At 44.7% G+C, this 144,179-nt stretch overlaps 1 protein-coding gene and 1 long non-coding RNA gene across 2 annotated transcripts; one reads left to right on the top strand and one right to left on the bottom strand.

Annotated features, from left to right (window-relative positions):
* Positions 1-52,987: 52,987 nt before the first annotated feature.
* On the bottom strand, positions 52,988-126,019 carry LOC311590400 (uncharacterized protein). The gene is made up of 8 exons (XM_084769339.1): positions 125,924-126,019; positions 120,814-120,879; positions 91,108-93,022; positions 87,346-87,422; positions 77,448-78,175; positions 61,571-61,767; positions 53,620-53,651; positions 52,988-53,322 (listed from the first exon to the last, which is right to left on the bottom strand). Exons 5-8 carry the CDS (start codon positions 77,492-77,494, stop codon positions 53,206-53,208), a joined length of 393 nt encoding a protein of 130 aa, XP_084625465.1. The 5' UTR covers positions 77,495-78,175; positions 87,346-87,422; positions 91,108-93,022; positions 120,814-120,879; positions 125,924-126,019; the 3' UTR covers positions 52,988-53,205.
* LOC311590402 lies at positions 64,454-68,258 on the top strand. The gene is made up of 2 exons (XR_014776864.1): positions 64,454-64,763; positions 66,465-68,258. It is a non-coding gene; the product is annotated as an uncharacterized lncRNA (long non-coding RNA).
* Positions 126,020-144,179: the final 18,160 nt, after the last annotated feature.

Genomic DNA, 144,179 nt, shown 5'->3' with positions numbered 1-144,179 from the left:
AAAATGGTTCCTCATTTTTTCTATTCAATTGATTTTGTTTTTTACTTAAATTTTTCATATATTATTTTGACCATGCTTTCCTCTCCCTGCAAGCCTTCCTACCCAATTTTATGTTCTTATTCTCTCTCTTTCAAAACAACAACAACAAAAGAATCCTCACACAAATGAAAACCAAAACTGCCAAAAGAGAGAAAATGCCAAAAGGAGGATGATATTGAGGATGGGGAGGTGTGCAGCATCCTGGAGCTTGCATGGAACCTGCCCTTGATGCCCCGCGGAGCCGTGGGATCACCCTGGCTCTAGGCAACAATAGAATATGCTAGATGAGTCTCATCAATAGTCCAGGATTTATGGTGCTTCAGAAGCCAGAAACCTTGAACCAGATGAATGATTTGTTAAAATGAATATTTGCATGTAACGTTGTTTGGGCAAGTGTTTGTGTGTGTGTGTGTGTGTGTGTATGTGTGTGTACATAGTGTCACAAACTGTTCCAATGCCACTGGGATAAACGATGGGGAGGTAGGAAAGATGGAGGAGCAAAGCAGTGTGGGCGTGGTAGAGAGAGGCAGAACTAGAGATGCTACAGTTACAACAGGTGTGAGAGCAGCATGTGGTCCATGGGAGGTAAGATAGGGAACACATCTTGTTGTGCAGGGTTGGCAGGGCGGTGTGCAGCAGCCTGCAGCTTGCAAAGACTCAGCCCCAGATCATGCTGCCCAGACACATCCTCGCCCTGGCTCTGAGCAATGAAGGGTTGTCCAAGATGGAGAATGGTTCCTTTTTTGGATTGGACCAACTTGAAATGTCTCCATGGTCCTTGCTGCCCCTGGGGCATGCCATGTTGGTATCTATGGTCCTTGCTACAGCCTGAGGTTCATATGGATGCCCAATGGCACTGGAGGACAGGTGGACATCTGTAATCTGTGGTACCTCAGGAGGCCATGTGAGTATCTGTGGTCCACACTGCTGCTGAGGGCCATGTCGGGGTCTGTGTTGCAGATAAGGGTTGTGTTGACATGTAGTGCTACCACTGAAGGCCATGGGGATGTTGGTAATCTGTGCTGCAGCTGGTAGCCATGCTGTGCCATGTTGATGTGCTGCCCTGGGCTGCCACTGGGAGGCCATGAGGGTGTCCACGGTCTGCACTGCCACCGGAGACCATGCTGAGGTCTATGCATGAGCTGATGTCAAAGATCATGTGAATGTCTGTGCTCCCTGCTGCCACCAGAAGCCATGAGGAAGACGATGACCTGTGCTACCACTGACTGAAAAGAGCAAGGAAGCTGCTTTTGCACCAGTATGGGTGACTGCAGACTCACAGTTGACAAAGAGGGACATAGAAGGTTTCTGTGACAACCCCAAGGCCACTGCCTCCGCCTCCCAAAGAAACAGCCTAGACAGGAAGCCATCAATGAGAACTCTTAAAAATGGTGGTAAGGATGCCAGAATATAACTCTCCACAGTTAATGGTTTCTGGCGGGGTTGTGGTGGGGAAGGACCCAGTTTTCTTGAAGGGGCTGTCCACTAGGACTTTGACCATGCTCCAGTGAGTAGATGGCAACATGAACTGGATTTGTGGGGTCTTAGAGGGTTCTTTGTCTTTCTTCTTTTTTGTTGAGTTGGAGAAGGTCACAAGGCTGAGGGTGAGTCTGGGAGGACAGGGAAGGGAGTGTGATCAGGGTGCATTATGTGAAATCCCCAAACAACAATAAAAAAATATTATGTTGGGAAAATAGAGCTAAAATGAAATTAATAGACTTGATTTTGTGCTGGCCAGCTCCTCATGGGTATGGAGACTGCCCTGAAGCAGTTACTATACCCAGTGAGGTGCCACTGGGAAAAAAAATGATCTTTCTTTTGTCAACAGATACCAATTGTAAATATATTACTGATTAGGGGTGGGACCCTGTGTCCACTTCTGGCTTGAACTTATATAGGTCTGTGTGAGCATCCAGTGGAGTGTCTCAATCAGCCCACTGATTGAGGTCCCATGCATCAGAGAAGCATGTCCCTTCGGGAGATGGGACCTAACACAGCTGGACAATGTGCAGAATGAGAGACTTTGGAGAACTCAATCCTAAATGGGATGTCTTCCTCAAACCCCTCCTCTCAAGGCTCAGGGAGCTATGCAGAAGAAGAGACAGAAAGACTGTAAGAGCTAGAAGTGACAAAAGGCTCCAAGGAAACAGTGCTGTCCAGACACAGCAGGCGTCATGCATATATGAACTAAGAGAAGAAATTCTTAAACTTATCCAAAGCAGTACTTTTTCATGAACTGTACCTTTAAGGTGATGGTGCTCTGATGCCTCCGGGCCACTCACTGCCCTGTGTTTTGTTTCTGATGAAACTGCAAAACCTACTCCAAGAAAGTCAGAAGTTAGCCCTCAGAAACAGAAGACAGGAAGAGAGAAGATTTAAAGGGAGGGAAGGGAGAAGAGGGAGAGAGAGGGAGGGAGGGGCACTAGTGAGGAAGGCGGAAAACAGGAGGTCCATTTGCTGGAAGAGAAGAAGGGCCAGTGTCCACACTAATGAGAACTAACTGAAAGCGGAAGATGCCTTGCAGGAATAAAGGCAGCCTTGAAATAAAGCCGTGAGATCATCTTAGTCTCCCCTGGAGAGACAGAGGCAGTGAAAAATCTAAATACAAAAGACCAGGGTGAGAGCTCCTGTGTCTCTCTGACTTAACTCAATATAAAGTAAGAGAGTGAGCCTGGGAGGGTCCTGAGAGTAGGAACAGGAGCCCTGGGCAGAGCTGATGAAGGATAGAAAACAGACAGAGAAAATGAATGAAACCAAAGAGTCACAATGGAATTAAGCTCTATTTTTAAAAAAAAATAGTCACAAAGGTCTATGATGAGAAGTTTGGAAAAGAAGTCATCGTAAAGTGTTCTGCAAAATCCAAAACAAAACAGAAAGTCAAAGGCCAGGACAGACTGAGCCCTGGCTCCTGATCCCAAGATAAGTGTATGAATCCCCACCAGTGTGACTGCCTGAGAGGGCCCATTTCAGAGTGGTGTGGGAAGCCACCATAGAGACTGTTACGAAGGGAAGTGAAGAAGTCATCAGGACGCAGGCCTCAGGCCTCCGGCCTCCATACTAGACCCAGTAATGCAAAGAAAATAAAGACAGAAAAGGAGAGAGGTTTCCTAGGACATCAAATGCTTCTCTTGACGGCGGGCTTCCATCCACCTCTGTTCGAGGGGACCCCTGTGTTTGGTATCCTATTTACTGCCTGGGCAGTACAAAATCAAGTTTGTCCACATATCCCATCGGCCACACTACAGAAACAAAGAGCCATATGGGGTCTCACAGGCCCAGAGGAGAAGGCACCAATCAGCTAATCAATTCCTTTGACCCAGTACATCTGAAAAGATATTCTGTTGTCTTTTTGTACTAAGCATCAACTGACAGCAATGCCTGGGAGTAGCCCCGTGACTCACCGACAGATGCTAAGATGACAGTCCCATGAGGTATGTGCTCCTCACAACTGATCCTTGGCAGCTAGGATGAAATTATTCTTTGGAAGCCAGCTTCCTTAACTCATACTGAGTCTTTATCAAAATCAGCAAAGAATGTAAAATTAGATGTAGCATCAAAATACAAGTGATGCTCATGCCCCTGTATGGGCCTGGTTTTGGTGATTAAATGGAAGGGCACACCATGTTTCACCAACCCCTATGTGGCCACAGTGCTGTTCTGCCCTGATTAGCCAGCATGGCAATGCAGTCCCAGAAGCTCTTGCCCAGCGTTTAGTCTGTGATTTCCCTGAGTCTGACTGACAAGAAACAGGAAACTGGAGCCTTATATACTCATCATAGAACATTCTTAAAGGGCAGAGCATCAATCTGGTTCTTTTAACCTTTACCTGTTAAAAGGCTGAGGCAGAAAGACACTGGGTTTGAAGCCTGCCTGGCCTACACCGCACTATCCTGGTTTACTTGACAAAAGCTCAAGAAAAGAGCATGCTACTGCAAATTCCAGTCTTTATTGCTGCAAACATTGACACAGAAGTAGAGTCGGCTGGGCTACATGCAGAGTGCTGTTTCTACGCTAATTAGTTTCACTTTGTTCAAGGAGTTTCCAGAAGAAATTTTGGGACAGAGTTTCTTAGGGGGATCACTCCACACCTTTTATGGGTTTGAAGTTCATGGATATCTCTATTTCAGAATGAAATAAATGCTAACAGAAAAGGCAGTGGACTCACTGAAGGAACTAGAAGCAGTAATGTTCACACTGTTTGTTTTATACATTTTGCTTTCAAGTTTGCTTGCCTAGATTTGCCTTTTATTCCCCTGGGCAGCATTGTAGAAAACCTCATAGCTTACCCAGTCAGTTCCAAATACTGGCAAAGCCTGAGATTCGTATATTAAAAATTCCAAGCTGATATAAATCAAAACATCTATGATTCTGCAGAATGTGAGCCTGCCAAGCCAAGTGCTCCAGGGGGAGGGAAAGGGGTGTGCAGGCTGTGTGTGTTTTGGCCTCTGTCCTCTGTGAAATAAGTGACTACAGGAGACTGTCCAATTTGCAAGAGATTGTGTTGGGGATATTATGTGTTCGGAAGACTAGGATCTTCTAAGCTAAAATATGAGAAACAATTGAAGGGCTACTACCAACAATAAACAATAAAAAGTGCAAAACAAAAGTACTCAGTGAAGCCAAGGGAGACAAGAGAGATGAGATGCAGAGTGGTACCCTCCTCCTCCTCCTCTTCTTCCTCCTCCTGCTCCTCCTCCAGTCCTCTTTCTCCTCCTCTTCCTGCTCTTCCTCCTCCTCCTTCTCCTCCTCCTTCTGCTTCTTCTCTTCTTCTTCTTCTTCTTCTTGTCCCTATTCTTCCTCCTTCCTTCCTCCCATTCTCTCCCTGCCCCTCTGCCTCCTGCTCTCCCTACATCCTGCTTGGAGGCAGGCATAAGCAGCTGTACCTAGACTGAGGGAGAAAAAGGGTTCAGAAGCCTAGCTCCAGGTTCGAGGTTCACACACCAGCTCTACAGAATGAGCTCCATAGGGCTCAGCAGAGCCACCCTCATCTTCCCAGGCCTTGTCCACGTTGCACAGCTTTTGCACCAACCAACCTGCGGCAGACCAGAGTGCCACATCAGACACAAGCAAGAGGACTGCATGCCCAGTCACCTCACAAAGCTGTGTACAATATAAAAGGTCAAGAAAATATGGCCCAAACCTACTAGTACCCTTAAGAATGCTCTCAAATAAGAATTACCTATATGAGCCTCAGAATACAGAATTTAAAAGAACAATCATTAATGTGATCAAAACATTCAAGAATTTTAAGGAAGACACAATTAAACACCCCAATAAACTTGAGGAGATTAGCAATAAACATCTGAGTGATGTCCAAGAAAATGCAAATATACAGCTGAATAAAGTGATGAAAACAAATCAGGATGTGAAATCTGAATTGAGTAAAGAGAGAGAAACAATGAAGAAGACTCAAGATACAATGGAGATGGAATTGTAAACTCAATAACTCTATTAGAAAAGTTGGGGGAAAGCCTTATAAGTATAATGAATCAAGTAGAAGATAAAATATCAGGACTTGAAGACACAGTTGGGAATATGGACGACTTATGCAAAGACTATGAGAAAAAAACTGAAAATACACCAAAGGAACATGTACTTTGAGGTAGTATGAAGAGAACAAATCTTCTAATTATAGGCATAATAGGAGAAGACTCCAGATCTTCAATAGGTTCATAGAAGAAAATGTCTCCTCATTAAAGAAAGACACACCCAGATAGAGGAAGCACATAGATAGTAAGAAGACAGGAACATAAAAAGCTTCCCATTGCAAGATCGTAGTTATATATATATATATATATATATATATATATATATATATATATATATAGAGAGAGAGAGAGAGAGAGAGAGAGAGAGAGAAAGAGAGAGAGAAAGAGAGAGAGAGAGAGAGAGAGAGAGAGAGAGAGAGAGAGAGTATGCAAATCTACAAGAGAAAAAAACATTCCATATGTAAAGGAGAATGCATCAGAATAATGGCGGAACTCTCAGTGGAAGCTTTAAAAGCCAAAAGAGTTCAGAGCAATGTGCCTCGAGTTCTAAAAGACACAACTGCCAACCTGGACTATGGTACCCAGCAAAACTATCTGCCATAGATGAAAAGAAGGGAACTTCCCATGATCTAAACAGACTAAAAGAATTAAGTCTAGACCTACCAAACCAGACCTACAAAGAGTACTGGAAGCAACATTTTAGACTTAGGAGAGACATATTATAGTCAGAAAACTGATGGAAGAAAACAAACTGAAACACAAAGTTGGACTAAAAATGCACACAGAAAGGAAGGGACAGCAACCAACACATCAGTTTCAATCATCATTTTAATTATTAGTGGCCTCAATTCACTAATCTAATCACACAGGTTAGTTGACTGGATTAAGAAACAGGGTCATAGGTGTCAGATCTCAGAAATGGGACGGTCTGAAATGCTAATCTATTTTTGGCAAAGTTCCAAACAATGCAAGGTGCAACAGTCTCTCAGTTTGCATTCTGGTTCTGGTTCTGGATCACAGAAAGCATATGAAAACCATGTGGAAAAGTTAAAAGATTGTTTCACCCCACAATTAGATATTAGGCTTGGATAATTGTAAACAGGTTTCCATGCACATGTTGTAAAGGACATTACAAAATCATGAGAGGTGCCAGCTGAGCATGGTAGCACATGCCTGAAAGTCCCTCCCACTCAGGAAGGGAGGAGCAGGTGGATCTCTGAGTTGGAGGCTAGTGTGATCTATGGAGAAAGTTCCACGACAAGCCAGTGCTGCACAGAGACACTGGAGAGGTAAGTGACAGGCATTTGGGGGCAAAGAGTAACCTGCATGTTACAGGACAGCTGGTAAGTCATGGATGATTAGCGTCCCCACCTATTTTCTTCACAGTAATTTCTACGGGGCCAGCTAAAAATTGAGAGGATCAAGGAGATCCTAGAGCTAGAGGGTAATGTTCATTGATAAAGACTTCCCCTTCGTTCCCCGAGCAGGCAGGTCACATTCTTCCCATGCCAAGCTTGAACGCCCAGGTCTAGGAAGCCAGCCTGGAGTCTGCCCAAATGAGCTGTCCGTAGTCTGATGGCTTCTGGACCAACATCCAGTGTATCTGCCCTCAATGTACCCAATGCAAAAGAGTGGACGAACAACAGAAGAACAGGAAGGGTGTGGCTCTGTGACGTGACGAAAGCATTTGTGGCCCAGCCAGCTAAGGATCTGAATTGAGACCAGAGCAGTGTAAAGAAGCTGGTCAGGATGGCAATGCCTGTCAATCCAGTGCTATTAGGACAGAGGTGGCCATCAGAGACCTGGTCTCAAAACGTAAGGCGAAGAGTAATCAACCCTCTAGGCTTCACACACATGTGCACACACCTGCATACGCACTCATGAAAACTCAGCCTTGCCTGTAATGGGCTCTGCCTTGTGCTCTGCCTCCTGATCTGGCTGCTGATTTAAGGATTGCTGAGACAATGCCCTTGAGTAGATAGTTGGGTAACTCAGTCAACCCCATCTCCGGTAGCAAACTGCTCCCTTCCTGTATTGAGTTCCTCAGCTTGACAGTGATGGTGTCTCGCAGCTCCAGTTTGGGGTACAAAGATGGCTGGAGTTTTCCAACTTCTTGTGAACTCCTTTTGGTGACCATTAGGATCAGTTGCCCAGAAAAAAACTCTGTTCCCTTGTGCTTAGGAGGAGACTGAGGTACAGTGAGGTCATTGGGTGGGTCCTGAACTCATGTGACTGACATCCTAGTGAGGAGGGGTGCCAGGCAACAGCTGGGACGAGGAAAGGCCATGTGAGGACAGGAGAGAAAGGTAGCAGATTGTAAGCCAAGAACTCAAACAGAGTGACCCTCTGATTTTGAGCAGCCTGCCCTCAGAACTGTAAGAAAATGGATTTTAGTTTTTAAGCCACTTGGTTGATGGCAATTTGTTATTTTAAAATTGATATGAAATTAATAAAAAGAAAAATCAGTTGACAAATGTGTCTTTTAAATGAGCAATTGATCTTTGGAGCTTAAGTTTTCTGACTTCCTACCTTAGGTTTGTGTCTTGACACTTGCATATACTTCAATGAGATGACTATATAGCTTCCACATATAGCTTCCCAGGCTTCGGTTTGTGTTTTGTTAAAATCATGAACCTGGATAAAATCACATTTCACTCCAGTTCTCAGCATCAGAAAAGGCCCTGTTGCTATCTAACTGACTGTGGCAGGGGACAGCTGTGCATGTGAGGCATTGAGGTTTCAAAAAGCCCCAAGCCAGGCCCAGTCTCTCTGTCTCCGTCTCTCTCTTTCCCTATCCATCCACCCACCCACCTCACCCACCCAGCTGCCTACGCAAAACTAAAGGCCAAGTTTACTGAGTTGGCAAATGTTTTAAGGATAAAAGCAGCTTTATTAATGCCACTCTGTGGTTCTTGCATTTTATTTAAAATCACTAGAGGACTTTTAATAATACCAATTACTTGATGCTTTTAAGAATTCAAAAAAAAAAAAAAAGCTAAGCACAGTAGCACACACCTGTAATCCAAACACTCAGGGAGGCAGAGGCAAGCAGATCTCTGTGACTTTCAGGCCAGCCTGGTCTACAAAGCAAGTCCAGGACAGCCAAGGCTGAGACCTTTAAAAAGTCCTGTCTCGAAAACTAAAATGACAGAGGAGGAGGGGGCAGGGGGAGGAGGAAGAGAAAAAGAAAGAGAATTTTTAAAAAATTACTCAAGAATTGTCTTCACTGAGCATATTTGTTCATTTAACTTAGTCTTTTATATTACCAGAAATTAAAGTCATCCATAAATAGAAAAAAAATCATTGATTTTTACTTATTGGATTTATGGAAATATTGAGTACGCTCAAACAGACAGCTTAAGCACTTCACGTGATCTCATCTCCCTCGCCGTCTTACATTATCCCCTGGTTTAGTGGACACTGGTGAGCCAACTTGAGCCAGCTCCAAGGGTGCAAATGGTGTTCTGGAAAGAAGACTCCTAAGTGGAAGGAATTCTAGCCTCAGGCCCCCCCCCCCTGATTAGACCACCTCTGCTCTGTCTTAGGGCAATATCAAAACTATGCTCAGAAAGTGGCGGCCCACGCATCGCAGTGCATGGTGGAAATCTCTCAATGACAGCAAGTATGGAGCCATTATGACGAGCCGGGGAAGCAAACAGGCTCACCTTCACCTTCTAAACAGAAAGGAAACATGACCCCCATTGTGGGAAATGCTCAGTTCACGGTTAAAACATCAGTTAATGGTTTGGAAAGTAGAGCAACCGCGTCTTCCAGTGAGCAGACAAAGAAGCCTGTGATCTCCTCACACCTCGCATGCATCTCTCCTATTCCACTCCTTTGCACTTGGAGGAGATTTACAAACGAAATTCTTCGCCTGTGATGTCTGCTTCACGCACTCTTAAGAGCTGGCAGCCGAGACGGGGAACAAACGTATCTGGGAACCTTCCTCCCTGCCGTATGTTTCCGTGGGAAGGAACATATGCAAATGAGAGCTACAGACAAAACACATCCTGGTGATATCACGATTTTTGCTGGACACTTCCCAACGCTTAAAAAAACGATGTTTTTCCACGTCCTCCCCACTTCGGTGGGCGCAGCAGAAGCAGCCAGCTGTTGTTTGTGCGCTCCCCCTGAAGCCCCGCCCTGGGCTTTGCTGGTCTTATCCCTCCGCATATTTTCGTAGTGCTAAAATCAGTTCCTCATGTTACAAGCGGGGCTGGTGTCCATTATTCTGTGACTTCCTCCTGATTACAATTTTCAAGAAGTTATTAAGAATAATAAAGGAAGAATTCGGAGCAAATGTTAGGAAGGAACCCACATATCCTCGCTGGCCGTGCTGAGAAAACACTGAGCAGGTGCAAGCTATTAGGAAAAAAACGAAGGCATTATTAAACTCATGAGGCAAATAAATTAAAGCCAGTATGATTATTATCATTATGTCCTGTACCAAAATCAAAACAAGGGAAGTTGAGAACGTCATACCCCTAACCTCCACCCTTGTTGTTTCAAGCAGAAACCATTTTTGCCAGGGAAGGTTAAAAATAGCAAGTGCATCAGCACTAAGGGTGGCAGAGGCAATTGGAGCTCTGTGAGTTCGAGGCCAGCCTGGTCCACTATGAGTCCAGGGCAGCCAAGGCTACACAGAGAAACTCTGCCTCACGGGAAAAAAAATAGCAAATGCAGTTAGGCCACTTGGAGAATAACTCCAGCTGAGCCCATCACTGTTATGGTGGCTATCGGCAGAAGGGTCACCAGTTCGGCCCCAGATCTGCAAGGCAGTCCGTGGACACACCGGATGGCAGGTGTTCAGTGCTGAGCCTCTAGATACGATCAGATGCCCACAGCAGCCTCGCTCCTCACCCACACCACACTTTGCACTGCATGTTGTCACAAAGGGAATACAGCCTTCTGACTCAGAGTGCATAGGATCATGGAGAAACAGGTAAAGTCCAGATACACAGGAGTCCTGAGTAATCTCTTTGCACAAATAAAAACATTGTGTCTGATGTGTTTCTCCTTGGTATGACAAAAAAAAACTGAGAAATTTAGAACTGGTTTGCTAATTGCTTCATAGCTCCTTAGCGCACAGTCCATTGGGTGGTGCCTGGGTGGCCCTGTTAATGGCAGCTTCTTGCAAAGGTCTTGTTTATACGACAGCAGCTGTTGCTCCCAGGTGCAAGTCCTGCAGAAGTTCTGTCTAGGGTCCCTCTGCCTTGTGGCAGATGCTGAACTTCAGCAGATCACAATGAAATACAGTACAGGAGAAAGAGAGAGAGAGAGAGAGAGAGAGAGAGAGAGAGAGAGAGAGAGAGAGGAGAGAGACAGACAGACAGACAGACAGAGACAGAGACAGACAGACAAAGAGACACAGACACAGAGACAGAGAGGGAGAACACCTTAGAGTTTACCTGGAAGAAAGGAAGTAAGGAAGGAGAGGGGACCAAAGAAAGAAGCTTTCCTTATTAATATGAAGTTTAAAAATATCTGTTCTGTCTCCAGTTTAACCTGTATGGCATTTTGCAGCAATGGCTGACATCTTTTCATTGCAGTTTACCCAGGTTTTCTGTTAGAACAGAAGGGTCTTTGTTTTGTACTGTTTTCATTGTACGTTCCTCCCATTTACACTAAGGAGATCATATGCACCGCTCGCTGGGTGTGAGTAAACATCTGTTCTCCCTCTTCCTTCGTATCAGAGAGTTCAGTGGGAGTTGGTTTGAGCTGGACCAGGTGTCCAGCTAAAGCTGTTATCTCTCAGACTGCCCCGGAGGCCCAGCAGAGTTGAAGCTAAGGAGACAAACACAGAGACATGGAGGATCCAGAAAACGCGTGTAATTTTAATTCTTTTAGATACGTTTGTCAGAGCTAAGGAGATGTCTCCCCAGTTAGGAACACTGGGTGCTCTTCTGGAAGACAGGCTCTGTGCCCAGCACCCATGCGGCCGCTCACGACTGCTCGTAACCGCAGATCCATGGCATCCAATGCCTTATCTGACCTCCTTGGGTCCTGCATGCATGTGGTACGCAGTCATGCATTCAGGAAAAACACGTGTAAACATAAGATAAAATAAAATATTTAAATGTAAGGACTCTTTTATCATGATTTGTTGAGAAGAGTCTTGGCAGGCACGTTTTGTCTGAGTGTTCCTTCCTCACTCCGCATGGCCAGTGAGTCCTACCCTGGCGCTGAGAGAGAAGGTGTCCCCATTCCTGGCGCTGAGAGAGAAGGTGTCCCCATTCCTGGCGCTGAGAGAGAAGGTGTCCCCGTTCATGGCCCCACAAGGGAAGTGCCCGGTGATGAAGACTGAGAGGCATGGGTAGAATTTGGGGTTCATGTGCCTATCAGTTTATTTAAGGGACCCTCAGATTTCATGAGCTCAGATTTGTCTTGTCTCTTAATTATTCTGTACATACTTAGGGTCATACCTACAACACGGCTTTAGGCTGGGAAAGAAATAAAAAATTTGTCTCTAGCAGCTGTGCAAAACTGAGTAAGAACACTCGGGAGGCAGAGGCGGGCGAATTGCTGTGAGTTTGAGGCCAGCCTGGTCTACAAAGTGAGTCCAGGACAGCCAAGGCTGACACAGAGAGACCCTGTCTCGAAAAACAAAACAAAACAAAACAAAACAAAACAAAAAAACCTGAGTAAGAAAGCAGAATTAAAGACAAAGACATGGTCTCTCTTTTCTGCACACACTTGTACACACACACGTGCACTCAAACACACACACACACTCACATACTCACACACATATACATGCATACACACTTACACAGATGCATACATGCGTGCACACAGACACGTGAACACACACACATATACACAAAGACAAAACTTCTTTGCTAAGAAAGTAAAGATATAGAAAGACAGTGTGCCGATGCTTTAGTAACGTTGCTTGTGACAAAGCACCTCCTACAAGCAATTTAAGGAAGAAAGGGTTTGCTTCGGCTGGCAGTTCAAGGGTTCGGCCCTTCGTGGTGGGTAAGGCATGCCAGTCAGAATTCAAGGCTCACATTGCATCTGCAGTCGTGAAGCAGAGAAAGATGGACAACGGTGCTCAGGTTGCTCTCACCTTCATTCAGCTTATGGTTGCACCCAGGAAATGGTGCCATGCCTAGTCAGGGTGGGTCTTCCCACGTCAGTTAGTCTCACCTAGGTAACCCCTCACTGGCATGCCCAAAGGCTGGTATCTCTGATGATTCTGTATGCTATCAAGGTGATGATCAATAGTAGCCATCACCATCAATAACTGACTCTGAGCAGTAAGCACTGGGTTGATGGCCGGTCCTTTCAGAGACCATGGAGAGGGTTCCTAGCTCAGCTAATGATTGCCTCATTAATAGAAAGTCAGGTCAGGTGAGGACCATGAAGCCCATCTCAGCTCCGAACTCTAAAATCAGATTTAAAGAGAACAGAGTTAGATTACAGCTGGGAAACAAAGTGAAGTGGAAGAATTAGAGAAAAAAAATTCTCAAAAGAAAATAATGCTACTAGAAATGAATTCTTGTGTTGCGTTTAAGACACAGGTCCTAAAGCATACTAATGAGAAGTGAATGGTCCTTCTATATGGATTGTTAGAGCCAATGAGCATAGTGATGCAAAACTGGGGTCACGGCTCTCTAAACTACTTGGAACAGGGTTATTCTCAACTCTAGGATAATTTGTTCCCTTCTTCTCTAGCCTGGATATTCGTTTATTGTAGTCACAATTCTTCCAAACTCATTTGCATTCAAACCCAAAGAGCTATATCCTTCAAGCTTATGTGAGGTATACATTAACCAACAACTTAGTCTCTCTGAATTTCCTGAGTGAAATCAGATATGTTGTATGCATGGAAAATGTAAAGCTCTTGGAAGAAATCCAAAGATCTAAACTAAGGCTCCTCCTTCATCAGGCATTTTCTGTTCCAGATTTCCTCCTGGTCACCTTCTAGTGACTGCTACTGGGTTATAGTGATAAAGATATGGAGATTCCAGAGATATCAAAGAGGTCTCAATGTCTCAGCACAATTATATCGCACCTTACTACTTAGTATTATATGTAGAGGAATATCTTGTCTGGATGTAGTAGCTGTCAATAAAAATCTGATTGGTGGGCCTGGAGAGATGGCCTAGTGGTTAAGAGCATTGTCTGCTCTTCCAAAGGACCCGGGTTTAATTCCCAGCCACCACATGACAGCTTATAACTGTGTGTAATTCCAGTTCCAATGGCTTTGACACCCTCACATCAATGCACATAAATAAAATTTTTAAAAGATTATTTTTAAAAATCTGAATGGCTAATTACCTGGGTAGAAGGACAGGAAGTAGAAGGCTGGACTTCCCAGTAGAGAGAAAGGAACTCTGGGAAGGGAAACGAGAAGAGCTATTTTACCAGGACATATGGAGGAAGATAGACTGTTCATGGACCTGGGAAGGGAGCTGGCCATGTGGCTGGGTGAGGCAAGATGGACGGATCAACTTAGGTGAGATAGTTGAGAGTCTTCCCAGCTAAGGCCTAAGTTTTGAACATTTTAAAAGGGCTTTGTATATTTATTTCTATGAGTTAATAAAGGCTATCATAGGGCTTACGTTTTTTTTCTTCACCAGGAGATATAAGCCCTCAGTCTTCAACAATTTACATAATAAAAGCCCTAATAACTTAAATGCGTCCACATAAAAGTATGCATTTTAAGATTATGACTCAATGGCTTTCTTTTCAAGATTTTTTAAGCTTTGTCAAATACACTGATAAGGTAGCACAAGTTCAAGCTAGACATAGTGTGAGTATCTATCCTGTCCATCACTGTCTTAATTTTGTTTTATTGTCTTCTCAGTCCTCGCAGACATCCCATTTTATTTTTATATTTTACCTATACTAGGCAGTATAGGTACTAGCTCTCTCAGAGCATGAGAAATACCTTATATTGCTCCAGCATAAATAAAGGATTTAGCTAGTCCAGTCTTCTTTCTGTCTTAAGATACTAATTTGTCAGCTATGGCTTGCCCGTGTGGATAGATCAAGCCACTATTCCAGTGAATTGGAGCCTGAGGTGCATGGTTAGTACAGGTGACTCCACCAGGCTCCTAGGGACACAGGTCAGCATTTCTGCCACTTGTGACTCCTCTTAATCAAGCCTGGATCGAGCCCAGAGGGCAGCAAGCTTCCCACCCCCACCCCCACCCCCCCATCTTCCCAGGAAAGTGCAAATAGTTCATTCTTAGAAAAGGTCTGATTAGCTATAACGGGCAGCAGTCAACTCCTTATCCAGATGTTTCCCAAGACCTGCTGTACACCGAAAAGGCCCGGTTCTCAGGGCACCCTGCTCCCCTGGAACAAACGCTAGTGGCAGCAGCTTCACAGAAGCTTCCGGTTGCTGAGAGGAGCCTTCCTCAGTCCTAGGTAAAGGGACAAAAGAAAACACACCCTCACACACACAGGCACTAGCATTCAAACAAATGGCACATCTCCTTGCACACCTAGCCCCAAGCTGCCTTTCCAACAGGGCACTCAATCACACAAGTGTCTTCTGTTTGACGCCTGTTTCCACCTCCAGTCAACACGTCTGACAAAACAGGCCAGACCGCAAGGCCCCCTCGGACAGGAAGTGCAACAAGACTCGGCTGGCTGTGCTGAATTGAGGCCTTCACTCAATCCCTGCCCTCAGCCACAGGGCCCAAGCAAGCTGATGTCATCTGCAAGAAATTTAAGGGTACTATTGTTCACCTGTAATTAAAAAGAGTGGTTTGTTTTGGCATACAGCCTAGGGGAGTATGAATACTTTGATTTTTGCCAGGTTATGAATTTTTCCACATACCGAATGGATTCTAAGAATGAGGCAATCTGATGAGGGGCCTTCCTGAGGTTAACATTTTCCTCAACCTGTATTCACGTGCATTTTTGTTTGTTTGCTCTGCCTAGCTTTCCTACCGCCTTTGAAAAGGAATTCCCAGGAAAAATAAAATATTGAAGCTGTGAGTCCATCAATAGAAGAAAGTCCACATAAGAAGCATTAGGTGAGTCAACAAGACAAAAATCTGAGGAAATTTATGACGGAGGCAGAGTTGGTCTTCCCACATGAGCTCCTTAGACAGGAGTGAGGAGGGGGTCCTGGGTGTGAGTAGCATGGATGACAAAAGCAGGGGCAGCCAGTCTCTAAACGGTTTCGTGCACGGAAGATCTGGGGGATAGATAAAAAAAATATCTGCCAAGCAACTGTTTAAACAAATTCTTCCACCATGCTTTAATTGTTCCAGGAAGAATCTGAAGCAACTTGAAGACACATTAAAGCGCATTAATATTAATTGGATGAGAAAAACAGAAGGGCAGGAAACCGCATAGTAAGAAAGATAAAGGGGGCCAAGACTAAGCTCTATAAAGCCAAGTGTGTGTGTGTGTGTGTGTGTGTGTGTGTGTGTGTGTGTGCGCGCTTTCCTGGGATCAGCCATGTGTGAAGCTCTAGCTTTCCAGGCAGCCAGCAGAAACATACCCAGACCTTGCGCAGGGATGATGGTTGGTTTTAATTGTCAGCTTGACATGACAACTTGACAAAGAACTGCCAAGGAAGAGGCTTATTGAGGGATGGTCAAGGTCAGGTTGGCCTACGGATGTGCCTGGGAGGGACTTTCCTAATTGGGCTAATTGAGTTGGGAAGAGCCATGCTGGAGATGGAAGAGGCATGTTAAAGGCTGGCCCCTCCACTGTGTAAGCGTTGAGGGTGTGAGCTGGGCAGGAGGCATCCACTCTCTCTGCTCTGGACTTGGATGTGGTGGGGACAGCTGCCTCAAGCCCTTGCTGCCTCAGCTTCCCTGAAATGACAGACTGCAACCAGGAACTGGGAGCTCTAACAAACCTCCTCCACCAACTTGCTTTTTTTCCTTTTTTAAAATCAGGATGTTTTATCACAAAATATAACAAAAATAATGCTAGGATCAAATGAGGGGAAACTCCCATAATTCAGATGCTAGGAAAAGTTTAAACATTTCCAGTAACAACTTTTCACATGATGGTTTTGAGCACTCGTGTGTGTTTCTTCTTCTGAGTCCCTCGAGGATGAAAACAAATCTTCTAAGGTTCCCCTTGTTGTTGTGGGCCAAGAGGCAGTGCTTGTGACCCACTTAGACTGTGGTCAGTGTTTGTGATGACAGAATGCTATGTCCTTTAGGGTCACTTCTCAAAGTCCTGGGGAACAGGAAGTCCAAGATCAAGATCCAGGAAGATGTAAGTCTGATGAGAGTGAGCTAGTGTAGTGTCCCGAGTCATGGATGATAAGTGTTGACTTTTATTTTATGTCTGTGCGGTGGAAGGGGGAAAGGCCATTAATTCTATTCCTAAAGACTGTGCCTTCCTCACCTGGTCAGTTGCCAAAGACCTCAAACATAGAAAAGGGGGACAGGGGCTGGAGAGATGGCTGTGCAGTGAGAGTGCTGACTCATTCTCCAAAGGACCTGGGGTTCAGTTCTCAGCGCACACATGGCCAACTCACACCAATCTGTAACTCCAATCTTAGAGGACCGGATGCCTTTTCATATCCCCTGTGGGCATACATAAAATAAAAATAAAATAAAATACAAATATTTTTCTCCAATTAAAACAAAAAGAAATGAGAACACAAATAATTGGTCTATAGCAGCTTGGTTGGCCTCTTGGAACAGTCCCTTACTCTGCCACAGCAAACGCCCCAAGGCAGTATGCAAAGGCAAAGAGCACTTCTTCTACAGAAGTTCTAGCATGCAGGGATCACCTCTCTCCACAATAGCCCCGTGTCTTGTGTTGCCTTTGTGTCTCTACGTCTAAGCAGTTGCTCGAGTGTAGTAAAAGGGCCGAGATGGACTTAGCAGATGCACGGACAGTCCAGAGACCGGGGATGCTGGGGGGCCCTTTCAGTCCCTAGGAAGCCATGGTATACTCCAGTCACTTCCTGCACACAGGCCAAGGAGTCCTGGTAGGGATACGTCTTTCATATTCCCTGCTCTCAGATCTTGGAAGCTTCTAAACAAGCAGAAGATGCTAGCCCTTAGCTCTACAGGTGCATCTCTCTTTATTCTGAGCACCCCATGCCCACAGCTTCAGCTTACTTCCTTCCTCTTCAGCTCACTTCCTTCCTCTTCAGCTCGCTTCCTTCCTCTTTGACCACTCTTACCAGGTGGCTATAAAGACCGACTCTTCTTACAGTACTTACCAGAAAAAGAGCTATGGAAGACTCTGGGATCCAGAAAAAGGAAATATGCATTTTCAGGTTGGCATGGGTAAATGCTTATTTTTAAGCTAAACCAAAGTTGTTAAGATTTATCCTTCCCTTGGCAGAGCCTCAGCATAAATTCTCTGAAGCTCCATTTACCTGACGGGATAGGACAACTCCTATGGTGGTAACCCTGCCCCACTGAAACTTGCTGAGTCATGGTCTTCTATTAGCATTAAAAACCGTGGAACATACCCACCAAAGACTCTAGAGCCTCACAGAGCCCGGAGGATGACAGTTCCACAACGATTTATGGAATACACCATAGTAGCTGTACATGGAGACATGCGCAGTAATGTCATTCGATCTTGAGCCTGCTTGAGCCTGGGGCTCCTGCGCCCCAGTTCACAGAGCACACGCCTCCTTTGTCGCTGTCTCCTCTGGTCTTCCGGAAGAGCCCTGTGCTGGCCAGTCACAAGATGCAGCCTGGAATCTCGGAGACACTTCAAGGTCCTACAGTAACTAATCTATGTTCCAGGCCCTTCCTGATGTGTTATTAATAAACCCTACTCATCTTTCTGAAAGAAACCCTAGTTTCTATAATGAGAGCTTTAAGTGCTAATGATGGGTGCTGGTATAACGAGGGGTTTGAAACAACAGGAAACAGTAGTAAGTGCGATTCCTGATCAGTCTTGGCCTTGGGCTCCCGAGGGCGTGCTCTTCCTGTAACCTCCTCCTGGCTTCTGTGGCAGAGAAAGCTGACACAAACCACAGATGCCACCTCCTTCTCAGCGCTGGAAAGGGAGAGCCACCATCATGGCAAACACAGCCAACCGTGCCTCTGCCCCTTAGTGTCTGTTCATGCACTGTGTGCAACAAGGGCCGACTCAGAGAGAGCCGCAGATACAACTTCTGACGCCACCGGGGTCCCATCTTGGCTAAGGTCTGAATTGTCCTTGCGCATTTCGAAGGCTGTCCCGGTGTCCCCGGCAGAGGCCTCACCACTGGAGCTCTTAAGCTCACCCGTGTTGGCAGGTGTGTGACTTTAATAAGCACCCCCCTCTTCTTCCTGGGGCTCATCGCCTCTGCCAAAATGGAAGCTTGTCTTTAAAAACTCACCACTTACACAAACTGCAATAGCCTTTGGGGTGAAAATGCCACAGGGGTTATGGCTAAATCCTAAATTGGAAACCCGGGAACCGCCACAATGTACCTAGGGCGCACTTCTGGGTTACAGGTCCGCAGGGAGTTCAAATAGAACGCCAGGCTCGAGGGCCCTGACTCCACCCTCTTTCCATCTTTTCAGTGTCCATGTTTACACTCACTGTCCTCCTTCGCAGTGAACCCGATTTCCCAGGTTGGGGTGTTGAAATGTAATACAACCCTTCCCAAATGAGCAGGGCTCCAAGGCTGAGACCTAAATCTTGGCCTTACAGGTGTTCCAGCCCAGCCCGAATCTGTGATCAACCCCTTTCATGCCGGCCACTGGCCCACACAGAGAGGGGAGAGCCAGACGAGGAGGGCTGTGCGTGTGGCTAAGCCTGCAAGCACGCGGTTTGTTTCTCCAGCCCAGGAGGAGAACGGTTGTAAAGGACAAGCTAGTGTCACAAAAGAAAGTTTTTGGAGATAAAAACCATCATTATTATTATTGTTGTTATTACTATAATTTTTATTATTGATAATAATTAGTAGATTCAAGACAGAATTGGTACACTCTGAGTCCACTAAGAGCCCTTGCCTTGATAAATAATGTGGAGAGCAATTGAGAAAGGCACTTGTTGCCAGGTGGTGGTGAGCACACATTTAATCCCAGCACTCAGGAGGCAGAGGCAGGTGGACCCCTGTGAGATCAAGGCCAGCCTGGTGTACAATGGGAGTCGGGGACAGCCAAGGCTACACAGAGAAACCTTGTCTCAAAAAACCAAAAAGAGAGCAAGAGAGAGAGGGGGGGGAGGGGGAGGAGGGAGAGAGAGAGAGAGAGAGAGAGAGAGAGAGAGAGAGAGAGAGAGAGAGAGAGAGGAGAGGAGAGAGAGAGAAAGACACTTGCTGTCAACTGTGGGCTTCTACATGTGCCCACACCACACACACATACACATATGACAAAAGGACACAAAAGTTATTTTATGGCTCGGGAGCATACTTAGCTCTTGGCAAGGACCTGAATTCTGTTCCTAGAACCATGTCTGGCAGTTTACAACCACCTATAACTGGATGTAACTGGAATCCTCCAGTACCAGGAGATCTACCTTCTTCTGGCTTTCAAGGGCACCTGCCCACCCAGGGCATGTAGACTGACTGACTGACAGACAGACAGACAGACAGACAGACAGACACACACACACACACACACACACACACACACACACACACACACACGCATAGTCTGTTTAAAGTATTTTGTGCTACAAGCCCAACATTTTGCAAGTAACTACCAACATTTTGTTTGTTTGGTTGGTTGGTTTTGCTTTTGATTTTGACTGATTTGAAGTCATTTGATTAAAATTAGTGACTTTTGCAAATAGAGGGGATGAATAAAAGGTATCATTAGTAAGGGCATTTTACTCAAATGTGAAGGTTAAGTGCCAGTGTGGGTATCAATATCTAGTCTTTCCAAAACCCTTTGCAGGGGATCAGTGCATACCAGTTTTCTTCATAACAAGGCCAGCACTATGGCGGACAGCTGGTGCTTTCAGCCCAGCAGATGTTTTTGTGTCTAAATTACAATCATCAAAGACATCTCATTTATAGAAGCTTCCTTCCGAAGACTCAGAACGTGCATCCACACACCTGAGACTTTAATAAATATTGTCGCCCAGGGAAGGAGGACTGAGCAAGACCCACTGAAGTGACTTGAAATGTAAGACCAGCATCCACAGCCAACCTGAGCTGAGGAGTGTGCTAAGGCAGGTCACCTGTGGGTCTATCAGCAAGAAAGTGCTACTTAAGCTTATTTTCCCACCATTTGACTTAGAGCGTTGTTTAAATAAGCACAACCATCAAACAAGGCATGAGCTGCTGGTGCCTCTGCTTCTGTCACTCCTGACTCACTGGCAGTCCCCCACAGTCAGCAGCCATGTCACTCCAAATGGGAACACAAGCCCCCCAAGTGTCCAGCTGTAACAGCAACATTCTCCTTATATGTTAGGGATTAAGTGAACACACAGGAAACACTGCAGCACACACAGCACTCATGTTGCATGTATTACTTACTCCAAGCCACAGAAACTACAAAATTCCAAGTGGACTTTATTTAATGTGAGTTTCTTTCAGTCAAAGTGTATGTGAGGCACGGAGATCATGAAACGTTCTTTAACAGAATGACATCCTAAAATTTAAGACCCTTCCTTCAAGTTCAGAACAATAAGAGCTCATATATAATTGACACTTGGCTGGTGGACTAGTCTTCAAGCCAATTTTGATAAAAAAAAATAAGGCTGTAAAATTGTAGTGCCCGCTTCCAGGTAAGGAAAGCACTGTGGCATTGTTGGAGTCCGTATTGAATGCTTGGCTACTGAGCCATAGAGGAGCATTACATGGTGTATGTTCTAACTTACCCTGACAGTTGGAGAAACCTGGTTTTATCAGTAACAAGCATCAGGACAGGGCTGAGCAGTGCCCGAGGCCCAGCAGCTTCCTGTCCGAGGCAGGGAGCTGCTGCTGGGTGCTCACTTAAGATTCCACATTTTTACTCTGTCAGATGGCTTTAAAATGGTGAGTTCGAATGAGTGTATGGCATCTTCCTATCTTTGCTATTCAAATTGTTTCATGGTGCATGAGAGGAAAAAGACTGTACCCTCTCCTTTGTTTTCAAATGAATGCTGTAAAATGAAAAGTACACTGTAGAAATCCCTGCAGTGAATGCCCACACAGCTATCAGAATATGCCCATGCATCGAGCTGAAAATAGATTAGGAGGGTCTCCTGGTTTCATAAGTGAGGACAGTGCTTGGGGTTTAGTGGCATGCAGCGGTGGGGAGCTACACACACAAGTTTACCAGATGTTGCAAAGTTGTTAGTGTAGCATTTGGTGTTTTGTACTTTTAGTTTTTGTTTTTATTTTTGTTGTTGTTGTTGTTGTTGTTGTTGTAAGGCAAGGTTTTTCTGTATAGCCCTAGCTGTCCTGGACTCCATTTGTAGACCAGGTTGGCCTCAAAGTCACAGAGATCCACCTGGCTCTGCCTCCCCGAGGATGGGATTAAAGGCCTGGGCTACCACGCCCAGCTGTGTTGTGTACTTTTAATACCATTTGTCTCTGTTAGGGTTTCTATTGCTATGATAAGCACCCTAACCAATAGCTACTTGGGAGCAAGGGTTTATTTGGCTTACGGCTTTACAGCCCTCCCTGAAAAAAGCCAGGGCAGGAAACTGGAGGCAGGAGTTGATGCAGAGGCCATGGAGGGAACTGCTTACTGGTTTGCTCTCCATGGCTTCCTCAGCTTGCTTTCTTGGTGCCATCCCAGAGCCACCTGCCCGGGGATGACACCACCTACAATGGGCTGGGTCGTCTCACATCAATCATTAATCAAGAAAATGACCTAGACAATTGATAACAGTATCTTCTCAACCCAGGTTCCTCTTTCCAGGTAACCCAGTGTCAAGTTAATAGAAAACAAGAACAAGGAAAGCAGCTAAGATGCATTCTTACATTGTCAATAAGATTAACCAACCAGGAGCTGGAAAGGTGCCTCGGTGGTTAAAGTAACTGCCATGCAAGCATGAGGACGCAAGTTCAATGCCCAAGACTTGCACCAAGCCAGACACAGTATAGCTCAAGCATTTATAGTCCCAGAACTCCTATAGTGGGATGAGAGCCAGAGACATGAAGAGCTTGCAGACCAGCGAGAGGAGAACAACAGGTAAGAACCATCTTAAACAACCTGAAAAGCAAGAACCTACACCCAAGTGTATTGTCTAATCTCCACATGCATGCTATGGCACGTGGGCACCTGTATTTATACACATGAATATGCATGTGCATACACGCGCACACACATACACACATGTATCCATGCACAGACACATGAAATTAATTAATTAATGCATTCACCTCTCTATTTATAACTCTCCTCAAACGTCACCATCAGGGAATATTCCAACTTATAATCACTGGCTGTCACTGTGACACTGGCCTGCCTTGCTCCCTGCTGTCTCTTGCACCCAAGTTCAAATACTCCCCTACAGTTTCTGTCATTGAGATATGGCAAGATCATGTCATGTTTATTTGCATTTACAACTGAGAAAGAATATATGACCAGACAGTAAATCTTAGTATTAACTGCAAAGAAAATTTCACCTCAGTGTTTAGTATCTTATACCTCCTTACACAAGCAGTGTATTCTATGGTGTGCATGTATGTGTTTCTTATTTACTTGGTTGATATAATTATTACTTATTAATTTCCTGCTCCATAGATTTTTTACTATCATCTTTGTTATCTTTTTTAAAGATTTATTTTATTTGTTATGTATACAATGCTCTTCCTGCATGTACACCTGCATGCCAGAAGAGAATATTAGATCACATTATAGATAGTTGTGAGCCATCATGTGGTTGCTAGGAATTGAACTCAGAACCTCTGGAAGAGCAGTCAGTGCTCTTCACCTCTGAGCCATTTCTCCAGGCCCCATCTTCTTTATAATGGTGGTAGGGACAAAGACATCATGGAAAAGGAATAGAGGAATTGCTAATGTGACATCCAAGCTTGATCCCTCTAATCAGAACAGATTATTTTATAAGTAAAACATCCCTTTGACTTTGAATGAAAAATCCCTCATAATTTTAATAAAACTGTTTTGTGGTTTGGGTTTTTGTAGCCCTGGGATGGAAATAAGGGCCTTGGGCTTGCTAGGTCTGACAGCGACTGGCCTGCTCTGGAATCTACTGAAGTGAAGCCTCTGGGAGTCCCATGGGGAGCTTCATCACCACACTATCTGAAGCAGAATGACCTACTCTGAACGTGGGTGGCACTTTCTGGTCGCAGCAGATAAAGGGAAACCTTTGCTTTTTGCCTGCTTGCCCTCACTCTTGCTGACAAGACCATCTATCCTGTGGTCGCTGCATTCCATTGCTCATATTTGAACTTCAGGCTTCCAATGACGACTGAAGACCAGCAACTTTCCCAGAATCCTCAGGCTGTCAGTGCCATATGGGACTGCTGAGAGCTATGGACTGAGTGACTACAATCTCCAGTGTGACACACCTACTGTTGGCCTACCTGGACCTGTAAGCAAACTAAATAAATCTTATATATAGGAATGTGTTGTGTGTGTCTGTGTCTGTCTGTCTGTCTGTCTGTCAGTGTCTGTGTGCTGTGTGTGCCTCTGTGCATGTGTGTGTATGTGTGTCTGTGTGTCTGTGTGTTGTGTGTGTCTCTGTGCATGTGTGTGTATGTGTGTCTATGTGTCTGTGTGTTGTGTGTGTCTCTGTGCATGTCTGTGCATCTGGGTGTGTGTGCCATGTGTGTCTCTGTGCATGTTTGTGTGCGTGTGACTGTGTGTCATGTGTGTCTCTGTGCATGTCTCTGTGTGTATGACTGTGTGTATGTCTCTGTATGTATGTGTCTGTGTCTATCTGTCTGTGTGTGTCTGTCTATGTGTCTGTGTGTGTGACTTTCTGTGTGTGTCTGTGTATGTCTATGTGTCTGTGTGTGTGAGTTTCTGACTCCGTGTGTCTATGTGTCTGTGTGTGTGTGTCTATCTGTGTGCATGTCTATGTGTCTTCCTGTGTGTGCCACCTATCGGCTCTGCTCCTTTAGAGAACGCTGTGCTGTACACTGAGCCTCGGCAAGCTTAATAAAGGGCTTTGTAAGGAGCATTTGATAGCACAGTGTTTTCACAGAGGAAGCAGTCATCACAGACCACCTGGCTTCAGAGGAGTATTCTGAAGAGGAAAACTGTTTCTTTCACACAGAGCAGACATGTGAATTCACTCCTGTTCTCATCTGAAAGCCCCATTCCAGGCCTCTTAAAGTGACAGGAGGATGGCCAGGGAAAGCCATCTCCTGATGGCACTGCTGCTGCAAGCTGGCGAAACAATGAGGGTATCTTTTCTTTTTGAGCAATTTTAACATCAGCAGATCTAAATAATTTTACCACTACTTTTCCCAAAAGAATACCTATGATTGTTCCATCAATTAGATTTTAACACAATGAGCCAGAGATGGTTGCACATACCTTCAATCCCAGCACTCGGGAGGCGGAAGGAGGCAAGTCACTGTGAGTTCGAGGCCAATCTGGTGTACAAAGTGAGTCTAGGACAGCCAAGGTTACATAGAGAAATCCTGTCTTGAACACACACACACACACACACACACACACACACACACACACACACACACACGGGGGCAGGGAGAGAGAGAGAGAGAGAGAGAGAGAGAGAGAGAGAGAGAGAGAGAGAGAGAGAGAGAGAGAAAGAGAGAGAGAGAGAGACTATCCATCTGGTCAAACCCAAGGTGATAGGCTATTGTAAAGTTGAACACATCTGTAGCCTGGTTTTTTCTTTCTAAACTCACCCTTTAAAGGGTCAGAAAATCCAGACACCACAACAGAAGTGGAGATCTGAACTCTGAGCCTTGTGGGCCATAAAGTCAATTGTGTTTCCCACAAAAGCGCTGTTCCCCTTGGTTAACTCTTTGGCATATTGCTGTAAGCCATTCAATGGTCTAAGAGATCCCACAGCTGACCTATCTGGTCTTCTATCCACACCAAGTCTGCTTTAGAAGGCAGTACTCTCCCTTTGCTGTGTGTGGGTTCAAAGCTGACTCAAAAGCAAATACGACCCCAGAGCTACTGCATGCGTTGAAATACATAAGTCACCATTTTGTCTGTAGATATTTCTGTTGTGTCAAAAAGTTCTATTACAATGCTGAAATGTGTAAGCAGATGTTTTAATTAAGAGAAACAAGTCTTAGGCCTCAAGGATCCTTACACAAAAACTTTGCAACAATGAAATCCTCATCTAAAGATTTGGCATATATGTTGCTTGTGTTTTGAAAGCCTTTTCCCCATTTCTACTCATTGATATTTATCTTTGATTTATTAAATGTCAACTCAGGATATATGAAAAGGACTAAATCCAAGGGATGAGTTGGCTTGGGTATTGGGGGGGGGGGCAGGGAGGTGTCTTTCCTCCACGCCCTTCCACTTCTCACAGGCAAGCTGGTGGTTCCCACTGTAATGTCAACTCAACAGACGATCCCAGCATGCAGACAGCAGTCACCCCTAGAGACTTAGTCTGTTGCTGTCCCTTTGTCTAAAGGTGGTCATAAGGCTAGTCTCCATTCAGTAGAGCAAAGAAAGGTCCCTGTCTCTGGAAGGCCCATTTGCCATCTATGACAACCAGCATATTTCTCTAGCCATGTCTTTTTTATATCTTGCTTGAGTAGCAGATCTGTCCATGCTGCCTCCAGGGAGAGTCTCTTAATGGGTACTCAACCTGCAGCCCACAGGGCACATACGGCCTAAGATTGCTATGCATGCATGCAACACAAACTCATAAACTTACTGAAAACATTAGGAGAATTTTTCTGTATTGTGTTCCCGGGCACTCATGTGAAGACCAGAGGTCAGTGTTCTCTTCCTCAGTTGTTCTTCACCTCATTTTTTTTTTGAGATAGGGTATCTCACTGAAGCCAAGCTCACAACACAACAAGACTAGTTGGCCAGTCAGCCCAGGGATCCTGTGTCTCCATCATCCCAGCACTGTGATCATAGGAGTCCACCACCACACACCTTTTTCTGTGAGGGTGTTAGGTACACAACTCAGATCCTTCAGCTTGTGTGGCAAACACTTTACTAACTAAACCATCTCCCCAGCCCCATGATTTTTTTTTGTAGCTCAGTTATAGGACTCTCAAAGGTCAACTTTGTAGATGTAAATATCATGCCATAGGGTCACATGAAGTAAATGTATGTGTCCTATCACAACCCATGAGCCACAAGTTGGAAAATCCTTGATTTAACCTGTGGCTCAAGACATTTCTTCTTCATCCAATGTGGCCAGAGAAGCCAACCTTGGACACACCTCTCTAGAAAGAGCCATGCTTGGGGCATCTTTCCTCAGCCCAGGTCACTTCCTTACCAAAGGCACCATGGAGCCTATGCACCTCTCCATGGCTGTCTGTTACCTGAGTATAGAAACACAAATGCTTGTAACAGCCAACAGCACACCTACAGTCTGGTCACATGCCTGATACATTCCCTGGCCTTCCAGTATGGGAAATGAAAACACATTTGCTAACAACACAAGGTGGTAGGGAGAGACATGGTCACAGCTGCTCTGTGGAAGGGAAGTTCAGCCCTAGTTCAACATCTCTCCAGCAGCTGGGAAGCCAGATGTGTATTTCCAACACCTAGAGTTTCCTATGTCTTTTTATTTCTTGGTGCTCATTATAGACTCTTGCATACATAATTTTAGCTCTCTGGTACCTATCACAGTGACTGCCAAGTGATTTCTCCCCAACACTGGATCCCCAGATACCAGAATCACTTTGGTACACCTTTGCAGAGATGAAACTTTTGCAGATAAATCAGCATTTAAACAAAGTTTAATAGCATATAAACAAAGTTCAGTTTCAAACCACTATGAACTTTAGTTAGAATCAGAGCTGGGCCCTGCAGCCTTAAAAAGCCAGGCTCATCCAACTGTCTTCAACAGGCCAATTGAACAGTAATGTAATAAAGAAAGCAGAAGAGGGTTTATTCAGTGTGGCCACAATGGGAAGAGGAATCAGGGGGTTCACTGACTCCCCCAGGGCTGTCTCAGGGACACTAACATAAGACTTAAGAGCAACTAGAGAGGGAAAGGTGTGCATAGCTGAGCCGTCCTGGTCAAGTTCTGGCCCCAACAGCACTATTGTCCGGGCATGTCTCCCTTGCAGGGTGGTCTGACAAACTCTCAACACTGGCTGAAATCTTTTCCAAGGAACAAGGTACTCCTCTGGCTTATACCAGTACACTCAACCTTTTCTTTTCCTTCCCTACATGAGACCCCTGGGGTAATTCCAATCCCTTGGGGACTATTGTCTCAATAAACTGATAGCCAAAGGGAGGAGCAAACATGCAAACATGCCTCTTTAGAATACCTTCACTCCTGTCTACATAGTTACAATGCTACATAAAATTATATAGTGGGCTGAGGAGGCAGCTGAGCAAATAGAGTGCTTATTTTATAAGCATGAGGATGGAAGTCATGACAGTAGGTCACACATAAAACACGTGAATTACTCAATGAATTACTTACTCTGCCTCAATGAGTAAGAAGAACAATAGAGAAAGACACCTGACGTCAATCTACATGTGAACACACACACACACACACACACACACACACACACACACACACACACACACACACACAAACGAGCATCTAGCTACACTACATATGCCCAAAAAGATGGTGTAGGTTTCTGGACATTATATCAAAAATAAAACTGGGTTTACAAAAGCCTCTTCCCACTCACACTCTCAGTCTTAGATTCTGTATGAGGAAAGTGACAAAGGCTACAGATGCGGCTTTGAAAGTTCTACCCAATACTATCATGTTGTGCAATGTTATGGCTCTTATATTTAAAACAGCTACAGTGTGTTAGCATTGGGGTTGCTGCCTACCAGAAATCCATAGCCGTTCACTTACATGTTTTTATGTTTCTTCATTTTAATAGTCACAGGGTACACTTACATATGAAATTAAAAATGACTCAGGGTGTTAAAATGACATTTACAAAAATATTTTGAAAAGCTGTGGAGCTTTGAGGAGGTCGAGCCTGGCTGATAGAAGTGGTCTTTCTAAGACAAGACACGAAAGATTATTCCTGCTGTTGGTTCCAGCCCTAAGTGTTTCCTTTCCATGTCAGAAGAACAGTCAGGGCCGCACGTCAGACAACTTGCTGCCACAGCCGTCATGCCACCTCCACCACAGTGAGCTGAGACCTCTGTGCTCACAACCCAAACCAACTTCTTCTCCTTTGAGCTGTTTCTGTCAGATAGTGTCACAGTGATGGGGAAACTAATACTAACAATTGGTACCAAGGGTGGGGTTATTGATGTGGTAAGCCTGGCCAGGAGGCTCTTTAGCCTTTGAAGTGGCTCATGGGAGGAATGTGGAAAAGCCTGAAGATTCTGAGAGTTGCATCTAATGGTCTGTTCTCATGCCAATATGGAGGAGCAGAAGACAGACAGAGATGTAGACATAAAACTGTGCTCATGAGGACTCAGGTGGGAGCAGAGACTCTGGAAGGAGTTGGACGAGGGCCTAACCGTGCCACGTTCTGTGCAACCATCTGACTGTGTTTTATCTGTGTCATGAAATTTTGAATGAACGTTTGAAAATAATGGACTAAACCATTTCACGAAGGGAAACTCAAGATAGCGGGCAGTTAGACAGTGCCGCAATTATTGATGACAGGAGTGATGTCTTCAGAGTTACTGTTAACATTTGTGTGGGAAGGCAGGAGGTATGCAAAAAGCAGCACGGGTAATCTGCCAGCTGTGGTACTGTGTGTGTTCCCGAATTGTCTGACCTCGGTGCCCTCAGGCAAGACCAGGCTGTATCCATCCAGCTACTGAGAACTCTAAGATGCTTCTTTATTTCTTCTCCCCAGATATTACAGTGAGTACCAGTTCATTCCAGTTTGCTTCTGTACAGTTTTCTTTCGGTTTGGGTTTGTTTGTTGGTTTAGGGTTGCTCTTTGGAGGGGAAGGCTGATTTTTAGAGATATGGTGTCTTGCTTTATAGCTCAGTGTGCTGGCTTGTTTTCTGTCAACTTGACACAAGCCATAGCCATCTGAAAAAAAAGAACTTCAGTTGAGAAAAGAGCTCCATCTGTGAGCAGACAAAGGCATCACCTTAATTAGTGATCAGTGGGAGCAGGCTAGGCCCACTGTGGGTGGGGACACCCCTGAGCTGGTGTGGCTGCTGGGTCACATGTGTGTCAGTAGGTGGCAGAGAGGAGAGACACTATGTCTACACTCAATGTTCTGTGAACATCTGAATGATTAGTAGCCCAGCACTCCCTGAAAAAAGCAAAGGCTGTGATGACCACTGGTCCGGCATTATGCAGGCTGCAGGGAGGGGCACCAACCATGCCCAAGATGACCACTGTCCAGCATCATAATGCACAGATGGGTCATAACACTCCTGAGACCACTCCTGAGATGAATCCCGACACTCAGAGACCCTAGGTGCCACTAAGAGGAGCACATATGTGGTGGGGAACTGGGAGAAAACGAGAAACAAAAGGATGTGGGCACAATGAAGAGAGGCAGAAGTGGAAGGTGAGTTACAGCTGAGGATGAGTAGCTGGTGATGCCACCTGGGACCATGGTAGGGCCCTGGCCTGTGCTGCCACCAGTGGCCACATTGAGGTCTGTAGCCAGCAAAGGTCTGTTACCACTCAAAAAAAAGCCAGGCAAATGTTCCTAGTCTGGGCTGTTGCCCTGGGACATGTTGATGTCCGAGGGCTGTGCAGAACTGGCCCAACCCTTCACCTGGGCATCACAGAAGAACTAACCTTGGAGCCATGAACTAGGAGACCTTCCCCTGCCTCTAGACAACTACAGTATTTGGGGAGAGTGGGCCCTACATATTGCCAGAGGATCGGGTGAGCCAGCCCCAAGGATATATATGCGCATGGGAGAGCAAGCCCTATACCTTGCCTAGGTGTCACAACAGAGATGGCCCTGGATGTGGGGTTTGCAGGTGACCCAACCCAAAGGGTGTAAGCACAGGAGAGTCAGCCCTGCTTTTTGTCTGCTGGGTGGTGGCATGCATGCATACATGAGAGAGAGAGAGAGAGAGAGAGAGAGAGAGAGAGAGAGAGACGCTCTTCTCTTTTCTTGTCCCTTACCATCTATGGCCAGTGGGAAATCTGGCCCTGAGGTCATGAGAGCAGGAGAACAGGTCCTAACCTCACCTGGGCAGTACAGTAGAGCTGTCCTTGGATATGGGGGTTGCAGGTGAGCCAGGCCCAAGGGCATGAGCACAGGAGAGTTTGCCCTACTTACAGGATTTGTTGATGAGCCACCCCCAAGGGCTTGAGAGCAGCAGAGCTGGATGGCTAACCAGCTCAGATACCTCTCAGGCCCAAATCTAGAGCTTTGATTGGTCCACCCCAACATCAGTGGATTGCTGGAGTGTATGAAGAGGTTGGTCCTACAGGCCAAAGCTATAGGATCTCCATGACACAGGGCAATAATAGGATATCCCAGAGGAGTCCTGGTGAGGTTCCAGTATTGATAGAGTAACAGAAGCCAGAGGCCTCATACCAGACCAACTCATTGCAATGAACATTTGCAAGCAAAAAAGTGTGGACAAAAGGGTACACTGTGGGACACACTGAGACATGCTACAGCTTTCACAAAAAGATTTTTCTCTCTGTTGGGGAGTGGTTGCAAGGGCAGATCTGAAGGGAAGAGGGGTATGAGTGGGATTGGGGTTCATGATGTGAAATTTACACCGAACCAATAAAAAGTTTAAAAAAATAAAGCATAGATGAGTGACTCAATTAAACATATAATTCAAACAATGGGATGAAACACAGTCCAGTGTTGAGTTGCCTTGGACCACTCAAAGCAAACTGCTCTAGATTTGTGACAGCACTGGGCCTCATGTTAGGAAGAATGCAGAGCCCCACAACTGTGAGCACATGGGGTCTGCTTCGGCACATCTGGAAAATCCCAAAGTCAAAACATGTACTTCAGCAGGACCATTTCAAAAGTGCATAACCCAGAGGCACTGGCCCCCAAGCTGAGTGTCTCAGGAAGCAGCTGGACCCCCAGGAACCCCAACAAAGCTTCTGTCCTCAACAAGATCTTTCAAGAGGAGGAAAAAAGCAAACTGGTCACTCAGCAGTAGGTATTTTTTTTAATATAGTTCAGATTTTACTCAAACAAAAATAACATCTGGGATCCTGCACTCATCCTGTGGGGAATCAAATAAGAGATTTTAAATTGTTCTGATCCACAAAATAATGGATTCACTCTTGCAATTTTGAGAAACTTCAGAGGTGGGTCTTATTTACTGAGGACCATACCTAGTCTAGGACATGAGAGAAACAAGTATTCAAATTCATTTGTTTGCTAGGATTTTGGGGTTTTCTGTTTGGGGGTGACAAAAGAGTGAAAGCAAGAGTCGCAAGTTCTACTTTAGCACTGGGCAGAGACCAGAAGGCTATCTAGAACCTTCTATCAATGACCCTTAAGAAAAAAATATTGGACAAACTTTTATTTACACTTAATGGCCACATATTGTTTTAGAGTAGCTATTAAAATTAGAAGAGAATAAATTCCAGCTGAAGGATGAAAAAAATGAGATGTCAAGAGGTAACATGAACACAAAAGGAAGCTGAGAAAACAAGATGGGGAGAAGACAGTGTCAGTGCAAGGGGCACAAGGAACAGAGCAGAATTTAACCCAAAATGTGTTGATTACTGCACTGGATACAAGTACACTGTGTGGTATTCATACAGAAAAATAAGCTAAAATACAAAAGCCAATACCGTGTTAATGATGTAGATAAAAAGGAAGGTAAAAAAAAAAATCAAGATACTTTTACTGTGCTAGGGTTGGGGATATTCGCTGAATGTGAGGAAGTGCTGGGGTCCCAGACAGACCCCACATCTTGATTTTATTCATCCGCGTCTGCTTCTCACAGCTGTGACGAATGGAGACGGTTTCCTGGATGAAGCAGATGGTTTTTCTGCCAGCGAAGGGAAAATGCTGTCAGCTTTGTCTAGGAAATCCTTTGCTGTGGGACGGGTATGTGTGTTTCCGGCCCGAGCACCTGAGATAAACAGTAGTAATAGTGAGGATAGTGGCCAGGATGGGGCTGGACCTCACGTAGCCAGATCAAGTCTGTGCTGTGTTCCGCAAACAGGCTCAGCCTTGGTTTTCATTCACGTATGAATGAAGGATCCCACTAGGCAGCCTAAAGAGGCTAAAAGGAAGCGAAGGAGTGGTTTTTACAGTTTAGTCTGAGAGAAACAAGGACAGTCGTGTATTTTAAAAATAGCCCCCAGTGAAGAGTTAGGGACACAAGAGAGGGGGACGTGGGTGGACTGAGGGTGCTTTGTGAAATCGCTAGGGGTGTCAAACATCCCCAAAGCCCACAGACTAAAGGTGAGGTCACCAGCCTATGACACTAGTGGGAGGTGGCAGAACCTTTAGGAGGCCGGGTGTATCTCACTTGGCCATGAGTTTAAGGGTCTCGCTGGGACTCCATCCCTGTTCTCAGTCCTGGCTTCCTGACCACAAGGAGAGTGGCCATCTCCTCCAGGCTCATGGGCCACTGCAGATTGTCTGGCCAGAGTCCCCAAAGCCATGGACCTGCTGACTGACAATTCTGAAACCACGGACTAAGTAGAATCCTGTCTCTTTTGGAAGTCATGAATACACCTCCCCTACCTTCCGCCCCCATCCACACTCCACCCCAGGGACAAAAAGCAGTGAATACAGAGGCTTCGGGGAGGCTAAGCAGACAGAGATTGGTAGGTAGCAGAATCTAAGAGATAGAGGCGCTGGGCTCAGCCTGACTTTACAGATGAGGAATTGCTGCTGTGAGCACTTGCTTTGCTTTGCACACACAGGTATAAGTGTCCAGGAGTCTTGCCCTGGGCTTGTTTTTGTTCCTGTAATAAACTACTCTGACAGAAAATCAACTTAAGGACGAAGGGGCTTATTTTAGCTTATGGCCCCAGGGCACAGTCTACCATGTGGGGAAGTCAAGGCAGCGGAACTTAAGCAGCTCTGAGATCACATCTCATCAGCATCAAGAGCAGAGAGAAATGACACTCAACTCAGCTTCTCCAGGACTCAAGCCTCGGGGACAATAAAGAGCTGACTATATTCTCCCTGCTGTCCCTAAAGCAATGTCCTGTTAAGAAAAGGACATGGGAAGAGAAGCCACACCTCAGCCAGACTGGAGGCCTGTGGCTGCTGCTGAATCTATTTTCATGCCTGTCTTCAGTTTAGCAGTTAAGTGGGCATCTCATGAGGACCAGGGGCTCCGGAGTTCCAGGTCACACTGGGGTGGGACAGAGACTGTGCCCTGCTACAGATACTCACACTCCATTCCCTGGGTTGACGTGGAACATCTTCCTCAGTTGTTGTCCAACCTTGTTCTGTGAAAAAAAAAAAAAGTCTGTCGTTGAGTCTGGAACTCACCAATTCAGAAGGTCTCCCTGACCCCTGACCCCTGGAGACTCATGTAGCTCTGGGATGTAAAATATACGTCACAATACTTAGCTATTTTTTTTTTCTCTTCCATGGGTTCTCAATTCTGAGCTCTGGTCCTCATGTCTGGGCCATCTGCTCAGGCCCAGCAGGTAATATTTTCTCATCCTAGTCTTAAAGGCTTCTATAGGCCCAACATAAGCAGGCAGTAAATTGCTATTATATTCAACCACAAAGAGCCTGTATGTGCAGTCTAAGCAGCTAGCATGGTGTTGATAACGGAGGGTTAGACTAGAAAAAGTTCCCAATCAGCCGCAGTCATAACTCAACATGTACCACACACGGCCTGTAAGGAGCAAGACATGCAGAGGTCACTGCAGTGTGCTGAGCACCCTCAGAGGCCTGTCACAGGGATTAACACATGTGTGGTTCCACTGTCTTTTTAGAAAACTCCAAAGCTTCAAAGCTTGCAAAACACCTTATAGATGATCACAAAGTTTACTGTTTTTTTAGACCCATGAGGCTCGATACAGTTTGGAAAAATATCAAGCGTCTGGGCTTATTTTTCACCATCTCCCACCTTGCGGAGCCTATTACGCCGATGACTACCGCCATCGCAGTGCTTGTGGCATGCTATCTGTAGCCAGAGGGATCGGAAGTTGTGGCTGCAGGATTCCTTCCCAGGAAGTGGAGCTGCTGGGTCTTCTTTGCCCCCAAGTAACCCCGCATCCCCCTTTGCTACAGAAGATCAGCTCTGTGGGGCGTTCAGAGGATGCCGGTAGACTTCTGTCAGGAGCAGTTGCCATGGTGGAAAGGGGGTAGAGGAGTTTAGTCAGAGAAGATGTTTCTAGAAAGGAAAAGCCGCTATGAGAACATTGTAGGCCGGTGCTATTATAAAGAAATGGTCCAAGCTGGCCTTTGCAGACGAACGCACGCACGCACGCACGCAGCCTGCTTTCCTCAGTAGACTCTGTGGCCAAGCAAATGCGTAGGAGAAGTCACGGCACTGCAGGGCGGTTTCAGTCTCTCACTAACTCAGCTTCACGGTCCGTGTGCTGGACCCATCCTGGGTCCTGCCGGGTGCGCCTTGTGTTTACCATCTGTCCTCACTGTTGTACTCCTCCCTTGTTGTACTTTTTATCAATGACAGCTCCCCGCACCAAACGGAAATGCTTTGCCAGACGGAATGAGTGCCTAATGGGGTTTCCTTCACTGATCTTAAGGAACCAGTTTCTCTCTGTCTCACTACCCGCCAGACGGAGCTCTGTAAATGAAGGAGATGCCGGAATCGGTTGCTGTTGTCAGAGGAGCAGAGGCTGCATTTGGGCTGCCGCGCTCTTGACCCCTTTGTTCATCCCTCTTTCTCTTATTACTTTTAACTGGCATACATTATTGATTTATGGGAATGAAGATCACAACTGGATTTTTAATTGAGAGTCACCCTATGTAAGTGTAAACTTCGAAGAAAAGGTAGTTTTCTTACAAATGTCAGCGTTGGTGAGGAAGAGTTCTGTGGCGTCAGCTTGTTTTCTTTCCAGCGTACAAGGTCTCTGCCTGCGCACAGCAGCCATTTGTTCTAAGTTTCCTTGTTCTGCTTTAAAAAAAAAAAACTCCTGAAAGTATCCTAGAGGAACCACACACTCCCCCAGCTCTGCAAAGAATGCACATTAGACTGATCGCATCCAAACTCAAAGGTGGTTACTAAAAGTACTGTATCTTCCAGTGACAAAATTTGGGCAGGACACCATTTTCTAGTGTTTGGACAATAGGAAGGAAGGAAGGAAGGAAGGAAGGAAGGAAGGAAGGAAGGAAGGAAGGAAAGAAGGAGAAGGAAGGAAGAAAAGAAAAGAAATGAACTCTGGTGTCCCCTATTTGACCACCTCCCCTTGGTGGGGAGGCCTGGTGGCACTCAAAGAAAGAATAAGCAGGCTACCAAGATGAGACTTGATAGCCTATGACCATATAGTGGGAGAGGAGACCCCCCTTGGGCTTAGACCTAGGGGAGGGGAATAGGGTGAAAGCAGGAGGAAGGGAGGGAGGGAGGGAGGAATGGGAGGATACAAGTGATGGGATGGCAATTGAGTTGTAATCTGAATACATTAACAAAATAAAAAAGAAAAGAAAAGAAGGAAGAATCAGAATTCCGCTGTTAGCATAGCAGAATAAAGTCACTGAGAGGAGATGTGGGAGCCTGAGTGTCCTGGCCCCTCTGCAACTAAAGGCAACAGGATTCAGGGCTTGCACCCAAGGCATCCCAGTGTTTCTCTGCACCCCAAAGTTCTAGGTTAAAACAGACACTCCCAAAACAAGTTAGACCAACTGAAGATGATGAGATGAAATTCCAGTTTGAGCTACTGGAGGAAACTGTTACTGCTCTCCTGAGGGCTTGCGGTGACCTGACAGGAAGGCATCTATGTCACAGGGGGAAGGAGAGACAGGAGACGTATCCCAGAATGCTCCACTTATACGAGCCAATAAATGCCAGTCGAGCTTGAGCCCCTGCCTTCTGTGATGCTCAGTGGCAGCTGATAAACGGCTGGGTTTCTCGGATTTCCACTGAAATATCTGTTGCGTCTTTGTTGCTCCAGTGACACTGTTCAGAATAGAAGCCACACAGGGAGCCAAGCTACACAGCCAGCACGCGCACCACCCACAGCAGGGGACCCTCCACCAGGACACAAGCTTGCCAGCATGGATCTCAGAAAACGTTATTTCTAAAGCTGTGACAGAAACAGGCTTGGAACTTACCTCACTGTACTCCTTGGGTGTCAGGAGCACTCTTTCTTTTGGACATGCGACGCTGCACACGTATGAGCCAAACGGACCTAACTGGTAGGCTGTGCTAAGACTCTCACTTCTCAATGCTGCTCTGGTAATTATTCCTTAGACAAAACCAACGAGAGTGGACCCCAGTCTGGATGTGTCTGGCTTTCCGGTTTTCCCTCGGCAGATGATATTACCGATCTAAAGTTACCATTAGGCTTTCTCTGGCAGTTTTAGAATCCATTAAGATGGAAATTAAGATCATTTAGAATTAACTTTCCTCTATAAATGATAATTTGAAGTTCAGCTGAGGACTTGGGAGCCGGGATGCGCTCCAAAACTCAAAGTGCTTTGGACGAAGCTGGGTTTGAGGCGCCTGTGAGGACTGAACAGCCAAGCAAGGAGAAAGATAAAAGATGAGAAGGCTTTCGGCGTCTCTATGCAGCCCATGAACGGAGCCTCAAGACTCTGTGGGTTCCCTGCTCTTCCTCAGGGTGTTTCCCCCATTGCAAAACTGCTTAAGCTCTTTGGTTAAAGGCTCTGCGCCCTGAGCTGTTGTCCCTCCTCGTTACTCACGTACTTGAACACAGAATCCCCAGCTGTCTTAGTTAAGGGGTGAAGTCTCAGCTTTAATTACAACGGAACCACAAGCGAGGCCCTCACTACTCAGCTTTCTACAGAGACTGCCACGGCCCCTGGGCATGAATATTAGGCAGTAGAGGGCTCCAGTTCCTAATATCTTCCATACTGAATTAGCTTAAAGCCTTCTGGATGCTTCTTTTAAACTCTGTTGACCTCAGTTTACACACACAGGGAGCCCGGGTGTGCCTCCCAGTTGGCTTTCCCACTCCCGTGATGCTATTTCATTGGTACCCACAAAGGCTGCGCCATTGGTCATTAATGATGTGGGCGCATTGATAAGGCCCATATCCTAATTCGCTACACCCTACCTCTCCTAACACTAAGAACATGCTTCTACATGTGTGAAGCTGGCACACAGTCAGAGAAGGGAATTACTATGCTGTCCTAACAAGAACAAAGAAGGAGACTAATTATACATTTTTCTTTTAGATTTCGATTTATCTCATGTGAATGAGTGGTTGCCTACAAGGACCTATACATACCCCAAGCATGCAGTACCCACAGAGGCCAGAAGAGGGTGTCAGAGCTTCTGGAATTGGAGTTACAAGCGGATGTTATTAAGTTCTCCAAGAAACTCAGGACAAATGGCTAAATGGGATGAGCTACAAGGTGTCAGGCTCTCGGGTGCTCCTCCCCATGTCTTGGCCTCAGGTACCTGATACAGAGTCTGGCTTCTCTCAGCACTTTGCACCCCTAATCTCTAACCTCTCCACCCCCTGAGCCTCACGTGCCTTCCCCAGCTTCTCTTTCCTACACAGCCCAGACGTGCTGACCACACGCTCTGCTCTCTCGCTTTCCTCTTGGTGCCCATTCTCCTGGTTCTTCTCCCCTTCTAGTCCCCTTGCTTGCCCCTCTCTCTGGCTCTGCCCCAACCTCATCTCACGGTCTGTTCTGCTGGCCATGTTCAGTCTGGGCTCTTCCAGATGCCTCTGGGTGAACGCTACCTCATATCTACAATAAAAGCCATCTCCTCAGTCAGACACATCTAGGATTGGTAGTGTCGTCATTTTCCTTCCGTTGTGAGTCAGACTGCAGGTACTTGGAACAAACCCTAGTCCCTCTGCAAGGTGCGCTTTACATCTGAGCCGTCTTCTCAGCCCACTAATTTTAAGCGTAATGTGGAATTGATTTTCCGAATTCTGATGAAAACATCTCCCAAGTTTTCACTAAGATAGCTATGTGTGATGGGAAATTAATACTATATAATCAAACCAGTCACCAGAACCCAGGACTAGGAATTACATCATTGCCAGATTATAACCCTAGTAAGATTACTATAATTTGGGTTGAGATGTTAACTAATATGGCCAGTAGAGTAGGAAAAGAAAGAACTGGGCAGCAGGGCCTGGCCTTTCTGAAGGGGTTTGATGTCCACCCTCCTACTGTGTTCCTACCATGTTTTCATGGGCTTAGAGGAGGTTCCTGTGCTTTCAGAAGTAGTTCTTGATCTGTCTGTCTCCTGGGTGGCAACGGAGAGGCAATGGTGTCTCTGCATCTACCGACATAATGACTTCAAATGTTGCTTGTTAAATGGAGCCACCTGGGCAAGACATAGCCTGAAAAAAGCAGTTTCCCACAGTATGGAGTGTGAGCAGGACAAACCCTGCTTACTATGCCCATGCATTTAGGAGTTTAAAATAAGCTGTTTGTTACCTCACAGTTCTGCAGTATGCAAGTCTGACAAGGGTAACATTGAACTAAAGTCAAAGAGTCAGGAAGGCTGTGTGTCGGCTTTGCCATATCCAACAACTAGCAGCCATCTGTCCCCGGTGGCATGGGGTCCCTTTATCCTTCAGAGTCAGAGCATATGGTGTCTCTGACCCTTCCCTGTACTTACACCTGTTGAAGTGCACCTAGAAATACTCTCTAACTAAGGACTTGCAAGATTGGAAGATGGATGCAAGTAGCCCAAGGCCATCTCTGGATGTCCACCCCTCAACCCTAACAGTCCTCAGCCTCCTCACACAAGCCAAGTCCATGTGACTTCCTTCTCCTATGAAAGGTAACACAGAGGCTCTGGGGAGGAGACAGCATTATATGTTACGGGGCAGGGAGCAGAATGATCTGTCTACTCTCTTGCTTCCTTTAAATTTCATAATGTGTAGTTACTACATACCCAAGATTTGTAAACAAAGCAAGAAAGCCCAAGTGCCCTCAATGCTATAATTCCAGTGCTTCGATTTATAGGTGTGTTAGCCACCTATAGCCACGTAGGAAATAAGTTACATGAAGGTTCCTCAGAGAAATTGTTTTTAAATCAAAGGATTGTTGAGAACATGAACACGTATCAAGGTGACTATGAAGTACATTGTAGCGGCTGCAAAATGGAATCCTATGCAGCCATTTAAAAGAATGTAGAGAACACATGCTATGCCGGTCAGCAAAAGTAGCAATCTGCAGCGTAAAAGACTATGCACCCTCACACGTTCACGTCATATTTGACAAAATGCTGTCAGTTACCTCTGTGGGGGTGCACAGGAAACTGAGCCCTGGCAGATTCTGGAAGGCAGAAGCACAACCAAAGCCAGACAAAGAGAGTGATTACGGCACGTTATACCTTTTAGAGTTAGAAGATATTAATATAAAAATTTAAAGACAAAACACTCAGCTTAGTGCTTATAACAGAATCTATTAATTACTACTACCATCTCCATATCTACAAATAATATAACTCGGTCTGTGTAAGGATCAGATGAAGTTCTGAGTGAGTGTGCTGCTGACATGAGCACAGCATGTCAAGGATCCCAGTGCCTGAGACCCATGAGAACCACAAAGCCTTCCTTCCATCAGGCTCGGGGAACTGGCAATGCCTTCCTATGGGTCAAGTGTAAGTGTTTGCCAAGGACTGTGCAAAATCTAGCATCTGTAGCCTCCTCCTCCTCCTCTTCCTCCTAGATGACTGCAACCTGAGACTGCTCCCTACAGAGGCCGCCCACTGAGACCCCCTAATGCCTCTCGGATCAGCTACACACCATAAGCCTCCTTGATTCAAAGGTATAAGATAAATGCACCAAGTTTCCAGGTTTCCTAGTTTCCTGGTGCCCTCTGCCTGAACCAGCACAGCCCACCCAACCCCAGATTTCCTGCATGCCTATCTGTCCTTCCTTAAGTTCACTTATCAATCTGCTCGGGTCAATCCCTGAAGCCATGCAGAACTTTGCAGTCACTCAAAGCACATGCTAGTATACTACACTAGTATGAAGTATAAGATGAACTATAAAAAACTTTGAAAGGCAATGCTAAATCCAAGCAAGTAGAATTCAAGGTTAATATTGATGATCAAGAATAAAAGTTACCTCCCAGTGTTAAAACCCAGTGCAACTCTCATGGCTGGAGAGATGGCTCAGCAGCTAATATCACTGGCTGCTCTTTCAGGTAACTTGGATTCAGTTCCTAGCACCCATGTGATGGTTCACAACCATCTGCAATTTTAGTTCCAAGGGATTTGATTTTTGCCTCCTGTGTACCAGGCATGTATGCAGGCAATACAGCTGTACATAGAAAATAAAAACAATCTGTTTTTTTTTTTTTTTTACAAATATGTACCTCTCACAATGGCTATGAAATAGAAACGATATATCAGGTCGGAGAAGTTTCTATCCATCGGGGGAGACATCATAGCCAAACGCCCTGAGGCTCTGGGTGTCGAATGCTATTCGTGTGTCTTATGAGTCACAAGTCTTTATCCACAAGCCAAAACAGGTTTGAAAATGACCTGCCTGACTTACCACACATAGGCTATCGTTCTGCAAAGTCAACTCATATACAAACTTAGAAATTTTTAATACATAGATAATATTTGTTACATATGCATTTATAAGAATGATTTTGTTTGCTAACTGTAGAGAAACAGCTGTAGGGTGTGTTTCCCTCCACCTATCGTGTGTATCACACAATGACAATGTTTTGTTCTGTGCTCTCCGTGGCAGCATGCAGAGACAGTGGACACCACTGAGGTCCCTGACTTGCTCACCACCTCTTACTTGACATTCCATTTTCTAAGAACATCTTCTTGGCCTTTTAACTAAGATCAAGTGTAATTCCTTTTTTTCCAAGACAGGGTCTCTCTGTGTAGCCTTGATTGTCCTGGACTCGCTTTGTAGACCAGGCTGGCCTCGAACTCACAGCGATCCGCCTGCCTCTGCCTCCTGAGTGCTGGGGCTAAAGGCGTGCACCACCAAGCCCGGCAGACTGGGTGTAATTCTATAAGACAGTACTTACACATCTATTCCTCAGAAAGGGAAGAGGGACACAGCAGCGGCCGTGTAAGTTCAAGTCACCTATGAACAAGGGTGTTGCAATGTTAAGCATGAGCTCACTAAGGGTAGAATGAAGGTCGCCCATGAACGACCACACTGTGACGTTAAGCTTTCGCTAAGGTCATGACCTTCATGGAGGACATTACTTTGGAATGTGTTGTGGCACAAACTGAGAATATGGATCTAGGACAGAAGAGTCATCTAGGGTAAAAGATGGGGGGGGGCTCTTTCTGATCACAGTGGAGAGAGGGCAAACACCAAAACCAAGCCTGGGAGATGGAGATGCTCTGGAAACTGATGGACAGGGCCTGACTGGTCACAGACACAATGCCAATGTCTCGTAATTAAAGAGGAAAGTGAATATAATTCTGTGGGAGTGCACATGCCTTTAAGCCCAGCACACAGAAGGCAGAGGCAGAGACAGAGGCAGGCTTTTGTGTGAATTCAGGACCAACTCAGTGAGACCCTATCTCAAAGCTAGATCAGTGAAGCAATCAATCATCAATCAATAAATGTAAATTAACATTCGATTGTAAAGATTTTTTTTAAACAATACTAAGAAATCTCCAGAGAAATAGCACTATGAAAGTAATAAAAAATGAAAGGAATTGACAAACACACTGTGTGCATTTTACTCTGCTTTACAAAATGAAATTTACGGCAAAGTGGATGAAGCTGGAAAGCATTATATTAGCCAAGGTAGCCCAGGCTGAGAAAAGCAAGTTCTACATGCTATCTCTCATACGCAGATCCAGCCTTTAACTATAAAATGTGCGTACCTAGGGGAAAGACCAGAAACCTACAGAGGATCCCAGAAGACTGGAACAAAACAGGCTTTGTGGGGGGTCATACCAGAACAATGAAAGAAGGAGCAACACTGTTCCAGAGAGTCCGGGGAGCACAAGGGTTATGAAGATGAAGGGGGAGGTGGAGGGGGGAACAGCAACCAAAGTGAATTATTGACAGAAACCCCATAGGAAATTTTTAAGAGAACCAAAAATAACAATACTGATGAGTGATATATGGAAAACATAGCCCGCCTCTGGTGCCAAACAAAATTAGTTCAGCCACTTTGGAAATCAGTACGGAGGCTGCTCAAAAACTGGCACTCCGTGTGATTCCCCTACACCACTTCTGGGTACCACCCTAGAGACCTCTAAGTCCTTATGAGGCTGTGGGTGCTTCCAAGAGGTGAGACTAGGAAATGCTGTAACCCAGGATAGAGAGGGAAGATGGTAACCTCAATTTGAAGGGTCTCAAATAATTTTTGGCACCAACAAAAGGCAGCAAGCTTCCATCCTCACAGCTTTGTCCCCAGCAGTAAATCTCTGTTTCTCTGGGACATTCTCTCTGTACCTGGTGGGCCTTTGTGTACCTACAGGGCACAATAGAAGGTGGGCTGTGCACTCTTCCCCCAGCCAATCAACAGTTACAGAAGCAGAGGCCCAGGGATGCATAGACACCATTGGACCAATAGAAAAGGGAAGGGAAGTAGATCACCACATAGGGTACCTCGAACTCAATAAAACCCCAAACCTTCAAGTGGATGGTCTCCCAGTTCTTTCACTTTGCCCTCAGCCATTCTTTCTGTCTTTTAACCCTTTAACTGACAAAGAATTCACATACTAGCCAATACCAAATATGCCACAAAGGTACCTAGCGTCCATGTTTACTGCAGCACTGTCCACAAGGTCAAGGAGGTCGATGCACTTTGTTCTTCTCTGATGCAGCTCCAGGACTAAGAGTCAAAGGAAGACGTTAGGAGCCCACGACTTCTGTAGCTTCCATCCAAGGTTTCAAACAAGACGTGTGTCAAAAATTTTCCCTCCCTTTCATTTCCACTCTGTGCAGCGGGGACCACAGAGATTTAACAACAGGAAGGCAAAATGTTTAGAATTCGCTCTCAGCTTCCACCACGCATGTCCCAACTATACAGAAGCTGATGGAGGAAACTAAGCAGAGGACAAAGTCACGGATGCCTGTGAATTTCCCACGGAAAGTTTGAACCTGACAGTTCACAACTGAGAGATCTTTGCATCCATTCACAATGAGATTGGGTGGCTAGAAGTACAGAGTGTCATGTGGAAAGTAATCTAATAAACATTGAGCACCACTGATATTTCAGATAAAATCCTAGCATATTTTCATGCGTTATTCTAACCTTTCTTGAGTCACAGATGAACTGAGCACTTTTCCCACCTGTGCTCTCTTTCTCTTTCTCTTTCTCTATGCTTTTTCCCATGTAAAATTGTCTCCTCTTATCCATGGGGCTCTCATTGCAAGACTTCTAGTGGATGGTGGAACCACAGAATGTGCAGAGCTGTCATATGCTGTGTTCCTTCTTAAACACACATGTATATGTAATACAACTGGACTTGTAAACTAGACCCAGCAGAGAGTTACAACAACGATAATGGTTAAGCCAATCACAGCAGATTTCTATAGTGAAAGCCCAGTGTGTGTGTGTGTGTGTGTGTGTGTGTGTGTGTGTGTGTCTGCATCTTTTTTCTCAAAACATCTTGTTGCATTGACATTTGTAGACTACAGTGGAATTTACCAGTGCTGAAACTACAGGAAATAAGCTTCAGCTAAGGGGCACCTCTGCATCCATGCTTAAAATCTGCTTATGGTTTTCCGATCTGTTTCCTTCCCTTCTGTAGGTCTGGTTCCTGGTCCTCAGTTCTACTCAATACCACTCCTTTAACCCTCAGCTGTCACTAAGATGTTCCTCTAATCACAGAAGCAGTGACAGGTGTCTTGGGGCTCCTCTGGGATGCTTGCTTTGTGTTCTATGGGAAATAATTTTGAAGCCATTTGTACTGTATTTTACATATGTTCCTAGAGGTAAAATTGCAATCATCCTTCTTGGTAGATGGGATTTCTATCCCATAATAGTTTATGGGGTAAGGAGTCATTACCATGGGGTCTCACACTGTATCATTAGTTGCCCTGCCACTATGTCATCCATGCTGGCCTTAAACTTGTAGTAATCCTCCAGCCTCAGCATCTTGAGTTCTGGGAATTCAGATGTGAGTCTCCATGCCCAGCTTTCATTGACAGTGTTTGGTTATTTTTTTCTCCTGTCCTAGGATTTTATGACTATATTATTGAAGAATAGGAAGTCTTCAAACTTTGCTGCCCAGAGGTTGTCACTTACTTGTTCTCCAATTGTCGAGAAACTATGTTGCATTCTCTACAAATATTCAAAGTCTCAAAATGCATCTAGAGTGTCTATGCATCTAGGGACGAGACAACAGATGGACTGGATGGACTGAATGGACGGGCAGATGGGAAGGATGTGCGGGTGCAGGAGGCTGACTGGGTGGATGGATCAATAGAATAGAAGGCAAATCAGCAGATGGGTCATATGGATGCATGGAAATAAGGCTCGAGGGGATCAATGGGAGGCAACGTGGTTGGGTGAATAGGTGGGCGGATGGACAGATGGACGGGGGAGTGTGTAGATGGGTGGATGAGCGGAGACGTGAACGTGTGGGAATGTATGAGTGAATAAGTGGGTTATGAGTGGGTAGACCAGATGGATAGATGGATGGATGGGTGCGTGGGTAGATGGGTGGGTGGAGTCAGCATATTGAAACTGTTGAATATTCTCAAATATCTAACTACTCACAATAAGCTAATAATTACAAATACTGGGTACCAGTAAACAAAATATTATTGAATTTTCTTCTCAATCCAGTAATCAACTATTGACTCATGAGTGACTGTAAAGCATGCCACTATAATACAGTAGACAGGGTATTGAGCCACGGAGTGGGTTTGGGTGTTCTATACACATGAACATCTCTCGCTACAGCAACTAGCATTATGAATGCTACTAACACTAAATATTTAGACGGAACTCTGACTAAATGCAGCCTTATAAACACTTCCTTTCACATTTGGAAGAAATGCTCCCACCGTTTACAGAGACAAGAATCTTTTTTTAAGCGTTGCTTTGAAAACTCTTTCCTCTACAGCTTGGTGCAGGTGTTAACAGGAAAGAGAACATTGCTGGGAGCAATTCTCTACTAACAAGAGAGGGTGTAACAAGACTCTTGGCAAAATATGGTCCCCATCTAGAGACAGGAAGAGGCAGATGAATCATCAAAACCACAGGGGAGAAACTTGGATAATGCTGTGGAGAGATGGCCCCGCCTTCCCCCGGGCCTCCAGCTGAAGGCGGAAGCACTGTCTCACAGAGAAACACAAGCTGCTTTTGCCAGAATAATCTGGTACTAAACTTCACTAAAGTCAGCAAGTGATGTTACAAATTTCCATCCATTTAGAGCAACAACTGAAAGCAATTGACATTTTAGACAAACCATATGCAGTTGTGAAATGGTGCATTGGGGGATTGCACATCTAAAGCCACGTTAATTATATTTGGTGTGGTTTTCTCAGGAAGCTGGGATGTGAAGGATTCTAAGTACACTTTAAAATAGACATTTATATTTCAGAGGTATTTAAAATATAAAACAATAGGATTTTTAGCGTTTCTAATGAATAAGGTGTGATGTAACTAATACAACTTATTAAAACTAGAACTATTTTGACCACTTTCACTGACAAAATGCCAATTTCTACAATGCTGTGGCAGATATGGGATTAGAAAACATGCCATGTATACATATATATATGCTATGTATATGCATACACACACACACACACACACACACACAAACAAACAAACAAAATACAGACATACAGGAAAAGCATGGTGGTGATACTAAGGTTTAAGGGAAATCCCAAAGGATACCAGACACTTAGAAAGGATGAGGACACATTCAGGATGGCGCCTGCACACTGTGATCCGAAGGCATCCATCTGCCTGTGCCCAGCACAGGGCAGTTTGTTTTTTAAGGCTGCCACTTTCACATCAGTCCCGGGAGACTACAACATACTTGAGACGGAGACGCAGAGAGTCTACGAGACCTGCACCTGCATCGATCTCCCAGATAGAAGAACCCCTAGCTGCGGTGGGCCGTTTCCTCGGACACCGTGAACCATGGGGTTATTAAGCCAAATGATTATTAAACCTCAACAAACTGACTGTATGTCTGAGCCAAATCAAACATTACATTGTATTTTGGGCCTAAAGAATTTCTAAAATGTTATTAGCGCATTTGAGAAAAACAGTTCTGTTCTTACCACTCCCTTTTAAAATTGCCACAAGATGACTCTCACAGCAAAACAATCCCTTAGTGTGGAAAACAGACTTTTATGATATGTGGCAGAGCAGTCCTCTCTGAATGCTTTTATTTTCCCAAAGGAATGTATGGAAACACAGAAGCATAATGTTTTAAAATCACAAAACGTTGTCCTGTCTTCAAATGCTTTTATAGATTCTGTTGAGGGATTGGTATTTGTTTGTTTGTTTATTTTAATTGGAACTAAGATCACCCCTCAAAAACAACCACACAAAAAAAAACTTGTAATGAGATTCTGAGTTCTAAACAAATATTAACTGTAAATGTGTTTGAATACTACCTGCAAGCCCCGGCCCCCAAATCAACCTGACAAGGTATCTCTTCCAGGAAGTATGACAGGAGAATTTATGTTATCTTAGAATTTCTGTATTGTCTTCTTCTTGCATCTTCTCCGTTACCACCACACACTGGGGACCTAGCTTCTCAACATGGTTATTTTTAATGAGAGAGAAAACCAAACAAAAGCTTCCACAGTGGTGCTCAGATACCTAAAACATTAAACAAAAGCCTGTTGACACAGAAAAAGAACCAGACAACTGCTAGTGATTTTCCTACAATTTCCGTGTTTTTATCGTGTTTGTTTCCCCAGGGGTTGGTTGTTCTGCTTTTCCCACTCTGGACCAGGGGCAGCTCCAACAAGCAGCTGCAGATCCTTGGCAGCCTAGCCCCTTCTGAAATAGGCCCCTCTGTGTGGGACAGGAAAGCCTCCCACGGTGGTCTAACTGCCCCATGGCTGTAGCCAGAGTTGGAAGTGAAGCAATGTTCCATGAGGCAGGTACAGCTTCCACTTAACTGTCTCCTTACTTCTGTCCAACTGGATCTCTCTATTAAGGCGGCAGAGTGACGAGGCAGGCCTTCCCAGGAGTCTAGTCAGGCCCACAGTAAAGGAAGACACTGTTCCTGTGTACAGCCGGAAGACAACCACACAGTGAGCGCCAAGCTATCCTGACTTAGCAGACAGTCCCAATCTCAGATTTCTACAGTCAGCCTCTTACCTTCAAAAAGAACTCCTTTTTTCCTTTTGGTATCCCTGAGTTTCTTTTTTCTTTCCTAATTTGGTACGTTAACTGCTTGCCTGTGTGGATAAAGGTCTGGGCTGGACTGTACAGTACCAGATATGAGGAGGGGGCAGAAAGACCCCATACAGTTACCTGGATGTGGATTAGGTAGAGAGATAGAGATAGAGTAAAGATAGAGGTAGAGATAGAGATAGGGACAGATGGGTGCATCTACAGTTTTTACAGTCCTGCTAACAGGGCAAATCACTATTTTTAAGACACTGAACTTTATGGGGGAAAGGAAAGAGGCAATTCAAAACTGTGAGAATGGAGCTGAGGAGAGACAGTAAAGTGCTCACCACCCAGCCATGAGGACCTGAGTTGGAGGCCCAGAACCCATATGAAAAGCCAGGCCCAGAGGTGTGCACTCGTAATCCCAACAAAAGCAAAAAGACAGACACAGGAGCGTCTCCAGGCTCACTGGCCAGACAGTCTGGCCAGCTGGATAAGTCCCAGGTCCCAACCAGAGACTCTGTCCCCCAAACTAGCTGTGTTGTGCCTGAGAAAGGGTACCAGAGGTTGACTCTAGCCCCCATGCACATGCACACTCCTCCCCCCCCCACCCCCGCCCTACCACACATACCACCAAGTGTGATACTGGCCCCACAGGCACTTGTATTTCACTAGCGACACAGAATTAATAGTGGCCTGAGCTAAAGCTCTGCACTGAGTGGCACAAGTTTTTCCTACAACTTTTATGGCCCCTGTTTGCAAGTCTGTGGGTTTTAGTCACGTTAATGACAAACACTTGCTGCTGCAGGGAAACTGCACGGTAATGAAAGCCCACACAACCCCGGGGCCGTGGCTTTGAAGTCTCGCTAAACATATAATATCAGCTTGTGAAGCATTAGCCAAGGAAATGAGGTGGATAAGGGCTCTAGCCATAATAGCTCTAAATTGATTATTTCCTTCCTCAAATAAACTCGCCAGGCAGCCCTGAAAGCTTACTTCCGGAGACTCACTGTGCCCAGGACCTTATCACAGGGAAATGAGAAACAAGAAGCCAGACCAAGTGTGATAAGGCACATTCAGGATATACAAACACAGTCATGAGGGTCGGTCTTAATGAACCTGGGATCTCTGGAGTCTGCCATCAGTTAATCCTTCATTAATTACATCCTAAAATGAGGGGGGAGAACAATGCCTTCTAAGTTATTGTATTAAAAAGTCAAACACAGAAGCCCCGGGGGGAATAAGCAAAGGAGGCCGACTCGAACCCTGCGCATGCGTGAAACTGCGATTTACAAGTCCTACGTGAATCTACAGAAAGCAAAGACCCACTTCTGACTGTGGCAAGAATCTGAGTCTCAGGCAGGAGACTAAACTCACTAAACTTCTGTTGACAGTCTTTAACGTTGAGACCTCATTCCCATCAAACGCCTGCGATGTCAAAATTGCCGGAAGAATGGAGGATCATGTCAAGATATCGGCAGAGACAACAACTTCCCAGACAGGAACTCAATAGCTCAGGAAATACAACAAACCATAGCACCTCTGCAGAGCGCAGGTGCGATCAATAGAGCAAGAGACAGTCTTAAAAAATGGAGGAAACATCTTAGCGGGCGGTTTATTTGACAGAACGTGTATTCAAACACTCAAAATATGAGTAGCAAAGGGACAGAAGTCTAATAATGAATGTAATCGTGTAATTTTAAAAGCTGCTCATTAAAGCAGCTACAAATAAACAACAACAACAACAACAACAAATCCCTGGGAACATTCCCAAGGTCCTCAGTCATTAGGGAAACGCAGCAGCTCCAAACCATGTGAGATCCCATTTCCCTTCCCATCCCAGCTGTCATCAGCAAGAACCAGCAGCACCACTGTACAGTCCAGTTGCCATTTGAGGGCACTCTGGGAGGAAATGAAGCCACCACACGTAAGACCCATACTTACTGTGGAGTTATTCACAACAGCCAAACTGCAGAAGCAGCCTAGGTGACATTGGGATGGGCAAGGAGACTATGGACTATATTGAATATATATTCAAGCACAAAGAATTACAATCTCATCATACCATTACAGGGAAATTGGTGGACAGGGTCCATCGTGTTATGTAAAGTAAGCCAGACATAGAAAATGAGGGATGCATGAGGCTTTTTTCTCAGAGAATCTAGGACTATTTTCAAGACCCAGGAGTCAGAAGGACTACCAGGGAAAGAGCGGGCCACAGAGGGGGCAATAAGAAAGGGTAAAATGGAGGCTGGACACGATCAAGGCATATATATATGTAGATATGTCACAGAGAAAACGTTGATAATGTACTAACAAGTAAATACACAGCACAGATTTTAACTCTAGTTCTCTCTCCCAGTCAGTTTCAGTCCAACTAGGATCACTCTTTCATCTCTAAAACAACTAATTTACAGTTATACATATAATGTTTGACAATTAAGACATAGAAAGTCAATTAACAGCCAGTAAGGTAGCAGACATCTACAATCCCAGTACTTAGGAGGATGAGGCGGGAGAGTCTGTACTCAAGTTCAACACTTGCTGAGGCAGACAGCAGAACTTTGGCATGAAAGGAAGAAAGGAAAGAAGGAAGGAAGGAAGGAAGAAAAAAAATCGCCAAGTCAGTATAGTGTACTAAGTCTAGTATTAAAAAACAAACGGCGGCGACAACAAAAACCCAGCAAGTCGTTCATGTAAAATAAAACATTTTTTTTATCCTGTAAACAGAAACGTATCTCTCACAGTTCTGGAGAGTATGGATTCTAAAACCATTGTGCCTATAGAGTCGGTGTCTCCTGGGGCTCACTTTCTGGTTCCTTAGAAGGTCATCTTATTTGCTGAGACACCACATGCAAAGGTGTGAGGTCTCTCTGGGAGTTCTTTTATAAGCCACTTGCTAAAAGATCAACATTAACTAACCAGTTTTCCCAAGCCCCATACAAGAACCCCTATTAACAGTGGACACTCAAATTCCAAGGCCAGCTCGGTGGCCCTTTCCTCTTCTGAGGCTCTGGAGTTGTGGTTGTTTAACCAGAGGACAACTGTGAGATGCTTTGGTACCAACCATGTCATTTGTCAAGACGATAGGCAGCCAAGTAAATGCGTGAAGGATGATGCTAAGTCATCTTGAGACGGTGTTCACTCCGAGTGGGTGTGCAGAGGTAACAGGCAAATTCTATCATATTTTACTTAAGGAACTTGAACCCATACGGATTTTGGTGTCACAGAGGCCCTGGGAACAATCTTCTATGGATGACAAAGAAGAAGGTATATGCATTTTGCAGCTTCTAAGGTATGGTGGATTTTTATACAGCAATAGAAAATAGCTACACTAAAATACAGTGTACAGTGTTTTTTTTTAAACATGGAGTTTTTTTTTAAATCCACAAAAAGCAGCTAGGTTAAAGGAGATGAAGACAGTTTTCCCACCGGTGGTCACCTCTAGAGGGACACCCAAGTGTCCGAATACATTTGCACCCTTCTCTGTGAGGATGGCTCCAACAGCAGTGTTGGAGTTTCTGGACCAATGGCCTGTGGCATCCCACCACTCACTATGGACCAGGAACGCCTTAAAATGCTCCAGATGCCCATAAGTTGGTTTAGAGCATGTTGGAACTTATTAAGGAAGAGAACTAAGCACAGGTTAAAAAAGAGGAAGAAGAAGTGGAGGCACCAGGTAGTGGTGCACGCCCTTAATCCCAGGACTCAGGAGGCAGAGGCAGGTGGATCTCTGTGAGTTTGAGGCCAGCCTGGTCTACAGAGTCAGTTCCACAACACAGAAGCCCTGTCTCAAAACACAAAACAAACAAACAAACAAAAATTAAGGGAATTTTAAACCCAGGTTTAGAGAAACCCTAAGATGGTAGGTACAGGTTTTTCTTTCTTTTTTTTTTCTTTTTGTCTTTTTTTATAATTTGTTTATTTAATGTTTATAATAAAAATGATACATTTTATCTCTTTGTGTCTCTCTCCCTAGGTATAGGTTTTTCAAAAGAGAAAATCCCCAAAGTCCACCTTGAAGACTCTCTAAGATACAAAGACATGTAAGCTATGCATGCAGTTGGACAGGTGTGGGTTGCTGGAGTCTGTAATATCAGCACTTGAGAGGCTGAGGCAGTATTTCTGCAAGTTCAAGGCCAGCCTGCAGTACACAGTGAAACCCTGTCTCAAACAGACAAACAAATTTAAGAGAAAAGAAACTGAAGCAGTTGATGCCAAAGCTGAAGTCGGATTCTACACTTTACATGCACAGGAAAACAGCACTCTGTCTCGTTTTTGTGTGATAAAGTGAAAAGAACAAATAACGGCCAGTGTTTTTATAAATGTGTGGGCTGCACAGACTCCCCTAAGGATGGTGACTCCTCCTGAGAGTGCCCTCCCTTCCAAGCACAGAGATCTCAGAGCTGGACCACAAGGGACAGAAAGCTGCTGGGACTGGAAAGGAGTCTTTGAGAAATGAGACAATTGCCTCCACACAGGAGCCCTGAGGTCGGGATCAGCCACCAAGCCCCTGAGAACAGACCTGCTTCCTTGTCATTAGCTGACAAGACTCGGTTTGAGAAACTAAAGCTTGGGGGCAACGCTTAGATGAAATAATAAAACTAATTACACTCATTGCTGCTGGGTGTAATGGGAGGTGGGCACAGCGTGTGTCTCCCACCCTTCTCCTGTGCTACAAGAAGCAACAAACAAGAGAAAAGGAAGAAGTAGAGACTTGCGCTCTGAGGGACAAGAGGGACGTTCTGGCTGCATGAGACAGGGAAGACAAGCATGGCGGTGTTTGGGGGGAGCCTTGCACTTCCGTGGTCCATGGCTATCCTGTGGGGTGTATACCCTCTAGCTCTTTGCATGCTTAAATAATGTAATTTTGACCATAATATTTATTCCAACTCAATACAAGTCAAAGGGATTAGCTGGATTGCTTTTCCACCATGTTATTACAATCCCTACCCTCCACTCAAATCATGCCAGTTTGCTTTGTTGAAATTCTTTTCATCACGCTGTTGATTTTACTGAGTGGGTGGCCAGCTTGGCTTCTCAAGGTGCCTTACAAATTCAGGGATTATAGCCTTTACCAAGATCACTCTAGCACAAAAAAAAAATTATATATGGAATTGGGTTATGTTTTCCCCTGCAATTTTTTTAGATATTTTAAAAACATTTAAATATTAGGTATATGGAGTGAGGCAAATGAACACCCAAGTTTATTTTTCTAAATATTTAGTCACTTTATTTTAAGTGATATTTTCATACGAGTTTGGAATTACTGTTAGTTGTGTTTCTTCGGCTACTTAGGAGAACTGGAGAATTTTAATTTTTTTTTTTTTCAGAAACAGCAAGACTACTTTCTCATTGCTAATTCCTCTTTTCAGGATGACTCCAAATCCTGGCATCAGATTCTGCTGATAGCTGGTACCACGTCTGACTTGTACATGGACCCATGCGTGCTGGCGCCTGGGAACACTGACTCAGCTCATGGGAGCACAGAGCATCTTTGGATCTCTCAGGGAGGCTCCACCTGTCTTCATGCGGCATCCACAGCTCTGAGGAAGTGACTCTCTGGAGAGCATCTGCTTGGAGTCACACTGCAGAGGGACGAGGTTTCAGAGAATCAGCAAGGAGGACACTGCCTATGCAAATGACTCCTTGTCCCAGGTGACATTTTAAAGACAGTTGCCTCTCTAAATTTCCCCAAGTGCCTAATTTTAAGTGATTCTCTAGAGCTTTAAAGCTTTATTAGTGATCCAATCTTTTTCTCCCCTTCTCTTCCTTTAGCTCACTACATTGTTGAGACTAGACACCCCACCCCCCCACCCCCACCAACCACCCCCCCACCCCCACCACCACCATGAGAACTCCCACATTGGCAGCCTTACACTCACTTTGAAACCGGAAGCTTGCGCAGGTGTTGATGCTTCATGTTGTTGAATAAACACACCGGATATAATCTTAATAGAAATTGTAAGGCTGGAAGACAGCTCCATGGTTAAGAGTACAGAGTGCTCTTTCCGAATTCAGTTTCTCCCCATGCACATAGGGTGGTTCACACCAGCCTGTACTCCAGCTTAGGGTATCCTACAGCCTCTCTGGCCTTCTCCAGCGTTGCACTCACATGGATAAGCCCACACAGAGATACACATTTATATATATGGTTTTTATTTTGTTTTGTTTTGTTGTTTTTTAAGTAAGGCAAAGGCATCAAATTCATTAAATGACTGAAAATGACTGATCAACTGTTGGGTGAATAGGATCCAAGGCCACAGTGTTTTTCCTAAATATTGCCCTCCTGTGTAGTGCCATACCCAATTCCTCAAGAAACAAATATCAGAGAGGTGAAAATGAAAACTTGAGGACCTCATAAATGTTCAAATATAAGCCCTCAGCTTGCTGCTCCAGCCATCGTACCAGCATTTCCTGCAATGTTGATAGACACTTAACCCGCGGGGATGGTAAGCGCCCCCCCAAAATCCTTTCTTTTATAAACTGCCTCAGCCATGGTGTTTTATTACCACAAGTGAAAAGTAACTGACATGCCTCTTAACCCTTTGTTGCTATTCTGCAGTATGTGTGTGTGTGTGTATGTGTGTGTGTGTGTATGTGTGTGTGTGTGTGTGTGAGAGAGAGAGAGAGAGAGAGAGAGAGAGAGAGAGAGAGAGAGAGAGAGAGAGAGAGAGAGAGAGAGAGAGAGAGAGAAGAGACAACAGAGAGACAGAGAGATTTACTTATGTGTAATGTCTGATCTAAGAGTTAATTAGTAATTAATGTTGGAATAAAAGAAATTGTGCTTGCCTGTGGCACTGAGGCAGGAAAGCATAGGGAGTAACTTAGCAACCTGGTACTCCACTTGGCTTGGGCTATACACACACCCTCTCTGAACAAAGCATCTAGCAACCTCTTGGCAACCTGGAAGTCCCCCTGCATCTGGCTGCACATATCCCTACTTTAAACAACAGAAATAATTAACTCTCATTGGTAACCTCTTGACAACGGCCCCCCACCCAAACACATCTTGAAATGTATCAAGGAACTACAGAAATCAGCCAATCCAGTTTAAACCAGTTCTACATGCATGCACAATAAGGTAAACTGTGTCCCCTGCATATGATCTCATCCTTTGGCATCTCTGAGAGTACAACAAGATCATTAAAATTGAATGCATTGTGGGAAGGGGCACATATACGGTGAGTGAAGGCCTCATCCAAGCCTGTCAATCAAAACAGATAACCTTCCGTGCTATCTCTCTTAGCAACAAACCTCTCCTGTCTCTTGAGCCCATAAAAAAGGAAGATCCTCCGAGTTATCTCACTCGTGTGGCCCCCTGTTGCTCTTGACAGCATGTCTGAGCTATACTTTGCTTTGCTGTGAATAAATTCTCCTTAGTAATTTTGTTTTTCTTTTGAACGAAGCACTAAGAACTTGGAAACACCTGCCCTAGTCTCCAGCCACTGCAACAGGATCATTTGACAAGCTGCTCTCAACACAACCACTGTATCTTGTGAATTTGTTGCCATTCGATAAACTCTGGCACTGTGGAAAGACACAGATGTCCCTGTGTTTCTGATACAGTTTGTTCACCACAATCTCCAAATATAAAAACAAGCCAACAAGTGGTGCATCAATTCTTACTGCCACACAACAATAGTTCTGAAATTTCACCTTCTAGTTTGTTCAAAACTCTATTGTTCTTTGTTTATTGAATCTGTGTGAACTTGATCACTTATTGCTTCTAGCACTTTTTTGTAAACCACATACCATTTTGGGGGTTAAGCCATCGTGCCACCTGCAAGCATCAACAGCCTGGCTTCTTTTTCTGATATACTTAGGGCCTTTTTCCTTCCACAGTCTCATTTCACACCCTGGAACACTCTACTCAGTGTGTAATAGCAGTCTTGGGACCCATTGACCTTTTCCTGACCCTCAGAAACTGTTTCCCTGTTTTACAGGGTCTATGAGGCAAGCTGTTTTTTGTTGTTGGTATAACCAGACTTTACCCAGGTTGGGAAAACTCCTTGGCTTCACTATAAAATTGCTGTTGAATTTTGGCAACTCCTTTTTTTTTTGCTCATACTTCATGGAATAGTAAGAAATCTTCCATGATACATCTGCTCAAACCGCACGTTTATAAGTTATCAGAATGTGTAGTGAGAGTTTTGGCTTCTTTAAAAACCCAGTTATGTTATGTGAATATGTTTTTGTTTTAATCCCAGGTGTGGGTTTTAGGCTGCTTCAGATTGCCCACAGCAACACTATTTGCCTCGAGAGGGCTCTGGCATGGGGTGTGATTCTGCCAGCTGAAGATAGCTTAGTTCTGGGGACTCTAGAGAGAGTCCAGAAGAAGACCAGAGCCCCAAGAGTGAAGGTGTGGCTGTTCCTTCTGCTGGCTCCTGCTGCTCTGTTGGGTGGTCAAGTGGTCATGGGGGGGAGGGAACAGGGAGGGGGACAGAAGAAATTAGTGATATCCTGACAAGACAAAGATCAGACTTGCCCCCAGGGAGCACAACTCCCTTAACCAGCAGGAAGTAGTAGTCTAAAAAAGATCTCAACGTCACTCTCCCCACTAACCTTCTGTCTCTCTTACCTGGTGTTGGGACGCTAGAAGGAATTGGGGTAAAGAAGGGTAGTAGATATATAGTACCCAAATAAAGTAGAGTAAACAAGTGCACCAGCAAGAATAAGATGAGCTGAGTTTTGCTTTTTGCTGTGCTGGGTACGTTCCTTCCCTCAGGTTTATAAGAGAGCAGCACAGGTCTATGCAGGGTGAGGTGGCACGATCATGTCCTAGGGCCATTATTCTGGTTTAAGGGGCAGTTTTTGATCTAAGCAAACTCGCAAAGCAAAATGCAGAGACTCGTCATCTGCCAGGACCAAGGCGGTAGTGTAACAGCAGGGGTGCTGGAATGGGCGAGGTTTGATAGCACCATCACATGCCGCTAGTCCCTGAAAGTTCCATTCTCGTTTACGGGAAGTTGTCCTGCCTAGCGCCCACTCTAAGCCGTGAGAAAGGCATAAGCCTGGGTGATCTGCTGGCTAGTGTTACAGACATCTGGACATAGCAAACTTGTTCTGTTGATCACTCCCATGACTTTGCTATTCTTCTCTCTGTATTATAAAGCCCTTGGCGGGCGACGTCTGGTCCTCAACAAGATTTCCTGAACCTATGCATGCTCTCTCATAGAAGTGAAGCACCATTTTCAAAATTATGTTTAAGGCTAGAATACAAAAAGCATCTATACCTTTTTTTTTTTGTAAGCTATGATAAGCACCAACCTGTTCAGAAACCAATTAAAACCTCTGCTCAGGCAAGACCCATCACAGGGATGTTTACGGTGCCAAGTTAGGCACTGCTGCTGCCTACATATCAGCTCATGGTCCCCAGAGCAGACTGAGAGCTGTCACCAGCTCCACTTCTGTTGTGAGCAGTCGACCTTAATCCATGCCATCAGCTGGTAACTTTTAAATTAACTGGTTATGATAGGTGGGCTATGAACTGAAATCCTCTGCGGTCACATAAAATCCTCTTTCAACAGGCAGAGAGCCGGATGGCCTGACTCAGCGTCCCTAAATGGACAATCAGAAAATGGACATATAACGATCATGAAATCAAAACAAAAGCAAATCTGACCTCTGACACAGTGACACAAAATCTGCAAATACCTGTAACTTACAGGGAGAAAGTTTAACAGCCAAGAGGTGAGTGTTGAGTATGTTTTCACATCCCCTGGTTATCACACTAAGCCTTTCTTTTGCCACCTGACACGTCTTATTAACTACCCTTTTATGGCGGGATGAGCAGTTAGAAGAATCAATCAGTGAGCCTAGCCGATTTGACATTGGAAGTGACAAAGGACAGGTTGTTTACGTTCTGGCAGCCCGGAAGTTGAACGGACCTCGTTGGAAATGCTCCAGAAGTGTCTGAGTTGTGCATTTTGCAGATGTTGGAATATTAGCACAGATGCAGAGGCGCAGTGAGAGGTCTTAGGGACACAGCCCCATGCCTCAAGAGGAAATCCATTGCACTCTGCTGCCTGCCCTGACACACAGCCTGACAGGGCCTCTATACAGCATTTTAGAACACCCGGATCCTGCTGAAACCCATCCCAGAAGGTCAGGGGGAGGACTTCCTGCCCACAGCATAATGTGTCCAGTCAAAAGTTTTAAACTGCAGACCAATTTCCACCTGCTAGAGGAAAAGCTGCCAACACACCAACCAGAACACATGGCAGAAATGATGGAGAGAACCCGGCTGCAGAGCTCAGCTCAATCCAGGTGGTGAGCAGGTGAGCAGGAACAGACTGGGGCATGGCCTTGGCTTGCAGTCCCAACCTTGATCAGGTGCAAACTGCAGCTGCTCCTTGGGTCTGCATGATCCTGGGCAAGAAGGGTCTGTTTCCTCTGGTAAACGTGGGGACACTAACAGTGCCTCCTCCCAGGTCCCTCCCTGTGTGAGTCAAATGCATGTCTTTCTAGAAAGCACCAGAACGGAGTCACCCTTTATGTAATTGCCTTCTGTGTTTTAAATTTAGCCACTTAATATTTTTAAAACATTTAAGATGAAGTAGACATTTTCATATATTCAACCGAATTTGAGTTTTATTAAAATTAGGCTATTTAAACTATATGCTCCTCTAAAATAAAACTTACCAAGTCTTTTCATTGTTTTTTTGTCTGTTTGCTTGTTTTTCAAGACAGAATTTCTCTGTGGAGCCTTGGCTGTCCTGGACTCATTTGGTAGGCCAGGCTGGCCTTGAATTCACAGAGATCCACCTGCTTCTGCCTCCCTGAGAGCTGGGATTACAGGTGTGAGCCACTATGCCTGGCTTTCACTGTCTTTTAAATGGCACTGAAACAAATGCTATCATTTTCTTTGCTAATAAATGATTTTTTAAGGGAAAATACAGACATCCAGCAGTGGGCGAGCCAGACAGCTGACTCTCCAGAGACCACCTGATGGGCATCAGCAGGTGCCTGATGCTTGTCTAAGATCTCCTGGGGCTATTTGATACTTTATGGCCACAGTTAGTGCAGTAATTTAAGGTTAATGCGTATTCAGATTCTAGGATCATGAAATCGCACACAACACTGATAGATACGGCATCACTGTTTTACCATCTTTCTGAAATACCAGCATCCACGTAGCTGGGTTTGGGCTGGAGGGAGACACAGAAAATCTGTCAATGCAGTGGGGAGGTCAGTGGGGAGGCCAGTGGGGAGGTCAGTAGGGAGGATAGTGGGGAGGTCAGACAGGCCAGAGGATAGCTTTGCTAAGCATATCTTTCCATTTTCAAGCCAACATTTTAAATATTCAAAGGCTTTCATTTCACTTAAGGTTTTATTTGACTCCATGTAATTTGAATGTGGAGTCAACTTGGGCAACAACAATATTTGGCTGTGATTTCATCAAGGACGCGCGTAGGACAGTGCTTGGTTTTCTTAATGCTGAATCTGCATTCAAGTGGCCACTGTTGTCTACACAACTGAAACGTTCCCAAAGGGCCCCGGGAAAGCTCAGCAGGGCTATGATCTGGCCTGACTGACACGCTCACTGTGTAGGTTCTCTCAGTTTCTTTCCACCACAAACCCCAGTTCCTCTGTAGCTGGGGTTTCAGAAACAGACTGTGCAAGCATGGAGCCATATTGATCAGTATTGTGTGCCCCTGCATCTGGCGCCTTCTTCCATCATTTGTTTATTAACCTTAAACCATTTTAAATTTGGACATAAAAGGCTGGGTTCAAATCCCAGGTCTACCACTCCCTGTGTATCTGGACCTGGACTGTGTCACCTAACCTAGCTCACTAGCGACAATTCCAAAGTTTGTACAAGGACAGCCGAACTCAGACTTGTACTTCTGATGCTTGCTTGTGTCCGGAGCCTACCATGCACAATGCCTACTTTAATCAGCTGTGGCTACTACTGCTGTGCGCTGTGTGGCAGTCAGAGTAGCAAAGGCAGGAGTGCAAGCAATTGCTTTATTTTTTTACTGTAACTTTAAGAGATTTTTTTAAAGGCAAAAGTGAGTGTTTAGTCCCATGGAGATGTCCAGAACCTAAAGGTCTGTGTGACAAGCATGACCAAAAAATGACTTCTCACTGGTGAGTGCTGTTTCTGACATGGCTATGACAGACACCCATGCATCTGGACGCCGATTAATTCTTTGCAAGTAAGTTCCGCTCATTTGAGAAGACTCAGCAGCTCGTGTGTGATTAAGACCAACCAGACACATGTGGGCTGCGGGCTCTGCTCTCAGTCTGCACAGGCTAAGCTTTGGGATCCATACCAGCTGCTCTATTAGACCAGCAGTTTGAGGTCCCTGTTGGTCTCCCCCAGGCAGGCATGTCAGATTCTAGCAGGAATATGATAAGCCGACTCCGATATTAGATTTTTTTTTCCTTAGCACATTTATCCTAATTTCTAATCAAACTAAACTCCAGAGCCTTTTTCTTTTTTTCTTTTCTTTTTTTTTTTTTTTTTTTTTTTTTTTTTTTTGATTTTCGAGACAAGGTCTCTCTGTGTAGCCTTGGCTGTCCTAGACTTGCTCTATGGACCAGACTGGCCTCAAATTCACAGCAATCGCTCTGCCTCTGCCTCCCAAGCGCTGGGATTAAAGGCGTGCACTACCACGCCGGGCTTCCAGTGCTTTCTATAGACACTCTAGCTTCAGGATGCCAAGAAAATTGAGTGCAGAGAATATAAAAGATGGGTTTGCATGCTTATAATAACCCAAATTCCCTGTTCTAACTTGCAGTATAACAAGGCCTCATGATTGGCCTTCAGTTGGTATAATTTAAGTATTTTGAAGTTGTTGGTTGAAAATATAAACATAAAAGAAGGGAAAGTCAACCTATACATTTGTGGAACTTCTTTATTTGATTAGCCGTAAACACTAGAGTGTAGCTGTTCCCACCAGCAGAGCCTCACTTTTGCATAACAATCACTACATCACAAGCATTGTTTTTCAAGAGCTTAGATTAGCATGGGCTGACACATTTAAAGGCTCCAGTGCATGTAAGACTAAGTCAGAAAACTGAAGCCGTCCTGTGGAGCCCCATGAGGTGGAGAGGGTGAGGAACCCAGTTAGTCTCCTTGATTTCTGCTCCTAATGCTATCTTTTGTTTTGTTTTGTTTTGTTTTGTTTTGTTTTGTTTTGTTTCTAGACAGGGTTTCTCTGTGTAGTCCTGGCTGTCCTGGACTCACTTTAACCAGTGTGTCCTTGAACTCATGGAGATCTGCCTGCCTCTGCCTCCCAAGTGCTGGGATTAAAGGTGTGCGCCACCACACCTAATGCTGTTTTTAAAAAGTGATCTGAGAGCAGCAGAAACCAAAAAAATGCCATTCATAGATGACTCTAATAAAAAGATTGACAAATTGTTGACTCTCCTTTTATATAAACTGACTATATGTGTGTGTGTGTGTGTGTGTGTGTGTGTGTGTGTGTGTGTGTGTATACCCATCCCATTGACACTTGTGTCCCATACACACACACACACACACACACACACACACACACACACACTAGATCTGAGGCCGTCTGCTGCCCTTGTGTGCAGGAAGTGTCCACTCCATCTCTCACTGGCCTGGTACTGGTTTCACAGGCTAGGCTGGCTGTCCAGGGAGCCTCAGGGAGACCCTTGTGTCACCCTCTGCAGTACCGTATTTACAAGAGGGTGCCACCAAGGCTAGCTTGTGTGTTCTTGGGCTGGGACTCACGTCTTCAAACTTGCAAGGCAAACACTTTACCCTCCACCTGAACTCTGCCTCTTAATAAAGAAATTTAGACGCATCTTTCTTAAAAGAACCTGAGTTCCCTTTTCGCCCCATCCTTCTTTCCCACTTACGTGTCTTCTTTACAGGTAACCCGGTGTCTTCCTCACTGGAATTACGCTCATGCGCTCTCAGTTTTCCATCATGTTCGTTCTTCCTGCGCATCTCCTTCCTGGATCCCGCTTCCTCCCACTCAGTGACCGTGTTTAGTCTACTCCAGGAGTGCTGCTGTACCTTAGCATGTCTGAACCAACGAGCTGGCTGGTCCTTCCTGCTGAAGGCAAGCATAGATGGACCGGGTGCGCCTTTTCTTCACCCACTTCCGGGCAACCTCCACATTACTTGTCCTGTTTGAAGCAGTCTCTTGCTTAGAGCATCACCAGCCTTCCACAATGCAGAGGGAAGAGAATAATTCTTTGTGTTGTTAATGTTACCCGTGCAAGTGGAGCTATCTGGCAATGCAACACTTGAGTCAGCGGGAAATATGCCTTGTTAGATATGTGCAATGTTGAAAGCAGAGTTTTTATACCCAAAAGACAAGGCTGCATCTTTGATGCCTGAATCACAAAAGGCTGGCCCCAACTCAGTGAGGAAATGCCAGATCCTCCCTAATATAAGGTGACACTGGGCAAAATATCAGCTGGTGTCCACCTGTTGTCTTCCTTATCTCACCTAATGGTCTTTGCAGGTAAGTCAGCAGAGGGACCTAAAATTACATAACTTTGTTGCCAGGTTTTCAGTGTGCCAGAGGAGCTGGTTTTCCGGTATCTGAGTTGACCCAAAAGCTGAAAGGTCCCTGTGTTAATGAGTAATAAATACTCGTGGCTGAGCCTCACTCTGGTCGGATGCCAAGCAAATCATCTACTGCCTGGGACCATGCAAGCATTCTCCTTACATACCTCTGATGCAAGCAGGAAAAAAAAATACTTAATCCCTTCTCTAAGTGCAGTAATCCATGCAGCCCAGATAAACATAAAGTGAGGGATAAGCACAACTTTAAAGCAAGCCATGAAGTAAGTTCACTGGCACGCATTCTCTCTGCTGGGGACCAAGTGGAATGTTGATCCTGCTCTTTTCTGACACTCAGAAGTCTCTGAGGAGAGAGGAGGAAGTGGGGCAGTGCCGCGACAGGTCCCTCAGCACTGTGAGACTTCCCACCTGGTGTTCCTCATGATGTAGCTGGGACGGGGAAACAAAGAAGAGATGGTGTGTGTGTGTGTATGCATGTGTGTGTATGTGTGTCTGTGTGTGTATGTTTGTGTGTGTGCATGCGTGTAAGTATGTGTGTGTATTGTGTGTGTATGCACATGTGTGCATGTGTGTGTATGTATGTATATGCATGTGTGGTGTGTGTGTATGTGTGTGTATGTAAGTGTGTCTCTGTGTGTATGTGTGTGTGCGCATGTGTGTGTATGTGTGTATATGTGTGTGGTGTGTGTGCATGTGTGTGTATGTGCATGTATGCGTGTGGTGTGTGTGTATGTGTGTGTATGTGTGTGTGTATATGTGTGTGTGGGTGTTGTGTTGCTGTCTTCAACCTCGGTCCATTCCGTTTCTTTCTATACTATACTGGGTCCTACTACTTTTGTAGCTAGTGAGAATCTCAAAGTTGAATGGTGAAAACGGCTATAAGCAGGAAACATAAGGCGCATGTCTGCTTCTTCAGATCTTATTCATGTGAAATAAATATATCTGAGTAACTCTGTTATTTGCTTGCTTATTAATGAAGAAATAAAAACACAGTATTTTAAAGTAATAAAGATGTGTACTAAAACCTTATAAAAGCGTACTTCTTGTTGGCAAGATGGCTTAGTGGGTGACAGGGCAGGCTGTGTTAGGAAAATCCTGTCATGTGAGGGGGAGGGGAAGGGAATGAAGAGGGGAGCTGGTACAGATGCACAGAGTTGCTGGAGGCAGTCAGGTAAGGCACTGACATTAAGGACCCTTTCGTACAAGGATGTGGTTCAAGGAACAGGGTTGGATCTGGAGAATGGGTCATTTGAGCAGCTGCATCAACCAGGGGACCGTGCTGAGATGAAGCCATAGGACCACGCCAGGAAGTTGTTGCCTGACAACCCATGACACATGTGTTGGTCAGTGGTGTATTCTAGGGGCCCATCCTTTGTTGACCTACATGTCTGAGAAGCCTACAAGCCACACTTCATACGGATGTGATACACACATGGTCTTGTGTTACCGATTTAATTTCTAAGTTCACATTTAGTAAAATTGTTTATAAGTGATTTATTTATCAGTTTGACCTGGTGGTTTACACTGGGCAAATAGCAACCTCCCTTCACAAAGAAAACACAGAAAGAGTCTCACTCAAAATGGAGGACACTGAGTTTTGTACAGTGGTGTCACTCAGGGCAACGCACAAGCTTCCGAAAGCTATTCTTTTATGTAATACATTTTGTACAGCTATAGTTTTCTATTTTACCTTTCAGCAGGGCACAGGCTGAGCTCCACAGGCATCAACATAACTAACACTTGACAAGGATTCTCGGTGTGCATGCCACTATTTAAGTTTGACTGGCTTTCTCTAATGAATCTGTGTCATGTGGATTAATTTTTAATCTATTCAAATGCTTTAAGGATGACAGTTAAAAAGAGACAGGAACTGCCCAACCAAATCCTAGTGAGCCCCATTTAGTATAAACTTCAAATACATTTCTTAAAGCTAAATTCAGTTCAATGTGCACAGAGGTACAACTGCCGATATGCATTGGGGTGTCAGTTAAAAATGAGTTTTCATAAAGCACTCTTGGGAGAACGGAAAACTGTGCTTTAGTGATTGAATGTCGGTGAAAGCGCCATATAGCACATCCACCTCTCCTTCAGATAGTTAATCCTTAATAGAATCCAGACTCATGCGCTACTCAAGACACACTTGCTCTGCGCCCAACAGAGCAATGTACAACGTCAGATAAATTAAATGCAAGAGAGAAGCAGTCAGGGAGGGGAGGGGAGGAGCTGATTGGGGGCCTCACCATTTCCTGGAGGAGGAAGCTTGTACATTGAAACTCGAGGGACAGCTAAGATTTCAGTAATTAAAGGGGAGGGGTTTCTTCGGAGTTATAATTAACAGTTGTGTGGAAAGGCAAGAGGTATGCAAAAAAAACTAGCATGGGGAATCTGCCAGCAGTGGTACTGTGTGTGTTCCCATATTGTCTGAGACCTCGGTGCCCTTAGGCAAGACCAGGTCATACCCATCCAGCAACTGAGAACTCTAGAATGCTTCTTTATTTCTTCTCCCCAAATATTACAGTGAGTATCGGTTCCTTCCATTCTGCTTCAGAAATTTTTCTTTCAGTTTTGGTTAGTTTGGTCACTTTAGGGTTGTCATTATTTTGTTTGTTTGTTTGTTTTGTTTTTGTTTTTTTGGAGGGGAAATTGGATTTTTAGAGAAGGGTTGGGTTTTGAGTTTTTTGTTGTTGTTGTTTTGTTTGAGGGGAAGGCTGTTTTTTAGAGACATGGTGTCTTATCCTATAGCCCAGTGTGCCGGCTTGTTTTCTGTCAGCTTGACACAAGCCACAGTCATCTGAAAGACAAGAACTCCAATTGGGAAAAGGGCTCCAGAAGATCCATCTGTAAGCAGACAAGGCGTTATCTTACTTAGTGATCAGTGGGAGAGGGCTGGGCCCGTTGTGGTCCTAGGACAGTTGCTTATTCTCATAAGTGAAAGATGATGCCCCACCTGATACCATGAAAACAGGAGTCCAAGTGAGCCTAAGATGAGGAAAAGACTTGAAGAAGACAGCATCCTCTCTTTTCCATGAGTAGCTTGTCTTTCTGGTACTTCTATTACACGGTGCTCCAGGCTCTCGAGCAGCCCTGTCTTACAATTGTTTTGCTTTCCTTTTCTATGTTTCTTAATTTGAATTTATGGTCTAGTTTTTCTCTTCTCCTTCCACTGTGTGTCTCATAAGAGAAAGGGCTACATGTATTGAATTCACCCTCACACTTCCACACTGGTTTAACACATTATCGAACTGTCGACTGGTTACATTACAAGGGACTCTTTTTACTGGAAAAAATATATTCTAACATCTTGTAGTGTTAATTTAATGGTAAATAGTTAAATGCAGTATAAGGGAAACATTAAACCAAAAAATATAGCTTTTAAAACCACAAAATCATAGCACATGTAAAATTAAATTTAAAAACTGAAAATAAAATCCAACTGAAACCAACAGGATGAATTATATATGGCAGATGCTGTCTTGAAATTAAAGCCCCAATACTGGGTTTAGTGATAGAAATACTTGTTCGCTCGACTTTGGCCATAAAGTATCATTCCTACACCCACGTCATTTGTGCCTGTACATAACTGCAGTGAATTCTGCTTTATGCAATGTAGGCCTAAGTGCGGCAGTCTTTCACTTTATAAGTTCAACAGAACATGTTGTAGAACCTAGATTTTCCCCAGTGTGCTGGCTAGTTTTTCTGTCAACTTTACACAAGCTACAGTCATGACAGGAGAGAACTCCAACTGAGAAAATGCCTCCATAAAAATAGGGCCTTTTCTTAATTAGTGATTATTGGGAGAGGCCCCAGCCCACAGCGGATGGGGCTACCCTTGGGCTGGTGGTGCTGGGTTCTATAAGAAAGGAGGCTGAGAAAAACCATGAGGAGCAATCCAGTAGGCAGCACCCCTGTATAGCCTCTGCATCAGCGCCTGCCTCCAGGTTCCTGCCCTGTTTGAGTTTCTGCCCTGACTTCCTTCAGTGGTGAACAGTGATGTGGAAGTGTAAGCCAAATAAACCCTTTTCTCCCTAGTTTGCCTTTGGTCATGATGTTTTATCACAGCAATAGTAACCACAAGACACCCAGTGCGAATAATCAGTTTTTATTCATTTGTGTAATTAATGCACTATATTCATTTATATAAAACTTGGTTTGTAAATGATATGAGGGAAAATATAATTATTCTTACAACCTAACAGTCTGAATCTAAAATGTCTGTAGGTTCATGTTTCTGAGGCTTTGTCACCAGCTGTCTGTTGGAAAAGCTGTGGAGTTTTGAAGAGGCCGAGCCTGCTTGGTAGAAGTGGTCTTTCTAAGGCAAGACATGAAAGATTATTCCTGCTGTTGGTTCCAGCCCTAAGTGTTTCCTATCCATGTCAGAAGAACAGTCAGGGCCGCACACACCCAACGTCAAACAACTTCCTGCCACGGCCGTCATGCCATCTCCACCACAGTGAGCTGAGACCTCTGTGCTCACAACCCAAACCAACTTCTTCTCCTTCGAGCTGTTTCTGTCAGATAGTGTCACAGTGATGGGGAAACTAATACTAAGAACTGGTACCAAGGGTGGGGTTATTGATGTGGTAAGCCTGGCCAGGAGGCTCTTTAGCCTTTGAAGTGGCTCATGGGAGGAATGTGGAAAAGCCTGAAGATTCTGAGAGTTGCGTCTAATGGTCTGTTCTCATGCCAATATGGAGGAGGAGAAGACGGACAGCGATGTAGACATAAGACTGTGCTCATGAGGACTCAGGTGGGAGCAGAGACTCCGGAAGGAGTTGGACTAGGGCCTAACCGTGCCACATTCTGTCCAACCATCTGACTGTGTTTTATCTGTGTCGTGAAATTTTGAATGAACGTTTAAAATTAATGAACTAAATCATTTCACAAAGGAAAATTCAAGACAGCAGGGAGTTAGGCAGTGCCACAGTTATTGATGACAAGATTTTTTCAGTTTCATGAGAGAGGAGAGGGAAAAAAATCAGTGTAGACAGTTGTGGAAATACAGTTTGGTGGAGAAAGGAATATGAGCATACTAAACACTCTACAGAATAGTGGCACTGATGAAGCAAATTATCTGAAATCCTTAGAGATAAGGGACATAAGAGAGAAATTGAGGATGCTGCATTGGGGCAACAATAATGGTGCCTCAAGGATAACATCCCACCCAGGAATGGCTCTAGGGTGTAACAAATGTCAACTGTCGCTTAAAGAGACACGAAAGGATACTGCATGCACACACTGCTCACACAGGGCCACATAGGAAAGTGATCTCCAGGCTCAACCACCTAGACACTGCAGGCTGCTGTAGTAGTCACTATTTAATTAGTCTCCACATAATTAGCATTTTAAAGACCTGCGGAAAGCAAAAGTCATGAGGTCAGGAGAGAACGTGTACCAAGATTTCAGCAGAAGCCTGTGAAGGTGAGCAGTGTAGGGTCAACGTCTCCACGGAGAGCTCTCATAGGCAAGACTAGAAGTTTTAAGGAGGATGAAGAAGGCTAAGCTGCAATAGAGACCACAGGATGCTGGATGCCAGCAACGTGGAGCATTTGCTGAGGGAAGGTGCTGGCACCAAATGGAGATGACTTAAGAGAGAGGACACATGGGCCACAAATGGCAGGGATGTAGAGGTGGGGCTGCCCAACCTCACTTCATGCCACCACATGCCCCATACATCAAGCACCCAGCTGTAAGCTTTAGCTATGGTCCTCTGGGCTTCATCCCACTTTGACTTCATTTTCCTCTGACACCCCTGTTCCTCACCATTTGGGGGGGGTTGCCCTATAATTGTGTACTGTTAGTATGTAATGTGTAACCTCTGATCATATAAGGCTCACGGCTAAGAATTTGCCTGGAATCTCAAAAGAGACTCTGACCTTTGGTCTTTTGAACAGTTCTAAGGCTGTTGGAAATCTCGGGACTTTGGAAACTAGCTGGAATGTGTTCTGTATTGTGAAAGAGCCCTGAGTCTAAGAGGGTCAGGACCGGCTTGAATTTAAAATGTCTTCCATAAAATTTCACGCTCTCATGTCTCAAGCTTTTGTCTCTCTGTGTGTGTGTGGACCTTAGGAGCTAGGACCTTACTGGTGGGAGTGGGTATCCAGGGGTGAGCCTGTGAGGCTATAATCATCCCTGGTTCTGGTCCTGAGCCCTCTTCTTCCTGTGCATAGCATGCAATAGGAGCAGCCACTGTCTCCAAAGGACATGTCCTTCCCCACTGTGAGAGGTGAGAACCTCTGATAACCATAAGCCCGAATAAATCCTTCCTCCCATGAGTTGCTTCTGTCAGAAAATTTGCCAAAGCAGCAAGAAAACTAGGTGATATACTATCAGAAAGCACGGTTTAAAACCAAGCCTGATTGGTATGCATGGGGTATGATAGAGTATGTATTGGTTTTAAACCCACTGTATCACAAGTCTATGCCCGGTTAACTTGGGGTTTGTGTTCTGTTAGTTCTATTACCCATCTTTCAACTCCTGGGTACCTTAGACTGTCTGCCCATGCCTCCTCCTCCTCCTCGGGAGTACACACAGATCTGCAGGTGTTTGTGAATAGCCTGGGAAAGGTGGGCTGTGCGCTTAGTCTATTCCGTTTCTGTCCGGGTTTTGACCTGGCCTGGGCTTCTCCTCCCCTGTCTGAGCTGCAGAAGGGCAGTATGGACTGTAAGAGGACGAGGGGCTGCCTGGAGGCAGGAGGCATTTGTGAGCCTCATGATTCCCAGGGTAGACCTGAGGGGGGCACTGTGGGACCTGAGTGGAATTAGTGCCTGGCCTGGAACACTGGCTTCAGATAGAATTTGTCAGTCTTCAGACCACGGCCTGTGTGGGTCTTCATATGTACTTCGCACATTTGAAAAGTAGGCCTGAACAAGAAGAAATGCGGCTGTCATCTCCTGGCCTTTGCTCTTTCTTGTCCCCTGGTTATGAGTTCCGGTCCTGGCCTTCTAGAACCTCCAGGCTGTTCCTACATTGTCACTCTTGATTCCTAATTATCTTCCTCCTTTTATCAATACAAACATGTTCAAATGGCATAACTACGTTTTTAAAAATGTTTTATGTGGCTTGTGCTTTGCATTGAGAGGCTGTTAGTCTACCCATCCCACTGGAGAGAGACTGTGCCTGATCCAAGCCCTAAAATTTTACATTTTTAAATGCTTGTCCTGACTAGAACTATATCAATTATCCACTGCTATGCAGAAAACTAACAGCAGAATACAATAAATCCCAGCACCAGTGTGGCATCTCTACCAGCACTCCGTGCTTTGGTTGGCTGGCTCATTTTGTCTGCCTAGTTCATTTGAAAGTTATATTCATCAGGAGGTTCCCAAGAGATCAGCAATGGCCTCTTTAATCAAACCCGGGCCTTCTCTTCCCATGTGGCTCCTCCTGGCAACTGCATCTCAGCCTTTGACACACATAGCTATAGGGTTCTGGGAAAGTGAAGATGCGAGCCACAGGATAGCCCAGCCTGCACGCTCTGGTTCACACAGTGTCTCCTTGGCTGTGTTTTATGGGCAAGAAGAAAACCACAAGGTCAGTCCAACTTCATAGAGTGGAAAAAATAGACCATTGTTAGAAGGCGCTTTCCTGCTCTAGAGTAAAGCTGCACAAAGACAGTGGGTAGGAGTAAGTAAAGTCCAGGGGACCCAGTTACTTTGAACTTTTCAAAAGTAGCTCCACACTCTTGTTGAGGTGTGCTCCAAATATTACACAGAACATACATGGGCTAAGCGAACAAACTAAACCCTTCTCCTTCGCTGACTCCAGATTTAGCTGTGTTGATTATACCTGGAAGTGCTAATTAAGGAGCATCATAAAATCCACTAACAACCAACATTGGCTTTCAACCTTTACATCAAACAATTATAGTTTGGTTGTTTAGGAAATCTCAATCAATAAGTACCGCTCTATATAAGAGTAGGAAGTATCGTGCAAGCTTCAGGAGTGCTTTCAAAATACTTAACAGACCATCAGTTAAGACTGTCGAGCCAGGGTGGCTATTTCTATTTTCGTCAGCTCATCATTTTTGGATGCGTGATTCCTCAACTTACTGGTTCACTCAGGTACATTCCCTGGCTCACCTCTCTTCCCTGTCCACTGTTCAGCCCATCAGACATGGCCTCCCACATGGCTGCTGGAAAAAGGTTTCCCAGAGATTGCTCAGTTTACACCTAAACAGAGTCCTCTCTCACACTCCAGGCTGTGAGAGATGGGCACAAATCTCACCCCGATGGAAAACAGCAACACCATGACCCAAAAGACAGACAACCCCCCAAATCGTTAGTAGCCTTGTTCAAAGGCAAGGGCAGCTACTGCAGGGAGCCGAACACAGATTTAGCAGTATTTCTGAGAGAGCTTTGATAGTGCTATCTAATGGTGGTCTCTTCTCTGATTTCTGTAGTCCTGACTTTCTGCCCCTCACCAGGGTTTTTTTTTTTAACTAAATGTAATATACTTCCTCATAACAGAAATAACTCAACAGCAGAGTCAACTGTTTAATGGGAACTCAAAATTATAGACACCTGGATGTGTTTGTAAATCAGTGTCCTGTAACTCACTTGAGTAGAAGCTTGTCACTAGCCATGGCAGTTCAGGCAGGCTTCCAAAGGCAGAGAATGATGAAGGGGAAAGTATGTGAAAGCAGCCTTGAAGAGACATTCATTTTCAACAAGAGGCCAAAGGTTCACAGAAGAAAAATAAGGATCATTTTCATGAAACAGGGTTGGGTCAAGTCCTCCCTAGTTAGGCTAAAAATAACTACATTCAAGGTTACAGTGAAATTAGGTGTAACTTCTTAGCCCTTCAAGACTGCTTTGCTGGAACAGTGGGATAAGTGAACAAAGCATTTACCATGGAACACCATTTTCTTAAATAGCAGTCTACACAAAATAACTAAATTGCTCTACCTTGGAACAACCTGTTTCCTGGTTATTTATTTTGTTCTCTCTCTCTCTCTCTCTCTCTCTCTCTCTCTCTCTCTCTCTCTCTCTGAAGAAGATCTGCCCTTTGTTATGTAACAGTTTCCTCCAGAACAAAGCAGTCTATCCTGCACTGAGGCTCCTTAAGCAGGAGGATAAACAACTCAAAAATAGCTTCAGGAAGTCCCTGAAACCAACCAGATTCACTAGGCCCCTCCCTCCCAGAGTAAACAAACCAAACTGCTGAGTCATTCTCAGACAAGCTAACCTGCAAAGAAAATTCATAAAAGCCAAGTTGCATAGACTCTGAGACCTGACAAGTCGCCTGGAAAAAGCAAAAACCACAGAAGCTGCCAGGAGAGGTTTAGACCAACTGAATCCCTTGGCAAAGACACTCTCCAACCTGTTGAGCTGCCTGCAGGGTGTGCAGTTATAGGAACCAGCCTCCTTAAGGACCTCCATTAAGGCCAAAAATCTAGAAAAAGTTGGCCTACCCAGCCTTCCCTTAAGGACCCCCATTAAGGCCAAAGCATGTAACTTTCTAGAGGGTCCAGCTTGAACCAAGGACAGTCGAATATCAGATTGCTCTGTGTGTGTGTGTGTGTGTGTGTGTGTGCGCGCGCGCGCGCGCGCGCGCGCGCGCACCCGCGCGAGCGCCAAGGACAGGAAAAACCTTGAAGAGTCCAACTTGACTCAAGGTCTCAGTCTATGCTCAGGGTCCAGCTGGACTCAAGGACAACCAGCTGTGTTTAAAATTTTCCACTACCCCTCTGCAACTAAAAAAGTTCCTAAACGGACCCTGTGACTGCTTCAATCAATCTCTTCCCTAGGTCATCTTGCCCCTCCACCCATTATCCAACCACGAAATGCCAAGGTTTATAACTCCCTGCTTTCAGCTTTTCTGCCCAAATGCCAACCAATCACATACTGTAAAACTCATTTCTTTGTCTAAAACCTATAAAAAGCCCCATGCCTCTGCTTCTTGGGGTCTGCAGCTTGAAAGAGCTGGACAGACCCCATCATGTCAGCTTAATAAATTCCTATGTGTTTGCATCAACAACGGACTCCATCCCTTAGTGCAGACTCCAGGAATAGACTAGAGATCTCTCTAGAGTTCTCAGTCATACACAGTGTGCTCCAGATTTCCAGCTTTTATGAGCTGTCACCCGTGCTAAAGTGGGCCTTGGTGGTGTGGTTGTCTTTGAGCCATTTCTGTTCCCGTAAGTAGCCTCAGTAAAACTTTAGTGGTATCCATACTTTGTTCTGTCATGGCTTGCTATCTGGGGTGAGTAGAGCTGTATCTCATGTCTTTCCAGGTCTGCCACACAACACCACTGTAGGTAGTACCATCTTTAGGCAAGTAGTCGTGTGCTACAGGAGAAAGCTAGCTGAATGTAAGCCTAGCAAGATCTTGGAAGCTGCATCCTTCCATGGTCTCTGCCTCAGTTCCTGCTCTGACTTTCCTCAGTGACGGATTGTGGCCTGAAGTACAAGAGGACATAAACCCTTCCCTCACCAGCTTTCCCTCGATCGTAGTTTTTCATCACAGCAACAGACAAGAGAGAAGGCTGGCTGGATTATAGTCTGGCTGACAGTGGCTACCCTTACTCAGAGCCCCAGGATTGCTGCAAACAGATCTCTACTGGATAAAAAAAAAAAGCTACTGGATAATCAATTCAAGGAGTCTAATCTCAATATGAAGTTAGGTATTAAGCTCTGTGCCTTAACTTTTTCCTTTTTCTCTCTTGTGTGTGGTGTACACGTGTATGGACATGTCTGGATTCATAGGATTGTACACACACACACATGCAGAGTACAAAGGAAGGTGTTGGATGTCTCTCTTTATCACTTTCTTATTCCCGGGTCTCTCACTAACGCTGGATCTAAGCTGATAACCAGCAGGTCCCAGCCACCCTTCTGTCATTGTCCTTACCACAGCACTGATGTGACAGTACACATGACCTACAGTATACAAGACATGTATACTACAGTATACAGTATATAGGACCACACCTGAATTTTTTATATGAGGTCTAGTGATTTGAACTTGGGTCCTCATGCTTGCCTAACAGACACTTTTCCCTGCTGAGCCATCTTCCCTACCTCTGAATTCACTGCTTTTCAAAACATGAGGAAGGCAAAATAATGAAACAGTCAAGAGAGGGCCCAAGTGAGCCCTATTCTTTGCGTATTCTTTACACAACACCTAAGCTCAGCTGCTGTCCAGAACACACAACCTCTGCTTTATCCTGGCCAGCTCAGTCCCCTTACATAACTCTTGGTCCCTAGTAACAGCATTATCAAGAAATTGCCATAAGATTATTCGTTTCTTTTCAACACGGTCTTTCTTTGTTAGTATCAGACGATTGAGAACACTCCCCCAGACAAGCTCTATCCTCCTGCTGCCTCTGTAGCTCTATTCCCTCTGAATTTTCCTCTTACTGCTCACCAATTCTTCCCAGTGGCTTTGCTGACATACCACCACCAACAACAACAACAACAACAATACCCAGAGGACCTCTTCTGAAGAGCTGAGCGCTCTGGCCTCTGAAGTGATAATCTCAGTCATCTTCCCTCAGCTCCTGGACCACTATAGTGCTTCCCCAATCAGACTCTAAACTCAAGATCCATTGCCTTCAAACCTAATGTTCTAGAATTTCCTACCTGAATACCCCACAGGAGTTAAACCTGTTCCAAGTTAAATTCTACTTCTCAATTCCACATCTAACACCCACAAATCTTGTTACATATGGACACACACTACTCACATAGATCATTGGCTCTTCAACTTGGTTCCCAGCCACTTTCCCAGCAGTCAGCTGAACCACAACAAACATCAAAAGAGAAACAAACAGAGACTTTCCAAATGGTCTTTCCGCTTTGAATTTCATCGCATTTCCATTGTGTGATTCTTCTAAACACTGAATTTGGCCACATCCTCACCCCATGTGTTGCAATGGCTTTCTTTAGCATCAGCGTCCATCTCTCTAGAGGACTGTAGAAAGCCGCACTCCTTTGAGGACCAGTATTTCCTGCCTCCCCATCTTCACTCTGCTTGCCCATATCCCTAGGGGTCATGACCTTCTTTTCTCCACATCTTTGCACACACCTGTTGTTCTGACTGAAAAATTCTTCCCTAAGTTTCAATCAACTAGCAGTCCTCTTGTGACTATGGCAATTTCTTTATACAGGTCTTATGTCTCCTTATCTAATTTCCTTTGACTTACACATAGAATAATTGGCACCAAAACTCACAAGCCCTCCTTTCCGAGACAGGGTTTCTCTGTGTAGCCTTTGCTGTCCTGGTCTCCTTTAGTAGACCAGGCTGGCCTCGAACTCACAGAGATCCGCCTGCCTTTGCTTCCTGAGTGCTGAGATTAAAGGCAGGTGCCACCATTGACCGGCTCTGATTCCATGTTTTCAATGTATTTATTTTGTGAGAGGTGGGGGCACACATGTACAGCACAGGTCTGGCATCAGAAGACAACTTGGTACGTTGGTTCCCTCCTTTCATCTGTGTTGCTGGGGGTTGAACATAGGTTGTCAGGCTTGGCAGCAAGCACCTTTACCACTGATCCATCTTGTCAGCCCCGTGGTTCCAGTCTGAGGAAAAGGTTTTCTTCATTTGTTTAGTGTACTAGGAACTCAACCATCCTCTACCTTTTTTGTTTTTTAGTTGCCAGGTTTTGAATCTGTGGCCTTTCTACTTCAGACCTCCTTAAGTCACTTGATATTGCTTAATGTGTTTTCAGTCATCCACTGGCCTCTGTGCATGGTCTATTTTGGTCCTCTGTCTATTTTAGTATTTAACATTTTGGTCCTTGTTGTTGAGAAGTTTGAGTTCTTTTTATATGATGGATATTAGCTCCTTGTCTGTAGTGTAATTTGAAAACATTTTAGCACAGTCTGTGGGTCATTTCTTCACTATGCGATTATTTTTTTTTTATTAATAAAGCCACACTTTTCTGCAGGCCTAGGAAATACTTCCCTGCATTGAAAATACAGACCCACCACAAGGTTCCAGGTTTCTCTCTGGCATGTGCCTAAATGTGAAAAGCAGAGCTGAAGAATTATGGAGAGGGCACCAGAAAGCTCAGCCCTGTCCATGCGGCTGCAATACCAGGTAGATCCTGAAAACCCATCACAGTGTCTGCTCTGTTTCTCCCCCACTTCTGCCAGCCAGTGGGGAAGTGTGAGGGAAGGGATAGAGAGAGGCTCCACAGCCTCTTCTGCATATCCCACACCTGCAGAGTGAGGGGTAAGCACGCTCTCCTCCTCACCACACGTGGCAGGTAGGGGAAAGACTTTCCCGTGCTCTCCCACAAGCAAGGTCGTCATCCAGCAGCCTCTAAGGTTGGAAAACAATTTTTTCTCTTGGACGCTTTTAGAGGCTCAAGTGTTAGGAACACAGAACAAGCCTTGCTTTGCCTTTACAACAGCATGCTTTCAGGTCCCCAGCTACCCATGCCTCCAGCACACAGCAGAGGCTCAGCTGAAGATTGACCCGTTACCCAGTAACAATTTTTAACTGTGATATGAGGCACAAAGGAGGCAGAAAGTATGAACCCCAAACTGAAGATGCCATGAATTACTGGGATAAAGGAAAAGAGAAATGGCGTTTAAACCTTGGCAGAGTGTGCCGCTTGTGTGTGCTCTGTCTGGCAGACAAACATGTTGAGTTCACTGGGATACGGTGAGACCATCCCTTGGTAAGGGAAGGCTACAGAAAACGCAGAAGCAACTGAACACACTTCAAAAAGCCTGGACACAGAATCTGATTGATAGAAACTAAGTTCATTCAACATTTGTACATGCAAATTGCAGTGGAGTTCCAAAGACGCAAAGGAAGTCATTTCAGACTAGTTAATGGTAAGCGGCTTCAGGAGATCTTGGCCAGCCATTCACAAACACGGCCTACACGTCACTCGTACTTGGCCCACTTCCATCATAGAAGTCTTGGCCCTTGAAATCTGAAGTTAAGCATTTACATATCTAGAACTTAAGAACCAAAAAAAAATTTTGCTTCTGGGTCATTAAATTTTTTAGAATAATAGGCCTTTCTCCAGAAGTGTGTTTCTGTTTGGTAGATCGCCATCCAGGAATGTGCTCTGAATCTGGATGCACACGGGAAATGAGCCGGTGCTCTTATTAAGGCAATATACTTCTTCCAAAAGGTAAAAATAGGACAGGGATTGTCTTTCCAAACTTGATGAAAAATTCATCATATCAAGAGTGTATGGACGGAATGGGCAAACAGAAATGGGCGGACCAAAAGCTTCTTGCATGCCCCAGGGTGGAGACCACTACACTTGAAGAAGGTTTGCCCCGACAGTTGTAAAAGTCTGCACAGGGACTCAGGGTGTGGGGAGGGGAAGGGGGTGGAGGAGGGGGGAGCTCTTTGTTTTGTTTTTGCTGACTTGACTCCTCTTCTGTCTTCCCCCACCCCCACCACCCCCATAGGTTCAGCCCATAGTCTGGATGTTCCGCCTGAAGACTGACAGGTAAACTTCTCTGGAACTTCGTCTACATATAAGATGAACTTTACCTCGGCATCCTGTGGAACGAGAGCATTTGGCCAGCGCTGTTGAATAGGGGCTAAAAATCCATCCGGTTCTAGTTGATCGGCCTTCAGGGACCACAGCTGGCCACCCGGAAGAAGCAATTATAGAATAATGTTGATATGTCTTAATAAAGACTGCTGCTGTCCGAGGCAGGATCAACGCACAGTGGACTCTCATGGACATGTACCTCCTAACCCCCTCCACATGTGTAATTAAAAAGACAACACAATAAAATAAACAGCTGGATGTTAATGCTATTGAATGGTCACTAGACACAGCTTGCAAAGTCCCCGGCTCCAAATTCTTGTGTTAGATACTTGACTTGAGGCTATTAACATTTAACCAGAGGATCATAAATAAACTGAACTATGGTTAAACCCATCCTGTTAATGTGTCTATTCCTGAGAAAATACAAACACACATAAAAAATGGAATGTCCTGGACTGTGTCTGGGAGGGTGGGGTGAGCAACAAGAAGACCGGATGATTGGCTGAGGCTGGTCTCGGGGTTCTGGGCTCACCCTTGGTCTCTGCCAGCACAGCCCTTAATGCCCGAGACTGGAATGCCCGCCTCCCACAGAGGAAGTGATTTCAGGGTCCAGGTTTCCGAGCATACTTTGGCATTCACATCCTGGTCCCTGCACTGACTCTTCTTTCCTCGTAATTACATGCCTACTGTCAGCACACCGGGCAATAATCCTTAATTACCTCCTCTTAATTACATACCTGCCGCCGCCGCCGCTGCCGAGGTGTACCAGCCCCCCCTTTGCCATCGTCTCAGTCAGTTGGTCGATCTTAAGCAGCACAGATGCACAGAGGCACCGGGAAGACTCCGTGGGAGCCCATGGCTAGGAGACATGCTGGGAGGATGTGTATCCTTGCTCGTCTCTCTTTTCTGGCTTTACTTTAAATGCTAGAACTTTCTCCGTCGTGTTACAATATGGTTTTGGTTTTGCTTTATGACTCGTCTGACTTTTCAAAAGATAATACAGGCAAAAGCTTCAGGGCAGATTTGAGCTGTTCGTTGCATATTTGCTTATAACATTCCAAAATATCACATATAGAGTTAGGTATTTCAACTGACTTTGTAACATCTTCTTTTATTGGCTGGAGATCAGCAATAAAATTTGGCACACACCAAAACAGAGCTTCCTTTTAAATGCAGAAGGGGGGGGGGGTTCTGAAATTGAGATGTGCATTATAATCTAAATGAAATTCTGCCTCAGCAGCTGTTTCCCCAGAACAGACTTGTCCCTCATCATGCCCAGGTCACATGCACAGGTCTGAACAGGAAGCTGGTTTAAGAATCAATGAACCTTTGAAAGTGGCAAGCTGCCAATCGGAAGACAAACGTCCTTTTTCAGCTGAACTCTGGTTATGACACTGTGTGCTTTGGGTACATCGACTATTCAGGATGTCACAGAGGGTAGGTCCTGCCAGCTGCTGCATTCTGCCTTGAGATAGAGAAGGAAGAAAACATAAGAAATTAAATCACTGCAGGAAATATTAAGTCGGGATTTTTAAAACACATCATTATGAAAACAAAACCTTCCTAAGACCTCCGCTTTCTGGGATGTGTGCATATTTTTAGGTGTGTTTTCTTTTTAATAATTTTCATTGCTTTAATGTTTCCATTACCAGTGAGCTTCCAAACATCTGTTTTCCATTTTTATTTAATTTCCACTTATGACCTTTGGCCTATTCTTTGTGTTTGGAAAAACACAGGAATTAAAGTTGACACTATCTCCTCTGCTCTGTCTGAGCTGAAAGCACACAGCTTCAACCTTGCATCTAAGGCAGTACAACCAGAAAAATCAATACTATGGGAGGAGGTTTCACAATGTTCAAATCAGAGCAAACAACCCATAGTGTGGAGTTCTGGGGTTCTATCAGGGTTTCTGGCATCTGAATGTCTGCTCTCAGTCTCTATCTGCTGTTGAAAATTGCACAGAACATTCTAGAAAATGCCAGGTGCAGTTCCTTCCATAATTACAGTGTCACATCTTGTCTCTAAGATGGTGACAGATGGATGGACAATCAGACTATCTAAACCAACTAAAAGATGGCGATAATCCAAAATATTAAAATTATGAAGGAAAATTAAAGAAGATACGAGTGAAATGTCTATAGGGTCAATATGGCCTATTTTAAAATCATATCACATTGGTCATGTTTCCTTACAGTAAGAGGCCTAATAGAATGAATATATATTACATTAGACTGGCTAATGGGCTGGGTATTCCAACAATGGCAGAGGGACTGAGAACCCAGAAGTTGCTCAGCCCACAAGGCTGGATGCCTCAGTGGTATCAATCTGCCACTGAATGCCTAAAGGGTTCCTGAGAGGCCATGGCTCCTGAGTCCACGTTAGGGGCCAAGAAAGCTGGTTCCAGTGTCTGCAAAGGATAGTGGCAGCAGTGACAGCACCGTGGCAAGTGCTCCAGGGCATGTGCTCTAGGACAGGTGCTCCAGGGCAGGTGTTCCCAGAGTGGAAAGAAGCCAGGCAGGTACCTGAAGATGCCACCCACTCTGAAGGAACCTTCTCTTGTCTAGGTTAATCCTTTTGGGGAATTCCCTTGGAGACATACACAGAGGAGTGTCTCTTAACTGGGTCCAGATCCTGTCAAGCTAACATTAGATTAGCCATCACACTTTTTTCCCCAATTGGAAAACCCAGAAAAAATGGAAATTTTTCATGACCTACTACAATAAAACCAAGAGAAAACCAACAACCTAAGCAGTTACGTAGCCAGCAATGGTACTGAAGTAGCAGCAGTAGTAGTAGTAGTAAATCTCCCAAGTTAAAAAAGTAAAGGAAAGGAAAGGAAAAGAAAAATTAGGCCTAGACAGATTGATTTACCACTGAATTCCATCAAACCTTTAAAGATGAACTCATAACCAGTGTTCCTCAGACTAGTGCCTAACTAGAATTAGAAAGCTCACTGCCAAACTCATTTTAGGAAGGTAACTTGCCCTTCGTACCAAAACTGGATAAGGATAGAATGGCGTGGAGGGGATAGAGACAGAAGAAATGAAAGGGAGGGAGGGAGGGAGGGAGGGAGGGAAAGGAGAGGAGAGGGTCCTGTTGGACTGGATGCAGAAACTCTCAATAAAATACTTTCAAAGAATTCAGCTATATATCCAAAAGATTATGAACCAATACCAAGTAAGCTTCATTTCAGGAATATGAAGATAACTCAAGTTGTCCAAATGAATAAATATAATTATGATAGTAGACTCAAAAGACAGAAATCACACCATCTTCTCAGTAAATGCAGGGGAAAAATCCTCTTATGATAAAATCCCTGAAGAAACTAGGAATAAAAAAAATGAAAGAGATAAGAAAAGATAGAAAGACCTCTCATGTTCATGGAATGGTAGATTTTATAACATAGTAAAAATGACCAAAACCCATCAGAAGACCCAGTGTAGTCCGCATGAAACTTCTAATAACATTCTTTTAAAAAAACTAGAAAAAATATTAAAATTTACTTATAAGCACAGAATATTCTGGATAGGCAAGGCAACGCTGAGCACAAAGGGCAATGCTAGAGGCACTGGAGTACCTCATCTCAGAGTAAGCTATGAAGTCGCAGTAATAAAAATGGCACAGTACTGGCCTAGAAGCCCAGATAGCAAAGGAATACAAGGACCCATAAGAAAACCCACATAGTCCGAGGTACCCAGTTATTTATTTATTTATTTATTTATGTAATTACTTTGCAGCTAGACACCACCCTCCTCCCCCATCTCCACCCAGTTATGCTCTCACACTCCCATCCTCTACCCCTTCTACTTCCCTTCAGAGGAGAGGGTTACTAACCCTCCCTGGAACCTCAAGTCACAGCAGAACTAAGTGCATCCTCTCCCACTGAGGCCAGACAAGGTCTCCCAGCTAAGGGAAAGGGATCCAAAGGCAGGCAGCAGAGTCAGAGACAGCCCCTACTTCCAATATTAGGGGACTCACATGATGACCCTGCTGCACATCTGTTACATATGTGTAGGGGGTCTAGGTCTGGGCTATGTAAGCTCTTTGATTGGTGGCTCAGTCTCTGTGAGTCCCCATGGGCACAGGTTAATTTACTCTGCAGGTCTCCTTGTGGTGTCCTTGACTCCTCTGGCTCCTTCAGTCCTTCCTCCCACTCTTCAACAAAACTCCCTGAGTTCAGCCTATTGTGTGGCTGTGGGTCTCTGCATCTGTTTCCATCAGCTACTGGGAGAATCCTCTCAGAAGACACGTATGCTAGGCTCCTAACTGCACGCATAGTAGAGTGTCATCAACAGCATCAGGGGGTAGCTCTCTCCTGTTGATGGGTCTCAAGTTGGGCCAGTCATTCCCTCAATCTCTGCTCTATATTTATCTTTATATATATATATATTTTTTTTTTTTGTAGGCAGGACAAAGTTTGGGTCATCCAGTGGAAGGAGGGAACACCAACTCACCCATAAAACTGTTCAGTTACCCAATCCTTGACAAGGATGCCAAAAGCATGCAAGGCAAAGAATGTATCTCTTCAAGCACAGCGCTCAGGAAACTGCATTTCTGTGTGGAGAAAGTCAAAACTGCCACACACCCTTATAGAAATCAACACAGCATAGAGAAAAGACATCCACATGAGAACCAAAACTTTGGAACTTTTAGAAGAAAGCACTTTAGGATGCAGGCATAGGCACTGCCTTTCTGAAAAGTTTTCTACAACTCAAGAAATAACACCAAGCACCGACAAACAGGACAGCATGGACCTAGAAAGCTTCTAGACAGAAAGGGAAACAGGACAGTCCACAGAACAGGAGAGAAGCTCTGCTATCTATATTTATGACACAGAATTAACATCTTAACATCCAGAACGTAAAGAGAAAAAAAAACAAAACAAAAGAAAACTTGACCAAGAAATGGGACAACCCAATGAACAAACAGGCTAACAGAATATACACAAAGTTCCAAGACAATGAAGTCTAAGTGGCCAAAGCCCCTGAGAATTTTCTCACCACCCTTAGCCACCAGGTAAGCACAAGTTAAACTACCCTGGGAGTTCTTCTTACCAAGGCCATAAAGAAAATAAGTGACACCAGATGCTGAGCAGGATGTAGGGAAAGGGACCTTTATACACCACACGTAGATAGCAGTATACAAGTACCTTAGAAAGTTAAAAACAGAACAACTCTGTGACCAAGGATGTCAACACACCCCCATGACATCTGTACATCCGTTTATTGTGACACTATCACAACAAAAAGGAAATAGAATCAGCCTAGATGTCCGTTAACAGATAAATGGTTAAAGATCATCTATAAAAGAAGAGCACTCTGCCTGTGGCAGCCTGACCAGGTGGCCTCAACCAGCTCCTCCAGTCTGTCAATCTACTCCATTTACAAGCTGCTGGACCAATGCCACTGTGACAAACGAATTTACAATGAAGGAGTAGGAAGAATGGAGGATGGGATCAGAGTGGTACTTACACTGTGGACAGAGGCTGAACTATGTCGATGGCCTGAGGCCCAAGCTGCCACTAGAGACCTTGTTGATAAGCATGGCCTATACTGCTGCCTGAGGCTGAGTTGATGTCCCTGGGCCAGGTGGCTGCTGGGAACCTTGTAGGTATCTGTGGCTCGAGCTGTGGAAGAGCACCATACTGATGTCCACGGTCTGTACTGCCACTGGAAACCATGCGGAGGACCACATTGATGGTGGTGGGCTGTGATGCCGCTGGAGGCCATGTAGGTATGGGTAGCCTGGTTACTACCTGAGGCCATGATGTTTGTGGTCTGTGCTACCACCACCTAAGGCCAATTGCCATCCATGGTCCGGGCTGCCACTGAGGACCGTGTTGGTTATCTGTGGCCGAGACCGTGCTGAGGTTTGTGGCTCGTGCTGACACTGAAGGCAACACCGGAGGCTGGGTGAATGAATGTTCATGAGAAGTCCATGATCTGCACTCCTGTCTACTCTCAAGGACAAGAAGGCTTCTTCTGCAGTGGTATCGATGACTGCAGTTGAGAAAGAGGGCTTCTGTGACAACACTCCTCCCCCCACACCCACCCACACCCAATAAAGCTTCTCAAAAAAAAAAAAAAAGTAACAATCTAGACAGAAAGCCATGGAAGAGAACTCTTTTTTTTTTTTTTTTACGTAAGTTAACCCTTTTATTGCAGGCTAGGCAAGTCTCAAAAGGTAGCGCTTCTACTGGTCTCTCAGTTCCTTGAGTCTCCTGGTGGCAGACTTCACTGTGACGGCAGAAGTGGTGTTGTAGGTCCAGGCCCCACCAGCCACTGTTTTCATGCAGGAACCACAGTGCCAGATGCCAGCGGCTCGTCTGGAAGAGAACTCTTAAACACTGTGCTAAGGATGCTGAAGTGCAGTTCTCCACAATGGATGGCTACTGGTGGGGTGGGGTGGGGGGAGGGAAGACTCACTTTTCTTTAAGGGACTTGGCCACCAGGAGTTTGACCATGCTCCAGTGACTATATGGATAACACAGATTGGACTTTTTAAATATTTCTTTGGAGGATGAGGGGGGAAAGGGGGTGGGAGGACTGGGAAGTGAGGGTGATTGGAATACATTATGTGAAATTCCCAAATAATCGATAAGAATAGTATGTTTAAAAAGACTATCTGATAATTACACGCAATGAAACTTTATTCCACTATAAAGATGAATACTATTATTTCATTTGCTGGGGAGTGAATGAGAGCCATAGATGAGCGTATTGGAAAAGTGGTCAAATAAAATCTTTGCCATGGGAGCCTCGTTCCTTCCTCTTAGTTGAGTTACAATTGACAAATGAAAATCACAGTTCCTATGCAACTTATAGGCACTTAATAAATTTCCCACTCAATGAGCTGCTGCAGAACTTAACCATCAGTGGGCTGCCCTGTGTGTAGATGCCACGTTCTGTGCTCCCTAAGTAGAATGCACCCAACAAGGCCCATAGCTGTCTGGGTGTCTTGGGCTCAGAAATGATTATGGTACAATCAGCACCCTCACCACCAAATGCATGACTGCAACCCTTTCCACACTGTAACAGTTGAAGGAGCTTTCTCGAATTTTGGCTTCACTTCTATCCTGGAGATTCCTGCCTCCTTTGTTGTTTTAACTAGTTCTTCTGTTTGTCCCTGGGTTCAGGGAATAAAATGCTCAACAAATGTTGGCAGTAGCATAGTGGGCATCAGATACCCCTGGTATGGGTGTTCTGTGTACAGCAATACAACGTTGAGCACTGCGTCCTTAGGAGACTAATAACTAGTGTCAAGGCTTTTTGCCTCACAAAACATCTTGCTCTTCCTTGTAGCGCTAAGGCTTAAAGCATTGCTCCTTTGTGAGCCTGTAGAACCAACTAGTGCGCAGTGAGACTTGAACTGTGGCAAAGCCTTGAAATCTGCCATGTAGACATCACAGAAAGGATACAGCTGGCTAAGTCACACTATGGAGGGGACAGTACTGTGGGAGATTTTCCTACATTCAGTGGTGCAGAGGGCCCACACAGACGGTTCTAGGCATTCTAAATCTTTGGGGACATTACAGTATCTTCGAGTTTCCCCCACCACATGGGGGGAAAAGAACGCTCTGTTGGTCTGCCTGATTTTGAATAGCTTCTCTGGTGACAAGTTCTTACAACATATACACTCAATTGGAATAATTTGGGAAAAATCACACCTCAGCCTCAAGGTGTGCGTGTCATGTAACATAAGCGCTGAGAGGCTAAGCCGTCCCCCAAAGGGCCCCTATGTGAACAAGCCTGTACCTCAGCAGCCACTTGGAGAGGGACTACTACAAAGTCCAAGAGAACGAGAGACTTGGCCATGAAGTGGAGCCCACAGATTAACTACATCGACCCTCACCCAGGCACCAGCGTGTCCTATTGCTGCCCTCCTTCAACCCACCAGGCCTCTGCAGCTACCCCAGCCCTTTGGGCACCATCGGTAGGTGGTAGGGAGGTAGAACGCTTTATATCTGAGAACTACCACTTTTTCCTTGTACTGTGTATGAAGGCGCACAGTTGCGTGGCACAGAGCACAAGCTTCACTCGGGTACCAAGAACAGCTGGGAGGACTTCCGGGTTGGCTTTCGTCACTCCATGGAAACCATTCTGCATCATCCATTGTGCATCCATTTTCCAAGTCTGTGCATTTTCTCCAAAAAAGTTTCTTTTACAGTTCTTTGAGGTAGCAATATTTTTTTTAATTTATTAATGTTTCCTTTATTCCTTAAAGGACAATAAAAAGTAGCTAGAATGTCCCTTCAGTGTAGAGAAGTGTATAAATAAATGGGAAACTTGACAAAGGCTAGCTATTTCTGTTCCAGGTGGGGCTTGCACACTACAACTTTACTTTTGGTTGACTTTGTATTTTTCTTAAGAGTCACAAGAGAAATTATCTAAGCAATAAAATGCCTTCTCAGGGCACCGGAACTACGAGGCAAGGGTCTTACATTATTATCTGGCTGGCTATTTTTGATGAATTTGTATTTAAGTACAGTTTAATTCATTTTCACATAGGATCCTTGGTTCTTCCCAGGGTTCTTCAGATTGTTTTTTCTGTCTTCCCCTTTGCTGAAAAGCTTGTGGCTCCGGTGTTTATTCACACTTTCTTTTCCTTTTCCTTTTTTTTTTTTTTTAACATAAATGAATCCTGAAATAGTCTTGGGCATGTTCTGTATGTTGTTCGTTTTCTCCTTCTTCCTAAAATAGAGGGTCAAAGGCGATTTTCAAAGGAGCCAACAACCTGTTGATTCTCACAATAGCAAATGCTAACTAACCATCCTGGGCGAGGTCGAAGGGCTCAAGGGTTTGCAGCCTTCAGAATTTGCTTCCCATTCCAGGACCACTGCGTTTTCCCTGGCATGATGGAGGTGAGCGATCACACCACCTAAGCACGGAGATGTCATTTTACCTAGAGCCTGCATTCACAGGCAATAAACCAGAACCTAAAACTGTATGAAATTAAACTGAGAAAAGGAGATGCAGAGAGGGGAAACGCAAGATAAGAATGTTCTGGTGGCCACTGTCCTGCCTTCTGCAGGCACTGTTCCTCTCTCTGCCTCAGAGACATCACCTAATACAGAGCCATGGTTTTCTAATCTGACCAGCACACTAATGCGAGATCCAAGGTTTTCTTCCCCTCCCTATAGACCTTCCTTCCATCTCCCACTCCTTCCTCCCAAGCTATTTTACTCCTCAGAAAACATGAGCACACACACAGAGCTTCATCATTGACCTCAGGGTTTGCCAAAGCAGGGGTTGGCTTCAGATGTTACTTTCGCTACTTCTTTGCTGTTTTCTTTGTTTGCTTCCAGTACCTAATGCTGCACAAAATAAATAATAAGCTCTACACAAATGAGAAAACTTCCATCTTAGCAGGAAGATTAGAAAAAGCTTTGACAAGTAGATAAAAGGATATTTGCCTTGGATCACCAGAACAGAAGCGCATCTTAGAATCCATGCAGTGGAACGCGGGCAGGGAATCTATACTGTGGAACGCGGGCAGGGAATCCATGCTGTAGAACGCGGACAGGATAGCTTCAGCATAGTATTTTCTGGCACTGCACAACATGGACAACATTTGAGCACAATCTTTTAAATATTTTCAGAATGAAAGAATCAATGTTTAGAGTTCCAGAACAGAAACAGAGACTTTTATAGCAACCATTCTTAACTCTGGTTGTCACTTCTGCTGCTCCCAAGCCCGGAAAACACAAAGTTTCACTTAAATGGTTACTAGGCACTGGTGCATCACTATGAAGCACCTTTCTATAGCGCTTCCCCAGGGCTCAGTCACCATCAGCGATCTACAGCCAAAGAGTAAATTCCTTCCCTTGAACCACCTCTCACCTCTCATCCTCCCGCTTAACCAACTCCAAGGTCTCCAAAAACAAACAAACAAACAAACAAACAAAAACAAAAAAACAAAAAACATCGACAGAGTTCTCTGCAGTTCTCTCTCCAGATACTTTTATCCTATTATCCCTTTATCTCAGATTTTATTTACGTTTTTTTAAACCCAGGAACTGAGATTCTGAGATTGATCAAGGCCACATAACAGAAGGGTAAGATTTCAACAAAAAGAGCGCAAACTCTGAGAGTTGCTCTTCTTTCTCTTTTCTAGGCCCTTCCAAAAGACATAAAACTTCTGCAGGCTATCTATGTCCCACCACCTCTGGCTGTCTCTAAGTCGCTAAAGTACTTCTGAATTTTCGTGACTATTCAGTGCAAAGGGAGCAACACAAAGCAACTCTGCTATTACAGTGGGTGGCACGGACACTTCCCCCTGAGGCTATCAGGGAAGATGGACAGTCAGAAAAGAGCCGTTCATATTGTATATATGACACAAGCAGGAGCAAGTGAAACCAGCATGTTTCAGACCTGATAATAATATCACCACGTGTGGAAGTGGGGACATAGCTTGGTTGTAGCGTACTTGCCTAGCCTGTGTGATCTTTGGCCCTCTCCAACAGTGAAACCAGGAGTGGGAATTTTCCCTAGGCCTGCATCCACACTGGAGCACGTATGATGGCATAGCCTTCACACCAGGTAATGGATTCCCCAGCCACTCACTCCCTGTGCCTGCCCAGAGTATAGAGGGCATAAGCTTCAGGCCTCGCAGACAAGAACTTAAGGGAAAACCTACCGCAGAGAACCTTATATGAAGACGTTACTTCTGTCATTTGAATCATGTTTGGTGCTGCTCTAGATTGCTCTTCTGTTCTGTGATTAAAAAACAAACAAACAACAACAACAAAACAGTCTGGCCAAAACAACTAGAGAAGGAAAGGGTTTGTTTCATTTTATATGTCCAGGTTCATGGTCTATCACTGAGGGAAGTCAGGACAGGAACCTGGAGGCAGAAACCTGAAGGCAGGAAACTTTGGGTTGCATGCAAAGGGGGGGGTCTATTTAGGGGCTGGAGAGATGACGCAGCAGCCTGCTCTTGCAAAGCGAGCACTGTTCGTACAAAGGACCCACTCTGATTCCTAGCACCCAAGTCAGTCAAGCAACTTACAAACACTTGTAACTTCAACCCCAGGAAGTCTGACATCCTCTTCTGGAGACAGACAGACAGACAGACAGACAGACAGACGGACAGACAGAGAAAATTAAAAGTAAATCTCCCTGGGAAGGAGTTCAGTGATTTGTCATGTGTAGAACAAAAAGACAGCCAGGAGGAGAAAGAAGTCACTGGATAGGACGTGGTCCCTATGATTCAAAGATGATTAAGACAGATGAAAGGGGCAGGGGCACAGGAATAGCAGTGGTGTCTCTCTCTGCCCAAGCTGCAGCAAAGGCCTCAGAGGCCCCTCCAGTTGCTGTCTTCCTGGTGCTCCCCCCGCAAAAAAGAGATAGAGAGGATAGCCATGGAGACTGTGGGCAACGGCCATCCTTGCTGCCACCAAAATAAGACTCGCAGCTGCGGCCCCTCGAGTCAGGATCTCCCCACTCAGGGTGACCTAGAGAGGCTCTGGGCAAGAATAAGCCCTCTGACTTGTGTGAAAATGAAAACGTGAGCTGTAGATTCCGCTCTGCTTTCAAGGCCCAGTGCTGGGGCTTGCTGGGTATCGATATCGGCTGTCACCACGACTTGGAAACATTTGCTCTATTTGGGGATGGCTGTTGCATATGGGGGATGGCTGTTGCATATGGGGGATGGCTGTTACATATGGGGGATGGCTGTTACATATGGGGGATGGCTGTTGCATATGGAGGATGGCTGTTGCATATGGGGGATGGCTGTTGCATATGGGGGATGGCTGTTGCATATGGGGGATGGCTGTTACATATGAGGGATGGCTGTTATATACGGGGGATGGCTGTTACATATGGGGTATGGCTGTTGCATATGGGGGATGGCTGTTGCATATGGGGGATGGCTGTTGCATATGGGGGATGGCTGTTGCATATGGGGGATGGCTGTTACATATGAGGGATGGCTGTTATATACGGGGGATGGCTGTTGCATATGGGGTATGGCTGTTGCATATGGGGGATGTCTGTTGCATATGAGGGATGGCTGTTGCATATGGGGGATGGCTGTTGCATATGGGGGATGGCTGTTGCATATGGGGAATGGCTGTTGCATATGTGGGATGGCTGTTACATACGGGGGATGGCTGTTGCATATGAGGGATGGCTGTTACATATGAGGGATGTCTGTTGCATATGGGGGATGGCTGTTGCATATGGGGGATGGCTGTTACATACGGGGGATGGCTGTTGCATATGAGGGATGGCTGTTGCATATGGGGGATGGCTGTTACATACGGGGGATGGCTGTTGCATACGGGGGATGGCTGTTACATACGAGGGATGGCTGTTGCATATGAGGGATAGCTGTTACATATGGGGGATGGCTGTTGCATATGGGGGATGGCTGTTACATATGAGGGATGGCTGTTGCATATGAGGGATGGCTGTTGCATATGAGGGATGTCTGTTGCATATGGGGGATGGCTGTTGCATATGGGGGATGGCTGTTACATATGAGGGATGGCTGTTACATATGAGGGATGGCTGTTGCATATGAGGGATGGCTGTTGCATATGGGGGATGGCTGTTACATACGGGGGATGGCTGTTACATATGGGGGATGGCTGTTGCATATGGGGTATGGCTGTTGCATATGGGGGATGGCTGTTGCATATGGGGTATGGCTGTTGCATATGGGGTATGGCTGTTGCATATGGGGGATGGCTGTTGCATATGGGGGATGGCTGTTGCATACGGGGGATGGCTGTTACATACAGGGGATGGCTGTTACATACGGGGGATGGCTGTTACATACGGGGGATGGCTGTTGCATACGGGGGATGGCTGTTACATACGAGGGATGGCTGTTACATACGGGGGATGGCTGTTGCATATGAGGGATGGCTGTTGCATATGGGGGATGACTGTTACATACGGGGGATGGCTGTTACATACGGGGGATGGCTGTTACATATGAGGGATGGCTGTTGCATACGGGGGATGGCTGTTACATACGGGGGATGGCTGTTGCATATGAGGGATGGCTGTTGCATATGAGGGATGGCTGTTACATATGGGGGATGGCTGTTGCATATGGGGGATGGCTGTTACATACGGGGGATGGCTGTTGCATATAGGGGATGGCTGTTACATACAGGGGATCACTGTTACATACGGGGGATAGCTGTTACATACGGGGGATGGCTGTTGCATACGGGGGATGGCTGTTACATACGGGGGATGGCTGTTGCATATAGGGGATGGCTGTTGCATATGGGGGATGGCTGTTACATACGGGGGATGGCTGTTGCATATGGGGGATGGCTGTTGCATATGGGGGATGGCTGTTACATACGGGGGATGTCTGTTGCATATGAGGGATGGCTGTTGCATATGAGGGATGGCTGTTGTATATGGGGGATGGCTGTTGCGTATGGGGGATGGCTGTTGCATATGGGGGATGGCTGTTGCATATGGGGGATGGCTGTTGCATATGGGGGATGGCTGTTGCATACGGGGGATGGCTGTTACATACGGGGGATGGCTGTTACATACGGGGTATGGCTGTTGCATATGGGGGATGGCTGTTGCATACGGGGGATGGCTGTTACATACGGGGGATGTCTGTTGCATATGAGGGATGGCTGTTGCATATGAGGGATGGCTGTTGCATATGGGGGATGGCTGTTGCGTATGGGGGATGGCTGTTGCATATGGGGGATGGCTGTTGCATATGGGGGATGGCTGTTACATATGGGGGATGGCTGTTGCATATGGGAGATGGCTGTTGCATATGGGAGATGGCTGTTCCATATGGGGCATGAGTACTGATTTTGTCATGTGTTATCATTCCATGCCTTCTTGTTCAATCCATCTCTTAACGCAAAGCACTTAAATAATACTTAAATAAGTTTTAAATTATCAGCTCTATTCTTTTGTTGTTGTTTGTTTGTTTGTTGTTATTTTCATTCAGCACTATTCAATGAGCTCATTTTAATTTCCTTTTGTCTTTTCCCATCTTCCATGGCAACCATCCATCCCAGCTCTTCTTCCTTCCTCAGACCTAGTTTGCTTAGCAGCAGCTCAGAGTATCAGCCACACTAGTGACCCGCTCAGCAGCTCCCTCCACTGGCTAACCATCACACCCGCCTCTGTTGGACAGCATGAACAGAAGCTACATGGCTGCTCAGACCTAGCTGTGACAGACCAGCAAACAGTGACCACTTGGCCGGGCTGGGAAATCTGAGTCACATTAACACTTATCCAGTTCAATTACATTTGTCTAAAAACTTTTGCTGTGACGCTGAACAATTTAACCCAATTTTCCAGCCCAGATAATTTGATTATATTGGCCACTGATTAATTATGTAACAAAACTTCGGGATGGACACAGAATTAAAAAAAAAAACAACCTAAAACCAAAACCCACCTTATTGCTTATTGAGTGCTTGAAGGAAGCCTGACATCCTCGTGAATTTGGTGTTGGAATTAAAGGCTTGCTACATTGGCAACAGTGGCTTCTCACTCTTGAGAAATAGAGTGGGAAGAGAAAGTACTTCTCAATGGAAGTACAGAATAAGTAACGTCATCCAATTCCCACAAAGCCAGTTTTAACCCTTTAGAAAAACAGTCCAAGCGTCACACACCACAGGGCATCCTTAACCAAGAAAACCAGCTTCACTTTGTCATAGGAAATAGTAATGACATATGAGGGGAGACACTCATCTGCTCTTTACAGTATGAGAACAGTCGCCTATCAGGCATTTCTAGCAGCCAATTGCAGCTCTCAGGTGGGGAAGGGCAGAGACGAGGCTGTGAGGTTGTGGAAACAGAGGCACCTAGGTCTTTGCTTTTCACTCTTTTATCAACCGCTACTCTTTCCTCAAACTCAGTAAGTAGGCAACAGCAACAGTGATCTGCTAGTACTTTGAAAACATAATAATCTGATTTCTAAAACATCTCAGATTTGAGATGAAAGCCACATATTGTTTTCGAATCACCCTTTCTCCTCATACAGTTATCCTCTCTTGTGGTTCTTGAGTGTGCAAGCTGCCTCCATCCCTTTGAACGTGCTGCATATGACACATGTTTACGCGCTAGCTTGTCCCTCACACAAATGGCCGTGCTCAGTGATGCCAACATAACTCGGTCACCTACTTCACTCTTAAGACTAAACACAGCTTTTTTTTTTTAAGTTTGCAGCAACTATAGAACCCTGCACTTCTGTTTAGTCTGTCTGGCCTGAAGTGCTAGAAGATTCTCAAGACACCCTGCTCAGAGCTACTGCCAAGGGCCACAAAGGGAAGAACACAGAGGACCCAAAGATCCTGAGGCATTGTCAGCAGAACTGCTCCGTGCTGCCTGCATCTCACCGTCACACCTTCAGGAGACCGTCCGCTCTGGGATTACGTTGCCTTCATCACTGTATTCTAGCACGATGGACATATAAAATTCCATACATATCAGATGCAGGCAACTTGAAGAACTTTAAGATGTTTGTATCCAAGAAACCAGCACCAACTCCTGCGCTGGTCACCTCCGGAGTTCCCAGTCTTCATTGCTCCCTGTATCCGTGCAGTACAGTATGTACAACAGGAACTCCACCTTCTTAGCACATTTTAAGTCACCAGTGCCTTGTTGTTCACGTACATACGGTATACATGTTAGAAATCAGGTGCTCCCTAACCTTCCTTTCAGGGACTCTGCGCCACGTCATCACCCACTGCCACCAGCGGCAGCACATTTCCACTGTCACCTCTAGTCTCTAGTTGCATATTTTCCTAAGCGACAAGAGTACCCTTTAAAAGGTCCCTCCTGGCATCACAGCTCTTTCTATCTTTTCTCATTCTCTCTGTCTTCTGGCTTCTCTATCTGTCTGCCTGTCTTTCTGTCTCTATTTCTCATGTCCCAGCTCCAAGATGCACCCCCCTCAAAAAAAAACCCTCTTGTGTGAGATGTTTAGTGGCATGAACTCTTAGCGACGTACATTGGTGCGGACCTGCCAAGGTGCCCTGCAGGTAAATCTTAATAGCACAGATCCCTAGCATGTATTCAGCAGATCTAAGAATACCTATCTTTCACGGTCTCTGGGAAGGATGACACATTCGCTGCTTGCTTCTGTGCGTGCCACTGTTTGGGCATCTATGACTCGAGTGTTGTGTTGTGTGACATCCATCCTGCTGTTCTCGGCTCACTCAGCACAATGCCCTGCAGGTTTTCCTATGTTGTTACAGGTTGTAGGTTTCTTTTTAAGACTGAGTAATCCTCCTTTGTGTGTAGTCACCACAGCTTCTTTGCCCATTCATCTGTAGACGGACGTTTCACTTGCTTCTGCATCTTGGCTCCTGTAAAGAGTGATACAATGATCCCAGAGTGCAGATAATTCCTTATAACCCTAGTTTTGACTTATTTCAGTATGAACCCATAAGTGAGGTTACCAAGTCTGTGGTAGCTCTGGTTTTCAATTTCCTGAGAAGCCTCCGTCTTATTTACCATGGTAAATAGTGGCTGGACCAAATTATATCCCCACTAACCCCATCCGCTCCCTTTCCTACACATCCTCATCACTTCAGAATGGCCAGCTTCTCCCTTACTGTGACAAACTCTGACTCATGATGTGAAAGGTCTTGTCCCGAGGTTGAAAGGTCCCACGGCTTCTAGGCCCACGGCAAGACCTCATCTCTTTTTGAAGAGTTCAGAGGGGCCGAGCCATTCACCTCATGACAAGAAGCAGTAAAGAGGGAGAGTGACACTGAATCCTGCAAGAGCACAGCCCAGGAACCACATACCCAGAAGACTTCCTACCAGGCCTCACTTTCAAAGCTCCCACCCTCCCCTGGGAACACTGACTTTGGGCCCTTGGGAGACTCCAGATATAAACAGCAGCAGCGGCCCTTGCTGCCTCTTGCTTTGTGTAAATGACTTCCTCGGGGGATTCTTAGTATATTCTGTACAGCCCATAATAATTTGGGGAAGGAATGAAAACCAAATGAGTCATAAATAGCTGTCTTTACCCCGTTTGGAATGCTATCAAATCACCATAAATGGAACAGCTTAGGGATAACAGAGGAAGTTCTCGCTTAGATATCTAAAGACTAGGAAATCAAGATGTGGGTGGACTGGGTGTCTGGTCCATACATGGAAGGTTCTCGCTGGAAGACATCTCCCAGGCATCTTATATGGAGGTACTAAGCCAGCCCCTGAAGATTCTTCCCAGGGACCAGATGACTCTCAAAGGACTTGCTTCCCACCACGGACTGCATGGGGATGGGGACGTAGACGTGAGAACAGCTGGAAGGAGGAGACAGAAAGCACCAGATCACAGCAATGACTACATTCAGTCAGTATCACACGCAGGAAACACATCTAATAATAAGTGGGTTTGCGGTATTCAATATCAGCTTGTAAAAACAAAGCAAACAAGACTTTTAGTTTTAGATGGAAACAGACGGAAAGGCTAAGAAAACGTTAAACATTCTTTAGGCATGGCCCTCGTCACTTCCAGCTCATAGCTATGCTATCTCAGACACCAGTTGGCTCCCCCAAACAAGCTCTGCTTGCAAAATGCAGACAAAGCCACAGATGCTCAATGTGCTGTAACTGAGGTAGCATCTCCAGGCCTGTGTCTGTCTGAAAACGGGTGTGTACCAGCATGAGTAGTCCTCACTCTCCAAACACTTGAGAGTCAGCTCCCACATAACTTCCTTATTTCTGTGTTAACGCGGTGCCTTGAAAACAAACAAACAGACAAATATGAAGCCCCCCAGATGAGTTTTTAAATCTGTTATGAATTTCACTGGGCAGAAATCAAGGTTCCACTCAGCTCCATTGTATTTTTCCTGTGAGCTTGAAGAGATAGCCCCCCCCCCCCCCGTTTCCCTGCCTGGCTTCCCCAGGCTGCCTGTGTTCTTTAGGGGCAGTCTCCTCGTTTTGTTTTCAACACCAGCAAAATCACATCTCTTCCATCGTCCACCCACCCTCAATCTCTGCTTCTGAAGGCAACAGGAGATGGTCTCCAGGCTTTAAGAACGCATATGCTTAGGTTAGCCCCTCAGGGAGGATCCAGACGATGCTCTTGATCTCTGTGGTATCTACAGAGCTCCTCTTCTGCGCCGTAAGGCTGCAAATGTGTGGACAGTCTATGAGAGCCATTGCTTAAGCTATTACACTTTAAAATTTTGCAACCAAAGTGTGGTTGTAGAGGGGAGGCTTGCACATGCAATCGTGACTTAAACCGGCATTTTCCTTGTGTTTTGCTTGCTCTATTTAGCCAGTGTCAACCTGCTGTGTCCCCTCTTGCTATGCAGCCTTATGATTTGTGCATTTTATTTGATCTGTCAATCTTTCTCTCCGGAGTCCTGGAAGAAACCCCTGACTCAAGGACATGTCCCAGACAACCAGCTTTCCGTTTTCGCTGGCCCCAAATGGAGCCTTTTACAATCAACAAACTCATACATGTATTGATTGATTTTGGTATTATTGAAAGTGAAAGTTAATAAATGGCCATCTATTTTTTTCCTCAGAATAAAATGTGTCCATTTATGAAAAAACAAAGGTTCAAATATATAAATAAGATGATAAACAACTTGAAAGTCAAGTGGGTTGGAAAATAGTATGGTTTGAATATGAACTGTTCCCCATAGGCTCATACATCTGAGCACCAGGGCACCCGCTGGGGTGCTGTTTTGGAAGACTGCGGAGCCTTTAGGAGGTAGAGTAGAGTCTTGATGAAGAAGTGGTCCTTGAAGTTTTTCATCTGGGCCTACTTCCTGTCCACCCTCTGCTTCTTAAGTATAGACATAAAGTGACCAGCTGCTTCAAGCTCCACAAGGTTGGACTGTATCCCTAACCCTCTCTCCCCTCAGTTGCTTCTTTTCGGGTATTTGATCACAGAGGTGGGAAAAACAACTACTACAAGTAGATATAAAAATTGTTTTTAATCTGTCAGAAATGAGAAACCAGGCTTGGGAGGCCAGGAACAATAACTTTAAGCTTAGAATAGAAACTAAAAGTCATAGAGTAAAATAACGTGTGATAGACAAGAGGAAGCATTTATAGCTAGACAAATCATTCCTGCATTCCAGTTGAGTAGGCCAAAATGTCCTAATCAAGCCGTTCCCTGGCCCTAACTGGTGAAGCGGAGTTCTTAGAATCACAGTTCTGAAGATCTTATTTTGAAGGCTGGATCCTGGATCCATTTTCAGCGCCTATATTTGTCCACATTGTTCAACAAGCATCCTCCTGTCCCCTGGTCCCTGAGGGGCTTCCTGCTGCGTGATTCACGGATGCCTTATAGAGACTAAAAATCACAGCCAATGCCTGCAGCACTCAGTGTCTTAGGAGACCAGGCCCCAGATGGGGCCCTAAGCGCACCCCATCAATGATTCTGTTCCTACACACATGACCTCCTTTCTGATGCACAATCTTGGTTAGTTCCGTTCCTCAGTACTTTACTGTAACTTCTCCTAAAAGGCACTCTTTTAATTCTTTCACAGGTTGGCAGTTTCCTATGTTAACTGTGTGTGCCACTGTGGCTTTCATCTAAGGTGACCCCATAATGCCTACAGCACAGTATTGGGTTGCTCCATCCTCATCCTTTAAGCCTTTGCATGTCTTTGGTTAAGTGTTTATCTGGGGCTGGTTTATCTGGGTTGGTTTCTATTTACTGGAGTATAACTCCATGAGACAGACTTTGGCCCTTACATCCACATATATCAATGGTACAAAAGAATATGTTTCATTGTGTCATTTCCACATATGTATACAATGTGTTTTGGTTGTAGTCACACATACCCATAGCCCTTTCTTGTCATCCTACCACAAATGCATATATACACAGGTGCACACATATACACACACATACAAAAAAAATAACAAAAAAAATTTAAAGTGAAATGTGAAAAAAATACTGTTATATTTCATTTTGACCCAATATGTCTGTGCTAGTAGGTTGGATTTTTTTGTTGTTGTTGTTTGTTTGTTATGTTTTTCTTTTGTCAACTAGACATAGGCTAGGGCCATGTGGGAATAGGGAATGCCAGTCAGGGAACCACTTCCATCAGATAGGCCTGTGGGCAAGTCTCTGGGGCATTGTCTCGATCAATAGTTGACGTAGGAGGTCCTCAACCCACTGTGGGTAGTTGAGGCAGGTGGCGCTGGGTGGCTGTGATCAGGACACGTGAGCCAAATAAACATTTTTCCCCCAAGTTGCTTTCAGGGGATGTTTTAATCACCATATCTTACTCACAGTGAGAGAAAACAACTAGGACGATGCCCAAAATGTTACCATTTTCACATTCATTTGCTCAAAAAGCTAAACTGATTTCAGTGTCTTAGGCCTCTGCTCACCACCCGTACTTTATGTGTCAAGCAACCATCTGTGGCCAATAGCTACCGTGTCCCACAGTGGTCATCTAGAGCTACCAAAGCACCTGGGCAAAGCCTGGCTAATCACAAAAGCTCATCGACCTTTTTTTTTTTAATATCAAGAGGAAAATTGTGAATCAAATGTTACTACAAATAGGCAGTAATTTAGTGAAGCTTTAAAACATAGCTAAGATGAAGGATTGTCTCCATTTATGATGAAGCAACCGCCTGTTGTTGAATTCACAGTCATATTTTCTCTAGCTGAGGAACCTACGTGGCGTGTGATGCGGCGTGAATGGGGTCGGCACTGGGAGCCACTGTAGCCATAATGGCTATTGCTATCAGGGACATCTCTATGAATGCAGGAAGCACAAAGGCAAAGCATTTCTACCAAGTAGGCTTCAGAATCCTTCTAGAAAGCTGAACAGCCAAGAAACTAAACACCACACACAGATCAGGAAATTCAGTACAACAGAAGGGCAGAATGAAACATCCCTTAATTTGCTTTTCAGATTTCTGAGCCTAATAATTTGATCCGTCCTGAGTGTCTGGAGAATGAGCCTGAGATCTCTTTTTATTGTTTTGAGCGACACTATTGAAGTCTTTTCCATCTGGGATCTTTAATTTTCTGTTATCTACACAGCATTTGTTTTTGTCCTGTTCAAGGGGGGAACATTTTAAGAGGAAAAAAAATTAAATTCTGCACTAATGTTTTACGCTCACATTCTCTATTAGGAATCTCCTTCCGTTCCCCGAGGAGTCCTCCCCACTTAGCCAGGAATGCAGCAAAGCACCAGCCGGCAGCAGCCCAGCCCGTGGAAAGCAGAGAAGGCATGTCCCTTGAAGCGCAAGCTAGTGTTGCCCTCTGCAAGGCTGTATTTAACCTCTTTTTTTTTTTTTAATTTGCTTGTCCCTAAACTCTCCATTGTACTGCAATCAATAAATCACTGATATCCCTGCTGGGAGGGAAACTTCCGGAGGATTCAAAGGGCAGGCCAGCAAGGAGCAGTAAACAACAGGTTCTCACAGACCAGCAGTCGGAACATCTGCTCGCATCCTCTATGCCTGTTAAGATGTTGACTCAGTTCATTGTAGGCGGAACACGGGGGTCCCTCGGTGGTTGTTGTTTTTACTCCCATGATAGGAATTCAATAACAGCCCTAACCCCAGGGCCAGCCCCCTCACCTGTCACTTAGCAACTTGTCTTTTTAAAGAGAGTATAAGAAATGGCACTTTGTCAGACTCAAATGGCGGGTGATGAATGACGATGGTCAGAAAAATTCTACCATCAGCAGGACAAAGAAGCCAATGATGTCACCGGTGTGATATCTGAGCTGCACTTGGGTTTCCTGATCCAGTTGATTATGTAAAAACAAAAGCAAAAACAAAAATTTAAAAAAAAATTTTTTTTTAATCCAGCCATCTCAGGGATCCAGAGATCAACTTTGATCCTCTACAAGAATTTGAAATGAGTTCCTTTCTGGCCAGTATGAGGTTTTTCAGGAGTGGGCAGGGCTGTTATCCTCAGCCTCAGAGCCATTTCTCAGTAGCAAGTAAGCACATAAGAATCTTGAGTGCACACTTAGCCTTTCCATCCCACAAGCCCACCCTTAGCAAACAAATAGGGAATGAAATACGTCATTAATGTTATTTTAATCTTCACGGATTCTGGCATCTGGGTATGACTTCAGTGGCCAGGAATAATGGGGAAAATCCAAGTGAGAAGCAGGGCCCAGTGAGCAGGGAAACTGCTGAGCCTGGAGGCCTCTAAAAGGCTCTCAGACTTAACGGTGTATTGTGGACCAGAGGAAATGAAAAGAAAATGATACAAGAAATGAATTTCAAAATCATCTTCCCGTCCACTATTTAAATTGAAATTTCGGGAGCTCCTCAAAGGTGAACACAGGCAATGAGAATTTGATTTGCCAAACATTCTGCCCAAAGTAATTACACCTCAAACACCTGGACACATTCTTCATCACCCCTGCCGGCCCCCTCCCCCCACAAGAAAAAAAAGTCCCTTGAGAACTGCCTGTCCGTCGCTGAAGTGCAATGAGGACATGTTCTGACAATTGCTGGAAGAGAGAGACACTCCGCTTGTGAGCTCCTGGAGCAGCGGAGCAGTCTCCAGTTCCGAAAGTCTCTAACTGCCCATGGCGTGCTAATAAGGGCTGTGGAAACCCCTTAGCCTCACTAGTTTGGCCTCTTAGAAGCGGTCCCACTGTGAGAGAGGGTGCATGCAACTTCAGACACCTGATCGCGTGTCTCCACAAACAAGTGTCCAAGACTCTTCCGAATTCTTTCTATAGTTAGCAACACATATTCTGTTATATTGGGTATATTAGGTATAGCCAGAATATAACCAGAACGTTCCTTCTGCATTACATGGTCAGGACAGCTGCGGAAGGGCCTTCCCTACAGTCTATTCCAGAGCGGCTTCAACATCTTCCAGGCACACACAGGACGGAAGGAAGCCCTGTTGACAGATGTGGCATTTGACAGTTCTGAAGATGGCAAGGGGGTGCTTACGTCTGTGGCTTCCCTCTGGCCTCAGCTTCCAGCCACTGAACCCTCTCCACGCAACACCTTCAGCCAGTGCCCACTGAGCAAACTCTCCACAGAAGCTCCGAACATAGAGAAAACAGAGCAAAACTCACAAAAACAAACCGGCAAAGCAAAACAGGATCTTTCTAAAATGAAAGAATTATTCACCAAAACGATGTTGAGAAAAAAAAAATTCCAGCCAGGTGTGGTGGCACACGCCTTTAATCCCAGCACTCAGGGAAACAGAGGCAGGCAGATTGCTGTGGGTTCGAGGCCAGCCTGGTCTACAAAGCAAGTCCAAGACAGCCAAAACTACACAGAGAAAGCCTGTTTCAAGGGAAAAAAAAACAAAAAGCAAAAAACAAAACAAGAACAAAAGTTCTTTGCCATTCTTCAAAAGCTAAAATATATACTTCAGGGAAAGTTTCATAATATATGTGCTATGCTATAATTATTATGTGTGAATTTGTTAGTACTAGGTATATTAATATTGTTATTGATTATTATAAGCCATTGGTTTTCATGTTGGCAAAATAGAATTACATAAATGTCATTTTTCTTGGCAAAGCCACCTGCCCCAGAGAACACACTACACAGTTTCTGCATGTGGATTATGATTATGCACTTGAGTCAGCTTAATGTAAAAATGACATGATTTCCTACAACCTAATCCAGTATGGTTCTGACAACTAAAATATAAGACTGAAAAGCAACATAATTCAGTTTGTTGTAACCTAGACTTAATCAAAGTGCTGCAGTTTCGACAACATTAATTATTGTAATGATCATTAAATCAAAGTTGAGCACCAAGAAAGTAATTAAGCAGTCCTCAAAAGTTCTGAATCTCTAAGTGTGCATAGGACTCAATTCCATGAAAGTTACCAAACTCAGCAAAAAATAAAGTGAGTGCCATAGTTGTTAAGTGGGTGGTGTTTCCTCTTCTAAACTTTGTACTCTTCCCCTCACACAAGCACCAAGTTTCTGTGCTCACAGAACAATGAAATATCAGAGATGGAGAGATGGCTCAGAGGTTAAGAGCACTGGCTGCTCCTGATGACATACCAGAAGAACTAAAATTGGATTTCAGGGTTACTGGGGCAAAGGTTAAGAAATAGGCCTACAGGAGATAATCTGGCCAGCTCCAGAGAAGGGCCTCACCAGAAAAAGCGTTGCCTAATGACTGACCCGAAGGTTCCCACCAGAGATAGAGTTGATAAGAGACCCAGTTTTATGGCCACATTCCTTTCTCCCTGGACAAGATAGTGAACAAAGAGAACAAAGAAAACTAAGCCATGGATGGTCTTGGTACCTTTTTCAGTGGCTTGTCACCTTTAGATATTAGATATTCTTATGTTATTCAACCAGTAGGCACTTGCCAGGCTAGAACTACCCTGCTTTGGGGCACTGGGAGGGAGGGATAGGAACCTATATATTTACCCTCAGCTCAGAGTTCAAGGCTCTTTCTGGTTACCACTGTGTTGGTGACCAGTCAGAGCCCAGCTCAAGTTGAGAAAAATTAAAGGTCCTCATGTGTATTGCATTGGTATCAAGTCCTGGTGGTCTTTGGGGGGATCTTATGGTCTGGGAACAGAATTTGGGCTCTTGCCGGGATCCCTCATACCCCCCAGGACCCCGAACCAGATGACCTAAACATGGGTAAGCACTGTCTTGGCCAAGTGTCCTAAGTGTCCTGTCCTTGTGTCTTTGGTCTGTGTCTTCTGATGAGTGCTCGAAGCAGTGTGAGCTCGCAGCAGGTGTGGAGCTTACAGATACTGTGGCTGTGTGCAGTTGCTAATAGACCACGGAAGACGTTCTAGGATACTGCCACCACGGAGGGGCTGGGAGATGCCCTAGACCTGGGGTCGGGGTGCGGGTGGGAGAAGGACAGAGAGCCCCTAGAGTGGAACGCTGGGCTCCAATAGTGGGACCCTGGGTCCCAATAGGGGGTGATAGTGCACCCCAAGAGTGTAAGGCTGAGTCTCCAAGACAGTCTGGTTGACTGGGGAAAAGGAAGTGAGTCACTCCCGCACTCACCTGGTGGACTTTGTTGTCTGGCTTTGTGTTTGTCTGGTTATCTGTGGTAATTGTTCTTATTTGTTTGAACAAGAGTAAGGCGTACGCTGTGAGACAGACCCCCATCTGTACCCCTAGACTCAATTCTGGTTCACTTCAAGGAGAGCCTGATTACTGGATAGGCTGTTTCTGCTTAAGATTTTTTGGGGGGAATATAACAGAGCCTGCTGGCTTGCGGGACAGTCTGCAGTTCGGAATTTTCACTCTTTCTGTGTGCCATACTGGTATATTTTTGTTTGTGTGGTCTTTTTGTGTTTCTGTTTGTTTGTAGCCATGTCAGTTCTAGAAATGGGCCAGGTCTCAAGCATGGCAGCTTGAGCCTGGTGCCTCCCACTTCCTGTTTGGACACTCGGTTGCTGCTGAATCCTGGGTGGAGTGGCCTTCGCAAGCACAGAGGGCTCTCCGGGAGCCCCTGCCACAAACTGACATGGGGCTATTGGATCCTTGTTGGTATGAGGCACCTGAGCACCCAGCATTTGAGAGTGGTGAAGCCAGGTAACCAAGGTCTGCCTACTCCCTCTTTGTCTTCTTAAATGTCCCAAAACTTTTGCTGAACAAGCACCAAGAAAACACAAGAATTTCATGGCTTTTGGGTGGCTGCTGTTCTTTTTTTTCCAGCTTGCAGTTTGGTCGCAAGCCTGTCCCCCACGCCAAGCATGATACATTTGGTCGCCTGATCCAGGACACTGCTAGAGAAAGTAAAAAAGGTTTTGTCTGTCTATCTTAAATGTATCAATGTATGTGGCCACTATATGTTTAATTTGTTTTGCTTAAATGCATTGTGTTCTGTATACCTTAATTATAAATTACTGGTTATTGAAGATGGTTAAAAATCTTTAACATATGTAACAAAACAGTTAACTTGAACTTTTAATTTAGAGTTAGAGCCATCAAGTGGCAAGTGGCCTAAGCCAACAGATCTCTAAAGGTGCTTTTAAATTAAGGTTTTTATGTAATCCTTGTCCTGTATTTAAAACTAGACTCATAAAAGGTAGAATTTAAAACAGTGTTTCTTTAATAAATTTTTAAAGCTTCACCTCCAGGCTATATAACTTAAGAAGGATTTATAATTTGCTTATTGGGTATGATGTTTAAATTTTAAGTTTAAACTCTTTTTTAGAGCATGCATATGCTTGAAACACAGATGTTTTCAAATAACAACCATGTAGACTACATGATCTGTAGCCTACCATGTGATGCCACCATCTTGAGATAGCCACATGGTATAAGGCAACAATTTTAGAGCTTCTTGGTCCTAATAAGCTCTCTGCTTGTTATAAAGGTTGAATCAGATTAACAGACTGCTATATTGCAGACTTTGGAAATGGGTAATACTAAAAGATACTTTTAAGATAAAAATATTAATTTTAGAGATATTCAATTGTTTACACTGTTAAAATTTGGGTTTTGTCTTCTAAATTTATGGTTATTATGTTCTACCTTCATTCTCAAAAAGGTAGAAATTGCTGCCTTAGGAATATGTGTGGCTTTATTTTCTGAATATGGCTATGTTTTTAAATTATCCACCATGGCCTATAACACCATGTGGCTTGGCTGCCATGTTAATTCAGTGATAAATAGGGTAGGGTCATAGCCTCTCCGTCATCTTGACTAAGGGCAGTCACATGACTAGCAGCCATTCTGGTTGTGGGAGACTGAAGCCTCTCTATTGAAGGCTACCAACCACATTCAGTTGCCTTGCTTAGCATTGAGGGCAACCTCTGTCCTTTAGCTAGCTTTTGTTGTTCACTCTTAATGGTGAAATATGGTAGAATCAGCAAGACTGCCAGTCCATCAATGAACTGTATCTATGATTAAACGTTTTGCTTTGATATTAATTCAGAAATATATTTAAATTTGTACTAATAATTGAGGTAGTTTATGGTCAGCTGTATCAGTGAATCAGTTGTCTGATAGTTAATTAAGCAATTCCAAGAGACGCCTCATTCCCTAGGTGGGGTAGATGGTTTTTGGTTGTTCAAATCTTTGTATATTGATATAAAATTAAGGTTATATTATGATTACAGCACACTATGTGTCAGCTCTTTTAAGATATTGTGCCTATGTAATTCTTAAAAATGCTATGTGCAGACCCAGTCCTTTTAAAAGGTACTATCACAAACTCTTTAGGATAATTAAAGCTTATGGTCTTGTTAGATACTAGTTAAGTTCATCACAGGTGTTTTCTAAAATAATCAGCCAATATATAGCTAAAAAATCAATTCAGATATACTAAAATTAGACAGATGTGGTCCTCTAGCACTTAACTGCAGATTACAGATTATAACGTTCTGTTTTATGTTTGTGAGATGTAGTTTAGAGCAGATAGCTAAAGACAGACAAGGACTGAGCAGAGATATGCTGGCCCTCAAGCTTGTCAGAGATCTGCTGAATATGGTATTAAATATATTTAAACTAATTATGACAGAGAGTCCTACATCATAGCAGTAACCCCCAAGCTCTCTGAGAAGATGTGGCATGGAAGAAGACTTCAACCCTGGATTGTGGTTTCTGGCCACTGAGCAAAACTGCTTCATGGATCAATCTAACCGTGGACAAACTGGACACACAGAGAGTCATTGTCTCACGTTGCTGAATACGAGGTGAGAGCAATCTCTTCCCCATTCTCCTTCTGCAGAAACAGTCTCTTGTCTTCTGTGCCTCTGTGTCTGACTGCCAGACTGTCTCAGTGTATGGTGCCGTGTTACCATAGGAGACAACTGAGACAGCTGTCTAGGTACCAGGATGTGGCTAGCCATCTCTGTCGTGTTGATTGGTACATAAAATCATCTAGGTTACCATTAATCCTTCTCAGGTCTCTGATTACATTGATGGCTAAGCCCATGGTAGCTTCACAGCTAGAGGACAATTAGATCTACTGTTAGTACATTAGTCAATTCATTAGCTAGTTAAAACTAGTAGTTATTAGGTCTCTTATTAAAAAGGGCAAACAGGCTTGCTTGCTCACAGGCTTCATGTTTAACTGTAAACAGTTTTGTGTAACTTTTTATTAATCCTTCTTTTGGCCTTACACTCAGTATTCAACTGCCTGTGTCTCTTGGTAAATAACTGGGGGAAAAAAGGATGTAGTTTCCATAAGGTCTGAGGATATGAAAGTTTAAGTTATATGAATATAAAGTATATGAGGGTCCGAGAAAGTGTTTAAGGGATGATAAATGCAAGTTATAAAAGAAATATTTGAGGGTATAAAAAAGTGTTTAAATGTTTTTAAGTACAAGTTATGAAAGTTAAAGGATCTTAAGAGAAGTTTTAAGGTACATAAATGCAAGTTGCAAAGTTAAAATATATGAAAAATGCAATCAATAGAGTTCTGATAAGCTGCTGCAGCACTGACTGCTTATTAATCAGTCCCAAGCTCACAATTTTAATTTCCCTTTGATTATATTCTGAATATAGACTTAAAGGTGCTTCTCATTATGCTAAAAATGTATCTGTCCAATCTGTATATCAAGTCTTCTAGACTGAAAAAATAAAGAATGTTCATGCTTTTACTGGGTTACAAAGGCATAAGCCTACACTAGCTGTCCTAGAGACGCAATTTAAACTCTTCATATCATATCTGTTGTACTCTGCTCCATGCACCATGAACTATCGCAAAAACATTATCAGAAACCCGTATGGACCGCTAACTGCCAGGCAGGATTAAAAGGCAGATGATGCAGACAGCCATTCCACCACAGGTAAATCTGACCAGAGAGGCTCCCTTCCATGCCTCAAATAGGAAAAAAAAAACCCTACATTTTTACTGGCTTCCTTTTGTTAGAGAAATGATTTGCACACACACACCAAAAAAAAAAAAAGTCTAAGGGCCAATGAAGAATTAGTTATGCAAGCAAATAGCGTGCCAAACACTTGTTCCAATTTAATGGAGAATTCTCAGTTCTAAGCAGGCTGTTCGGTGGTTCTCAGGAGGCAGGTTCTAATGCTTCGTAACACACAGTAGTTCCCTGTGACCCTGCGGGAAATGCTTCCAGATTCCCAGGCAATGGCCGAACTTGGGTCTGTTGGTAGCACTGAGCCCTCACATATACTCCATCCTTCTTGTAGATCCCTCTAACTACATTTAATTTATAAGCCAGCCACAGTAAGACATTGGTGACCATAGCTATCCTAGTTAGATTTAACTGTTAACAGAGCCTAGAGCCATTTAAGAGGAGAAGCCTTAACTGAGGAGCCGCCTAGATCCGCCTGGCCTACAGACATGCCTATAGGCAACTGCCTTGATTATTCATTGATGAAGGAAGGGCACGCTCACTGTGGGCAGCACCATTCCCTAGGCAAGAGGGCCTGGGATGTATAAGAAAGCTCGTTGAGCATAAGTCTGCCAGCAAGAGACGGAGCCAGCTGGCGAGCAGCATTCCTTTATGCGGCTAGCTTCTGCTTCTGCTTCAGTTTCTGCCCTAACATTTCTCAGTATGGACTAAGACCTGTTAGAAGAAATAAATCCTTTCCGGCACTGCTTTTGGTCAAAGTGTTTCATCACAGCAACAAGGAATAAAATGAAAATGAAACCGGAACAGCTGCTGTAATAAAAAACCAAGCAGTTGTAAGGATGGGCTATGCTGAAGTTATCCACAATGTCCCTAAGGCCACTCAGACACAAGCTCTGAGACTCAATGGCTCTGGATATGATCTCCAACAGTGAGTGATTTGTGGGCTGGGTGAACCTGCCAGATGGACCCCATGAAGAGATGATTTATATCCTGTCACAAACGTCATCATACTACTTACAATGACGTGTAACCTATACATGATGGGTTTTTTCCCCGTCCCACATATGCAGACCACAGCTGACTTCCTGAATAAAACCTCAGGAAGCGAAGGCATAGGTAAGAGAAAACTACTGTAGAGCCCAAGCTTGCATTCAGGACAAAGGCTGTTGTAAATCTCCCATTTTCCTAGCGTTCTGACACCCTGGAAAATAAGGGTGGGCTTTTCAGGGATTGAGTGTTGTGTGTGTATATATGTTCTCAGGGCCTTTAAACAGAGATCTGTGTTACTTTTAAAGTTCACCACCAGAGGAAAGGTTCCCCTTCAATGGTCTTGTCACCTGTTAGATCTTCAAGCTGAGCAAGAGTTGTCTTTTTTAACGATGTTTTCACGGGACCTTGTCAAAGACAGCCCCATGGCTGCAGAAAGCATCACAGAAACCTCCCAAGCCACCCTTGACCTTGCCAGACAGCCTCTGCCCACACCCTAGCAGCAAGCAGGCCACAGTGCACCTTCCATGCCAAGATGAAGAAGACAGAGGCCAGCGGGGAGGCTTTCCCAGCCATCCATGCTCCTCAGTGGAGACTAACTGTCTGGCTTCAGCAACTGCATGCTTCACTTCCCCAGGGGCATCCCGTGCTCGGCTCCAGAGGAACTGGGTATTTCAGAGCAGTGTCTGATTAGGAACATTCAACCGTGAAGACCCTGAGAACTTGAAGGAGACAAGGACGGCCCCATGGGTCCTGATAACGTGAAGATGACCCCAAAATCATCTCAGTGCCTAGCAGGGCAGCTCCCAGCAGCTTTTAGAAACCCAGAAAGCATCCAGCAATAAGGTCACCCTGGTGGTACCTTAAAGCTTTGATGTATAAAGTTAACTGTGCAAGATCAATGAAAACTTTGTTTTTGTGTGCATAGATAAGTATGTGTCTGTCTTGCAGTCCTTCTCCCCAGATGCTATTTCATATAAAAAGGCAAAAAAAAAAACCCTATCCTAAGACTTCTGTCTCTTCCCGAATTGTCATCCCACTACTGTAGGAGGTAAGACACTGCAAATAACTAAATACCCATCTCAGAGAATAACCCAAAAATACTTGGGGCCAGGTCCACACTTCAAACTACCTGATTCTGTTTGTTTTATCTTTATTTGTCTGCCATCAATCAATGGCCTCCCTGCAGCCTTTCCCCACAGGGGCAGGAAGGACAAGCTGTGTGCTGGCTGCTGAGCACATGACACCAGAGAGACTGCAAGGAGGGAGGTGAATGCCGCTGCAAGCTCAGGGCCCCTATCTGATCAAACCCTTAACCTCGCTGTTTCCTTCCTTACCCTGAATATTTATTTTAACTCCGAGGCTCAGCCTTCGACCTTCGATGCCAGAAATATTCTCACACATTCCGAGAAGGTGCTTTTATCCAGTTCCAAAAAATGTCAGGGTAAGGGTCAGACCTGGGTCCCAGCTTGTCCCAGGCAAAGTCCACCCAAGGTCTGGCATGTCTGCGTGCAGAGCAGGCAGCTGACAAGGGACTGTTGACAATCCAGTTTTTACTTCCTGCCCTCTCCACCTCCTCTGAGTTTACACTGCAGAACAGACAATAAACTGTTCTAGAAACTTCCCAGCCCCCCACTCTCAAAAGCTGAACTGAGGACAGAAAGCACCCCCATCCTGCTTCTCCAGCTTGACCCTACCTGTGTTTGGCCTTCGCCCCTGGACCAAATCAACATTCCAGTGCCATGAGAGAACGGCATGCTCACCACCCAACAGGAAACGGAGCAGGCCAGGCGTTGACATCACCTGGCAGATGTGCTTTTCAAGTGTGAGGCTTTATCCAAACCTTTTCATGGAAATCATTGACACAGAAAAGGAAGAAAGAAGAAAAACAAGGGGGAGGGGAAAAGTTGCTGCCGTGATGGGCATGTTTTGCACCCCATAAAAAAAGGAATTAAAATGAGTCAAGCTCAAACCCCCCTTCCTCTCCGCCCCCCTCCTCACTCATCCTTTAAGTCTGGAAGTCAATGTTTCTGAAACACTATAGCTACTGGCAGAGCAGCCACACATAAAACTGTCAGTCGGCGAGGAAAATAGACGGTTGAGTTGAGGGGAAAGGGGCTAAATCAATTTGAGCATGCATGTTAAGGACTGTGAAAGGGCAGAGTGGGGAACCGTGAGGCCAGAGAGCATTTGTCTCTGTCTCCTTGCGTTTCCACCCTACAGAGAGGAATCCACCCACTACGGCTCCAGCCAGGCTCTGAGCTGATTGATGGCAGCTGGAGATGTCTGCTCCCTTCCTCACCCTACAAGACACTGCACCCCAACTGGAGGCCCCCTGGGCCCACACTCAGCATACCTGTGCTCCTGGGTAGGAGGCTTCTCCTCTGCCTGCTCTGTGCCAGGACTTAGGAAGCAAGGTCCAGCAAGGCTGGGGCAGTTCTACCCACCACAGGACGAGAATCTGCCTCAATCAGGTAGGGTACTCTTTGGACACAGTGAACACCTCATCCAGAGAAGAAAACATTATAAAGGTTCTACAAGACTCTTTCAAATAACTCACCCTAACCTCTTCATTCAACCTGGGAGGACGGGCAGCCTGGGTCTTAAGCTTTGCTGGGGAGTTGGATTCACTCTGCACCAAAAATGCTAGGGTGTGATCATGAAGCCCAGGGCAGAAGCAGTGAGCCTGTCCCCTGCTCCGTGAGTCAGGGACCAGGTGTGTCAGGGAAACTCTTCTAGGTGCACTTGGCAATGGGAATCGCTCCATGCCACAGGCTTTGTAGACGATTCTGCAGTGCTCACTACGTGGCCAGACTCATCTGTATGTACGGCAACTAACACGGTAATCATGGAACGGATAAAGAATAACGCATATTCTCTACCATGATGTAAATATGAGTGTATGTACACACATGAGCCGGTCACCTATGATTGAAATGACGGAATGGGCCAACTGCAAGACGAAGTTACATAAATATAGGTTTACTGGAAGCGGCTTTCAGACACCATACAGGGAGAGGAAGGGGGCGCAGGGGGAGCGTGCGCAGAGGGAGGAGCGAGAGAAGGCAAGGTGGAGAGCGTGGAGAGAGAAGGGGGGTCACCAAAATGCCTGGGTTATATAGTGAAGGGCCTCTGGGAGAGGAGAAGCCCGCCCCTGGGCGGGGGAATTCAGGATAGAGGGTGGGGCATGCTAGCCACGCCCTGCAGCAGGTAGAGACCTAGGGATGCCTGAAACCAAACAACCTACAGGAGGCAAGGCCTGAGGTAAAACAGAGAAGACACAGAAGAGGATTGGGATCTTCAAATAACTCCAAGAAAGGCTCCTGGCTGCTCTGGGCATCTATCCCCAAGCTTCCGGAGTCAGGACAATATTAGTGAGAAATACTGTAGGTGAGAGGGACTGCTCAGTGTTCAACCCACGGAAGGGAACTTGTGACTAATTTCACATTAGAGATACAACTTAAAGTGGTTTCATACTTACTGTGATGTGTGCAATTGTTCACATGAGCTTCTGTACATATGGAGGTCAGAGGTCAACCTTGAGTGCTCCTCATCTGCTGTGTTCTGTGCTCTCTCGCCAAGTAGGCCATGCCGGCTGTGCAGCAAGCCCCAAGGATCTTGTCTCCAACTTCTGGCACTAAGATCACAAATGGCCCCATGCCCATCATCTATGTTTGAGACTAAGCTTTCTCCCCAGTCCTAAAGATTTGCCTCATTGGGATAAATACATATCAAGTAAATTTGCCATCTTAAAATTGTGTCCTACACTCACAGTTCCAAGGCACCGAGGCCATTCATAGTGTGCTGCCATTGCTCCACCCACAGGACTGTCTTCACCTTATGAACAGCAGGTTTATATCAGCAATGGCTTTTAAGTGATCCGGCTGAGAAGTGGTCCTGTGAGTGTCCACTTCCACACCTCTCAGGCCCATGCCCAGAAGTGGCCTTGCTCAATCATCTACATTTGTCCGGTATTGTTACATGTTATAGTTAATTGCCAGCCCATTCCTTCGCTTGGCATCAAAGAGTACAAAAAAGAAAGAAAGAACAATAAGCATACCTAATCAATCATTTTTCTTTTTATTACCAAAAGTAATGTTGGAAAATGTTTGCTAATTTTCAGGGCAGAACAGAGTAATCCAACAGAATTATCCAGCCAGAGAAAGAGGGACAGTGTTGTGGGCTTGAGTTAGGGATAATCCAGAGATCACAAAACAATGAAAACTTTATTTAAACCATATTTTCCTTTATTTGCAAGAAAGATACACAAAACTATTGACTTCTCTTTATTCCTATTCAGTGCTTGTGGTGGTTCTCACATGGCATTCGGTGGTCTTCTATGATACCATGCCAATCCCTGGGCAGATGATGGGGAACTGTCCCAAAGGACACACTTACTGCATGAAGCTTGCATTATCAGACTAGGGAGGGGACCACACTTGGAGACTACATGCTACAAGGACTGAGGTTCAGTGCATCTACAGCATCTCCCCACTCTTACCCAGAGATGGCTGCATTTCGTTGAATTGTTGTGATATTAAAAAAAAAAAAAAGAAAAGAAAAAAGAAAGAAAGAAAGAGCCATCAGTAAGGATGTTCCAAGAAACCTGGCTATGGACAACCAGGGAGTTGAGAGAGGGGTGGGAAAGGGAGGATGGAGGGAGAGAGAGAGAGAGAGAGAGAGAGAGAGAGAGAGAGAGAGAGAGAGAGAGAGAGAGATTAGCAATAGTTGCAGAGTGAATCAAAGATATAAGATGAGAATTTGAAGTTTCAGAATGCACATATTAGAATTTCTCAACAGACACTATAAGAGGCATGGCTGCTGTCTCAGACTGCTTTCCAAGTATCCAAGAGAGTTCAGAGGGTTTGGTCCAGGCTTGTGGGCTCACCAGTCTATCTACGAGCAACCTTGTGGCTTTAGGTACTATGGGAAGGCAGGGCATCATGGCTGGCGGCCAGAGAGAGCAAGTTGTTCATTTTGTAGCAGTGGATAGGGAAGCAAAGACAGGCTACCAGGGTCCCCTACTGCCTTCTGAGGGATTTTTTTGGTAACCACTTCCATCTCCAAATGGGAGCTCCCCATCCTGGAGGGCAGGGCTGAGACTCCCAGACGGCTCAGCTCACTAAGACTCCAGAAATAAACAACTCAAGAGCACCTCAAGCCTAGCAGAGTCACAGGCCCTTCCCTCCACACAGCAAGGTCAGCCTCAAGGGCTGCCGAGGAGAGGACATCCTCCTATCTGCAGAGCTGCCTGCAAGTTAAGCAGAGAGCTCCCATGTTCTAGCTTTTAGTGACACAGAGATCTTTGAGCCCTCCATACTTTGGCAAGTAGGCCTCCCCTGGCCTCCGGTAGCACCGAGTTGGACTTTGGTGGTGTGGTTACTAGGGTCTACTGTTGGTTCCCTAGCTGGGATGAGTAGATATTTGTTTACATCTCCTCGGGGACAGTGTCACACACTAACATTATTACCACACCCCAATGTTTTGAAACTCTTGCTAAGCTCCTTGACCTAAAATTTCTACCATCCCTCAATAGCACTAATGGCCAGAGAGACAAATGTTGAACACATGGACCTTTGGGGAAAACCCAAATCAAGGCAACAGCAGCCAGCAATGAAAATAAATAAGAGCTGTTGCCAACTGGGTGACGAAATGCATCCTGGAGTCACCTTCTGCAGCTGTGTGGGTTTGGAGTCAGAGTGGGCAGAGTGTCCTCAGTGGATTAAAGCAGTCAAAAACAAGCTCTAGGTGGTCTTGCGGTGTTTCAGTGCATCACCTGTGGCTTGCCATGGCAGCGGTGTGTCCCAACCCTCGGGAGAGTCAACGGGAGACCCTAGATACGGAGGGGAAGGTGGACAAGGAGGGGAGAGAGAAATGAAGTCAAGTCTGGAAATTTCTGATCAAGACTCGTTTATTGAAAATCCTCACAGAGCTTTTATGGGGTTGCTGGGGCAAGGGTCTTTGTGTAAGTGAGGTTTCTATGGATACCTAACTCTAGAATGCCCCAGCAGGTATCTACCTTTACAGCTGCTATAACCACAGAAGGGGGAGAAATTCCAGAGAGAGGGAAGTTGTAAAAGATCTGGTTAGTCAAAAAAAAGTTCCCGGAACTGCTGCTTGCAGGCAGCTGGCCTTTATCTGATTTTACCAGTAGTCTTACTGGTAAAGCTAGCTTTTAGCCAGGATGGAGTAGCTCTTATTATGAGCTCGGGGGTCTTAGAATGATCGTTCCCCACAGCGGTGAAGGCACTTCTGAACATGTAAACAGCCAGCACAGCCTTTGCAGAAGCCAGGAGAAGGAAGAAGGTGCATCTGTGCTGCTGTAGCTGGACAGTGTGAAGCCCTCGAAGCGAGCATCTAGGCTCCTTGGGGAACTGAACTTGGAAAATTGAAGGCTTCGGTTGCTGCAGGTCTACGTGGAAGAAGTGGGTTATGTGCATCTGACTAGAGCATGTCTGGTGAAGCCGCCACAGTCCTTTCCTATGGGTCAAACACCAGATCATCCCAGCCTGTCCCATCCCTGTGATTTACACTGCTTCATGCCAAGGTGGCCCCATCTCTGGACCTTGAACTCAGTTGTTTTCCACCCAGGGTCAATATCCAAGCTTCTGTCATTTTTTCCAAACAGTGTTCTTGCACCCTATCCAAGTCTCTTGTCTGTTCGCGTCACACAACTGTTTTCATCACCATAAGCCAACTGATTCTTTCAACACCCTGAAGACAATGCTCCTCCCCAAACAAGTGAGAGAGAGATCAAAGGTTGGTATCTGGTGTCTTCCTCAATCACTCACCACCTTGGTTTTTTGTTTTGTTTTGTCTGTTTTTTGATGCAGCATCACTGACTGATGGTGCTAGTCTGACTGACCAGTGAGCTGGGAAACCTCCCCAGTGCTGGGTCACAGACTCTGACTGCCTGCCATTTCTATGGGGGCTGGGGATAGGGCTCTGGTCCCCATGCTTGTGGTAAAAGCTTCCACACTTGTCTTCAACAGCAGGGCCAGAACTTGGTGGTTTTGTTGTCGCCTGGAAACTGCTACAGCTCTCTGTAGGCTGAAACCTTTCCTATGGTGGCTCAGAAGCAAAACACAGAAAGGACAGAGACAGGAACACAGTGGGTTGGGGATGTCCACTGGGAGAACCGACAATCCCAGAAGCTCAGTGCATACAGAGAGGCCGCTGCGGGGCCACCACAGGCTCGGCCATGGCTTTCACTCTGCTCCACTTGGCCTAGACATCGCTGTTCATAACATAAGGAACCTTTGGGGAGGAACGGCCTTCAGGAAACACGTGAGTTAAGAAGCCACGTGCACCACTCTGCGCTGTCCTAATAAGGAAGTCTGCCCACAAGTCCTTCAGGAGGAAGCTGTAGGCCTGTGCCACTAAAGGGACCCAGTTCTTTGCAGGGACCTCCTCAAACCAGTGGCCTTGGGGCCCTCCAGTGATGACCAGGCAATCTTACCATGGCCTCCACGCACCACCTCGAGTTCACGTAAGGTTTCTCCAAATCCACCTGACCAGCAGATGCCTTCCCAGAGCCCCACAGCTGTTCCATACAGCCAGTGCTTATTGGACTCTCCCACCACGGCAAGGTTTATTTAAAGAAGCTGCTATGCTACTGCATATTTCACAACATGCCCAGAAATTTATTCAGCCCCACAGGCAGGGAAGGATAGAACAGCAATCACAGAAAGACCGAGCTTGGTAGGTAGGCCTGTCACTCAGCTGCTCAGGAGGCTGAGGCAGCAGGATCATAAATCGAAGGGTGGCGGGAGAGACCTTATGAGGCCGTGTCTAAAAATTAGAAAAACAAAGTAGAACAACAAAAATTTAAAATGCAGTAACAATACTTGGATCTATTGCACTGAGGGCAGCATAGCCACCATCACAAAGCAGAGGTGGCTTCCAGAGCATAGCTACGAACATAGGAAAATGAGAGGACGTCATCTGGCCACTGATTGTAGAGGATGAAAAGTCACGGGGAACTATTACTTAAGTCACTCTATACTCTTTTGTGAAGAGATAAACTTCTAGAATGACAGCAACCCCTGATGTATCACAGGGTGCTTTCAAAACTACAAGCAAACTTCCTACGGGCCAGGAAACAGGCAGTAGTCATGGACAGTGTCCAAGTTTGCTTTTCTGTAACTGTGATAAGCACCTCGGCCAAAAGCACCTTGGGAAGAAAAGGACTTATCTGGCTAAGAGACTACACAGCCCATTGCTGACAAGAGAGAGCCAGGGATAGACACTCTAGTGGGAACTTGGAGGCAGGAACTGAGGCAGAGACCATGAAGGAGTGCTGCTTACTGGCTTGCTCAGCTGTCCCGCCCCACCCCCTTTTTTTCACAGAGCGGCGTGGCTCAGCACACAGTGTGCAGGGGTCTCCTACATCAACCATCCTCTGGCGAGTCATCCATCAACTTGCCACAGCTAAAGTCATCTGAAAGGAGAGAACCTTAATTGAGAGACTGTCTCCGTAAGATCGGGCTGTAGGCAAACCTGCAGAGCATTTTCTCGATTAGTCCTTATGAGGGAAGGCCCAGCTCGTTGTCAGGAGGCTGGTGGTCCTGGACTCTATATGAAAATAGGCTGAGGAGCAAAGCAGTAAACAGCACCCCTCTATGGCCTCTGCATCAGCTCTTGCCTCCAGGTTCGCACCCGGCTTGTGTTCCTGGCTTGGCTGGATTCCCTCTTTAAACTGTGACTTAGGATATGTAAACCAAAGAAACCCCTTTTCTCCCTAATTTGCTTTTGGTCATGGTGCTGCAGCACAATAGTAACCTTAACTAAGAGAAAAGTTGGTACCAGGATAGAGGGAAATTGCTATGACAGACCTGACCATGTTATTTGGGGGAGGACTTTGGAATTGTGAGCTATGTCTTAGAATACGTAAGCCAAATAAACACTTTCCTCCTCAAGTTGAGTTTCGGTCATAGTCTTTACCATGGTAATAGTAATAGAGAATTATTAATCAAGAAAATGTTCCACAGACACACCCACAGGCCAATCTAAGGGAGGCGAGTCCTCAACTGATGCTCCCTTTTCTCCATGTCTTTAGTTTGTGTTAAATTGAAAAAATACACCAGAGCCACTAATGTGGCTGCATGGAGCCACTGGGCAAGAGCAGAGCCCAGGGAAGGCAGCAGGTGAGACCCTATCCACCAAGTCAGATGGCGCCCATTTAATGGCTTTACCTGCTCAGAAGACATTGCATGAATAGACACTACCAGTCAACCTTTCCCCACTTACAGGAGTAGGTGTGTATGTGTGAGTGTGTGTGTGTGTGTGTGTGTGTGTGTGTGTGTGTGTGTGTGTAACCCACAACAGTTCAGTTGTAGAGAAGTCACAGAGTGTGGCAAAGGCCTGGGTATGAACCCCAGTCCTGGTACAAAGACAAAGAAAAGGAGATAGGAGGAAAGAGGAGAGTGGAGGGAGGAGGGATGGGAAGAGAATGAGGAAGGAAACTGAGAAGAGAAGCAGAGAAAAGAGAAATAGGGAAAGGGAAGGGGAGAGGGGAAAGAAGGAAGCAGGAAACTGTCACTCAGTCAAGCAAAACTCAGGTAACCTGCGAGGCTCAGCTGTGACCTCACCAGATGCAACAGGTGAAGGAAACTGCTAGTCCATTTCAGCTACAGGTACTTGTTTTGGTTTGATTTGCTTTTTTCTAGTTTAGTGGAAAAAAAATTAGTTATTTTATTTTTGATTTGTTTGTTTTTTTCTTTTGTTAAAAATAGATTTTTGTTCTCACATAGTGTATCCTGATTACAGTTCCCCCTCCCTCTATTCCTCTTAGTTTTTCTTCACCTCCCCTGCCATCTGGATCCACCTCCTCTCTATCTCTCATTAGAAAAGAACAGGCTTCTAAGGGATAATAATAAAATAAAATATGTCATAAGATAAAAGAAAGACTAACACATTGAACTAGAACAAAACAAACACAAAGAAAAGAGCCCAAGGTACAAGAAATCTATAATATGCGGAAACAGGATCTGTGAGGGGAGAGCAGGGGAGAAGGGGGAGACAGAGACAGAGAGAGAAGAGATAGAGAGACAGAGAGATACAGAGAGAGAGAAGAGAGAGAGAGAGAAAGAAGAGAGAACAGATGAAAGAAAGAAAAATAAAAAGCTAAAACTGTAAGAAAGAAAAAACCCTGACACAACATTATGAAACAAGGAACCTCCAAAGATGCCCTTGAGTTCACTCCTGTTGGCCATCTACTGATGGAAATGCAAAATATCCTTGAGAGTAGTTTGTTTCCCTGGTAGGACTCCCTTGGAGAGCACTATATATCCATTTGCAAGGCAAGTGGTTATCAGTTGGGGATTGCTTCTGGGTTTCAGCTCTAGGATCCCATCTGGTGTAGACCTGTGCAGGCTCTCAGTCTCTGTGAGTCCAAATGTGCATCAGTCTTGTTCATTTAGTGGGCTTTTTTTCGGTGTCATCCATTTCCTCTGACTGATACATTCTTTCTGCTTCCCCTTCTGTGGCATTCCCTGACCTTCAAGGGGAGAGATTTGATGGCAACATCCCACTTAGAGCTGTGTGTTCCAAAGTCTCTCGGTGTGTAATGTGTGACTGTATGTCTCTGTATTGGTTTTCATCTGCTACAGGAGGAAGCTTCTCTGGTGATGGCTGAACAAAGCACTGCTCTATGAGTATGGCAGAATGCCATTAGGAGTCATTGTATTGCTGTGTCCCTTTAGTAGAGCAGTTGCATATGATTTGCCTTAGGTCCCTGGGTGATCTAGTCCCAGGTCACCCTGGTCACCCAGGCAGCATCAGGTAGGAGTGCCATCTCATGAAGTAGGCCTTAAGTCAAATAAGATATTGTTCAGTTATTCTCACAAGCATTGTGTCTCCATCGTACTAGTGTATCTTGAAGGCAGGACAATGTTGTAGATGAAGGTTTTGTGGCAGGCTTGGTGTTTGTTTTTCCTTTGGTGATACGCAGAGTACCTTCTGGTACCAAGAACGCTACCCTGTAGAGGCGAGGGATGGAGGGAGACTCCGGCTCAACTTCTCCATGTTCAATGACTTGTGGAGGTGTTTTGTTCAACAATAGGACCTTGGTGTCAGTTTGTGGAGACGAATCTATACCCTTAGCAATAGCCTGGGTCGTTTGGGGGTTCCCGTAGGACTTCTTTTGTCAACAGTTTAATTAGATGTTAACTATCCTAGTACTGGAAACTTCATTTGATAACAAGTTATGTCCAACTGGGACTCTGTCTCTCCACTTACTGATTTCTTTTTCTTTCTTTCTTTCTTTCTTTTTTTTTTTCAAGACAGAGTTTCTCTGTGTAGCCTTGGCTGTCCTGTCCTGGACTCGCTTTGTAGACCAGGCTGGCTGCGAACTCACATCGATCTGCCTGCCTCTGCCTCCCAAGTGCTGGGATTAAAGGCTTGCACCACCATACCAGGCTCTGATTTCATTTTTATTGCCTTCATATATGCATATATTTAAGAAGCTTCTACTGTATTGAGTTTTTATACTATCTCTCAAATGGAGCTTAATTTAAATCTCTCCCCATATTCCCTCCCTTGTCTTCCTCTTCCCTCTTCCTCTCCACTTGATCCTCCAATTCCAGGCCCTCCTATCCATTCATAACTATTTATTCTCTTTCCCCAGAGAAAGCTATCTGTCCACCCTTACTCTGTACCCAAGTTCTGTGGTTCTCATTGATTTAATGGCTAATACCCACATATAAGTGAATACGTATTATATTTTTCTTCTGAGTCTGAGTTAACTCACTCAGGATAGGTTTTTTCTAGTTCCTTCCATTTACCTGCAATTTTCATTTTTCAATGGTTGAATACTACACATAATGTACTACATTTTCTTTACCCATTCATTTGTTTAGGGCCATTTGGCTGTTTCTAATTCTGGGCTGTTTACGAATAGAGCAGCAGTGAACATGTTTGAGCAACAGTCTCTGGGGTAGGATGGAGCATGCTTTGGGTATATGCCAAAGGAGTCCCATAGCCCCCCCCCCAAACATTACAAACTATGACCAAGTTACTCTGCTGTGGCTCATGCATGGGTCAGGAACAACCTGGTTTCCAGACATGAACAGAGAACTTGGACCACCCATCTCAGGACAAAGCCACATCACCTGGGATGTCTACACTGCAGGGCCAGCATTCTCTGAGCAGCAAATAGTACCCAAGCTCAGCGGCCTCCAGGCTGGATTCAGTGGTGAGGCCTGTCAAAAAGGACAGGTCTCTCCCCACCAGTCAGGGGTAGGTGTGTGTTTCATGTGACAAGAACTGTGGCCTATAGATTTGAGGGAGACCTGGAGTCTGCTGCAGGGTGAGCTGTCACACTTTGGTGGCGTTGAAAGCAGTCACGAGAACAGCTAGACAGATCCACGTTTGAGAGGCTTGTCTCTAAAAGTCAGGCAAAGAGGAGTTCTGAAAGCGTGGGTGAGCCAATCCTGCATCGGGCACAGTTGCTCTAGGATGGAGATACATCTTACAAGTCCAGGTGGAAGCCGTGTCCAGGTGGAAGCCTGCAGCTCCTTGCCTCTGGTCCTGATTAGTTCCGTAACGCTACGCTCAGCTAACCACCCCCCCCCCACTTCTTTCAGTGACCCCAGTCCTTCACAAGCACCTGGACATTTGCAGCTTGCAACCCTCAAACCACCATCCACCCTGAAGTCCATGCAAGCTGACCCATCTTGAGCCCCATCTCACCCTCTTTTCTCCGGGTGCATCTCGTGGTTCTTCCTTGGACTTGTTCGTCTCTGGATCAACGCAGGTCATCAAAAGCCTCAGTAAGAAACCCGGTACCATAGCAAAGCGGCCTCGAACCTCCCTGGGGGCATTACCACAACCTGAACCAGAGAAGTCAGCCCTGCACACGTGCCTTAACAAACAATAACCCTGCCTACCACAGAGAAAGCTTCCAAGCCCCCAGGGAGGGGCCATCTACACGTGGCATTATTGCTAGCCCTGTGTGACCACGCTGCAGCCAAAGTGACTAATTTTTACCTTCCAGATTATATTTCAAGCCCAGTCACATTGTTGATGTCCAGGTTTCTGGTGTATTCGCTTTGCTGCTTAAAACACAATAATCGAGGTCATTAAATCCTGCCTCGAAATCATGTCACTCAGAATTCTAGAAGGAGTTCAACTGCAGCAGTAACAATAACTGTGTAAGTTGGGTGTCGCAGAACTACAGGACTGGATCAGAAACTCCCGGCCAGGGTGGGCTATCTACAGAGACCTCGTCACCCAAAAAATAATGGAGCAAATGTTTCCATTTTTGTTTTTAGTCAACAAACAAATTTTTAGAAAGCACTGATAAATGAAAATTTTTTTATTCTAGCTTTATCTTACTAATTAGCATTGCTTAGTCAACATTTAATTACATGTTCATCTTATTGTATTAGGCTTATTAACAAGAAGCATTGTCACTGTTTTGTTGTTGCTGTGATAGGGTTTGGTTGCTTTGGTTTGTTGTTGTTGTTTTGTTTTGTTTTGTGTTTTGTTTTTTTTTCTAGTTGTGTCTTTGGCTTAGGAGCCGTCCTGGGAGGTTTAAAGATTTGGGAGAGGTTTGGCCCTTAGGTGGAAGAAGTCAGGGTTGAATGGGCTGCGCTCGAAAAGATTGTTCCGGCTTCTCTCAAAACTGGAACTTCCTGAAAAGATGAGCATGGAAGCAGTGGTGGGTTCAAACTCACCTCACTCGCCTCAACAGTCCCCACTTCTAAGGACACTGCTTCCTGAACACTCTTAGGAGCCGACAACCTGTGTTCCCATAAGCAAGCGCAAGACAACAGAGTTGCAAAAGGAAAGGAAGGGCCTTTTCCTCTCCCTGAGACCTGGCTTCTCTCAGCAGCTGTTATTTTTAAGCAGCTTGCAAGGGGATGGCTGATCAAAGGCTGGGAGCAGGAGGAGCCGGCCAGCAGCCCGGAGCTTCCTGAGGGCTGCCTCAGGAAGGGGCTCCTGACGCAGAACAGAATTGCAGCCGGCCAGCTGCAGGCCGCTTCGGGTGCCCTTGAACCAAAGAAAATCGTTCCAAATCATTTTTCCCTTTTTTGAGGTCCCAGAGTGTCCCGCTGGGACCTTTAAACAGCCACATGCTCCTCGCACAAAAGCTGCCCTAAGTGGGAAAATACGGCGTCCCATAATGCGCTGGGAATAAGGGAAGTTTCCTCATGGGTGGGGGGAGACCAGCTCATTCACAGCTAGCTTGTTTGGGATGCTAGCTGAGCCTGCAGTCACTAACGCAGAAGGGCTATTTATTGGCTTAGAAATCCTCCATTAACCATTGAAGTGGTTAATTTAAAAAGCGAATCCGTTGCTAAGCCCTGCCAACACTGCTCACGTGAGTTGAGTACTAACCTTCATTATTTTCTACCAGACATGTACCTAGAAATACCGTGGTATGTAAGTGTTTGCACCGTTATTAGAATATTTAACGTTCGGGTACTTACAGAACACTGCCACGTAGATGGCTTCACCAAACTCACATTGAACCTCTTCTTGTTCCAAGAATAACCCTTTGAATAGATGCAGAAAATACAACATTCTCTCATTAATATTTTTTCTGAATTTGCTAATTGTTTATTTGAACTAAAAACAGTAAGTTCAATGGGTGTTTCTTCATACATCCTTATTTTTTAAATTATGCCAAATACACAGCTATTGGAAACAATATACTTATAATTAAATGGTATATTTTGTTCCACAAAAGACAAAGTAACTTAAAGAAAGTCAATAATTCACTTTAGATCTATTTTAAAGATGAAACAATCTAATAGACCTTTAAATTACGTGTGTGTGTGTGTGTGTGTGTTTGCACTTCTTAGTACACATAGTTTGCTAATGTTACATTCAGGCAAAATATTAATAAAATTATAAGTACATCTAGGGTTAATCTGTCTAATCAATAGACCACGGTGTTAAACTCTTCGTCAAAAAAAAGTTCCTGTAATAAATTACTCTGCTAACAATTTTACTTAATAAATGCATTTCTACATTTCTAAAAAATTATCTGACTTCTTGTGGATTCAGAATAAATTTGCCAATAGAACCAAGTATAGTAATTGTGGAACTTGAAGGCCAGGGGATGTATAAATAATACTAATCACTTCAGAAAACTACTCATGTAGATGCAGGCACATACAGAAAAGAAACACATTTCTAAAATAACCGAGTTTGAAAACAGTTGAGCTTAGAAGTCCTGTTTTTATATATTAAATCTTAAGAGCTTTTCAGCAAAGGGATTCGAATTATCAATACTAGCTCCTTTCAGCCACACAAATGTGATACTGAGGGTTGATATACTTTTACCATACTGTGCAAACTTTAACACGGCTCATAAGAACGCAGCTTGTATTAAAATCTAATCTCATCCCCCTGAGGATAACTTCATGTTATATTTTGGTTTTACCTTTTTGTCCTAATAAATATGGGTGCTGACTACACAAAGCCCCACTGTGCTTAGCCTGGGAAGATTAGAACCGGGGCTTGGAGTTTAAGCCATGCTAACTCAAGACATTTTTCACCAGTGTTGGAGGTTAATAACTGCTATTTCCTCTATTACTTGAATTTAATTAAAGCAGTGGGGCATAACGTTCTCTAAAACCAAGCAATAAGAGGAAATAACAGAATTTGCCCTCTAACATGAACGTAATGGTAATTACTTCACCCTCCTTTTTAAAATAATGCTTTTGGTAGTTTCCCAAATGACAAAAAAAAAAAAAAACAAAAAAACAAAAAAAAAAACACCTCTTTCCATCTTCTATAGCAACTAGCAAGATCCAAGGTCAAGTGCAAATTATACCATCAGCTCATATGCCTAGAAACATTTGTGCTCCACATCAGCCTTAATATAGAAACACATTCTCTTCTGAATAAAATACCAGAGACAGGCAGGAAATCTGCAGTTATAAATTACTAAAGTGAAAGTGGCTATTGGAAATGTCAACCAGAAATGCTACAATCCAGAAGAGCTGGTCCCACTCATTACACATAAAAATAAAATCACTGATACAACAAGGTACATGAATCTCCAGAGTAAATACTTCAGGGAAGCATAAAAAATAGTCCAGCTGGCATCTAGCCTGTGTGCTTAAAGGACCAGTTTTGAGATGTTGCTTTTAAAAAAATCTGCCCTAACTCTGTCAAACTCCATTACGAGAGTTTTACATACACACTTGGTGATTATTTCTGGTTGATAAGTATGTATTCCAAAGTCGTGGCAGGAAGAATTAACTTCCGTTTTAGTGCATGTCAGTGCGATCCTATGTAGCACCGATGTATGTGGGTAGTCTCTTTGGAAACCAGTGTTGGCAAGCTGAAGCTTCCCTCTGGTCCTGAGACCATGCCATTAGTTTGCTGAGAACAAATTCCAGACTGGACTTTATGGATGCCTGGACTTTCTGCATTTTGCAGATGCTTTCAGCCTTGGACACTCAGCTTATAACACAGCTACTCTCGCTGCTGCAAATTCAACAGTGTGTTCCTGCTTGTCAACTTTTCGTAGCCAGCTTACAAATGCAAAACTCTGCCTACAAATTGTCAATCAGCCAGGTTTCCAGAGAGCACTTTGTTTTGTTTTTTGGTTGTTGTTTTGTTTTATTTTGTGTTTTTGAGTCAGGGTTTTCTCTTTGTAGGCCTGGCTTTCCTGGACTCACTTTGGAGACCAGGCTGGCCTTGAACCCACAGAGATCCACCTGTCTCTGCCTCCCCAAGTACTGGAATTACAGGCATGGGCCACTGTGCCTGGCTTAGAGTTTTTCTTAATCATAATTCTCTGTCTGTGAACCCCAGGACTCATTTCTTTTGTTTTTTAAAGCGTGAGTACTTGGTGGCTACCCAAAATTTCTCATTGATGTTTATTCATAAAATAGTGGAAAGACCTTGGCCCAGTGTGATGTACACTACCAGGTAGCCTTCATCATCATTTAAGAACCCCAAATTGCTGATCAGCCTCCTGTTTCATAGACTGTGAATGTCAAGGTCAAAGCTTTGAGGCTTTCAGGTGCTTTGCTGTTAGTGGCACCTGGGAGAAAAACTGTAGTGATAATTCTTTGTTGAAAAGAAAATACCAATTAGCATAGCAAATATAATTGCGATGGCATCCAAAAAGCACAGACCGACTGACTGTTGAGAGCTAGCTTACAGGGAGGAAAGCCTTGCTTTGGCTCACAGTTGGAGAGGGATTCAGTCCATAGTGATAGGAAGGAGCAGGCGTGTTGGCTGGCTGCTCATGTTGCATTAGGAGACAGACAGGAAATGGGGCCAGGCAACTTCAAGCCCCCACTCCCACATACACCTAGCAATCTCTTCCTTTAGGAGGCTTCACCACCTAAAGATGCCACATGCTTCCCAAAGAACACCAGCAGCTGGGCACTAGACACATGAGACTACGGGGGACATATCTCATTCAGATCGTAGCATCTGCCTTGTCTTGAAGGAGCCCCAAATCTTTATCACCCAACAAAACGTGGAGAGTTTAAAAACTTCAAACAGACTCTAGAGAAGTTTCAGGGAATGGGAAATTAACTACTAAGCTCATGAAGACCGTCAGAAGCCCGGAGCCACAAATAAAGCACAGATTCAGGGAGCGTCCTCCGGCTTGGCTGTAGGCCTCACTGATACCATGTACACAGGGGGCCATCGGGATCCTGAAAGATGCCCCAGACTGGAGTGAAGGGACAATGGAGAACCCATTAGCCATTGCGGCTCTCCAAGTGTACAGGGACTGTTGCGACCTTCTCTCCACCAAGTAAAACCATTGAAGTTACAAAGCCAGACAGAGGTCCATAGGGCAAGAGGGGCAAGAGTCCGAAGGAGGAGGGGCAGTGCAGAACTCAAAGAAGGCCATACCTCTCACCACATCCTCGCCTGTAAAAATCAGTAGTAAAACTGTTTCTATCTCTCAAAATAAGTAAAGTCATCTATGTAAGAAATCACGAATGGTTCCAAACTATCACTCTCACCAGCAACCACCCAAATCTTCAAGATACCCATGAACAACGCAAACAAGTTCAACTTTCTCCGAACCGGCTCGGCTTCCACACCCTTCCAGAGCAAAAACCCTAGATTTGAATGCTTATGGATTCCCTTGCTTGTAATAATGAATATATTCTCAAAAGGCAGGAGTCACACCTAAAACTGCTAACAAAACTGAAGGCTAACTTCAAGAGCTTTCTTCTACAAATTGAAAAACAAAAGATGTGGGAGGGAGCTCACGCGCGCATGTGTGGTGTGGTGTGTAGTGCTCTTAAGTGGGAATCCAGCACAGTGATAGCACATTTGCCTAGCATGCTCTAGGCCCTGGGTTTAATCAGCATCACAGCAAAGATTCAATAAAATTTTTTTTCTTAGAAGTTTTTCCTAGGTGAGAGGAAAGACATTCTCTGTTTTTTGCTCATTACACAAATCCATGTCTGCTTGTGCACTTGACAATATAATGAAACCAGCCAAAATAAATTAAAGACAAATAATAAATGGTCAGAGGCGTTTCAAAGCTGCTTGTGTATACAACACGAAGGATGGGAAGGATTCACTCAAGTTAAAGTCGACCTGGATCTAGAAAGATGACTTGGCCAAGGGAGTGGTCTGTTCACTATGTGAGTGGGCATCGTGTTTGCAAGCTCACTGTAAGCATGGCCATACATGGAGCTAGCTACTCCCTATTAAAACAATTATCTGAAAAGTATTCCATGTCCTCAAACCCAACATCCTCATGACTATATAGGAAAACCAGTTAGTTCCTTGCCGCCCCTACATTTAAAGTGTCTAGAATAAAGATTTGTTTTACTTATTTCATTTATTTACTTTTGATTGTGTATGTGTGTGTCATGCATGTTTATGTGTGTGTGTATACACATATGAGTGTATGTATGTGTGTGTGCACATGCTTACAGAAGCCTGACACTAATGTTGGTAGGGTGTCTTCCTTGATCACTCTCCACTTCATATACGAAGCCACAGTCTCTTGCTGAGCCCACCAATTTCAGGTCATCTAAGGAGGAGAGTCAGTCTCGGCCTCCCCAGGCCTGGGATCACAGCATGCTACTACACTGCCAGGATCTGGGAGCTAAACTTGGGCCCTCACACTTGTGAGGCAAGCGCTCCATCCTCCAGCCTGTCTTCCCGGCCCAAGAACAGTGGTTGTTTTTATTCTTAAAGCACACACAATAAACTTGTAGGCCACATTAAGTGCTGATCACCTATCAAAAACTGGAATCTTGCGGGGGTACGGTGGCTCATGCCTGTAATCCCAGCAGAGGCAGGCGGATCTCTGTGAGTTAGAGGCCAACTTGGTCTACAAAGTGAGTCTAGGACAGCACAGGCTACAAAGAGAAACCCTGTCTAAAAAAAAAAAAAGAAAAGAAAAGAAAAACAAACAAACAAACAAAACAAAACAACAGCAACAAAACCCCTTGATTCCCCTCTGGGGCCCAGGGAGAATCCTCCCCTGCCTTAAGATCCCAACAACAAGCTAGTGATTTTACTGTGAGTTGTTGCCTGCTTCACCTTGGCTACTCACTCATTTTCATAAACACTGTTAATGTTGATAATAAAAATTACCTTGAGGATTGATGGCTTCTCGTTATTGGACTCGGTTGAGTGCAAAATTGACTGTTCCAAAAAACACATTCATTTTTACTGTTCAAGCTACAGAAATCTAGACAAGGAATTAAGAAGCCTCAGAGCATTGCGTAATCCTGCTAAGCCTGAAAGCCTCCTAAGCAAAGCTACGATTGGCTGAAGAGAAGCCCCGCCCATGCATGCAGATGCGCGTTCCCCTGCGAGCCGCTGACCCGCTGTGCTCCTCCGTGCAGATGCCTGTTATTTAAAACAAATGCATCCAAACGTTCCTTAAAACAAAAAGAGAAAACCTGAACATGATTAACTCTCTGCCTTAGTTGGAGAAAGATAGTTTAATGTCCCTGAAGGCCATACTTGATTTTTTTTTTTAAGAGACATAAAAATAAACACAAACTCCCTGTGCTGTTCCCTCTGTTTGCAAGGATTATAACCTTTGACTCCTGAGTTCGAAGCTGAAGTCTGGCCACTGGGTGTCTGGGGAATGTTTGGGGATTTATGGCCTGCTAGCTTTGCCTGGCGAGTCTTGGTTCATCTCATTTGATGAACGTTAACCGCTAAACAAAGCGACTGCACATCCTCGACAAAACAGCCAGTTGGTTATCTCGCTTTGTACCAAACTGGAGTTTGTTTGCACAAAGAAGTAATAAGAGGCATTCTGACGGTCTTCAATCTCTCTTCCTTCCCTCGGACAAACTGCTGGCCATCCCAGTACCAATGAAGGCAAACACCAAGGACTGACTTTCTAATGCATACTATGCTTTGTCCAGCGAGCTGTTACAACAGACAAGGATGTTTCTTCTAGAGGCTCTTTAGAGAGACTTGATGTCTGGCCATTGAAATTTTTACTAGTGTTTATATAACCCACGCAATTCCAGCTAGCACTGGGCCAGGCTTAAGAATGTTTTTAAAGTCACTTCCTTAAGTAGTATTTCTACCTTGCGATTTAAAGGGTAGTCCTGTGCCCGCTGCCCTGTGTTTTCTCTTTCCTGCAGATATATATATATATCTTCAGTGTTCAAATCAGTTGGGACTAAGTCAATTGTTTAAAAGTATCTTGAATTCAAAAAACCTTCCCTATTAGTGCTTCAAAATGCATTTTAATAAATCATCATTGGACAAGAACATTGGTCTCAATGTCACACCACCCACTTGGAGTAGATCGTCAGCAAGGCTGACCATTTGGGATCTGAAAGATTGCAAGTCTTCAGAATACTTTGAGAGGCTCTCCCAGCACCTCGGGTCAGGTTCCCTGACCACATCCTCCGAGGTGCAAGCATTTCTGAGGACCTTCACATATAGCCCCAGCCTCTAATGTGGGGTGCCAGCACCCCAAGTGCACACAGGATGGACTCATATCAGTTTTCTGATGAAAAATAAGACAACTTGACTTGCTAATAATCTGTGTGCAGCTTCAAACTGGTTCTATCATGTGGTTTATAGGTCAGAGATCCTTGGATTATATTACAGTGATTTGGGTACAGGGTACATGGCCTATATATACATACATACATATACATATATACATATTATATATACATATATACATACGTATACATATATACATATGTATATATACATATATATACAACGCATTGGTTGTCTCATGGTTAAGCCGTCAAACACATTGGAGAACTTAAAGGTGAGTTACATGTTTTCTTTTTATTAAAAAAAAAAACAACAATAACAAAACAAAATGGCAACAAAAGCCATGTAGCCCCAAATTTCTGACATTTCCTGTGGTGAGACTGGCTGCTTCGCTGTATTAAAACACACACACCTGTGGTAAGTCTCAATGCAAAAGAGGCGTTTTTAATAAGTGAGGAAATCATTGTTCTGGAAAAGAATCCCTGCTCTCACAGCAGATTTGTGCACACAGATGTCTGGCAATGCCCTCCGGGTTGCGCAATCGCCCCACTGAGAGCTCTTCCAGCGCATCCGTCATCATCTTCTCATCTCCGCGCTTTGAAAAGCAGATGTCATAGGCTTTGCTGCAAGATACGCCTGCTGATTTGGAACGTTTTAGAAGTTTTTGCATCTACACTCAAGACAAAACTTACTCATCATCTTTTCCGCACACTCTATCTCTCTGACTTCAGTGAGTTTAGAAGGATCCTTCTCCAGCCCCAGGCTTTGAAATCATGCCTAATGGGTAATGTTATTTGAAGGGCTGGTCAAATCTGGAACTAAAATTATTGGGTTTGTCACTACTATAAGTTTTCAACCATCAGTTACAGGACTTCAATGGTTATAGTTAATTAAGAGGTTTAAACATGTTCTTTCTCACACGTGTGTGTGTGTGTGTGACGTGTGCTTTAGCAATCCATATCTGTTCTAATTTGCTCTCTGTTGCTGTGATAAATACCATGAGCAAAAGCAACCTGGGGAGGGAGTGGTGGCGGCGGGCAGGGGCAATCTGAATGACAGGTTACAGGGAAGCCAAGGTTAAGGCAGAGACCGGGGAGGAACACTGCTTACTGGCTTGCTTCATGGCTCAGGATCAGCTTTCTTAAGCACACCACATCTCCCTGCCCAGGGGTGACACTGCCCACCGTAAGCTGTGCCCTCCTGCATCAACCATGAATCAATAAAATCTGCACAGATATGCCCAGGGTTGATTTGATCCAGACAATTTTTCAGCTGTAGGTCCCTGTTCCCGTGTGTGCCAAGGTGACAATAAAATAGAAAAGAACAATAATTTCCTAGAAAATTGACTTACCCAAGTGTTGGTATCAGGACCCCATGTGGAAGTTGCCATTGACTTTTGAGGTTTCTGTCCTAGGTACAGTCTTGTCTGACTAAATACACATTGTATACACATTTTGAAACATATATTTGTATTTGTCTTGATAAATTTTCTTCAAGAAACTTCCTTTTGAAGAAACACATCTCACATCCTTGAGACTTGCTTCCGCGCCAGTCTGTTCACGCTCCACCCCCTCTCTCACTGCTCGGGTCACTCTGATTTGCTCATCTGTTGTTCTTAATCCATAAAACATTCATGCTCAGTGTGCTTGCACCAGGATAGGAATGTAAGATGCACTATTTTTTTTTAATAACTGTTAAAAAGTCCCGTCCCCAGATTTGAGGCACGGTGCTCAGTTGCTGTGTGATCGCAGCTCTCTTGGTCCTTGCACTCAAGTCTCCACTTTGAAGATGAATCATTAGTCATGAGTCTTTTCCTCAGCCAAACACTGATGAGAGTAGAACTTAATCCTTGCACTAGAACTCACCCCTGGGTAAACTCACCCCTGCACTAGACCTCACCTCTGAAGTAGAACTCACCCCTGGCCTTGAAGGAGGCATACTACACAAATCCCAGTGATCTTTGCTAGATAAGTGTCATCACAAACTGCCAATATCATCAATGTCCTAGTATATACACGTAGGATACCTAAATCCAGGGGCTCTTCTATAGAGTTGCTGTAAAACACCTGAGTTGGGGGTCTCTTTCAAGCACCAGTGTGTGATTGCACTTCCGATGAGCAGGCTCTGTCACGCTGACATTTCTTGTTCGTCTGCTGTCTGGTGTGTAGTCTACCTTTACAGCTATCCCACAAGCATGTGAAGAGCAATCACAATGTTCCTTCCTCACTGGGAGGGATTAGCTACTGAGACACCATGCCCAGCACGTTGTTATCCAGTCTGCATGGGAAACAAAAGTCGGATGGATGCCCAGCCTACCACCATGTCACAGCGCTGCAGTAAATCAAATGGCTTGTTAATTTCACTTTTTTTTTTTACAGTGCTCCAGCATTGCCTCAAGTGTGCGAGCATGGTGTGACTCATTCTAAACAGATTCAAGAAGGCTTTCTTCATCTTGCAAAATTGCAGGTTCATCGGGGTGAACTAATTCTAACTTCTCTAACTTTTGTATTTTGTATCTATTTGGTATTGCCATAATATAGTATTTATCTGATACGTTTTTCTGTTTATAATACTTGTATCAATTTTGCTGATTTTATCTAAAAGTACAAACATTTTGGAAATATAACATTTGAAATATAAAAATTTTGAAACATACAAATTTAGCTGATTGTCTTAATCACTATGCATATATGAAGTAATTTTATTTATTTTAATTACTCTCTACTGTCTTATCTTAATTTTATGCCTTTTATTTCCTCAGTTCCCAGCTTCTGATAATTGATTAAATTGTCTTCAGATTCCTTGATACTAAATGTACTTTTATTGGATTCTTTTTATGTTGGGCATATGGTTTTAATCACACACTAGTCCATCCACATGGAAATGTGTGGTAACTGAATGGAAGCAAAGGTCATAAATTTAGGAGAAAAGCAAATATTTTAAGCCAGCATTTTTTTCTTTTAATGAGTTTAGCTTTAGACTTTTCTTAAGTGGGCCAGTTAACATCTAAAGCAAAACACTGTGCTAAAATAAACAAAAGCATTTGTGAAAACTAGTTTCCAGAAATTATCTAAGTAATTTTTACATGATCTGACTTCTTACTAATTTCTTTAATCCCTAAAGGCTGTGTGTGTGTGTGTGTGTGTGTGTGTGTGTGTGTGTGTGTGTGTGTGTGAATTTATTCAAAATACTACAGTGGGAACGTCTGTATTAATGTAACAGAGTGCCGTGAATTGATGTTATGAGGATAACTTCCTCTAAGCCCTGATGCTCTTCTCTTTAAGTGCGTGGGTGTCTTTTTATTAAGTTTGTGTTCTTAGTGGCATTTGGAGAACGGTGTAAGAATTATACATGGATGGTGATGCCCCATCCCACCTTTCTTCCCCCACTGATGCCATTCTCTTCATCATCCCTCTTCCTCTCTCTCCCTCTGCATGTCCTTTTCTTCTCCCTTAGTGGCCCCTTCTCCCAACTCCCTCTCTCTTCCATTCATTACCTCCTGCCCCTCTTTTCTTTCTTTCTCTTCTTCTTCTTCTTCTTCTTCTTCTTCTTCTTCTTCTTCTTCTCCTTCTCACCTTCTCCTTCTCCTCCTCCTCCTCCTCCTCCTCCTTCTTCTTCTCTGGTCCCATCCCTTCCCTCCATAACTGATGAGATGCTAGGTATGAAGATTGAATGACATTGATCTCTGCCCTGTAAAGTTGGCATTCCTAGAGTTAGAGGAAATGAATAGCTTGCCAGCTTGCATTGAGCAAGAAATAAACTTATGTTAACCTACAAAGACTATTCGTTATTGTCCCAGATTTTACCCCAATCCTACACTGACTCTTTGTTATTCTTGATCTTTGAGTTGGTGGATCTCTACTGAGCTATCTTCCATCTCACGAGTCTTTCAGTATACTCAGACCACTGACAAGACCTCAGACTCTCAGCACTTTGCTTATACATGTCTGCTTCTACACACTACCTATTTTACTATCAGGACCTTTAACAAATTAGTCATGATTACTTTAAATCCTAATGTCTGTGCCTCACACAGTGTGAGCCTTCCTCTTGCGCTTTCTCTCTCTCTCTCTCTCTCTCTCTCTCTCTCTCTCTCTCTCTCTCTCTCCAAGCTTTTACTGATGCATGCTTTCTGTAGGACATTCGTAGAGGGAAGATGCATCCTGATGCTTGTCATTAACTGTAGGTAATGCAGGATTCAACTGTCCCAAGCCCTTGCCTCTCTCTTCCCGTTGACCTCAGGCTTCCTTAACCACTCTTCTTTAAAGAGAGCCTGTGTCTTATAGTTCTCTCCACTGCTAACTCCAATCCTGATGGCGTAATGCTAATGTGGAGAAGGGAAATATCCTAGAATTTTCTGAGTGTTTAATGGGTCAGACTGGGCCCTTCATGAGTGTTGACCTCCTGGCATAATTTTTGCCCTTACGGTGACACCAGAAGTCTGGCAGTTACCTAGATGAGAACCCCTCCACCTTTGCTGTGGTAAGACTTCTGGGGACATCTCACAGATTGCTCTTCCCCTCACCAGATGGCTGCAAAGAGTCTTTCCTTGACTCTGCAATGTGAGAATAGGGTGAGGTTCTTAGACTCATGGCCCATGAAGGCAGGGGGTAAGAGAGTAGGGCATGGGTAGGTGTGTATGAAACTTCATCACTGCGAGCCCTTTCTCTCCTGCAGGTCCCTCAGCCCCCAGATGCCCCCCAATCCCCAACCATCTGTAGATCACACACAATGGCACAACAGCATCGCACCAGATTAGCAGACCTCAGCAAGGACTCTCACTTTGCCTGGTCCAAAACATGAGGCATAACATCCATATTTTGTGCTAGGCATGGTGATACACACCAATATTCTTACCATTATGGGGAGAGAAGACAAAATACAGTAGGAAATTCAAGGTCATTCTCAGCTACGTAACAAGTCCAAGGTTAGCCTATGGTATGTAAGGCCCTATCTCAAAAAAGGAGGTGGGAGAGAGGCAAGGTTAGGTATGCATCCTGTAGGACACCATCTGCTTGCTTTCACAAAGCTGGGTTTGATCCCCAGTGTGGCATAGACCATGTGCGATAGAGCATATCTCTAATCTCACAGCATCTGGAAATGGAGGCAGAAAGACGAGAAAAGCAATGTCACCCTCAGCTACATAGCAAGTGTAGGGCCAGCCTGGGCTACAGATGACCCTGGGTATCAAAATTAGACAAACATACAAAAAACAACTATGTTTTAGTGAGCCCCTCAAACCCCATCAAGTTTCAGTCTAATTAGTGATCTCTCCCCCCCCCCCCCCGCCTCTCTCTCTCTCTCCAGTTTCGTTTCCTTTTTTCAAGACAGGGTTTGTCTATGTAGCCCTGCCTGTCCTGGACTTGCTTTGTAGACCAGGCTGGCCTCGAACTCACAGAGATCTGCCTGCTTCTGCCTCCCTGAGTGCTGAGATTACAGGCATGCACCACAGCACCTGGCAGCCGTTTCTTGATAGAAAATCTATCGCCAGCCTCTAAGCTCCTTACACATTAGAGGTACAGCTACAAGTCCCACTTTCACACTTCTGCCAAGTCCACCGTGTTCTGGCTGCTCTCAAAACAACCTGTGTGTGACCCTCCTGTGTCCCGATGAGCCCACGCCCTCTTCTCTCTCAATCGGCCACAAACGTTAAGCACCTGGAGGTCTTCTAAAGCAACAAACAAACACTGAGTCTAGAAAGCAGAAGAAATTATGAAACAAAACACATAGTACTGCAGGCCAAAGAAAGGACCATTGTCCAAAAGGGAAAAAGGAGAAACTTCCCCAGGCCTCAGATCTTCACTGACTCATGAGTGCCCAAGTGAAGGCAAGGATGGGGCTGAGGCTGACCGTCCTCTCATGTGCTGATGCCTGTGTGTGTTGCCTCTGCTCCACTGATTCAGATCTACAGGCCTGCCTTCAGACATGTTCCCGGAATGCCTCGTTGTGTGCCAGAGTGGCCATCACTCCCTGCGAGGTAGCAGTGTCTGGGAACAAGCTATCATCCTGGGAGAATAAAGGCTATTCACATCACTGACATTTAAAATGCCGGAGAACATTTATGACCAAACTCATATATATTTCTAACCAAGAGTTTGTGGCATTAATTATCAGCACTGCTCCAGGGAAGGACATGTTCATTGCACGACGAAGCGGATTTTTTCTATTGAGTCAAAGACGTTTTTTATTTGGTGGGAAGTTACCGCATCCATTCATTTGGCCTGACCTCAGATGACATCTTTTTGTAGCCGTCAGCTTCCTTTTTCATGGCTTGTACTTCAATGACGGTAGATATCATATGCTCTACCAAGCCACCAGAAAGTTGCTTAGCCCTGGAGAATATTACAATTTAGATATTGCTCGATACAATCTGAGTGAATTAGATTTCACCGAAACGCAAATCTCGGTTATTGTAATGGAAAAAAAATATAACTTATTAGTCGTGGTTCCCTCGAAGAAGTAAGTAACTGCTGTTGGGATGCCTACAAAGCTAGGCCATGGTAAGTGTAACAACAATGGTGGCATGATTTTTTTCCCAACACTACAGTATAATGAAAACCTTTTGTAGCTGCCCGTTTCCATAAGAGCTTTCAGCTGTTTCTTTGAATGTGTATGTAATGACTAGACAGTGTTCTAGTTTGATTTCTATTGCTGTGAAAAACACAATGACTAAAAGCACCTTAGAGAGGAAAAGATTTATCTGGTAGGTCACAGTCTATCCCTGAGGGAGATCAGAGCAGGAACTCAAGGCAGGAACATAAAGGCAAGCCTGAGGCTCCGCCCATCACTACCTCTAACCTGGGAACTCAACTCACAGCCAAAGAAGCACAGCACACGCCATGCATCTCAGATTCTGGTTAGCTAGTTTTCCAACGTGGCCCAAGGCCACCTGCATAAGGATTGTGCCACCGCAGAGGGGTGAGTCTTTCTGCATCGATAAATGATTCAGACAATCATCCACATGTACGCGCCACAAACCAATCTGATCTAGGTATTTCCTCAAAGGAAGCATCTCTCAGACAACTCCATGCTGTGTCAAGGTGACAGTTAAAGCTAAATAGGATATAGACAGCTGGAGCCTGTTGCAGATACAGGGGCCCACACTTCTAGAACAGGGAGGGGGGAAAAAACCTCCCACACTCTAACCCACTCTAAACTCCTCAGCTCATGACATATGACCAATTACTATTGCTCTTAAGTGACAGAGGTCTGCAGGGTTAAACAGAGGAGGGTTTCCATAGCGTTCGTTCCCCTTATTAGCAGGGGAAAAACAAATGTGAAGCACATAGGTTTGGGTACTAGGATGTTTTTGTCATGTCATATGAGCTTGGGATTCTTGCCTCAAGGCTTCCTCTCACTCCTTAAGTGTCCTAAGTAGTTGGTGAATCAGTGACAGCATGTCTATTTCTGCATCTGTGCACTTCACAGTATGTCCAGATACACAGTATGTGTAATGAAGGGATCTGTGTGATACCTACCGTGATGCTTTCTATGGCTGTTTCAGGACTCAGATCCATCTTTTCCTGAGATTCATCTGCACTACTTGGCTTCTCCCTTCAGCCCAGCTATAGGTTGTGGGACCCTCGTTGGAGATTAGGGTTTCAGGTTGGGGTTTTCAGAGTGCAGCATCTGTTATGAGATGCTTGGGATGGCAGTGAGGTAAAGGTGAAATTTATGTGTCACATAAATTCATTTGTGCCATGTGAGCCTTATACACGTAGCCTGGAGGGAATTTTTCTCAATATTCTTAAGTAATTTTGTGCACGGAGGCTGGATAGCCCAGAGACCCAAGATGGACCACACAAGACCAGCAATATATTATTATGCTAGGCTCCTGTCTAAAAATATAGCAGAAAATCATTAGGGATCATTTCACACACACAGACACACACACATGTCATAGATCATATGTGTATATATACATCATACAATACGTACATGTGTATATGCATGTGAAATGGTTGAAATGATACCTAATGATTTTCTGCTATATTCATAGACAGGAGCCTAGCCTAGTTGTCATCAGAGAAGCATCATCCAGCAAATGATGGAGAGAGATGCAGAGAACCACAGCCAACCAAGAAACATTAGACGGAGCTTGGAAAATCCTGCAGAAAAGGGGGGATGAAGAATTGTAGAAACCAGAGGGGTCAACCCACAGACTCAACTAACCTGCATGGGTCTGACCTAGCCCTGTGCATATATGTTCTTAAGACTGGGAGCAGGGGCAGTCTATGACTCTTCTGCCTGCTTTAGGGGCCTTTTCCCCCTTGCTGAGCTACTTCATCCAGCCTTAATATGAGGGAGGTGCCCAATCTTATAGTGAGTTGATGTGCCATGTTCAGGTGATATCTATGGATATGCCCCTTGTTGAAGATAAACGGATGAGGAGTGGAAGGGGAGAGATGGATTATGTTTCAGATATAATAGATGAGAAAAGAACAAACTAAAAAATAATAATTTGTTCATGAGACAAAGTTTGTTGGCCCTTGTAGCGCCGTGTCAATACTCAAAGAGCCTCAGATTCTTTCAATTTGATGACGCCCAACCTATAATAAGATAAATGTTTTATTTTAAAATATTAAAGTATATAAATAATACAAAAATATGACGCACTTACTGCTTAAGAAACGGGTACAAGCTTTCCCCTACACTTCTTGGAAGTGCTCAGACATGAAACTGCGTCCTGTGTTTGGCAGTCAGAGGACAGTCTGCCATAGACACAGTCCCGGATTCACAATTCTGCTTTAACAGAGAAGTGGCCATGATATATCACCAGTGGCTGGGAATAGAAGCCAAGGTGACAGTCAAAGCAATGAGCTGATAAAAGGATCCAGCATTAGCTGGTGGGACAGAGGTTATGGAGTGTGAATGACAGGACTTCTGACTGAAGATGGGCAATAGAGACTCTAAGGAGAGCCATTCGGAAGCACAAACACTTGGGTAAAACTCATGGTCTGGGAGCAGATACCTTCTAGGCCCTCATTCCACATAGAAATCACCCAGAACTCTCTGGTGGGCACAACTTGAGCCCACACCAAGCCAGAAGTTACCTTCTGAACAGGCCTTTCTTGGCTTCTCTTCTTCTTTCTGTTCTGTATAAATGGGCCTGCCCTGCACACCAACACTGCAATGGCCTCTCATGAGGTTTTGAAGTCGACTTGGTTTGTCTGGCAGGATATTTGCTAACTAATATGAGATGGACATATTAATGAAACTCAAATCCTCATTACCCAAAAGAGTAACAAGAAAAACCTCAGGGACCATTGCTGGAGTGTTGTAGAACTCAGCCTTCAAAGTAAGCTTAATTTGTGAATAAAAAAAATTTTAACTGAAGTTTTTACTCTCTACAAAAATGAACTAAGTAATAGAATAATAATAGTGCTTGTACTTATGGAGAACATTAGTTCAGCTATAATATAATTTGAAATTCGATCAATGCTTACTTTTGATAAATACCTGCCCAGAAGAATCTTTCCTTTGACAGTATAGTGATTTTATTCAATGTTACAGATGATATAAAACAATCAAATGACAAAAAACAATTATAGGTTAAAAGCTATGTTCCCACATCATGCATAAAGGTGGCAAGTGCTCTCACTAATTACCTATGGCTAATTAAAACTCAAGAAAACCAGCCAGCGCAGCATCACAGGCTCACACTGCAAAAATGAAACTTAGGGGGCACTTTCTTTCTGAAGTTATTTTCATAGCACGATAGTCATATTTTTCATTTAGATGGACACAAATCCCTCTGCATTTAACAGTTTCGCACTCCATCTCTTGGCAAATGAGTATAGCTGGGACTTATGCTCATGTTAAAAGCAACTGCTCTTCGGGAGTGAAGGTGACAAGTCAAACAGAAAGCTGAACATCTCGGCGTCCCTCATCGGTCAGTATGCTTGCTTCCTAATGAACAACGTCCAGGCTGTTAGAGACCTTACTCGTTCTTCTTCTCCAACTAAGCCGATTTGACTCGGAGGGCTCTACTAGGATCATCTGAGATGTGACCAAAGGTCACCACCCTGTGGCCCTTGGAGCATCCAGCTGAGAGGACTCCCGTGTCTCTCTGTCTATGCAATGCCTTTGTCTCCCCAGCTAGAGCCTTGATGGGTGAGTACTCAACCACCGTCTAGCTGAAGAGGCCACTCTGTTTCTCTTTGTTCTTCATTTGTCTTGTTAGATATTAAAGTCCACAGCCCCAAATACAAACCAGAGATAATGAAAGAAGGAAGACAACTGGGCAGAAAGACCTTCTGGACAGCAAGCCAACCCTGCAGATGTGCTCAGCCTTTGACCCAAGAACTCTACTTGTGAAATGAGGGTTATTGAAGACCTTATCTAACCGTCCTACCTTAACTTTCTATAGAATCATATCTATCTGCTGCACCTAAGATGTATATTCTTGTGATAAAAGTAGACTAGTGATTGACATGACCATGATTTGATCAGCTAACAGTCAACTTGCATAACTTACTTATCCTAAACAGCCTCCAATATCACTTTCAAAGTATTGGAAGTAAACCTTGTATTATAATTGAGTTATATGGGTACAATACCTCATTTTAGAGCCAATATATATATAATGTGAGTCAAGAATAATCTTACATTTTAATTCTATACTACTGTATCTAGAATTAAACTTATTTTGCATCTATATAAAAAATTCAATACGAGTAAATTAAAAATAACCTTGTGAGTGACAATTGAGGCATTAAGTTGAGGAGTAGATTCACTAATCTACTTTTTGTTCTATCTTCCTGATATATTTTTATATTCCCCCTTCTTTCTTTTCAACCCCATCTCCAAACCTAGGAATGATTCTATAGAAAGTTAAGGTAGGATAGTTAGATAAGGTCTTCAAAAACCTCAGAGACATGCAAACTATGGCATTTAAAATATTTTTATTATTTTAAAGAGTCACTGATAATGAGACAGGCCAACTCCTGGCAACACCCAGCCTACCTCAAAGAGGATGATGTGCATCAAAGAATCTCCTTATGGAGATGGCTTTAAATGTGGCAAACAATCCACTGGGGAAAATGTCCTTGTTTCTACCACAGACAGAATTCTACCTAAAAATGGGCAAGCTTGGATGCAGGCAGAGTTGATGGCCAAACTCTGCCAAGACAGGGTAAGCAAGTCCTCAATAGTTCCTGCCTCATAAATATGTGTGTCAGATATATTGGGCCAGAAGGCTGAAGAAGATGCTACAACATTATAGAGAGTTTTGGGGTGACTATTCAGGTAGCAAACTGTCTCTGTCATCTTTTCATTTGGAAAGCTGCTAACCTGCACTCCCAGCATACTCAGGTAATCAAGTTTATTCCTTCTCAAGTCTCTGAGGGAGTTGAAGAATAGGTAGCTTAGTTATACAATGAAGCTTATTTGTTTAGGGGTTAAGATGTTTTTAGGTCTAGATAGATGTTTTAAGTTGATAATGACAAGATGTGATGGAGATTGATTTACATTCAGAATTTTAGACTCACCAAGATAGGAAAGATGTTTTCTTAAGGCTATCAAATACAAACAGCCAAAACACTAAGACTGTAACATATAATTCCTGATTGTTTCATGGTTCTTCTTACTAGAGGTAGTTTATTGTATATATGTGTAATAATATAAATGTATATATTTTTAAATATTTTAAATATGAAGACAAGAAAATGAGGGTTATGGCAAGAGCCCAGTGTATAATTCAGTGAAACTTCACTGTAGAGTAATTTATTGGAGAGGAACGTTGTCCTCAAGGACCCAAAAACTAAAGATGATCAATATTCTAATACATAAGATGAATAGGATGGGCTGATTTGCTGTGCCACCAAAAGTAATATCACAAATATATATGTTCACATTCAAAATGCTCGCCTTACAATGATGGGTATGGTGTGGTGTCTGTAAGCAGTACTTGGGCTGCTGAGGCAGGAGGAGTCATGAGTTTGAAGTGAGCGTCAACTAACAGTGAGTTTCAGACTGGCTTGGGTGCAGAAGGAGACCCTGTTCAAAACAACAAAGACAAGTCAACAGCAAGAAAAGAGAATAAGAGGAGGAAGGAGGTATGGAGGGGGGAAGGGAGCAGGGAGGGAGGGAGGGAAGAGGGAGGGAGGACATGTAAATCTAGACTTATGTGAAAATACAGAAGCCACATAGGATTCCACAGGGCTGACAGGACGGCTCTGCTTTTACAGAGGACCTGGGTTCATCTCCTAGCACCCCCAAGCTGACTCACAGCCATCTGTAACTCCAATTTCTATACCCTCTTCTGGTCTCCATGACACCAGACACACACATGGTGCACACACAGACTTGTTAAGTAAAAGACGCATAAAAGTTTTAAAATGGGATCCAGCAGAGAGTTACAAACATATATACATAAAAAACAATATTGATTTTCTCTGAAGATTCACACTGTAATGCAATTTGTTTTTCTTTTTTCTTGCATAAAATTTGTTTTATGTAATTAGCCTGTCTTACTTATATCATTTTTAAAAATTAAATTCTAAATTTTGAGCTAATAAAAGACCAAAAAAAAAAAAAAAAAGAAGAAGAAGAAAAAGAAAAGAAAAGAAAAAAGGGGATTTTCTTCTTGTTCTTTCTACTGTAGGTTGAGACACAGACAATTAAAACCATCAACATTCAACTTAAAGCAGTCAGCAGTAACACTGAACCCATGTGAACGAGGCTGCATCTCGTGTACTGAAAGGAAAGTATGTGCTCTGTGGCCCAGAAAGCATCCTGACATCCTGAAGAATAAGAATAGCATATCTGACTTTCTGGCCACACGTCTGGGGGACCTCGTGCAATCACAGCCACCATGGCTCCCATATGCATAAACTCAGGTCAGAGGAGAAGCAGCGTGCCCTTTCAGCCATCGTGGCCTACCAGCACACCCTTACTCTGGGGTACACCTCCAGCACCCTCGGCCACAGAAGAACCTACACCAGGACCCCTGCTTTCTTCTTCCAAGGGTCCAGCCTGCACTGGACGATGGTAGGGGCCACGATGCCTCCTACTGCCTCCCTGAGAATGTGTTTGCATACTAATCATCAGCAGACACAGCCTCTCCAAACAAGAAGGGCAATGACATAACCGCCACTTGTCTCTGTACATTCATATAAATAACTAATGTGTGTCTGACAAGAAGAAAGCACGAAGCAGATCCCACTGGCAAGCAGAGCTATTCCTGTAGACCGCACCACCCCCGTCCCCCCACGTCCCCTCCACCCCCGTTTGTCTCCCACAATAGCCACTGATGATCTAATTATGTCTTCCTCTGTGTGTTGGGATGCCTTAAAGTGCTTCCCGACAAGTTAGTCTTGACTAACAAGAAAGCCACATTTCTTCCCATTTATGCCAGATCCCATCCCCCCCCCCCCGACCAACGGCCTCTATAGCCAGAGTGAGGGTTTTTCTCACACATGTTCCATGCCCTACACAGGCAGATGGAGCAAGGCATGTCAGTCTCTTACGGGGCTGAGAGATGGGCAGAGGGTCCCCACACTCATGTGCTCTCACACACTGTGGACATCCTGTTTATCTGGCTCGCCTGCTCAGGATTGGCCTTGGTATATCAGCACATTACTAACAGCCGGGAAAATCTCCAGAGGAACATGCCTTTCCTGTGACAAATGTCCCAAAAAGCAAGCGGATCGTGTGTCTGTCCACCACGGCCATAGAAAGCAAAGCACACTGGGAATGTGGGACTCTGAGGACAGTCACCCACAGGCCCTGGGATTCTCAGAGCTGTGCCATCTAGCAGCACACTCTTGGACCTGCATGTCTGGGCACTTCAGAAAGGTCAGAGTGGCAGGCTCACACCATACAGCCTCAGATGTTACAGCCTTTCCTTCTAGCCCCTGTGTCAGAGCAAAGGAATGTCTCTCAGCCTCATCGAGGCCCTGTGGGATCTGTTGAAAATGCAGGACAGCTGTGGGCCTTGGCGAGGCCTTCTGTGAATGTATGAGACTTGGACACAATTCAAAGCTACAAATAACTGCAGGACTCATAACCCTAAATGTTGTGTTCTCTCTCTCTCTCTCTCTCTCTCTCTCTCTCTCTCTCTCTCTCTCTCTCTCTCTCTCTCTTCCTTCCTCTCTCCCCATCCGTGTGTGTGTGTGTGTGTGTGTGTGTGTGTGTGTGTGTGTGTGTGTGTGTTTTCACATCACTCATTCCTCACACTCTGGAGCTGAGCCACAGTCTCATCTCCAACAATTTCCTGTGTTCTTCGTGGCAGAGAATTATGGGTAATGCTCTCTCCTTCCACATGAGAAGAAACAGCAGGGTGGGGGTGGGCAGCAAAAACACTTTTTATAATGCTGAGGAACAGGAAATTGAGGAAGAGCCTTTTCCAGGATCCAGCTGGAAGCTGGGAAGCCGCCTGAAGCACACTCTCATTTGAAAGTCCTGGTCAGGAGCATAGCAGAGTCCTCAGAGGGCTTGAAGCAGCACCCAGTTTCTCCAGTCAGCTTCCTGTTAATGGGTGCAACTATCCCACTGACGAGAGGGAAGAAGCAGACTGTGGGACGTCACTCTAAGGATGCTTCTACAGAACCAGGTGACTGACACAGAGCTACAGAGCTGACTCTGATCTCAGAAATGGTGCCCTTAACATTTTGGTTTCATTGGTGCCTAGAGACTCAAATACCCTGTAACCAGACTCGTAAGTGAGGAGATAGCCTAGGACACATGTCACTATTGCCTATGTTGAAATAGCTGCCTTTGGGCACAATTAGGTTTTTCTAGTAGTATTGCTTGCTACCTAACCCCAAGTACATACTGGCGCTGTGTCAGTATTAACAATAGATTGTGTGTGTGTGTGTGTGTGAGAGAGAGAGAGAGAGAGAGAGAGAGAGAGAGAGAGAGAGAGAGAGAGAGAGTTGAACCAGCCCTCATACATCTTAAGTAAGCTCTCTACTACGTACTCACGTACTTGCTCCATAACACTGGCTGAACATTCTGCACTTTAGCCATGATAACTTCCTTAGATGAGGCCTTAAAACTACAGAATTGCTGGTGCAATTAATATTGTGTTGCTATATTAAAATGAAATAAAAATACGTATATAGTATTTAAAAAATAACTTAGGACAGAAAAGACCATTCAAAAGGAGGAAGAACTTGCTGCAGAGAATTTCACAGATGCCATGAGGCCTCTTGTGAGCTAACTGGAGCTACCTGGGAGGGTAGTAGGCCAGAAGGCATCCCTGTGGCTGTGCATCCCACCATAACTGGAAGAAAAATGGGAGGCCACAGGTGCTTACTCTCACAGGATCATAGTGTGTCCCATTTGATCAGTCTTACACTGATATGCTAGATGGATACGTCAACCCACCATGGCCTATCCACCAAGTCAACCTCACTCTGCAGCGTTCTTCTGTCTCACGGTGATGCGTTAGTGATCCACCCACAGACGCCTGTGGGAGCAAACCAGTTCTCATGCGATAGGCATCCTTCTCCTCTCCCCCAGGATCACAGAGGACTCCAGACACTTGCCATCCTACTTCCCTGCAGACCTGACTTCCTGTGACTCAGGAGGGCCACAAAAGCAAAGGAGGAAATGCAGTTGCCTGCGTGACGGAGGAGCTAGGGATCCCATACCCCCCAATGAGCCTGACTGCACCTCTCATTCTAACTCTTCGTTTTAAAACATTTTTTTTTCTTGAAGAGTATTCCAAAACTGTATCAGACTAGGCTCCAGATAAGACAATGTCACACAAAGAGAATTCTTTCCTGACTCTTCCTTCTCTCTCCTCAGGAGAGACAACAGGCCGTGGTTACTATCGCAACACTGGTCACCACTCTATTTTGGGAATGCTCTTTCCCTTGACAGCATTTAGCAAAGAGCCAACCCTGGGGCCATCTTTCCCCAGACTTACTGCTTCGTAAGAAAGTCACAGCACAGACTCCCTTTTCTCTGTCACCCAGTAAAAACCTGTCAGAACACAGATACGGCAGAGGTGATCTGCCCTCTGATCCGAATTTGGGGATTTGAGACCAAAAAAGTCACGTTAGTGTCTTTATCTACTGACTCAAATCACTACTTGGCTTCCTTTTGTTGTTGTTGTTGTTGTTTTGCTTTGTTTTTGAGACAAGGTTTCTCTGTGTAACAGCCCTGGCTCTCCTGGAACTCACTTTGTAGACCCGGCTGGCCTCGAACTCACACACATCCACCTGCCTCTGCCTCTGAGTGCTGGGATTAAAGGCATGCTCTGTGGATAAAACAACCTAGAAAGGGGGAAGAAGGAACCCAACATGTGGAGACACACACATCCTTGAGACAAAGAAAGCAGGCTGATGCTTGGGGAGGGGCTCCCGCGGCTGAGCAGCTCCATCCTTTCTCCCATCATCCACCTCGGGTTCCTTCATAGCTTAGCCTTGCACTTATGTCATCTCTTGCTCCAGCCGGGTAAGTAGGGTTTCATTTACTCATTGCTGAGGCTACAGAATGAGTGTCTTTTCCAACTCTCAGACTCCACCCTTCCTTAAACATCACTTTCTGCTTTTCCTCCTTCCAAGGAGCCAGAATCTCTCCCAGTGACCTTTGATTCTGGGCATTCCATGGCTCACAACCTTGTTCCCAACCAAGTAGCCAACTCATGCCATTGACAAACTCAGTCTCAAGGGGTTTCCAGGAATAAGTAGTTGCTCTTGTAGACCTCTTACCACACAGGTACCACTGGAGCCTCCTGCCTGTCATCACACAGGCATCATCATCTCTGGACCACAAGACAAAAGGCTTTGAACAACCCCTTGGACACCCTTCCATTCCTTTGGGATAAGTACCCAGGAGTGGGATGGCTGTATTAGACCTTAGGTATGTGTTTCATTTGTTTTCTTTTTTTTACAAACATGTGGCCATTTTGCATATTATG

Source organism: Acomys minous, assembly GCF_964271855.1.
Source record: "Acomys minous genome assembly, chromosome: 19".
NCBI lineage: Eukaryota > Metazoa > Chordata > Mammalia > Rodentia > Muridae > Acomys > Acomys minous.
The sequence above is the reverse complement of the archived record's forward strand: the minus strand, read 5'-3'. Positions and strand labels throughout refer to the sequence as shown.

Coding starts and splice junctions, on each gene's coding strand:
- LOC311590400 (XM_084769339.1), bottom strand. CDS start 77,494: ATGGCAAAGGGGGGGCTGGTACACCTCGGCAGCGGCGGCGGCGGCAG. Junction 53,652..61,570: donor GTTACCTGTAAAGAAGACAC/GTAAGTGGGAAA, acceptor AACAACATGAAG/CATCAACACCTGCGCAAGCT. Junction 53,323..53,619: donor CGCAAGCTTCCGGTTTCAAA/GTGAGTGTAAGG, acceptor GTCCCTCTGCAG/TGTGACTCCAAGCAGATGCT.